The following is a 144,179-nucleotide window of genomic DNA, read 5'->3' as shown; positions in this document are numbered from 1 at the left end:
ACTATAATACTGCCTCCTATGTGCAAGAATATAACTACTATAATACTGCCCCCTATGTACAAGAATATAACAACTATAATACTGCCTCCGGTGTACAAGAATATAACTACTATAATACTGCTCTTATGTACAAGAATATAACTAGTATAATACTGCCCCTATGTACAAGAATATAACTACTATAATACTGCCTCCCATGTACAAGAATATAACTGCTATAATACTGCCCCCTATGTACAAGAATATAACTACTGTAATACTGCCCTCTATGTACAAGAATATAACTATTATAATACTGCCCCCTATGTAAAAGAATATAACTACTATAATACTGCCCCCTGTGTACAAGAATATAACTACTATAATACTGCCCCCTATGTACAAGAATATTACTACTATAATACTGCCCCCTATGAACAAGAATATAACTACCATAATACTGCCTCCTATGTACAAGAATATAACCACTATAATACTGCCCCTTATATACAAGAATATAACCACTATAATACTGCCCCTTATGTACAAGAATATAACTACTATAATACTGCCCCCTATGTACAAGAATATAACTACTATAATACTGCCCCCTATGTACAAGAATATAACAACTATAATACTGCCTCCTATGTACAAGAATATAAATACTATAATACTGCCCCCTATGTACAAGAATATAACTACCATAATACTGCCTCCTATGTACAAGAATATAACTACTATAATACTGCCCACTATGTTCAAGAATATAACTACTATAATACTGCCTCCTATGTACAAGAATATAACTACTATAATACTGCCTCCTGTGTACAAGAATATAACTACTATAATACTGCTCCCTATGTACAAGAATATAACTACTATAATACTGCCCCCTATGTACAAGAATATAATTACTTTAATACTGCCCCTATGTACAAGAATATAACTACTATTATACTGCCCCCTATGTACAAGAATATAACTACTATAATACTGACCCCTATGTACAAGAATATAACTACTATAATACTGCCTCCTATGTACAAGAATATAAATACTATAATACTGCCCCCTATGTACAAGAATATAACTACTATAATACTGCCTCCTATGTACAAGAATATAACTACTATAATACTGCTCCCTATGTACAAGAATATAACTACTATAATACTGCCCCCTATGTACAAGAATATAATTACTTTAATACTGCCCCTATGTACAAGAATATAACTACTATAATACTGCCTCCCATGTACAAGAATATAACTACTATAATACTGCCCCCTATGTACAAGAATATAACTAGTATAATACTGCCCCTAATGTACAAGAATATAACTACTATAATACTGCCTCCCATGTACACGAATATAACTGCTATAATACTGCCCCCTATGTACAAGAATATAACTACTGTAATACTGCCCTCTATGTACAAGAATATAACTACTATAATACTGTGCCCTATGTACAAGAATATAACTACTATAATACTGCCCCTTATGTACAAGAATATAACTACTATAATACTGCCCCTATGTACAAGAATATAACTACTATAATACTGACCCCTATGTACAAGAATATAACTACTATAATACTGCCCACTATGTTCAAGAATATAACTACTATAATACTGCCTCCTATGTACAAGAATATAGCTACTATAATACTGCCTCCTGTGTACAAGAATATAACTACTATAATACTGCTCCCTATGTACAAGAATATAACTACTATAATACTGCCCCCTATGTACAAGAATATAATTACTTTAATACTGCCCCTATGTACAAGAATATAACTACTATAATACTGCCCCCTATGTACAAGAATATAACTACTATAATACTGACCCCTATGTACAAGAATATAACTACTATAATACTGCCTCCTATGTACAAGAATATAAATACTATAATACTGCCCCCTATGTACAAGAATATAACTACTATAATACTGCCTCCTATGTACAAGAATATAACTACTATAATACTGCTCCCTATGTACAAGAATATAACTACTATAATACTGCCCCCTATGTACAAGAATATAATTACTTTAATACTGCCCCTATGTACAAGAATATAACTACTATAATACTGCCTCCCATGTACAAGAATATAACTACTATAATACTGCCCCCTATGTACAAGAATATAACTAGTATAATACTGCCCCTAATGTACAAGAATATAACTACTATAATACTGCTCCCTATGTACAAGAATATAACTACTATAATACTGCCCCCTATGTACAAGAATATAACTAGTATAATACTGCCCCTAATGTACAAGAATATAACTACTATAATACTGCCTCCCATGTACACGAATATAACTGCTATAATACTGCCCCCTATGTACAAGAATATAACTACTGTAATACTGCCCTCTATGTACAAGAATATAACTACTATAATACTGTGCCCTATGTACAAGAATATAACTACTATAATACTGCCCCTTATGTACAAGAATATAACTACTATAATACTGCCCCTATGTACAAGAATATAACTACTATAATACTGCCCCCTATGTACAAGAATATAACAACTATAATACTGCCTCCTATGTGCAAGAATATAACTACTATAATACTGCTCCCTATGTACAAGAATATAACAACTATAATACTGCCTCCTATGTGCAAGAATATAACTACTATAATACTGCCCCCTATGTACAAGAATATAACTACTATAATACTGCCCCTATGTACAAGAATATAAGTACTATAATACTGCCCCTATGTACAAGAATATAACTACTATAATACTGCCCCCTATGTACAAGAATATAACTACTATAATACTGCCTCCTATGTGCAAGAATATAACTACTATAATACTGCCCCCTATGTACAAGAATATAACAACTATAATACTGCCTCCGGTGTACAAGAATATAACTACTATAATACTGCTCTTATGTACAAGAATATAACTACTATAATACTGCCCCCTATGTACAAGAATATAACTAGTATAATACTGCCCCTAATGTACAAGAATATAACTACTATAATACTGCCTCCCATGTACACGAATATAACTGCTATAATACTGCCCCCTATGTACAAGAATATAACTACTGTAATACTGCCCTCTATGTACAAGAATATAACTACTATAATACTGTGCCCTATGTACAAGAATATAACTACTATAATACTGCCCCTTATGTACAAGAATATAACTACTATAATACTGCCCCCTATGTACAAGAATATAACTAGTATAATACTGCCCCTAATGTACAAGAATATAACTACTATAATACTGCCTCCCATGTACACGAATATAACTGCTATAATACTGCCCCCTATGTACAAGAATATAACTACTGTAATACTGCCCTCTATGTACAAGAATATAACTACTATAATACTGTGCCCTATGTACAAGAATATAACTACTATAATACTGCCCCTTATGTACAAGAATATAACTACTATAATACTGCCCCTATGTACAAGAATATAACTACTATAATACTGACCCCTATGTACAAGAATATAACTACTATAATACTGCCCACTATGTTCAAGAATATAACTACTATAATACTGCCTCCTATGTACAAGAATATAGCTACTATAATACTGCCTCCTGTGTACAAGAATATAACTACTATAATACTGCTCCCTATGTACAAGAATATAACTACTATAATACTGCCCCCTATGTACAAGAATATAATTACTTTAATACTGCCCCTATGTACAAGAATATAACTACTATAATACTGCCCCCTATGTACAAGAATATAACTACTATAATACTGACCCCTATGTACAAGAATATAACTACTATAATACTGCCTCCTATGTACAAGAATATAAATACTATAATACTGCCCCCTATGTACAAGAATATAACTACTATAATACTGCCTCCTATGTACAAGAATATAACTACTATAATACTGCTCCCTATGTACAAGAATATAACTACTATAATACTGCCCCCTATGTACAAGAATATAATTACTTTAATACTGCCCCTATGTACAAGAATATAACTACTATAATACTGCCTCCCATGTACAAGAATATAACTACTATAATACTGCCCCCTATGTACAAGAATATAACTAGTATAATACTGCCCCTAATGTACAAGAATATAACTACTATAATACTGCTCCCTATGTACAAGAATATAACTACTATAATACTGCCCCCTATGTACAAGAATATAACTAGTATAATACTGCCCCTAATGTACAAGAATATAACTACTATAATACTGCCTCCCATGTACACGAATATAACTGCTATAATACTGCCCCCTATGTACAAGAATATAACTACTGTAATACTGCCCTCTATGTACAAGAATATAACTACTATAATACTGTGCCCTATGTACAAGAATATAACTACTATAATACTGCCCCTTATGTACAAGAATATAACTACTATAATACTGCCCCTATGTACAAGAATATAACTACTATAATACTGCCCCCTATGTACAAGAATATAACAACTATAATACTGCCTCCTATGTGCAAGAATATAACTACTATAATACTGCTCCCTATGTACAAGAATATAACAACTATAATACTGCCTCCTATGTGCAAGAATATAACTACTATAATACTGCCCCCTATGTACAAGAATATAACTACTATAATACTGCCCCTATGTACAAGAATATAAGTACTATAATACTGCCCCTATGTACAAGAATATAACTACTATAATACTGCCCCCTATGTACAAGGATATAACTACTAGAATACTGCCTCCTATGTACAAGAATATAACTACTATAATACTGCCTCCTATGTGCAAGAATATAACTACTATAATACTGCCCCCTATGTACAAGAATATAACAACTATAATACTGCCTCCGGTGTACAAGAATATAACTACTATAATACTGCTCTTATGTACAAGAATATAACTAGTATAATACTGCCCCTATGTACAAGAATATAACTACTATAATACTGCCTCCCATGTACAAGAATATAACTGCTATAATACTGCCCCCTATGTACAAGAATATAACTACTATAATACTGCCCTCTATGTACAAGAATATAACTATTATAATACTGCCCCCTATATAAAAGAATATAACTACTATAATACTGCCCCCTGTGTACAAGAATATAACTACTATAATACTGCCCCCTATGTACAAGAATATAACTACTATACTGATCTCCAAGAATATAACTTTGATTGGGCAGATTTGATGTACTGCACTTTGGGTATGGAGGGAATAGCTGTAGGCATACATGTATCTGGCTGGTACTTTTGCTTTTGTCATAGACTATAAATAATTGGGGGATTACAGGATAATGACTTGCAATCACAGGGGATATTTGCAGGCGGCTGGTTTTGCAGCGGGGTGATGCTGAGCAGAGCAGTGCCCTCCAGCTATTTCACGTAGTAGATTTAACATGGAGCTGGCACTAATACATAACTATATAAACAATTATATCTTACAGGTGGACTTTTAAGGGGATTAGAAGTGGCCCTCACAGTACACGTCAGCAGAGATTTTCCATAGACATATCTGTAAGTACTAGTTGTATAAACATCTCAGTCTTATTTTATGCTGTGCAGAGATGAGCGGTGATACATGGGCGCTGCTCATCGTCACCTGCTGAAGTGCTTTGTCTTAGATCACCCTTCTCCAGCGGCATAGCTAGGCGGTCTAGTGGGATATGTTCCCCGGTGCTGCATGCCAGGAAGCCTACAAGCTATAGCCAGAGTATCTAGATACAAATAATAGTGAATAGATACCACAAATGCTTTTGTGGGCAAAAGAACGCAAAACTTGTATCACTGAGCAATGGACTTTCTGGCCTCCTGCTCCAGCAAACCAATGACCTATGTCCACTACATTGATGACATCATAATCATCTGGACCAGAGGCGTAACTTAAAGCTCCCGGGCCCCGATGCAAAACTTGTAACAGGGCCCCAAACTATAATGCTTTACTCATAGTACTGGGTTCCCTATATGGAGAAGAGAGGCCTTATGGGCCCCCTAAGGCTCCTGGGCCCGGGTGCCACCGCATCCCCTGCATCCTCTATAGTTACGCCCCTGATCTGGACCAACAATGAACAGGAACTAATGAGATTCAATGCATTCCACCCCACCATAAACCTGACATTAAGCTTCTTGTATACTGAAATCAACTTTTTCGACACCATAAAAATCTCAAACAACTCAATACAGACATTCCTATACCAAAAACCGATTGATCGGCCCACATACCTCAGATGGGACAGCTTTCATCCTAAACACATCAAAAAGTCCATCGTCTACAGCCAGGCCAACCGGATCTGCTCCAACCCAATAGACAGAGAGGAACATCTATACCATCCTAAAAGGACATTTCTAAATCAGGGCTACCATTCCATCTTAGGCCTCCCTCACACAGCGTTTACTGTGGTTTCAGCAGCGTTGTCAGGTAGTTTATACAACGTTTTGGCTGCGTTTTCAGTGTAGCTGAAAAAGCAGCCAAGGATACTGAAAAAAATCAATACTCACCTAGCTGGCGCTTCCTGGTCCCTGACGCTGCTCTCCGGAGCTCCTGGCACTTGTCCTCGCCGACACAGGATCTTTTTGCTAGTGATGGGGTTTGAAGACCCTGACTCCAGCAAGAGATTGATCTGATTGGCTGAGCCCGCTGAGTGTCAGCAGGCTCAGCCAATCACAGCCAGTGCTGGATGCACCAATCACAGCCATACAATCGGTGCATCAAACGCCGGCTCTGATTTGCAGAGCCGGCGCTCTTGAACCAATCAGAGCAATCCCTGTCCCTAGCAATAGATGCTTTGACAAGTACCCGGCAGCCTGCCCAAGCTTGGGAGAAGAGTGGTGGGGACCCCGACGGCAGTAGCAAGGTGAGTATTCCTTTTGTTTTTTTTAGGTAGTGCAGCTAGTGTAGTGGCCCAAAGTTAGTGGGTCCCCTCCATAATGTTCTATGTCTGTCTCGTGTCAATATCTTGTCAGTGTCTTGTGTGCAGAGTGCACCAAGATATGTGTATTAGATGTTTGCAGGCATGAATGGGTTAATGTCTGGTCATGTCTGGAAATGTATCGTTTTGTTCTGTGTGCACTATAAGGCTGGGTTCACACAGGGCGAAATTTCTGTGCAGACTGTCTGCATGAAAAGTCCGCTGCCAATTTTTAGCCCGGGATAAAGCAGCAAGGTGGACGAGATTTGCAAAAATCCCGTACATACACTGCGGCCAAGCCGCGCTGAAATGTCAATTTTATCGCTGTTTATGCTGCGGCTATCTCTCCTCTTGAACTGGAATATGGTTTTCTCCAGCGGGCTTCAGGGTATTCTGCAGCTTCCTAATTGTGTAGAAGTAGTATGCGCACACTGACCAGGTCAAACACAAGGTATCAGTCTCATGCTCAACATGGCTCTCCTGGGAGGAACATCCAGACAGGGCCTTTTATTGAAAAAGTATAACACCTGCCCTTTATGGGCGTTTAACAGATTACATCAGTAACATATATATATTCTTATTCGCTGGGTTATATAGAATTCCCCGCCTCCCCCTCTCCCCAACTCTCTCAAGTAGAAGCCTTTGTCTTTAACATGTGTCCAAATCTGAAAGTGAAAGTAGGTATCCCTTTGTTGGAGAAGGTCCTGTGTGGGGGATGGGGAGGGACTGGGAAAACACTCAATATTGAATACAGGTATATATATATATATATATGTATAACACTAGGACCTTCAACTCTTAGAGGCTGCTTGTGTAACATATATATATATTCAGCTAACATTATACCACACATCTTTCTCCATGCCATTGTCCGGCAACTACCATGATGAAATTGTGTGGCCATTACACTCCACAGAGCTAAAAGTCATTACAATAACATAATACATTTGGTTTATATAAATCAATAGACATTTTATACTAATTATCATGTCTACTACAATCCCCCCTTGAAATGTCTATTCTCTAACTTTCCCTAGTAATTCCAAAATCCCCTGCGAGTGACCCTCCTTGGGGTCCCAAATCTAGGCAGGCCCATCGAGCATACCAAGGTAAGCTCTCTAAGCCAACCACGGGTTCTTCACAGCCCTTGCGACTGGACCACAGCTGGCCTGGGTCCCCCGTAGTCACCGACTCGTAATTCCAAGGAGGGTGGTCTGACCCTATAACTGGAGCGCGTTGTAGGTTGGATTTAGAGTCTTCAAGGGGGTGTAGGACTTGTCCACTCCATCTGGGGATGCATCCAGTAAACTCATTGTGGGAGCGGCTTTTTCCACAGCAGTTTCACAGGTCTTTTTGACACAGGGGACAACACAGCAGGAGTAGGAAGCGTGGATCCAGGTGGGTCTTCCGGCTAGTTTCACAGCTGTGGCAGTAGTCAGAAGCACCTGGTAGGGACCATCAAATCGAGGCTCGAGGGAGTGCTTCCTGAGGAACTTCTTGACATACACCCAATCCCCAGGCTTCAAGGTATGGGTCCCGGTGTCCGCCTCTGGATCTGGAATGGAAGAGAACACCTGTGCATGGACCCTGGTTAGTTCTTTGGCAAGGGAAGTCACATACTTAGTCAACACATCAGATTGCAGTTGTAACTGTTGGGGGTAGTAACAACCTAACCTTGGGGCTGACCCAAACAGGATTTCATAGGGGGATAGTGCGTGATCCCCCCTGGGTGTATATCTCACACTGAACAGGGCTATTGGGAGACAGTCTGTCCAGGGTAGCCCTGTTTCCTGCGTCATTTTAAGCATTTTGCTCTTTAGTGTGCCATTAAGTCTCTCTACCTTTCCACTACTCTGGGGGTGGTAAGGTGTATGGAACAGCAGACTGCTACCAAGGGCCTGCCAAATTTCTTTGGTGACGTTGGCAGTGAACGCTGGACCTTGGTCACTTTCGATGACCTCTGGGATTCCGAACCTGCAGACGAGTTCTGAGAGTAGTTTCTTAGCAGTAGTCTTTGCAGTCATATTGCTCACTGCGTATGCTTCTGGCCAGCCGGAGAAGACATCTACTACTACTAGGGCGTATTCGTATCGCCCGCTCTTTGGCATTTGGATGTGGTCAATCTGGATCCGTTGAAAGGGATACATGGGTCTGGCAAGGTGTTTTGCAGGAACCCTCTCCATACGTCCTGGGTTGCATTCCGCACAAGTAACGCACGACTTACAGTATCGGTCAGTCAGAACCGAGATTCCAGGGGCCACGTAGTACTTCTGAATGAGGGCGTTCATCAGCATTTTGGATAAGTGCGTGGGTCCATGAGCCCATTGTACCACTGCCGGGTACAGAGATCTTGGAAGACAGGGTTTCCTTGAGATTTGATACAGCCCTCTTCTGTCTTTGGTAGCCCCCTTATCTTCCCAGATTTTCAGCTCTTCTGGCGTAACTCTCGCCTGTGCTTCTGAAAGACTTCTTACATCTGGGGTGGTAGGCACTTCTGGTCCCGTCCGAGCGACCATTTCCATTGGCTGATCCTCCACTCGAGTCTCACTTCCTTCGTCTGGACCTGCTGCTGCTTCTTTAGCTGCCTTGTCGGCTAGATAGTTTCCTCTAGCTTCTGGTGAATTTAACTTTCCGTGAGCCTTGACCTTCAGCACAGCCACTTGGGTAGGTAGAAGTAGCGCATCCATCAGTTCTCCGATAGCCTCATGATGTTTCACTGGAGTACCAGCTGTCGTCAGGAATCCCCTGGTTTTCCATATTAGTCCAAAGTCATGAGCCACTCCAAGAGCATACCTGGAGTCCGTGTAGATATTTGCAGTCTTCCCTTTGGCCAATTTACAGGCTGAAATCAGGGCTTGCAGTTCTGCTTCTTGTGCAGACATCGTTGAAGGCAGTCTCTGAGCTTGGAGGATGGTGTCTTCCGTAGTGATTGCATACCCCGTGTGAAACCTTCCCTTGCTGTCCGCGTACCTGGAACCGTCAATAAAAATTGTAAGTTCGGGATTCTGCAGTGGGGCATCTAGGACAGTAGGTAGGTGTGAGGTTTGTTGTTTCATGAGCTCAAAGCAATCATGTTCGGGCACCCCCGGATCATTTGTTTCTTTTTCCTCTTCTGACTCTACACCCCCCTCAGGAAGTGGGAGGAGAGTGGAGGGGTTGAGTATATGGCATCGGCGTAGAGTCACATTATCCGGAAGGAGGAGCGAACATTGCAGTCTGAGGTGTCTTGCTGCCGAAAGATGTTTTGGTTGCGTTTGATTGAGGATGGCCGTGATGTCATGAGGAGCTTGAACGATCAAAGCGTGTCCCAAAACAAGGTCCGAGGTTTTGTCCAACAGGACCTGAGCAGCAAAAACGGCCCTTAGGCAGGAGGGCCCTCCTCGGGCTACTGTGTCTAGCTGTGCAGAGTAGTAGCCAACTGGCCTCATTCTGGGGCCGTGAGATTGGGCAAGGACACCCGTCGCATGTCCCTGCCGTTCGCTGACGAAAAGGTGGAAGTCCTTGTTATAGTCCGGCAGGCCCAATGCAGGGGCTGTAGAGATGGCTGTCTTCAAAAGATAGAAACTTTCAAGCGCCTCTGGTCCTAGAAGAAATGGATCCGTCTTTAAAGCATCGTACAGAGGTTGCATCAGTAGAGAGGCTTCTGGGATCCATGATCTGCAGTAGGAGATTAGGCCAAGGAAAGCCTGTAATGCCCGCGTGGAGTTTGGCACTTGTATCCTCTGGACTGCCAGTATCCGTTCGTGGGTGAGGTGCCTGGCCCCCTGCGTGATGCAGTGACCAAGGAAAACCACCGAAGTGGAGCACCACTGGAGCTTGGATAGGGATGCTTTGCAACCTTGGTCGGCCAGGAAGTAAAGCAGGCTTTCCGACGCCGCCTCAGCTGTGGGGAGGTCATCAGCGCACAGCAAGAGGTCATCAACATATTGTAGGAGAACCACCGTAGTGTGTTCAGATTGCCATGGTGCGAGGATAGACGCAATGGCTTTCGCGAACTGACTTGGAGAATTCTGGGCCCCCTGAGGCATCACGGTCCATGTATATTGCCGGCCATCATGGGTGAAGGCGAAGAGAAATTGGCAGGACGGGTCCAACGGGATGCTGAAGAAGGCATTTGCAAGATCCACGACTGTGAAGTATGTGGCGGTGGGCGGTACCCCCGCCAACAGGGTATGTGGATTAGGCACAAGGGGTGTGTCCAAAATGGTGGCCTCGTTCACTGCTCGGAGGTCCTGCACCATACGGTATTTCACTGGCATCCCCTTGGGTGTCTTCTTCTTTACTGGAAACAACGGGGTGTTGCAGGGAGATTCACAGGGTATGAGTGCCCCATTTTCCAAGAGTGCCTTCACTTGCCCTGCGATAGCCTGTGAGACAGCAATCTTGAGTGGATACTGCGGCCGACGTGGTAGGCTGGCTCCAGGTTTCAGTTTAACTACCACAGGTGGCGCTCGGAGTTTACCGATGTCTTCCGGGCCTTTGGACCACAGTTTATCTGGAATTCGCTGGAGGACATCAGCCGGCACTGTATTAGGGTTTTCCGTGCTGACTGCAAGGAGTAAAGGTTCTGATGCCAGAATCATCGTATCTTCTTCCGACAAAGGCGATGACACCTTTATTCCTCCATCCTCGGTATAAGTGATGGTGGCTTGTAGCTTGGATAGCAGGTCTGCTCCCAGCAGGTTTAGCGGAGATGTCTTGTGGATCACAAACCGTGCTAACACATTAGGGAGAGAGCCAATCCGTAGGGGTTTTGAAAGGCGGTGAGAGGTAGGACGTCCTTCTATGCCCATGGTCAAGATTTCGACATTGTCCAGCAGGGTCTTGAAAGGGAAATCCGCTTCCTTAATCACACTTCTGGCTGCACCTGTGTCCAGGAGGAAGGTAGTGGGACGGCCTGCAACGGAGAGGGTAACCTGGGCTTGTGGACCCGGCAGATCAATGTTGGTATCCCGCTGAGACATGGCCATAATGGACGCAGGCTTGCCACTGTCCTATTGTAGAAGGTCAGTGGCTGGAGGAGGTGGGGGAGGAAGTTGCTCTTTGGTACTTTGGCCGGAACGTCGCCTTCTTGGAGCGCGGCAGTCACGGCGGAGGTGTCCAGGGCGACCACAATTGTAGCATGTACGCAGATCTGGTTGTCCAGGCTGTGGCACCCGAAATCTCTGCAGGGATGGGTCCTCTGCCAGCATTGCAAGTGTGTGTCCTTTTCCTTCTAGCCCCTTTGCTACCAGTAACAGCGTATCCATGGACAATGTCTTGTATTCCGGACGAGATGTGATGAGGCCTTTCCGTATGGGTTCACGAAGTCCTGACACAAAGGCAGATGAAAGCATTTGGGCATGCGCTTTGGTTTGCGTGGAGAAGCCTAGGTCATTAAACAACTGAATCAGGCGAGTGTGGTACTTCTCCACAGATTCCCCCTTTTCCTGGGTGACGTCTTGGATGGTGGTCGCTTGATCTGCAAGACGATCCTGGGCCCACACCTTGATCTGTTCACAGAACTGGATACCGGATTCATATGTAACGTCGCTCTCCACCTTCAGTGGGTCCAGGTGCTTTTCAATCACTGGCCAGTAGGTGTCTCCTGCTTTAACTTCAGTAAGGGCTTGGAGGTCCTTCCAGGTAGCACTAAAATTCTTCTGAATCTGCACCAGTCTCCGGTAAAAAGGCATCGGCTGTCTCTCCGGGTCAGGGAGACTGGTGTTAAGGGTAGACGCCTGAGTGGGAGTAAAAGAAACGTACAACACAGGAGCATCGGCTGGAAGCCGGACTCCTGCGGACTTGGGAGGCTGTTGGCTGTGGGCTAAACGTGCGGGCCCTGGCATCCGGGCCCGCTGGTCTCCACTTGCGTTAATGAAGTGTTCAAGGCGATCCTGCGCACTTCGGATATCTCTCTGTACTCCTTGGAACTCCCCCAGGAGGCTACGGGCTACATTGGCACTAGCGGGGGATGGATCTGCCCATGGATGGAGTCCGTAGCCAGGGGCAACGCTCGGGGAACCATCTTCCCCTAACATCATGAGGGGAAGGCTGCCAGAATTGAACTGGTTAGCTTGTTCTACAGTGCCTTCTAGGGATAGAGGCACAGCGCTGGATGGCACATGAAAAGAGCCATCTGCATGCAGCACTGGATACAGAGACGTCAGAGAATTAGGATTCCCGGGTGTAGCAAGATGGCCGCCGGAGGAAGGGGCGGGGCCAGGTGAGGCAAGATGGCCGCCAGAGGAAGGGGCGGGGCCAGGTGAGGCAAGATGGCCGCCGGAGGAAGGGGCGGGGCCAGGTGAGGCAAGATGGCCGCTGGAGGAAGGGGCGGGGCCAGGTGAGGCAAGATGGCCGCTGGAGGAAGGGGCGGGGCCAGGTGAGGCAAGATGGCCGCCGGAGGAAGGGGCGGGGCCAGGTGAGGCAAGATGGCCGCTGGAGGAAGGGGCGGGGCCAGGTGAGGCAAGATGGCCGCTGGAGGAAGGGGCGGGGCCAGGTGAGGCAAGATGGCCGCTGGAGGAAGGGGCGGGGCCAGGTGAGGCAAGATGGCCGCTGGAGGAAGAAGGGGCGGGGCCAGGTCCTGTCCCTGATGGGGAGGGACCGGAAGTGATGTTACCGACACTAGAAGTGGACACAAAGGAAGAAGTAACATCACGGTAGGGGCGGGGCGCCCCACAATTACTGCAGACCTCACGCCATGTGGGATTTTGAACATTACAAACAAGGCAAGTCCAGCAGGGATGGCCGCCATCATAGGGAGGGGGTATAGTGGACACAAAGGCATTACACTGTTCATGATACAAGTAATACACATCCCCCCCCTCCTTCACCTCCTCCTCCACCCAACTCTGCTCGTGTATCCCTTTTGCTACTCTATACCACGCCTCAGCAGACTGCAGCACCCCCCTATCTGCCAGAGCCCCCTTTTTGTCCTTCAAAACTTTCCTCCATTGTTCTGGCTGTAATCTACCACCCCTAATCTTCTCCCATCCTGCAGCTTTCCTGATCCTCTCCCATTGTTCAGCAAACTCTGCTCCCTCCCTTTCAGCAACCAAATCACAAGCTCTATGGCCTTTGTCCTTGCTCACTTTGTTCCCCATTTTCTAAACCACCTGCGTCTATGCCTAACCTTCTCAATCTGCTCAACTCTATTCTACCTACCAAGTCTATTCTATCCGAAGTTTCTGGACACAGTAGTGTTCCTCTTGTAAAATCTGCTTTCTTCAAATCCTTCCAATATAACCCCTCTTTCCCACTCAGATCACAATGCACATTAATTCTATAACACCGAACAAACGGTACAGACGGGATTACTGGAGAATACCCACAACGGCTCAAGGTATATGGCTCACCTACCTTAGCAACAGCCCACCCTCCACTAGTAATCCCCAACAGCACTCCCTGAACACAGTTTGGACAGGACATTTAGCTATACACAGAGACTGACGATTATATTCAGTGACCAAAGACCTCAACAGTATCCGGAGCTGTCAGCCGTCACAACGCACGGCTAAAATTCCCACGTATTCCTCCCTTTGTACAAGAGCATATACCGAGCTCAATCATACAAAAATGAATACGCGTTTTCCAAATTTACCTGCCCGCTCTCCAAGCGTATTAGAGCAACCGTGCCCTATTACCTAGGGGAGCGTGGCCCTCGGGCGTGCACCCTCAAAGCGTATAGGAACACAGACTATGTCCTGCTATACACTCGAGTCCGCCCCTCTACACACAAAAGGTTAATCCTCACAGAATTTGTCTCTTGGTCTTAGGTACACAGTCTTTAACCGTCTCAGACACAACAGCCACAGCATGCAAAATACCCCTAGACAGGTAACATGGTGATTTTTCGGGTGGACAGAACTAGAGTTATTACCTGCCTTTCAGTGAAGGTCTAGTCTGGATCAGATACAGGCAGATTTAGCAGTTAGAAATCAGATTGACACAGGTAGATAAAGCAATCTTACCGTGTTCTGTAGATTTTGGGCCCCTGAGTTCCGCGTGCTATCTGCCGGTCTCTATACGTTCCAGGCTGCGACCTCACAGATCCACCCGCCCACCAAGGGACACCACTGAACTGGAATATGGTTTTCTCCAGCGGGCTTCAGGGTATTCTGCAGCTTCCTAATTGTGTAGAAGTAGTATGCGCACACTGACCAGGTCAAACACAAGGTATCAGTCTCATGCTCAACATGGCTCTCCTGGGAGGAACATCCAGACAGGGCCTTTTATTGAAAAAGTATAACACCTGCCCTTTATGGGCGTTTAACAGATTACATCAGTAACATATATATATTCTTATTCGCTGGGTTATATAGAATTCCCCGCCTCCCCCTCTCCCCAACTCTCTCAAGTAGAAGCCTTTGTCTTTAACATGTGTCCAAATCTGAAAGTGAAAGTAGGTATCCCTTTGTTGGAGAAGGTCCTGTGTGGGGGATGGGGAGGGACTGGGAAAACACTCAATATTGAATACAGGTGTATATATATATATATATATGTATAACACTAGGACCTTCAACTCTTAGAGGCTGCTTGTGTAACATATATATATATTCAGCTAACATTATACCACACATCTTTCTCCATGCCATTGTCCGGCAACTACCATGATGAAATTGTGTGGCCATTACACTCCACAGAGCTAAAAGTCATTACAATAACATAATACATTTGGTTTATATAAATCAATAGACATTTTATACTAATTATCATGTCTACTACACTCTCTATGGGGAAGAGCTGCCCGCAGTGGAATAAGCCGCTTGAAAACCCACGCCAAACCCGAGAGATGTCAAGCTGTGGAAATCTCACGGAATTTCTGTGCGGTCCTGCTGCGGACATTCCACGAGTGTTACTCTGGATTTTCGTCATGTGTGACTGCAGCCTAAAAGAAGGGTCACATGTCTATGGGAGGAGAGTGAGAGATTGGGGGATTGATTGAGATAGAGAGTGAGAAGGAGAGCATCAGAAGACATGGAAGAGTCAGAGAGGTAGTCTGCTGTTCCTGCCAGGACCTAGCCCTGCAAAGAGGCGACCTATTGCCTCCATTCAGAGATAGAATGAAAGCCCGGACATGATGGAAACGCTTGGGTGTATAGCACCGATATCGCATGCATCCGGAGGAATTTATAACCGCTACTAAACGAGAGGAACATGAGTGTATGACAGGAGAGAGAGAGTTTGCCAGGAGAGAAATCTCACAGATAACTTGGACTGTGGATTATACAAATGCCCTGAGAATCCTCCCTGCTGCACCACTGTAATTTGTTTCTGTACAAAGACTGTTTATTTTGGATATAAGTTCAAGAGTTTAAGTAAACAAACAGAATCGACCATTCCCGGTTCTCGTTCAGAAACTACTCTGTTGTGTTAACTACTTTATTATATCTGAGAGGTCCGCCACAGAGGACAGAACGTTGGTGTCACAGGTGACAATTGGACTACAGGTAACCCCCGGTTACTATCCCCTTGATCTCCCCCACCAGTAACGTGGTTGGGTCCTGAGCTACCCCCAGGGGAGGAGATGGTAGAGCCCCGTGACAAGGCCTTTTCTACCCCACTGTCTCCTCGGTTGTGAGCCCACTCGTCAGATGCTGCACTAGCGCTGCCAAAAGCATAGTACCAAGTTGTGCCACATTTTCAGTACCACTGCCTATTCATTTCAATAGGCGAAGATGGTCAAAGATAAAACATGCATCGCTGTCAAAGCGCAGCACTGAAGACGCTGTGTTTTGACGCTTGTATGAGCAGCCCCATTGAAATGAATGGGAGCGTTGTACAGCATTCCGCTCACCACTGAAAAGGCAGCACTGTAAATTCTGTACAAAAATGTCTGTGTGAGGGAGGCCTTAATTAATGACCAAATCACCAGAGCCACAAGGATACCAAGACATCAACTAGTCAAATACACTGAGAAAAAAACAAACGGTTGTGTACCTCTAGTAGAGACCTACAATTCACAGTTGGAGGTACGAAGGAGAACTGCAAATAAACTCCATCATACCTACACAAGGATGACCGTCTGACCACCATATTCCCAGACCCTCTGCTTTTGTGTTACAGGCAACCTCCAAATCTGAGGAACTTTATAATCAGGAGTGCATTGTCCTCTGACACACAAAAAGGAACTTATCCCTGTACTGTAAGGAGCTGAAGGACCTGCGGACATGTACGGATCGCGGACAGGATACAGATCCCCAACACACAGCAGGACTATAAGATCCCAGGGACATTCACATGTTCCACCTCCAATGTTGTGTACCTGATCCGGTACAGTAAATGTTCTGTTGGGGGGTCTTTATATCAGGGAAACAGGACAAAAACCTACAGCGAGGATGAGGTCTCACACCACACAATTAAAAAGAGAAAGACAGAATTACTTGTGGCCAAGCATTTTTCTAGTCACGGACACAACATAGAGCATTATTGAAAGATATTATATTAAAAGGAAATTTCAAATCACAGAAGAATTTGGGAGTACAAATTTATAACAACCTTTGACACTCTTAAACCAGAATGAACCTCGGAGGGGGCTTCTTGCATCAGTGGAGAATATGAGAAATAACACTGCTGGCCTGGTGACCCCCTAACACAAATTTAGAGACCAACTTATCAGTGGACTAATTAAGTATTTACTCCTCTGTTCATCCTGTTCTGGTATTGTTTTAAGTGCAAATTAATCACACCATGTCTGTGCCTTGTCATATATATATATATATATATTGTGCCTATTCAGATCTCTTCCATTAAAGCCCGAGAAAGAACCCTGATAGGTTTGAAGGCTCGATATACCATGATGTATTTTTGCTAGCACCTACAAGGTATCATATCTACAAGATTACGTGGTTTCTCTTACTGAGAACAGTCACATTGAGCAATGGAAAAACGTCGTCTAGTCAGATGAATCCAGGTTTCTGTTGCACCATGCGGTTGGGATGGGCAAAATATGGCGCAAGCAGCATGTACCCCATGTAAACTCTTGAAAAACTAGAACAAAGAAGACTCATGAAGAGAAGAAGCTCTTACGTTGGTCCGTCAAGTGATGTGTAAACCCTTAGCGAAGCCCTTAATGATGTAATGGGGCTTTTATCTCCGACTACAGCTTGTGTAATATTTACGTTGTTTCATACTGCTCTATGGACTAATCTTATAACACATGAACTAATGAATCATCTTTTGTGCTGCTTTCTGCTTGTCTTCTATACAAGACTCCATTATTTCCCTTATCTCACTATAACCGAGGAGCGGTCAGGAGTACGTTTCAGGATGACTGCCCTGTCCACATATTTAGGGTGATAATAGGGTGAGCCAGTAGATCGCCCCGTCTCCCTTATACCCCCATTTGTCCTCTGATTTCACTCATCATTTTTTTTTGCTTATTTGGTCCTTGGTGTAGATAATGACTTAGTATTATGTACCTTTTTTAGAGTCATAATAAAGGCTAATTTTTAATAAAATGTATGAGATCGTTTTCTATTCCCCCTTTATATGTCATTTTCTATTGACTAACAAGCCCCTGAGTGCCCCCATTTTGACCAATCATGAGCCCTCTGCAGTTGAGCATCGCAATCACGGTCACTAAGACGTCCGTGGTCCATAGACAATAATAAAAGGTAGCACAGATCACATCTCGTAGATATGATGGAAGGAAGGTGCGCTTGGGGCAGACCCATCAACTATCCTGTAACACACGGCTATAGATGAAGAAGGGAGGTCGTGGGATAGGAAACTGGGCTTCAGATTTTACATCTGGGATGCCAAGATGAACATTTGTTGTAGATTAAGTCACACTATTGGCAGAGAAGTAAGTGATCGCCTCCTGCTGACTCTTAATACTTGCTGGAATTCATAATACAATATAATAACACGCGGCTCCGCTCCCAGGGAGATGCCATTTGTATAGATGGGTTGACCTCACAATCCTAGTGCTGCATAGTATCACCCATGCTAGGCTTAGATACAGCAGCTCTGCATCAGTATCACAGATGATGGACTTGGATACTGTTGTTGCTATGCTGATGAACTGTAAAATGCACCAAAAATTGCACCAAACTTGTCCCCAAATTTTGGCACATTGGAACTGAGGACAATTAGTGATTGCCTAATAAAAGGGGCAATTTTTTGATGAGCAACAGGACAGAGCAGAGTGATGTATAGTCAGCTGGAGCACTATGAACAGGGGTGCAATAAACTGCAGATAAGCAGTTGCTTGTGACAGAGAAGATTGCCTACTGCCTAGAGCCACCTGGGGAGAGAGAGAGTGAGAGAGTTTGCACACAGCCCCAACCTGATGAAAGCAACTGGACTGCAACAACGGTCACAGAGAGTAGCGGTACAGTTGCACTCCTGGCCCCAGACAAACCTAGGCTGGTAGAAGGGACGACTCTCACCCACTGCAACTGTAAGTGAGGCCGGCCTCATATCCAGTTTTATGTTTGCACACGGATAGGAACTCAGCTAGTAGTCAACAGGCCTGTTACCACAATATGAATGGCACTGAGGAAATTATACTGTTTAGTCAACTGTGATCGCTTGCACTACCGCATGTGGACTAAGATACTGTTAAAGGGGCAAGCGGGTAAGCCATTGATAATAGTAACGCTTCGAGTGGGGATCTGTACGCTGTGTTTCCAATAGACTGTATTGTTGAGTGTTAACCCTTTCAGAGAAAAACTGGGTGCTACGTTGCGTGATCTGTATCTCGATGCCACGGGACTGATCTTTATATGGCTTTAATAATACTGTTATTTTGTCATTGCTGTCATTTCAAATTGTACACAATATTAACCCTTTTATGACCAAGGGTCACTGATGTGCCTGTATCCAGTTCACATGCTGCAGTTCCGGTACTCCCACTTTCAAAAAATCATAACTTTTTTTATTTTTTGTGTGATATATCTACATGATTGCTTTGTGGGACGAGTTGTAATTTTCTATTTTCAGTGGTACCATTTAATGTACCATATGATGTATTGGAAGACTTTTAAACATTTCTAAATAGGCTGAAATGGGAGAATAAACACAATTGCACCATTTTGAGGGGGAGGGGTATTTTAACGGCATTCGTGGTGCAGTAAATGACATGTTATCTTTATTCTGTGGATGAGTACAATTACATTAATACCAAATATATATATATATATATATATATATATATATAGTTTTTTTTACATAGTACTACTAGACCTAGTCAAACATATGTATAATGTAACTACATTTAAATCATTATAGCCTTGAACCGTGGTGGCGAACCCATGGCACGCGTGCCAGAGAGCGCATTCAGAGCCCTCTCTGTGGGCACGCTTGCAAACGTCAGGTCACCATGAAAGTGATTACCATCTGGGGTGCCATGGCTCCACGGCTGATAATCAATCAGTGGCACTGTGACGGGTGCACAGACTGACAGCAGTGTGTGCACCCTGGGTTCTTCCTCGCCTGACCTCTCCTCTAAGTGAGATGTGGTACAACAGGGTACTAGAGCCTTTCTTCAAGTGGTCACAATAAATGACCCTTTTGCTCTGACATTGTAATTTCTTCTTTATATCAACGTTACAATCACAGAGAAAGTTTCATCCATCCAACAACTTCTAGGGGAGGGATTGGTTCTGGCAATGAGTGCATTTGCTAAAACAAAGCTGTCTGGATCAGTAATAGCCGTTCTTTTAATCACTGCAGCTCCCATTTCCGGAGTAACTGACCCCATTTTTGTCTTCAAAGTTTCTCTCATGCCAAAGTTGGAAGGTTGTGAAGTTTTTCCACAAATGAAAGTCGTGTCTCACGCGGGGCGCTTCACAGTTTCCTAATGTCACTCGTTGCTTAACTTTGTGTTGTTCATATATTGCTCATCTCAGCAAATTGCTTAAAACAACAGCAGGTCTCCAAGAAACAGAGGGACACAATCAGCAAAACATCCCCGGCCAAAGTAACCCGACAGGGATAAAAGTAAGAAAACTGGTGCAACTGCAACCGCAGCACCCCCTATAGCTAAGCCCCGGGATATGTGTTGATCTTTGTTGTGATGCACTTCCTCTATACCATACGGATATCAGAAGGCATCAAAATACCATAGAACATCAAATATGCCAAAGCCTAGTCTTAAAGGGGTATTCCCATTTTAGACATCTATGGCATATCCATAATACCAGTCCTACCTCCTGGTCCCAGAGCTATTCCGATATAGAGGGTCCCCAATCCCTGTTCCCTCTTGGTGATGTGTTTTCTGGTGGACAGAGAATGGAGGCCACCACACATATATATAGATGACTCTGTTCATTCAGTTCTATTGGAGTCATGGCTTGGCTGTTTTTGGCTGCAATCAAGACTTCCACAGAAGTGAATAGACTGCAGCATACATTTCTCTTTGCATTGTTTGTATGAATGTGACAGCTAGCAGTCACCTCAATAGGAAGGACAGGGGTTGGGGACCCCTCTGTAATAACTCTATAGGATCAATCCATGTCAAACCGTAAATGAAAAATAAGCTTTTCAACCCGATTGTCTCAGATTTTCATGAAGTTTGGTAGGAAGGTAGAGGGTATAAAGTAACTAACGTCCTGTGGGTTCAGCATTTGAGAGTGGGTAAGCTGCGAGAAACAGCCGGCGCATCCATTCAATGCATGCGCCGGCTGTTTCTCGCAGCTTACACCTTCTGGCAACAGCCGCGATCACGCTGATCCTGGCTGTTAACCCTGTAAATGTTGCCGTCAGTTTATATGATGCTTTTTAGAAATTCAAGGTCAAAGTTTACATCACCTGACCTTGGATTGAAGAATTAAATATTTTATTATAAAACATTTTTTTATAAAAGTGTGCTCCATTAGCTTCAGAACGAGCCTAGGTGAAAGTTCTACCATAATCAGAAGCAAAGCTATGAATATTTGTGTTGATCTGGTAAGCATAAGGCCGAATGCACACAGCCGGGTCGGATTCTGCTACATTTGTGAGTTACCTTATGTTATCCACCATCCTACCAAATTTCATGAAAATCTGAGACGGCCAGGTTGGGAGTTGTGATGATCTGGCATGGAATGGACCTATAATAGGGTATCCAATGAAGCATGGCACATATGAGACTAAGGGCATATGGGCACACAATAGGGGCCCAATATACTGCTATGGGTGATAGACAGTAGTGAAGGGTAACTATAATTTGAAACAAAAGTCAAAGGTTTTGATCTGGCTCCTGAGACCCCCATCGATCACTGAAACAGAGTTGCAGCCCCTCCAGCTCTTCTTTTGGACTCAAGCAAAATGGTGTATGGGCTTACTGAAAGTATAATAATATGAGCTCCATCCTAAACACTGCATTATACACAAGATTTCAGCAGCTCCCTACAGACTCCTCCGTGCGGTCAGAATGTCATGTATCTCACTATGGAATGCAGATATGTCTCATCCACTCCCACCCGAGTACAGGCCGCTATCACTGCCTGCCTTAAGTTAGATAGGACTGTGTGCAGAATGTTTTTGGCGCCCGTTCATCATAAAAAAAAACCTGTATATATTGCACTGACGGGCAGTCTGCCTGTAATCTTTGTATATAAAGTGGCAAGATAGCAACAACAGCTCAGGGAATAAATACTGTACCAAAACCAAGCTCATAGCAAAAATACAGCACCAGAGCAAAGCTCAGTACATACATACAATGCCAGAACCAAGATCATAACATAAATACAACCTTTGAACCAAGCTCAACACATAAATACAGCCCCAGAATGAAGCTCAGTACATAAATACAGCACTAGAACCAAACTCAACTCATTGATACAATACCAGAACCAACCTCAGTGCATAAATACTATACTAGAACCAAGCTCAGCACATAAATACAGCCCCAGATGAAACTCATAACATAAATATGCTGCCAGAACCAAGCTCAGTGCATAGATACAACACCAGTACCAAGCCCATAACCCAAATACAGCACTAGAATCAAACTGTTACATAAATCCTGCTCCAGAGCCAAACTCAACTCATAGTCACAATACCAGAACCAAGCTCAATAAATAAATCCAGCACCATAACCAAGCTCAGTACATGTGTTGTAGGGGTACAGATGGGCTGACAGTGGCAACTTTAGAGAGGAGAATTCGGAGCCAGGAGGAGGATGATTCATGCAGCTCGACAAGATGCTGCCACATGGAGGAAGAAGATCATCTTGTCAGGCGGATCTAAGAAGCGCGATCACCCTAAGCTGTCATCTGGCCGGTGCCCCCTACAAGCAGGTGGCTGGCGCCCTGTGTGATCGCACAGGTTCCACATCACTAAGGCTCAGGGTTTTTGTTCTTGTTAATGCCACATAGTGAAGCATGGTATTTTTTCTGTCTTGTTTTCAGTATCTTCGGCCTGAGCGTGCCCCAACACGATTTTCCATATTCCCAGAAATTTTGTTTAACACTTATGGCATTCAGCCTATGGTGCAATCTCCTTCTCCTGAAAAGGGTTCAGCAGTGAGACATTTAGTACTAAGTTATTAGTCAGACACAATGAGCTGGCAGTGCAGTATTGCAACCCGTTCTACTGTGTTGATCTAGGCACAGATTCTGCATAGTTCCTCAGATAAGCTGTAGTGCCATTCTCCCATGACTCACTTAATAACTTCTCACTATGGATGTAGCAAAGTTTAATATGACTGTGGTAACTTTCTGCAGCAAGTTATCTCTTAAAGGGGCTGTCTCAATTGTACAATCTCTGGACCACCCTCATGCACTAACAAACTATCATATATTCACCTTTCTCTACTCCCGCTGTACCCCTCTCCAGTTTCTATTGACAGCTGTAGTCCCGCACGGTTTACGGGACATTGCAGGGGCTGTGATCAGCGATTGACCATTGGGCGCTGTTATTGGCTGCAGCCCCTGTGATGCACCAGGCAGGGCTTCAGCAGTCAACAGAGACTGGAGTGGTGGATGGAGCACCGTCACGGGATACAGCGGGAGTGGAGAGATGTGAGTATATGACAGTTGTGATAGCGCACAGGGGAAGGCATTATCCAGAGATGGTACATTTCGTACAACACCTTAAAGGGGTTGTCCCGCGCCGAAACGGGGTTTTTTTTTTTCAATAGCCCCCCCGTTCGGCGCGAGACAAACCCGATGCAGGGATTAAAAAAAAAAAAAACGGGTAGTACTTACCCGAATCCCCGCGCTCCGGTGACTTCTTACTTACCTTGTGAAGATGGCCGCCGGGATCTTCACCCTCGGTGGACCGCAGGTCTTCTGTGCGGTCCATTGCCGATTCCAGCCTCCTGATTGGCTGGAATCGGCACACGTGACGGGGCAGAGCTACGAGGAGCAGCCCTCCAGCACGAGCGCCCCATTCAACACAGAGAAGGCTGGACTGCGCAAGCGCGTCTAATCGGGAGATTAGACGCTGAAAATTAGACGGCACCATGGAGACGAGGACGCTAGCAACGGAACAGGTAAGTGAATAACTTCTGTATGGCTCATATTTAATGCACGATGTATATTACAAAGTGCATTAATATGGCCATACAGAAGTGTATACCCCCACTTTGTTTCGCGGGACAACCCCTTTAAGCAATTGAAAAGCTATCTTTATCTTATGTTAAATGCAACATAAAGCCATTGTAAAGCAATTGAAAGGGACAAATTATTCAATTCTAGCGCAAAAGAATTAGCATCCAAATTTTATGTACGGAATCTAATTCTCTCACTTCCCAATGTCCTAGAAACTTTAAATTTGGCACGGGCATTGATTATGTCATAAATAGGAAAAGTTAATGGGTCCCAACTCGATTATTCAATTATAGCGCAAAAGAATTAGCGTCCAAATTTTACGTAAAGAATCTAAATCTCTCACTTCCCGATGTCATAGAAACTTGAAATTTGGCACGGGCATTGATTATGTCATAAATAGGAAAAGTTAATGGGTCCCAACTTGATTATTCAATTCTAAGCGCAAAAGAATTAGCGTCCAAATTTTATGTATGTAATCTAATTCTCTCACTTCCTGATGTCATTTTATATGAAGGAAACGTCGCATGGTTACCTCCACGTGGTGTTTCCTGGGTAACGCAAAGAACAATGCAAAATGGTGAACATATTTTTTTTCCGGTATCTCTAAAGTAAACACGACTTCATAAGATTTTCCGTGTGAACACCAGATAAACACCAAATTAACTCGGGCGAAGCCGGGTATATCAGCTAGTTATTGATATGGACAACCTAATGAGAAGCTCTTGGAAAGATCATGCAGATCTCCCATCACTTTTCCCAACATAAGCATGGGATAAAGCAGTACCGCCTTTCAGTTGCACAGACTGTTATCCGTTAGACCCCTCAAAAGTCAAGAACGAGTGGCCATTCTTTAGCAAAGCTGACTGATCTTTCTGCACCATACAGAGAGCTATGCTGCCTTAAAAGTTTGCATCTGTAATCTAGTCAGGCCATAAAAAGGTTAGTATACAATGACAATTAATTCTTCTACTATCTATCTCCTTGTGGAGATCCAACTAGTAAGAAATCTTTAGGGCTATGCTCCTTGGGAAAAAGTATGCAAAATGCTACCTCTCTAGTGACACCTATAGGTGGCTACAGTAGAATCTGCTTCTTCCAAAAACGTACACAGGTACCGTACCTCACACAGCCAACCAGACGTTTGCTCAACTGTAACAACTCTGAAGCATTGTGAAGCATTTGACCCTTTAAAGGCAACCAGAATACTGATGTGTCCCTCAGTGAAAATGATTTAGGGCTTCTTCACATGGGCATATGCACACTCTTCAGCGCAACATACCTGCGCTGTGAATGAGGTTGATTTGCACATGTGTCTGTGTAGTTTACTGTACTTTTTTGCACACGCGTGATATATACATATGCACATGGAATGCACTCATGCCCTGATTTAACAGGTAATTTAGCCTAATGAGGCCCAGATGTGTTCTTTCTTACATGGAACTGCACATTTCTGTTTACATTTGCGCACCTCCAATAGACTTCTATGGGGAACTACAGTGCTAAATTGCGCACAAAACAGAGCAGGTCATATTTTTTTGCATACACGAATACGCACGCACGTATGCCCACGGATATGAGCACTGAAACAATGGAAAAAATGCACCTTTTCATGTACCATAAAAATTTGAGTTGCTTTTGCAGCTGCAGGTTGGCATTGAGAATTTCCCACTGATAATTCTAGCCTTTGTGCTTCTTTTGTAACTCCATCCCCTGAATATGAGTTGAGTGTTGACTGATGATAGAAGTTCAGGTGGAGGACAATGATGAGAAGTGTGCGTTCCTTCCCGTAAAAAGGTTTTTAGAAATATTTTATTTTCGAACTCTGGAGAAATGTGTAATCAGGTTCTTCCTGGAATGTTGTCTGATGACTTTCACACCCATTCCCTAAGGCCTCATGTCCACGGGGAAAATCAAATCTGCTCCGGATTTGTAACGCGGATTTGGGCCGCGGATGCAGTGCGGATGAGCTTAAAATAGTATTTTATTGCATGCGGATGACACGCGGATGCGTTTTTTTTCACGCGTGTATGCACGCGGATGGCATTTTTGCATCTGCGCGTGAAAAAAAATGCAAGGCCACTGAAAAGAAGCCAAACTTGTAATCCGCATGCAGATTTCACGCACCCAAATAAATGGCATTTAACACCCGCAGCGGATTTCCCGCACCCCATAGAGATCAATGGGGCCATCCGGAGCGTGATCCGCACCTAAATGGAGCATGTCCATTTTTTTTCATGCTCCATGATTTTTCTAATTCACATTTATTGACCATCCGCGGGTATTTAGCTACCCGCGGGTGGTCAATGCATTCCTATGGGGCGCGGATCCGCGCGCGGGTGATCCGCTGCGGATTTTAATTATTATTTTCCCCGTGGACATGAGGCCTAATAACGGATCCTTGGGACTCCTTAGGAAGCTATTAGCGAGCTAAGTATAATACTCTGATTTCCTATCTTAGTACATAGAAATCTCTGCGGGGTCGCAACCTCCCTGTTTTTAAGGTTTCTTTGTGTCCTTGACTTACAAAGGGAAATATGTTAAACAGGAAATAATCTTGTATTATATGAAAAGCTCCCGGGACTCCCAAACCACTGATAAAATTGAAGTAAGAGACAACACCCAGGGTAATCAACTGTTCTTGGCCAGGGCGAACTTCTTGGCTGAAAGGAAATGTGGGCTGTTGTCACAAACGGCATTTTGATGAAAAACACCACGTCTTTCATGGCATTTCTGTGTGCATTTTTTTGGTTTGTGGTATCAAAATCAGCCGAACATTCCAAAAATAAAAAATTCTGGCAGCCTATCACTTCCACTAGGGGGAGCTACATGTGATAGAATAGAAACTTATTGCCAAATATGACAATCGAAGAGAAAAACCACCGCAATTTACAAATTGGACAGTGTAAAAGTACGAGGGGTTAGCATGTCTGAAAAAAAGCACATTAACTTAACTCATATTTACAGATCAGGTCAATACAATGGCATAGGATTATTTAGAAACCAAGCGGCAGTAAGATGAAACGTCTCTGGCAGCCTATTTGTTTGCGCCTTCATCACGCGATACCACCTCCCTAATGGTAAGTCACAAACATTATGAGATAGGTGTAAGGCGGCCACCAAACGTCCCATTGCTATACTGAAACTGCAGTTACATCTCCCTCCTCCCCTTTTCATACTGCTGTTTTACACTAGATGGATTTTTTGGTGTCTGAGGAGGTTTCTGAACATTTCTATAGATCCTGAAAGCAGGGAAAGGGGAAATATAGAATTCTAGAAGGGGTGCAAGATGCTACTTACCTCTTACAAAGCTTATCAGACCCATACCAGCTCTACCACTGACCAGCTCTACCCATACAAGTGAATGCTGTCCATTCATCCATTCATTCTTTGCTGGTGATCCGTTGATCTTCTGCTATGGAGCCCTTTTTTATTGTCCACCTTTAACTGGGCCTATGTATATATATGTATATATATATATATATATATATATATATATATATATAAAAGGAGTGGACAAAAATAAGAAAACACTGTACGAAATGCATGCCTTAAGTTATGTGGGATTATAAATCATATCTCAATACGGCATGTAGAGACCGATTTTGGGTGAAGGTAGCATGACACAATTGCCCTAGCAACAAGGTTCTATTGCTGCAGTATTTACTCCATGGAAACAAGACCCCTGCATAATGGCAGAATTTCGTTTTTTTTCCCCATTTCATTCAATTTAGAATTTTTAAAAAGTTTTAATATATTTTATGGTACATTACATAGTACCATTGAAAAATATAACTCGTTCCACTAAAAAACAATCCCTCAGACATCTAGATTAGTGGATAAATAAAAGAGTTACGATTATTTTAAAAGTAGAGAGGAAAAAACAAAAATGGATAAAAAGGGCGGTCCTTAAGGGGTTAAATCACCGAATATGTAAAATTGTTAAAAAGTATCCAGTCATTTAAGCCTGAAACACTATTAACGGGTTAGGCCTCAGGCCCACGGGTGGATTTTTGCTGCAGAATCCAGAGCTAGCATTCTGCTCCAGATTCCGCAGCAATAACCCTCCACAGCATGCTATGGGAACATGATTTTTCATGCGCACGAGCAGAACCCAATTGTATTTTCCACTCACGGATGAAAAGTCGCAGCATGTTCCATTTTGCTGCGGTTCCCACACAGATGGCTTTCTTTGAAGTCAATGAAGCCATCCGATCCATTTCCCCAGCTGCGGATTCCATAGAAAGAGCAGGAGATGTGAAAAAAAATCAGTACTGTGCATGTGCGCCGGCTGGCACGTCCGCACACGTGCGCAGTACAGAAGAAAGAAGACACGGACAGGATTTATATAGTTCAGACCATACATAGTCTCGGACCCTTCATTACAGTCTGTATAAGGTATGGGACATCTGTACATTGCACAGAAAGGGTGTCCCATGACCCTAAAGCCGGAGAGAAGTAAAGGCAGGGGTCACGGAATTCCTAACCATGGAGAAACGAAATCTCTCTTATTATTTATTACTTACATAATGCTAAATAGGAAACAGCCCTTCCGGAAAATGTTATTACTCAGAGGAAAGCAGCTAAGGACGGAATGAATTGTTTTTGAAGACATTTCCGGTAATGAATACAACTGGGGAGGACAGCCATTAGCTCATATAGGATGTACTCTCAGGGTCACTGACTTTTAGCGGTTGCTTTAAAGAACAGCAACAAAACATAAGCTGTTATTACAGATCACTCTGGAAACACGTTCATATGCGGATGTGAGTCCTGAAACATCTCTCATTCGGAGGAAGATTGATGCCTTCAAACTTTGGTGTTGGAGGAAACTCTTACGATTTTTGTGGACCGCCAAGATCATGAACAAAACAGCCCTAGACCGCATCAAACCAAAGTTTTTATTGGCTGCTTCCTTTAGTATCCTAGGATTTAATTCATCTGGACCTTGGGACTTAATTTAAGTTAGCTAAGTGTTTCCTCACCATCTCTTTGGTTATAGATAGCCTGCATTCTGTTATTCTCCCAATAGCACAGGGAAGATCAGTTGATGTTCCATCTACTTTCTGAGAGAAAACAGATACAAAATAGGAACTTAAAAGTTTGGCCTTCTGAACATCATTCTTAACCAATTCACCATTTTCATCTTGTAAGGATCCAATAGCATCATTGACTTTTCTTTTGCTTCTGACATACCCCCAAATCTTTTTTTATCGCTCCAATTAAATGGATAATGACAGATAGGTAGATGGAAATAATAGGTACAAGGAGCTAGTATTTTCCAGGGAAACAGCTACTTGTGTTGGTGACGAGATTATAAATAAAGTTGCGTGAACTGGTGACCCAGACAGTATCTGAGTGGACATGGATATAAAGTACAGTGAGATGCACTATGGGAAGCTAGCTGAGGACAGAGTAGGGTGGAGATATCCATGACCAGGGCAGTTGGTGGATCAGCCAAGGATTATAGTCGTGTGACATAGACTTCCTTGAAGAAATGAGTTTTCAAGTCACGCCTTTCAACTGTGTGGCAGTGTTATTTGTGCACTGTTTGGCAGAATAAGGCACATAGGTTTGGTCTTATTATACATCTTTCTCTATCCAAAGTAATAATGGATGGCGGTTCTCAATTCTTACTTTGATTACAGAGTAGAGAAAACCAGATCTCTAGCATGTGGCATGAAACCAACATTAATTAGTCACCATATGGCAATATTATTAGTTTTTGTGGACTTACTTTTTTGGTTGTACCCGATCCGTGCCCCCCATGAACTGTAACTGTGTAATATATAGCCATTGTCAATTTGGGCCGGTTCTATAGGTTCTGGGGCAGGTTATGTTTCCATTCTTCTCCTCTTCTCCTTTCAGAAGCATGCAGTTTTTCCTTTAATGGTAGACTCAAGTAAAGTATGTGTTGTCATAGCAGACATGTATATGGGTATAGTCCTGTGCTATACGTAGCTGCACATGCGCCAGAATTCTTGACTGCGTCTGCGCATTTAGAAAAGTTATGCCGAAAAGAACTTGTGGTGCAGAGCAGTGCCAGCAGAATGGAGTCTGGCGAGTTGACTATGGCTTCTTAATGGTCTGCTACCACTCTCAGCTTACCTCAATTTCCTTTCTGCCTGGATAACCCCTTTTAGCTATAATTATATGAAACTGGAAAATCCCTTTACGTTTTGTTTGCACTTCCTATATCTCACAATAGTCATGCTGTTTTGGACTTGTACAGTCAGGTACATTACCAGCTTCAGCCTTTTGGATGAAGTCATAAGAAAAAACGGAGATTTCTGACTGTATGTGAGAGGCTCCGGGTATCTGGCTTAAGGTCTTCTCAGAGTCGGTAAAGCGGGTACCCAACAGGTCAGACTCCACTATCCCAGATCCGGCTATACTCGTTTTTGAGGAGTCGGAGCCCATAGGACAGTCACTGCTTCCCCGCAGTGTTGCACAAAAGACTATCTCCATTTGCTCTATCAACAGCGTAGCTGCACACACCTCACTTCCGGTCGCCCTCCTGCTTATAGAGGCGCTCCTCATTCCCCTCACTTCTTAAAGCCACAGTTCCGTTATACTGTACAATAAAATATCACATAACTAATAAAACAGTAAGAAGAAGCCCCCTTCCCCTTACAAGGGTCGAACAGCTACAAGAAGTGTCTCTTTCTGTCTGGAGGACCTGGGATGTCTATGCATTACAACTGATTTTAGTGGGCACTATGTAATACCATTTTTCCCCTGGGGTGGCGCTGCAGGGGAATGAAATACTTGCTTTCAGGTTATCCCACTGATTACAGCTGATTGCTTTGCAGCAGGATCTCTTATCGTCAAGAGACCCTTCTATCAAAAGGGGATTTTTTAAAGTGGACGAGCCCAAACTGTAATGTCTTTGCATTGTAAATTTAGGGCGTTTCCTGCTCCACCAGTATCAAGCCTCTTCCCACATATGGTCATTGCAAGTAAATGAGATTTTGTCGATAGACATATGACTATGCGAGCAAGCAAGGCGGTATTGATGTCCTTATAATATAATGTATGAATATACTGTGTGTATGTATACTGTATATGTAGTCTATGTGTGTATAGTGTCCACTACATTCCTATTTATTTGTACACTTACAGGGAGTGGACAAAAATATGGTAACACCATATGAAATGCACAGGATTGTAATCATTAACACTGAGCTGCCTTTTTGACCCCTGCTCGGCTGAGAGCTTTCCCACGAAATTTGTGTTTACATCACCTCTTGCCCTGCTCTGGGTGGTTTTGGGAAGTAGCTGGTAACAGTAGCTGAGTGGCTCAAACCCCTGACCAATGGAATCTTGTTGCTCGGACAGGTGTTCACTTCTGCCCGGCAACTTCTGTGTCATATTACCTCCACTTAAAATCGGTCTTTACATGTCTTATTGAAATATGATTAATAATCCCATATAACTTTAAGCATGCATATTATGTGGTGTTTCCATATTTTTGTCCACCCCCTGTACCTTTTATGAGGGATCCATCCTAAAGATGTTTTCTGGAAGTGCAAAAAATTTTCTATGGTCAGAGAATGGTTGAAACTAGAAAAAGAAGTCATACTTAGCTCTTATGTGGCCTTCTGATACAGTACACTAGTCCCAATGCTCCATTGCTCTGATCCAGGTAGAAGTCTAAGTCATCACATACCATTCATTATGCATGTGACTGCTCAGCCAATTATATGCTTCAGTGGTCATGTCAGTAACAGCACTGTGATTGGTTGAATGGGCACGTGACCACTGAGACTTCTTCATCGATCAAATCAAAGTGGTGGGGAATGGTGCTCTTGTGTTGGACCAAGAGCCATATAAGAGGTGAGTATCATTCCCTGCCCATAGATTTTTTTTACAGAACCAGATAATCCCTTAAAGGGGTATTCTGGGCATTTATTATTGATGAACTTTCCCGAGGATAGGTCATCCATAGTTGATCAGTGGGGGTTTCTGCTGCTTGGGAGCACCGCTGATCAGCTGAGTGTCCAGCCTGATATCAGTGCCTAGGAGACCGATGTCGTCATCCATGGTCAGGGCTGGAAGTGTAATAGCCAGCTTCACTCCCATTAAAATCAATGGCAGCAATGCCTTCCATTGGAAGTGTAATGGAAGGCATCGCTCCCATTTTCAGTGGGAGGAAAGCCTTCAGTTACATTTCCAGCCCTGACAATGGATGATGACATCCAGCTGCACTGCACTGATGGGAGATTGGCAGGGATCCAGAGTGGCAGACCCGCTGCCCATCAACTATTGATGACCTGTCCTGAGGATAAAAAATTACTAATATTTTAAATGTCGATTGGTTTTCAACAGGATTCCCCTTTTTCTTCTATTTTTTATCAATAGCAAGTCACCAGACAGCAATTGACCGTTGGATCCCTGGTGACTTGTCCAACATGATTGGAGGAGTCATCAAGTTATAGACAATCAACTGGACCTTTGTGCAGGAGTGATGCTGAAATTAAGGATGCATTAACATGGGTGGATACAGTTTTGGCGCTGACACACGTAGCCACTTTCGCTGACATGTGGCCGCATACAGAGAAGAAGGGGGCCGCATGCCGAAAAGGATGTGTCATCCTGGGCTCCTGCACGGCCAGGTGCAGTAGCCAAGTATAAAACGGTATTCTTGTATTATGTCGCCACCGGAAGTTAGGGGTGGTGACATAATACAGGAGTTTCACATTCAGTAACACCCCCAGCTTGTCATTGGCTGGGGGCATGTGTAGGCTGAGGAGAGCCAGCGTCGGCGGCAGAGCCATTTGTGGCATCTGAAGAGGCAGGGACTGCAGCAGAGGGAGCGTTGGCGGCCCGAGAAGAGCCTGCAGCCTCAGCAGAAAGACATGCAGTGCCGGCACCAGCAGACGGAGCGCTGGCAGAAGGACCTGACAGGGAGAGCAGCCAGTAGGACCGGGGTCGCTGGTGGGAGGACAGGGAGGGAGCTGCAGCACAACTAGGACAGGCAGCCATGACAGCACCAGCACAAGAGCCGCAGCTTGTGAGGTATTAGCAGCAGTGTCTGCATGTAATGTTGCATTTCATTTTGCCAGGCCTGGGGGGTTGGGGTGAGGGATTATTTTCCTAATAGGCTTGGTTCACACACGCCGGATTCCCAGCGGAAATCTCACAGTTTGACCACAGCGAAAAAATGTGAGATTTTCTGCCGGGAAAAGCGCTGCTTCAAAACCTGTGGCACTTAGCCGTGGGTTTTGAAGTGGCCTGGCTGCTCGCTTTCCCGCTGCGGCCGGCGCTCCCGTAGAGGCAGCCATCTTAATTTACATACAGAACACCATCTTATCGCGAATTTAGGGTTTTTTCTCGAAGTGACACACCACCCGAGTTATGCTTGGATTTTTGGCGAACCTTGATACACCAAGCTCAAAAGGTTGCCCACCACTGGTCTAGGGGCTATGCATTTTTTTTTTTTTTGCGTGTGTATTCACATTGTGCTTTTCTCGTGTGCAAAAGGAAAAAAAACACAAGAAAGACCAATTGATGCCATTTTTTTACACTGTCTCCTGCCTACATGTGAAGTTTGGTGCAGAATTTCGTGCGTGCTTCAAAGCAGATTGCGGTAATATTCCACTTATATGAAAGCACTCTAAAGGGGTTGCACAGGATTAGAAAAAATTGGCCACTTTCTTCCAAAAATAGCGCTACACCTTCAATGGTTGTGACTGGGTATTGCAGCTTAGATCCATTAAAATGCATAGGGCTGACCTGCTATACCACACACAACCTATGGATAGGTGTGGCGCTGTTTTTGAAAGAAAGCAGACAGTCTGGCACATTCATTTCCCCAGAGGATTCTGGGTTATCAGAACTGTACTATATTATAATTAACATTAGTGAATGAGGGGAACCTGCAGCGCAGGTCTTTATTTTTCAATTTACTTCTTCTTTAAAGATAAGTTTTGACACCCTGTAAATTGCTGTGTGGGGATTTTATAACTTTTAGTTCACCAATAAGTGAATTCTCAGCAGAGAAGAGTTCTGAGAACGTTTTCATTTTGCAAAAAGAGGAAAGTCAGAAGAAGTCGTCTTCTGTTCCTCTTTTAAATATAAGTAACAGTGTGGAAAGTCCAGGAAAGGTTCAGAGAGGTTATTATTAAGGCGACCCTTCGTTTCCGCATCAGAATTTGACCAGGAACCAGAGGGGGAGAGTTATGTGACCTGGTGCCGTCCTTTTTCCCAGATCAGCCGCTGATCCACTTGTTCTTCACCCCCTCTTTATGCTTCCAAGATAACCGTGGCAATTTTTTTCGACTACCCAATGCACACTGAGCACCAGTGGTGCACCATTAGTACAGGACATTCCCGAAAAAGTTTAGTACTGTGTTAGCCAGTAGAGTAAAGTATGATTGTTCTCAGTAAGGGTGGCTTCAGACGAGTGTATATTAACCCCAATGTATTCCCTATGGTGTGTGCAGATGTTCGCGCTTTACAGGCATGTGCCTGCAAAGAGAGAACATGTGTGCACCATAGTGAATGCACGTATTGTTTTCAATGGAGCCGCGGTTGCTGCCGGTGGTTCCATTGAAAACAATGGTCTGCCCGCACCCCTGCATTGTTTTTTAGGGAAGGGCTTTACATATAAGCTCTTCCCTGAAAAACTAAAATTTCAGTGTAAAAAAAATAAAAAATAAACTTACCAGTCTGCCGCTGCTGTGTCCCCTGCAGGGATGAAGAACACATCTGCCGGATGCGGCAGATGTTTCCTTCATCCCCGCTAGTAAAAAGAATTCCCTGCTGCTACATCTGCCACATTTATGACAGATGCAGCAGAGGAATTTTGCTGTTCTCAGGCAGCTCTAGGTAAATGAATGACGGACGTGAGCTGCCTGTGATTGGCTGAGCACCTCAGCCAATCACATTCAGCTCTTTCAGCAGGCGAGGATTTTAAATTCCGTCCTGCTGATAAATCAGCACTACAGAGCAGGGGACAGCAGGAGAAGACATGGCTGAGCACCGGCAGCTGAAGCAAGGTGAGTACCTTTTTTTTTTACAGCACTTTTACTGTATTTTCAGGGAAAGGCTTATATTTAAAGCCCTTCCCTGAAATCAATTGACGAGGTGCCAGCAGCAGAATCCTCTACCACAGCTGTCATGTGTGACAGCTGCGGTAGAGAATTGAGGAATTCCCCAGCTGCATCTGTCACAGATGTGGCAGATGTAGCAGCAGGGAATTCTTTTTTACTAGCGGGAATGAAGGAAACATCTGCCGCATGCGGCAGATGTGTTCTCCATCCCCGTGAGGGTCACGGCAGCGGCGGACAGGTAAGTTTATTTTTTTATTCATTCATTTTTTTACACCAACATTTTTGTTTTTAAGGGAAGGGCTTATATGTAAAAGTTTGTATAACAGCCGGGCTTTGTATAACAGCGGGGAACAGCTGGATGCAGAACACAAGCGGGGACACCCGCTGTCTTCTGCATCCTCCGCTGGCAGCGCAAGGTGATCGCCCATCTTGAGCGATTATCTTAGGCTGCAAATGACACAACGATTATCGCTCGAAAGTCGCTTGAGCGACATCTTTTGAGCGATAATTGTTGTGTCTAAATGGGCCTTAAGAGAAACCGAGTAACCTTGTAGATATGATACCTTTTAATGGCTAACAAAATACATGATGTTATAGCGAACTTTCAAACCTCTCAGGGTCCTTCCTCAAGCATAATGGAACAAATCTACAGACATATTTATAACATACACATGATTACATGGGAGGGCACAGACAGGATGAACTTAATTTGCACTAGATTAATACCAGAGACAGGATAAGAGGGCACAGACATGTTGGGATTAATCGCACGTAGATAAATACCAGGGAGGGATGAGCATAACGGTAAATAATTAGTCCAGTGACCAGGAATGTGAAAGGAACCTTATAATCAGGTGTGCATTTCCTTGTGACGTACTCAATCACACTCTAGGACATTACACACTGCCCTGACTGGCAATGGCTGCTCCCTTGAGCACAGATGACCAATCATAAAAGAGCATGCAATGTTTTACTACCGATGCAAAATGTTATTGAGGCAGTGGCAGAAGTGCCCTCTCCATGTTGGAAGAATAATGAGCGTCCCTACAAAGAAGCAAATTAGTGACCATATCGGGAGAATGGAATGCATCGGGTAATATAACTTCTTCTCTCCGATTCCTGGACAAATTTTGTACCCGGAACCGGAGTGTCACTTTCATAATGTGTAACCATAGTTATCATAGTTGTCACACCAAAACAGGTGACTTATATATAATGTACGTTGGAAACACAGAAAGTCTGTCACCAAAAATGACAGGCACGGGGGAGCGGTGAGTAGCGGCAGTCAGCAGGGGGGAACAGGGGGGGGAGGAGAGAGGGAGAGACAGATCTTCCCTCCGTTCCTCCCTGCTCTCTTCTGCAGCTCCCTACCCACCGCCAGCACCCGAACCTTTTGTCTCGAGCGGGCAGGTACTCGCTAAGGGCAATGCTCGCTCGATTAATTGCCCTTAGCGAGTATGCTCGCTCATCACTATAACCATCCCATTTTTTGCTGCACAGCCACCAAATTGCTATTTTTGCTTGGAACACGTGGTATGCGAATTAGTTGTAATTGGCCAGATAGGCATTTCAGTTGCAGGTCTGGTCCAGCCTCTGGACCTCATAGAGCCACTTTAAGCTTAATGCTGTTGAAGCAGCTGGTGGTTTTGTATATGGCGCGGCGGTGACCGATGGAGGTGGAGGTGGCATAAATTTTTAAAAATAAAAATAAACTTTACTAATGAACATAGTTTTACACCGCTCTATAGGAGCGTAAAGGTTACATAAATGTTCTATTAGAGAACATAACCATGCGTACTATTTTGTCCTTCTTAAAGTGATCGTCCTGAGCTTACTCCACCTCGTAGAGTCTGCTTCCTTTCAACAGGAGCGCCTGACCTTGTAGACGTTTCTTCCACCCGGGTCTGCACTGCTATGCCACCTTCTCTCGAACTCTCAGTGTCAGGGGGTTTACTGCGACATTACACTACACATATCCATATCACAGGGACCCTCGGTGAGACAAGGCACTTCTCGTAACTAGACATCTTCATAGTAGTACTGCATACTCATTGTCGTACTCCATACTATATTCTTGAAGGTCCGTCGCATGATGACCTCGCGGCTTCACACACTGTAGGTGCCAGAGTGCATCGCTAATTTCAGAGTCCCGCGTCACTGCGGACTCAATGTACCGTGGGTGCAACACAACAGCTCCAGTATGCTTTCGTCTCACATGCCCTTGTATCTGCCCGTAGCACAGCTATACCGAAGTGCTTCGTTCTCCTGTTACAGTATATCACATATCTTCACATGGCATCACTCCGCACATAGTACCTTGCATCACATTTCCTATTCTCTTACATTGAAACAATTCCCACATTCCCCATGTCACAGTACCTTTTTAGGAGATACTTGCTCTGTCGCATCAGTCCATCATAGTCCTTATAGTGTGTCCACAATTGCGTCACATCGGTCTCACATGTCCTGCAGTGTTGCTCCATATTTTCAGGTCCATAGCACTCTCATCAGCCTCACTCTCCTTCCATGCTGCGTGCCCGCTTTGTCTTATGTGTCATCAGGGCCCCTTGGTGAACCCAATTTCAGCCCTCTGGTCATCAGGTCCCTTTTTGCTGCACTGCTCCCCAGCATTGAGACGGCGTTAATGCAGCTCAGCAGCAGCTGTCATGTCACTTGTGAACCTCTCTGCAGCACTCTCCTCGCTGTTACTGCTGCTCTGCACTACTATGGCAGCAATCACTGCTCTCACACACTCTGCAGGCTCTCACATGCTGCTGCATCTTGTGATGCATCCTCAGTCACAGTCCTTAGCCATTTCCACAGACCTTTTTAGGTCTATTTCACTCCACAGACACAAAGTTATACATGCAATCTCTGTCTCTTTAAGGTCTTTGATCATACAGAAGTCCAGCATGTACAATCGAGCGTGGCAAAAGGGGTCAGCACTGATACGCATATCCAGGGGCGTAACTAAAGGGTCAGGGGCCCTGATGCAAAACGTGAGCTGCCCCCCCCCTCTACCTGTATCTGTACCCGTACCCATACCTAAACCATGCTGCACAGAGACATAACTTGAAGCTTCTGGGCCCCAATGCAAAACCTGGAAAGGGGCCCCCAACTATAATGCTTTATTCATAGTACTGGGCTCCCGATATGGAGAAGAGAGGCCTTATGGGCCCAAGGCTCCTGGGCCCGGGTGCAACCGCATCCCCTGCATCCTCTATAGTTACGCCCTTGCGCGTAGCCATAGTCACTGACACGCGGCCGCTCACCCCGTTAGTGAATACCGGCAGGGGCCGTGGCTACCCTGCTGGTATTCACTAACCAGCACTACTAGCAGCGCTGATCCCGGCGCACACTGTGATGTCACTGTGCAGCCGGGATCCTCCTCCCCCCGTCCCCCGATGTCTCCTACCTGTTGGTTTCGCTAGAGCGTCCGGGGGAGGAGGCGTCTTGCAGCACACTGACGTCACAGTGTGCGCCGGAGATCATCTCTGCTAGCCACGCGCCGGGCATAGGAGGAGCAGAGCTTCCAGGAGGTAAGAACGTGGGTCTCGAGGGGCACTGTCACTGCTGTGGGGGTCAGTCACTGCTGGGGGGCTGCTGTGGGGGTCAGTCACTGCTGAGGACCTGCTGTGGGGGTGAGTCATTGCTAGGGGCCGCTGTGGGGGGTCAGTCACTGCTGGGGGGCTGCTGTGGGGGGCAGTTAATGCTGGGGGCCTCTGTGGGGGGCAGATAGTGCTAGGGGCTGCAGTGGGGGGCGCTGTCGCTGCTGGGGGCCGCTGTGGGTGGTGCTATCGCTGTTGGGGGCCGCTGTAGGTGGTGCTGTCACTGCTGGGGGCCGCTGTGGGGGGCAGTTAATGCTGGAGACCGCTGTGGGGGGGGGGGGTGCTGTAGCGGTTGTGGGGCCGCTGTGGGTGGTGCTGTTGCTGCTGGGGGCCGCTGTGGGTGGTGCTGTTGCTGCTGGGGGCCGCTGTGGGGGGCAGTTGATGATGGGGGCCCCTGTGGGGGGCAGTTACTGCTGGGGGGGTGTTGTGGGGGGGCGCTGTCGCTGTTGGTGGGCCGCTGTCACTGCTGGGGGCTCATCATTACTGAGATAAGTGAGGGGGAGGCAGCGAGAGGCAGGGGCCTGTGCTATGGGTGTTATACATTTTTGTTATTTAAACTATAAATATCGCGAATTTATGTTTTTTCTCAAAGTGACACACCACTCGAGTTATGCTCGTTTTTTGGGCCAATTTTGACACACCGAGCTCAAAAGGCTGCCCATCACTGGTTTACTGCATAACTTAGATAGACAAGGCAGTGGCATATAGTGGGTAAAAGGTTAAAGTAGTTCTATCTCTGAGGCTAAGAAATGGGAAACCATACGCCACCGCTGCAACTTCTGGCTTACCATATAACAGAGTGGAGTGTTTAGCTGCACTCTCTCCTCTGTTACAATCAGTGGTGTAATCCTGCCTATCTAGTCTCCAGCAGCATGACAGACCTCTCATTCACTCCCCATAACCCCAACTCTCTAGTCAGTGAGCTTTTCTCACCTTTTAGGTTTGAGATAGAAAGTTAATGTCACACATATGAGAAAGTCTCACTTCACTGACCTATGTGATATATACTGTATATACTGATATATACTGTAGGCAGCTTGTTATGAGCACTTATGTGGATTTCCTGTGAATTTTCCCTCACAGCTCTGAATAAAATTCTCAAGCGCCATTTTTCAAGCTGATGACATTTCCTGTGGTATGAAATTTATGAGTCATTGTGATGCATGTTTATATCTTCTGTTATATGGAGCATTATTAATGATGCCAGGGGCAGGATGGGTCTTCACACTGATACTATTTGTATGTTGGAAAGTTCTGCAACTTTCTCTTAGGCCTCCCTCACACATGAATGCGGCAAAGCGACGCAATTTAAATTACGGCGCTTTGCCGCATTTTACTTTCGTTGATGATGTGCGCTAAATGCCGAAAAATAGAACAGACTGCACTGTATGGGAGGCTCCATTGAAAACAATGGGAGCCTCTGACAGCGTTAGAACGCAGTGCTAAATACTGAAAGAATCGTCTGTGTGAGGGCGGTCTTATACTGTGTTTTCATTACGAAAAAGTTCAAATTAATGTGTGCACACCAGTTAGCCACAGCATTAAAACCACCTGCCTAATATTGTGTAGATCCCCATTTCTGACCCATCGAGGCACGGACTCCACAAGACCTCTTATCATGTCCTGTGGTATTTGCAGAAGACGTCACCAGCAGATCCTGTAGGTCCTGTAAGTTGCTTGGTGCGGCCTTCAAGGATTGTTCTTCTCTATATAGCACATCCAACAGGTCAGATTGAGGTTTGGGGTATTTGGTGGACAAGTCATCACCTTCATCATGTTTCGCATTAATTCCTGAACATAGTAGTAATGTTGGCAGGCGAATTATTCTGCTGAAAGAGGGTAGTGCCATTGCAACACCCCAGAGGGGTGACCTTGGGCACTCGACTAGCCCAAGAGCTGGCAGGGATAAGTGCTGACGTGTCACGGCGGCACTTACCAGGCTCTGGTCCCTGAGGGATGACACGTAGCCAAGACCAGAGCAGGATTGCAGTCCACCTTCGACACCCCTAGGATAGGGAATGCCAATAACCGGGTTGATGGGGGTAGGAGTACTTATCACTTGTGACGCAACCGTTCCCACACACCGGTATGCTATGAGGCGAAGGAATAACACACAGACTTGTGTATAGTACCTTGGATCCCCAGGAACGATTGAGGCCCGGTATAACTGTACTTCAGGAATAAACTTTAACAGGTCCTACAGTCCACATTATCTACACGGCACCGCTCCTGGACTGGGAGCACTGCAGAGGAGCAAGGGGGTCGGGGTCACTCCACAGACTCTCTGGCAGACAATTATTGGCAGGAAGACATAAACAATAACATCCCGCATGGCAGATGCATGGGTGTGACACAGTGGTGTACCTCTGTATGGTGATCCAGACTTTGGACGGTCGCACAGGAAAAGCCTGTAGTGTGAACTGGTACCTGTACGGTGGGTTCCTCTATTCAGAACTATTAGGAATTGCTCACTCTCTTAGGATTTTGGTGACTCACTCCATTCACATCCACACTCTGATTGCGGAGGGATATCACTCCTCTTCTTTTATCTTCACCTACATGGAAGCTGAAGGTGCTTCCATGTGGCTCTGTTAGCACTCTCTCTAAACTCCTGAAGATGGACTCTTTTCCCGCTCTCAAACACTCCTATTTATACCTTCACTCACACCACATGACATGACAGACAGTTACATTTACATGCATGCAGTGATTTTATTAGAGTTAACTTCTTAAGCACCGCAGCTGTGCAACACTCACACCGGATATAACAAGGGTTGCCACCTTTGTCACGAAAAAATACCAGCCATGGTAAAAAGGGGCGTGTCGGGGTGTGTGGCTTGGGGGCGTCGCTTATCGCAGCATTTTTTTCTCCTTTGTCTCCTGGGTCCCGTTCAGTGGCTGTGCGCATGCGCGGGATCCAGGCCCGCGTGTTCTCGCGAGTAGATGATGTTTAATGGGAAACACACTAAATGCCATTTATTCGCGAGAACACGCTTCAGAAGTTTGCATACAATCTACACACAGGCTCATGTGACATCCCACAGAGCGGCCCCAGTGGTAATAGTGACATCTCACAGTGGCCCCCAGTAGTAATAGTGACACCCCATAGAACGGCCCCAGCATTAATAGTGACACCCCACAGCGGCCCCTGTAGTAATGGTGACATCCCACAGTGGACCCCTGCAGTAATAGTGACATCCCACAAGGGCCCCCTGTCACAGATGATAGCTGCGGTAGAGGATCCAGCTGCCCGCACCCATTAATTGTTTTTCAGAGAGGGGCTTTAAATATAAACCCTTCCCTGGAAAACTACCCAAAAAGGATGCGGCTGAGCCTCGGCAGCTGAAGAAAGGTGAGTATGATTTTTTTTTATACCACTTTGGGTTATTTTTCATCTGTCCCAGCTGCGGTATGGCATTCTTTATTCCTCGCGGGGATGAAGAAAACATCTGCCGCATGTGGCAGATGTGTTCTTCATCCCCGCGGGGGACACGGCAGCCCGACCAAAATACCAGCCTGTAATAGGGCCGGTAAAGAAAAAATACCGGCACCGGCCTGGCTGGAAAAATACCGGCCAGGCCGGTGAATTACCAGCCAGGTGGCAACCCTAGATATAACAAGACAAGCTTTGCACAGTGCATCCACATAAGACAAAACATGCATGACATTTATGGAGGTGACCAGGATGGTGTCCTGGGCCACTACAGTTTACCCCCTACTTAATAATTAAGCCGCCCTCGATGCCTCCAAAACAGAGTGTATACATCTGGAGTTGGGCCATCTTGAGTGTCTGACTTTCATCCCACGGAGTGTGCAAGGCGAAACCCAACTCCTACCCCTGGTCACCTATATATAAGGATGTACCCACCCCCAGTGTACTCTGACTAAAGCAAGTGTCATTTCTATGTGTGGCTTCTATTTATGACAGCGTGTAAAGGACTGTGACTTGCAAGTACATTAAGGAAAAATCTACTAGGCTGGACAGAATCCAAGAGCACTAGTATTGCTATGGAGCTTCCTACATAACACTTTACTCCAAAGGCTAGAGATGTAAGATCAGTGGAATGAGCGTCCCTGTTTCTTACATAGAAGGAAACACACTGTTACCATACACAAAAACATGACAATGCGACTGGCAGAAAAAAGAGCAAAAAATATAATCAGAGCAGTCAGTAGCTTATGCCAATACCGCTGTCCGTGATTTGAATGAGGTGAATGAAATGCCCCGCCCCCTGAGACAGGCTGGAATGGGCTGCTGAACACTGAAGACTGGACTATGCACCATGGGAGAAAACCGCGGTGCATCCCTGGGAAAGGACCGGCGGCCATCTTTAAAGAAGAACTTTCATAAGTTCATGAAACGCTGGAATGGTGAGTATAAACCATCTTTAAAAACGCTTTAAACGTGTAAATTGTAATGTTTGCTTTAGAAGGGGGACTGGGCAAAAAAAAAAATTTTCACGTTTGCCTCGGGACAACCCCTTTAATTATGCATGAGAATATTAAATGACTTTACACATGAAAAATTACTGTAGATAGCATGAGCAAATGAACTTATTCTGTGGCAACAGCATTCTTCCAATTTCTGCCCACTGATTCTCCCTGCTGTCCACATCAGCCGCAGCTGCTGCAGAACCATCACCTACCAGTGACTCCTCATCATCCTCCATGCTTGCGGAGCTGGTAGAGGTGGAAGTAGATGCAGTGTCCATGCTGAGCGCGGGGGACACAACGGGTCTCCTCAGCGGCGGCTGTGGGAGTAAACGGGCTGAGTCTGTCTCTCTCCCATGAAATGGAAGCTGAAGTTAGCGTTCCCTTATATGAGCACAAATGGGTGCAGCAATTCTGGGATATATTGCCCCGGTGAATCAAGATCCAAACCGGGTGTCCCACTTGGGCTGTCACTCCATTTCTCGTGAAAAAAAACTGCGTTGGAGAAAGCCTTGTAGCACCATCTATGTCCTCTGGCGTTCGGAAGGTGGGCAACCAAGTGATTTGTGGTTAATCCTCCCAGTACAATGGCAGCCTCCGAGAAACCGGCTCCACCGTAGCCACAGGAACTTGGCGCAGCCTACTTGTTCTATCAGTGGGATTCATCTTGCTCTCTGCAAGGTCAAAAATGCTCTGAGCTCAAGAGTCTGCAGCCGCAGTTAACTCCTTCCACTTTGGGCACCAGCAACTCCATTCAGTAGGGGTAGTCCCCCCACCCTTCTTTGCGCCAAGCCAGGGTGTTGCCTTTTTGGCACCTAGCAGCTTTGGCGGAAGTAAGCCATAGAGGAGAGTATTATTATGAAATGCGCGCCATCTTGGGTGGCCCTATCAGAATTTAAGTGGCAGTCCATTGAACTTGTTTTGACGCAGCAGATCAGATGCTGTGCTAAGTGACGACAGAAAAAGGCTTCGGCTGCAACACCCCAGAGGGATGACCCTGGGCACCTGGTTAATGTGAAGAGCTGGGAGGGATAAGTGCTGACGTGTCACGGCGGCATTTACCAGGCTCTGGTCCCAGAGGGATGACACGTAGCCAAGGCCAGAGCAGGATCACAGGCCACCTTCAACACCCCTAGGATAGGGAATTCCAATAAACAAGTTGATGGGGGTAGTAGTACTTATTACTCATGACACCACTGTTCCCACACACCAGTATGCTACGCGGCAGAGAAACTAACACAGAGACTTGTGGATAGTACCTCGGGTCCCCAGGAACGGTTGAGGCCCGGTATAACTTTAGCAGGAATAAACTTCAACACTACAGGTATTCATGGAAATGCAGATACAATTCACTTTAAATGAACACAGGCTAGAGCTCAGAGGTAGGGAGGATACACAGGATGAATACGATCCTACAGTCCACATTATCCGTATGTCACCGCTCCTGGACTGGGAGCACTCCAGAGGGGGTAGGGGTCACTCCACAGATACTCCGGCAAACAATTATTGACAGGAAGGCTTAAAGGGGTTGTCCCGCGCCGAAACGGGTTTTTTTTGTTTTCAACCCCCCCCCCCCCCGGTCGGCACGAGACAACCCCGATGCAGGGAGGTAAAGGAAGTTTACCGGAGCGCTTACCTTAATCCCCGCGCTCCGGTGACTTCAATACTTGCCGCTGAAGATGGCCGCCGGGATCCTCTGTCTTCGTGGACCGCAGCTCTTCTGTGCGGTCCATTGCCGATTCCAGCCTCCTGATTGGCTGGAATCGGCACGTGACGGGGCGGAGCTACACGGAGCCTGCATTCTGCACGAGCGGCTCCATAGAAGATTGCAGAAGACCCGGACTGCGCAAGCGCGGCTAATTTGGCCATCGGAGGGCGAAAATTAGTCGGCACCATGGAGACGAGGACGCCAGCAACGGAGCAGGTAAGTATAAAACTTTTTATAACTTCTGTATGGCTCATAATTAATGCACAATGTATATTACAAAGTGCATTATTATGGCCATACAGAAGTGTATAGACCCACTTGCTGCCGCGGGACAACCCCTTTAAACAATAACACCCCGCATGGCAGGCACATGGGTGTGACTCAGTGGTGTACCTCTGTACAGTGATCCAGACTTTGGACGGCCGCACAGGAAAAGCCTGTAGTGTGAACTGGTACCTGTATGGTGGGTTCCTCTATACAGAATTGTTGGGGGATGCTTCCTCAAGATCTTGGGGACTCACTCCGCTCACATCAATACTCCAATCGCAGCAGGATATCACTCCTCTTCTTCCATCTTCACCTACATGGAAGCTGTGGCTCTGTGTTAGCACTCTCTCCGAACTCCTGAAGATGGACTCCTTTCCCGCTCTCAAACACTCCTATTTATACTTTCACCCATACCACATGACATGACAGTCTGATACATTTACATGCAGGCAATGATTTTATTAGAGTTAACCTCTCAAGCGCCGCAAGTTGTGCAACACACACTGGAAGTGACAAGACAAGCTCTGCACAGGGCATCTACATAAGGCAAAACATGTATGACATTTATGGAGAGGACTATGATGGTGTTCTGGGCCACTACACCATGAAGAGCGTACTAGTCAGTACAATGTTAGTCAGGTGGTACGTGTCACATCTACATGATGCCAGGACTCATGTACCCAGCAGAAGATTGCCCAGAGCATGACACTGCCTCTGCCAGCTTGACTTCTTCCCATAGTGCATCCTTGGGCCATCCCTTCCCCAAGTAAGTGATGCATACACACTGGGCCGTCCATATGATGTAAGAGAAAATGTAATTCATCAGGCCAGGCCATCTTCTTCCATTGCTCCATAGTCCATTTCTGATGTTCATGTGCACATTGTAGATGCTTTCAGTGTTGTACAGGGGTCAGCATTGGTGGTCTGGCCAGTTTTAGGCCACACAACCCCATAAATGGCAATTTGCAATGCCCTGTGAGATTCAACTCCTTTCTATCATAGCCAGCAGGAACTTTTTTTAAGCAATGTGTCCTGCTGTAGCTCTTCTGTGCAATTGGACCTGATGGACAAGTCTTCACTTCCCATGCATCAATCAGCTTTGGGCACCCATGGTCTTATTGCTGGTTCAGTGGTTGGTCGTCCTTGGACCACGTTTGGTCGGTACTAACCACTACATACCAGGAACACCCAACACCAGATAATCTATGTTATTGCCTTTCATCTGTCAGTGGTTTTAGCATGGCAAATTTATGTGGTCTTCAAAGTAATTGCTGATGGCCCGATATTCTTGTAGGCAACAGCAGTTTTACCTGCGAAACTGAGTGGCCATTAACAAGTAATTTGAAAGCCAACCTAATTAGTCCAAAAAACGCATGTTGGCGTGGTTTGTGGTCACATTAGCCATGCTGTAGCTGCTACGTGTAGACTCATTGTTATGGCTGATACCTGCATGTACACCTATTTTGGGGGGGATTTGGAAAATCATAGTAGCCTACAGTTTTTGGTACTTGAAAAAAAAAATCCAGATTCATATACTGTCTTTCGATTTTCATCTGCACGGCATAGCTGTAGGGACTGCTGAGCCATCGGTGCATGATGGGGCCCAAAGGGAACATAAATAGACACCAGTTATATAAATGCCACATAGTAGTTGGGGACCCAGGTACAGATTTTGTATTAGGCCCAGAAGCTCAGCATCTGTATAGTATAAGTCAGTATATGGCTGTATACATCCTTCCTATACGGTAAAGTTTGGACTGGTGTACAGTATGTGTTTCTCTTGAAGAATCCTGACAGAGACCCCCAAGATGAGTCAATACTTTTAAGCTAAGGAATGCCTGGTTTCCACAGTACTTAGTGCAAGTCAAGGAACCTACTGTAGGCTTACCGGATGGCACATCTGGTTTCACAGGACAAGCAGTTGTATTGAGGCTTAATTTGGCTCATAATTTCTATCCACAGGATAGAAAATAACTTGCTGATTGATGGGCTCTCACCACTAAGATCCCTGCCGATCTCGATAATGGGACTCCCATGTCCCGTTCTCCCATGTCCCCCACCGATTAGCAAGTTATCTCCTATCCTGTGGATGGGGGATAGATTAAAATTCTGGTACAACCTCTTTAAGAACATTTATCCCAACCTCATTGCTTTTGAGTAGACCTTGAGTAATGGCATTGTTGGTTATACCCCCGTTAGGCTGCGGTCACACAAAACGGAAATCCTATGGAAATCTCGCGGTATGACTGCAGCAGGTCCGCACGGAAATACCGTGAGATTTCCGCGGCCGAAATGCAGCTTCAAAAGGCGCGGGTTTTGAAGCAGCTTCGCCGCCTATATTCCGCCATCTCTCCCTATAGTTGTTGACAGAGGGCATTTAAAGAAGACGTTATATTTCGGGATTGTGACTGTACCAACAATTAGCTGTGCAATACTACGAAAACATAGAGGATATGGAAATTGCATGACGACTACAGCTCCTTCATTGTGCTGATCAGCGGGCATCCCGGAGGTCACAGCCCAACTGATTAAACACTGATGGTCTATCCTGTCTTGCCAAGTTTCTCTACACGTCTTCTCCTAGCTAGGCATGACTGATTTGGGTGGTAACGAGGGATGGGCAGTCCGACAACCCCATTGTTACATGGTATTTCTAAAAAACAGTCTGCTATTGAAAGCTGAACCTTTTTAAAGAACACTAAATCCAGAACTTTTCAGGGTTTTCTTACATTGGATGCCTTATGTGGTACTTACTGTTGGCACCCCGTCTCCTGGTTCAGTGATCTGTTATACAGTGCCAAAATATACCACACAGTGCGTACAAATATGCTCCATGTAGTATAAAACACCATATAGCGCAATTATTTAGGCCCTGTATGGCCTAAATCAGTGGTTCCCAAACTTTTTCAGCAATGGAGCCCTTTTTGAAGCAAGAATTTCTTGTGGAGCCCCAAAGCAGGGCAGAGGGTGTGGTCAGGGGAGGGGTTAGGGGCGTGGCTTATCACAACATGATTTTTACCTCCAACATTATAAAAAGGACAGGGCCGTTTAAAAAAACAAAACAAAAACAGAGAGGAACGATGAAGCGCTGGATGGGCAATTGATATACATCTATATATATAAAATTGAATGTATGTCTGTCTGTGTGTCTGTCTGTCTGTCTGTCTGTTTGTCCTTTATGCGCTACTACACCATTCATCCGATCGCCATGAAACTTTGGGAAGTTGTTGAGTACACTCCTGGGAAGATTATAGGCATAGTACAACTATCCCACGATAAATGGCGCGCGTGCGAGCATCGTCGACAGTTACGCCCCCCCCACGTAGATCGTTCGATTTCCATCATTGCCACTAATTCCCTCACTTCCCGATATTGTAGAAACGTGAAATTTTGCACGAGTATTGATTATGTCATAAATAGGAAAAGCTAATGGGTCCCAACTCGATTATTCAATTCTAAGCGCCAAAGAATTAGCGTCCAAATTTTACGTACGGAATCTGATTTTCTCGCTTCCCAATGTCATAGAAACTTGAAATTTGGCAGGAGCATTGATTATGTCATAAATAGGAAAAGCTAATGGGGCCCAACTCAATTACTCAATTGTAAGCGCCAAAGAATTAGCATCCAAATTTTACGTACGGAATCTGATTTTCTCGCTTCCCAATGTCATAGAAACTTGAAATTTGGCACGAGCGTTGATTATGTCATAAATAGGAAAAGCTAATGGGTCCCAACTCGATTATTCAATTCTATGCGCAAAAGAATTAGCGTCCAAATTTTACATACGGAATGTAATTTTCTCACATAGAAACATTAAATTTGGCACGGGCATTGATTATGTCATAAATAGGAAACGCTAATGGGTCCCAAGTCGATTATTCAATTCTAAGCGCAAAACAATTAGCGTCCAAATTTTACGTACGTAATCTAATTCTCTCACTTCCTGATATATATAAATGAATGTATGTCTGTCTGTCCTTTATGCATTACTACACCATTCATCCAATTGCCATGAGACTTTGGGAAGTTATTGAGTACACTCCTGGGAAGATTACTGGCATAGTACATCTATCCTACGATAGGTGGCGCGCGTGCGAGCATCGTCGACAGTTATGCCCCCCAGACAAAGATCGTTTGATTTCCATCTCAAGCACGAAAGCAAAAGGCATTACGAGCAACGGGATGAGTGTTCAACTACAAAATGATGCATCCGCCGAACGCTTCGCAAGACAATTGCTGGATATTGAGAATCCTGAGGTAAAATGAAAGCTGTGCTGTGATTGGTTGTTATATATTATACTGCTGAGGTAAAATGAAAGCTGTGCTGTGATTGGTTGCTATATATTATACCGCTGAGGTAAAATGAATGCTGCACTGTGATTGGTTGCTATTTCTTATACTGCTGAGGTAACATGAAAGCTGTGCTGTGATTGGTGGCTACTTCTTATACTACTGAGGTTGCATAAAAGCTGTGCTGCAATTCGTTGTTATATATTATACCACTGAGGTAACATGAAAGCTGCGCTGTGATTGGTTGCTATTTTTTATATTGCTGAGGCAAAATAAAAGTTGCGCTGTGATTGGTTGTTATTTCTCTTACTGCTGAGGTAACATGAAAGCTGCGCTGTGATTGGTTGTTATATTTTATACTGCTAAGGTAACATGAAAGCTGCGCTGTGATTGGTTGTTATCTAGATATATAAAAACGAATGAATGTATGTCTGTCTGTCTTCGCAGCAACACGCGACGGGTCAGCTAGTTATAATTAAAATTAACATGCTGCGGAATTAAATCCCGCTCCATATGTGAATATCCGCACGGGTTTTGTGCAGATTTTTTCCACAGCATGTGGGTGAGATTTTCAAAATCTCATCTACTTTGCTGCTACAGCTACTGTAAATTCCGCAGCAAATTTGCCACGTGTAGTAATAATGACCCCCTACATTGGTGGCCCCAGTAGTAATAGTGACCCCTTATATTGGTGGCCCCAGTAGTAATAGTGACCCCCTATACTGGCAGCCCTGGTAACATGTTCCCCTGAAAATAAGACCTACCCTGAAAATAAGCCCTATCATGATTTTTCTGGATTTTTGAGAATGCTTGAAATATAAGCCCTGCTCCAAATGCACTCCCAAATTACAGTTGTTAAAAAAGTCAATGTAAATAGTGTCCAGGCAAGTATACATGTAAAAAAGTAAAAGCTTTTAGAGCAAAAATTTATATGTCTCTGTCTTATTTTCGGGCTAGTAATAGTGACCCCTATATTGGTGGCCCCACTAGTAATAGTGTTAGCCCAAAATGGTCTCAGTAGTAATAGAGTCTCCCACAGTGACCCCAGTTGTAATAGTGACCCCTATATTAGCCCCACTAGTAATAGTGACCCCTATCTTAGCCCCAGTAGTAATAGTGACCCCTATATTAGCCCCACTAGTAATAGTGACCCCTATCTTAGCCCCACTAGTAATAGTGACCCCTATCTTAGCCCCAGTAGTAATAGTGACCCCTATCTTAGCCCCAGTAGTAATAGTGACCCCTATCTTAGCGCCAGTAGTAATAGTGACCCCTATTTAGCGCCAGTAGTAATAGTGACCCCTATCTTAGCCCCAGTAGTAATAGTGACCCCTATCTTAGCGCCAGTAGTAATAGTGACCCCTATCTTAGCGCCAGTAGTAATAGTGACCCCTATCTTAGCCCCAGTAGTAATAGTGACCCCTATATAAGCCCCAGTAGTAATAGTGACCCCTATCTTAGCCCCAGTAGTAATAGTGACCCCTATCTTAGCGCCAGTAGTAATAGTGACCCCTATCTTAGCCCCAGTAGTAATAGTGACCCCTATCTTAGCGCCAGTAGTAATAGTGACCCCTATCTTAGCCCCAGTAGTAATAGTGACCCCTATATAAGCCCCAGTAGTAATAGTGACCCCTATCTTAGCCCCAGTAGTAATAGTGACCCCTATCTTAGCGCCAGTAGTAATAGTGACCCCTATCTTAGCCCCAGTAGTAATAGTGACCCCTATATTAGCCCCACTAGTAATAGTGACCCCTATCTTAGCCCCACTAGTAATAGTGACCCCTATCTTAGCCCCAGTAGTAATAGTGACCCCTATCTTAGCCCCAGTAGTAATAGTGACCCCTATCTTAGCGCCAGTAGTAATAGTGACCCCTATCTTAGCGCCAGTAGTAATAGTGACCCCTATCTTAGCCCCAGTAGTAATAGTGACCCCTATATAAGCCCCAGTAGTAATAGTGACCCCTATCTTAGCCCCAGTAGTAATAGTGACCCCTATCTTAGCGCCAGTAGTAATAGTGACCCCTATCTTAGCCCCAGTAGTAATAGTGACCCCTATCTTAGCCCCAGTAGTAATAGTGACCCCTATATAAGCCCCAGTAGTAATAGTGACCCCTATCTTAGCCCCAGTAGTAATAGTGACCCCTATCTTAGCGCCAGTAGTAATAGTGTCCCCTATTTTGGCTCCATTTTCAGCCATGATAAAAAAAATAGAACATGCTTTATTTCTGTGCTTTTGACAACCAAAGGTCACCATAGAGATCAATGGAAAAAGGGTAGAGGAGGCAGGGGGGTACGTAAATGCTCACTCATTATGCAAGGAGATGCATGAATCACTGCATAATTCCACTGGAAAAGGAACACATCTGGAACTTATTAGACAAATTAGCCATTTCAATCGGTGCGTCTTTGTGTCCCGGGTGCAAAAATAAAACACCCCACAGGCAGAAAAAGTACAGTAAAATTTGCCAACTTGTGACTGCAGGCCAGTAACGAGCTCATCTATACTGTAAAAGACGTGGGGAAATCTTTAAGTTCCTCAGTGCATTTCGTGGTCACGCAGCTTGGAAACTGCTGACACACACGACCTATACGTTTTACTTCGCTGCTGACCTTCAGTTTCATGACGCCGTCGCCTCGAGGCCTCTGAGATTGTGAAACGGACTCGTCACTTTCACATGTAAAACCTAATGACCGGGGTGGTGTCACCACAACTGCTTCCATAATTTGATTTATTCCTTGTCATGGTTGCTCATAACATTTCTGTCCACCCCGACAAGCCACACTTTAGCCACAAGGCTTCATGGTTACTACCGTGTTTCCCCGATAGTAAGACACCCCCGATTGTAAGACGTATCGGGGGTGTCAGGGGGGTCGGCCAATGTAAGCCGTACCCCGAAAGTAAGACGTACCGTAGAAAAAAAAATCATTACTCACCTCCCCCGGCGTTCTGTCGCGCTCCGGCAGGATGTCGCTCGCTCCTCGTCCCCGTCGCAGCATTGCTTTCTGAATGCGGGGGCTTGAAATCCCCGCCTCCAGAAAGCTAATACACACGCCGTCAGCCAGTTACAGAATGGCTGTGATTGGCTGAAGGCGCACGGGGCTTCAGCCAATCACACTATTCAATGACATCATTGAATGGCTGTGATTGGCTGAAAGCGCACGTGGCTTCAGCCAATCACACTATTCAATGACATCATTGAATGGCTGTGATTGGCTGAAGGCGCACGTGGCTTCAGCCAATCACACCCATTCAATGATGTCATTGAATAGTGTGATTGGCTGAAGCCACGTGCGCTTTCAGCCAATCACAGCCATTCAATGATGTCATTGAATAGTGTGATTGGCTGAAGCCCCGGGCGCCTTCAGCCAATCACATCCATTCTGTAACTGGCTGCCGGCGTGTGTATTAGCTTTCTGGAGGCGGGGATTTCAAGCCCCCGCATTCAGAAAGCAATGCTGCGCCGGGAACGAGGAGCGAGCGACATCCTGCCGGAGCGCGACAGAACGCCGGGGGAGGTAAGTAACGATTTTTTTTTATTATAAGACATACCCCGAAAGTAAGACATAGTCTGGCTTTTGGGGATAAAAAGAAAGTAAGACACTGTCTTACTTTCGGGGAAACACGGTAGCACGCCTTTGAAATGAGACTCGGGAAAATAATATCTATTAGCCATTCAAAGAACAGAAAACCAGGATTTCCATATCGTCTGGATACATTTATGGCACCTCATTACTAAGCTTACCTTATACTCCCTGCAAGTTAGGGTTAATACTGAATGTTCCTGGTGGTCTGAGGGGTCTTCAAATGTCTTCTAGATATTTGTAATAACTCAGTGGTGCAGGGGGTAAACATTAATATTAGAGATGAGCGAGCGTACTCGGATAAGCACTACTCGCTCGAGTAATTTGCTTTATCCGAGTATCGCTGTGCGCGGGTCTAAAGATTCGGGTGCCGCTGCGGCTGACAGGTGAGTCGCAGCGGGGAGCAGGGGAGAGCGGGCGGGAGAGAGGGAGAGAAAGATCTTACCTCCGTTCCTCCCCGCTCTCCCCTGCAGCTCCCCGCTCCGTGCCGGTACCCGAATCTTTAGACCCGAGCACAGCGATACTCGGATAAAGCCAATTACTTGAGCGAGTAGTGCTTATCCGAGTACGCTCGCTCATCTCTAATTAATATATATTACCATGGCCAGCCATAGCTACGTGCGACCCATGTGGTCACACAGGGCATTGGCCGCCAGCCTCTATGGGGAGCACCAAGTGGATGTAGGCTGGGGGCTATCATGCTTCCTTAGGGCTCTTTTACATGGGACGATTGTTGGGCACATCAGCACCTGACATTTATTATAGCGATAATCGTTCCTGTGCTTCTACGATCATCGCTCAGTGATTGGAGGTGGAGTGGATCGCAGATTATTCTGGCCCGCCCGCCTCCATTTATAGTATACCAGCAGTCGTTCCTAGATGGACGACTGCCTGTTTACACCGCTGATCTGTCATTACAGTACAGTGCATGTGTGTTTTTCTTATGACAAGGGATTAGGGCAGGGTTATTTAGTGGTTAAATCTATAGTCATTGTAGGCAACTGCAGCAGCGATAATTTTTGGGGAAGGGCTTGAAATATAAGCCCTTCCCCGAAAAGCATCCCTAGCTGGTGAAAAAAATATATATACTCACCCATCCGCCGCTCAAGCATGTCCTCGGCTGGTTCCCCAGAACTGCTGTGAAGCTCTTTCAGCAGGCGGGGATTTAAAAATCCCCGCCTCTTGAAAGGGCTGTGCTAATTGGCTGAGCGCTCAGCCAATCACAGGCAGTGCACAGCCATTTATCAATGACTGAGTGCTGCCTTTGATTGGCTGAGTGCCTTCGGGGGAGTACCCTAGCCCTTAGCTCTTAGTGTAGGTCTCCACCCATTATTGTGGTGGTGAGAAGTAGTGTATATATATATATATATATATATATATATATATATATATATATATATATATATAAATAAATTGCACACAGAGGATATTGCCCAACCTATGTATTTATTTATAACACCAGCTTATACATGCATTTTGAGGTCAGCTGACCTCTTCCTCACTATTTGCTGGGGACATGCGTCATGACTAGAGATGAGCGAACGTACTCGTCCGAGCTTGATATTCGTGCGAATATTAGGGTGTTCGGGATGCTCGTTACTCGTAACGAGTACCACGCGGTGTTCCGGTTACTTTCAGTTTCCTCTCTGAGACGTTAGCGCGCTTTTCTGGCCAATTGAAAGACAGGGAAGGCATTACAACTTCCCCCTGTGACGTTCAAGCCCTATACCACCCCCCTGCAGTGAGTGGCTGGGGCGATCAGATGTCACCCGAGTATAAAAGTCGGCCCCTCCCGCGGCTCGCCACACATGCCTTGTGAGTTAGCTGAGGGACAGTGCTGTTCTATTGGAGTTGCTGTAGGGAGAGTGTTTGTAGTGAGTATAGGCTTCAAGAACCCCAACGGTCCTTCTTAGGGCCACATCTACGTGTGTGCAGGCTGCTGTTAGCAGTGGAGAAATTTTTTTTTTCCTCAAAATCGGCAGTGCAGAGCATTGCACCTGGCATTAGGGACAGAAGTGGTGCTTAGGCAGTGAGAGTGTTAGGAGTGAGTGTAGCCTTCAAGAACCTCAACGGTCCTTTCTAGGGCCACATTTAACTGTGTGGAGTACTGTGCAGGCTGCTGTTAGCTGTGTTGCTTTTTTTTTTTTTTCTCAAAATCGGCGGTGTGGAGCATTGCACCCTGCATTGATACTACAGGCACAGAATTGTGTAGGCAGGGCCACAACACAGTTATTAGTCATTGAATAGGCTCAGTGGGCCTTTCCTTTTAAACAAAAGGGAAAAAAGTATATTTGCCCTGCCTCTGTCAGTCCTAAGGGCTCTGTGTACGTGTGTGCTGCGTGGAGAACGTAAAAAAATCAGACGCAACCAGCTACGGTTGAGTGCAGCCTTGCGCCAATTTCTTTCCTGCCTGGGAAATACCTGCTCTGCCACAGTTAATAACTCTGCAACAGTAAAGTTCTGTGACACTTTTGCAGGGCCGCAACACAGTGTCAGTTATTAAACTTATTATTCAGTGAATAGACGCAGTGGGCCTATCCTTTTAAACAAAAGGGAAAAAAGTATATTTGCCCTGCCTCTGTCAGTCCTAAGGGCTCTGGGTACGTGTGTGCTGCGTGGAGAACGTAAAAAAAATCAGACGCAACCAGCTACGGTTGAGTGCAGCCTTGCGCCAATTTCTTTCCTGCCTGGGAAATCAAATCACTGGTAATACAGCATGCTGAGGGGTAGGGGTAGGCCTAGAGGACGTGGACGCGGGCGAGGACGCGGATGGCCAAGTGAGGGTGTGGGCACAGGCCGAGCTCCTGATCCAGGTGTATCGCAGCCGACTGCTGCGCGATTAGGAGAGAGGCACGTTTCTGCCGTCCCCACATTCATCGCCCAATTAATGGGTCCACGCGGGAGACCTTTATTAGAAAATGAGCAGTGTGAGCAGGTCCTGTCCTGGATGGCAGAAAGTGCTTCGAGCAACCTATCGTCCAGCCACAGTTCTGCGCTGTCCACTGCTGCAAATCCGAATCCTCTGTCTGCTGCTCCTCCTTCCTCCCAGCCTCCTCACTCCACTCCAATGACACCTGCTCAGGAGCGGGAAGACTCCCAGAAACTGTTCTCGGGCCCCTGCTCAGATTGGGCAGCAGTGGTTCCTCTCCAACCAGAGGAGTTTATCGTCACTGATGCCCAACCATTGGAAAGTTCCCGGGGTCCGGGGGATGAGGCTGGGGACTTCCGCCAACTGTCTCAAGACCTTTCAGTGGGTGAGGAGGACGATGACGATGAGACACAGTTGTCTTGCAGTGAGGTAGTAGTAAGGGCAGTAAGTCCGAGGGAGGAGCGCACAGAGGATTCGGAGGAAGAGCAGCAGGACGATGAGGTGACTGACCCCACCTGGTGTGCAACGCCTACACAGGACAGGTCTTCAGGGGGGGAGGCACGGGCAGCAGCAGGGCAGGTTGCAAGAGGCAGTGCGGTGGCCAGGGGTAGAGGCAGGGCCAGACCGAATAATCCACCAAGTGTTTCCCAAAGTGCCCCCTCGCACCATGCCACCCTGCAGAGGCCGAGGTGCTCTAAGGTCTGGCAGTTTTTCACCGAGACGCCTGACGACCGACGAACAGTGGTGTGCAACCTTTTTCGCGCCAAGATCAGCCGGGGAGCCACCACCAACAGCCTCACCACCACCAGCATGCGCAGACATATGATGGCCAAGCACCCCACAAGGTGGGACGAAGGCCGTTCACCGCCTCCGGTTTGCACCGCTGCCTCTCCCCCTGTGCCCCAACCTGCCACCTAGATCCAACCCCCCTCTCAGGACACAGGCACTACCGTCTCCTGGCCTGCACCCACACCCTCACCTCCGCTGTCCTCGGCCCCATCCAGCAATGTCTCGCACCGCACAGTCCAGCCGTCGCTAGCGCAAGTGTTGGAGCGCAAGCGCAAGTACGCCGCCACGCACCCGCACGCTCAAGCGTTAACCGTCCACATAGCCAAATTTATCAGCCTTGAGATGCTGCCGTATAGGGTTGTGGAAACGGAGGCTTTCAAAGCTATGATGGCGGCGGCGGCCCCGCGCTACTCAGTTCCCAGTCGCCACTACTTTTCCCGATGTGCCGTCCCAGGCCTGCACGACCACGTCTCCCGCAAGATTGTACGCGCCCTCACCAATGCGGTTAGTGGCAAGGTCCACTTAACTACGGACACGTGGACAAGCACAGGCGGGCAGGGCCACTACATCTCCCTGACGGCACATTGGGTGAATTTAGTGGAGGCTGGGACAGAGTCAGAGCCTGGGACCGCTCACGTCCTACCCACCCCCAGAATTGCGGGCCCCAGCTCGGTGGTGGTATGTTCGGCGGTGTATGCTTCTTCCACTAAAGCACCCTCCTCCTCCTCAACCTCTGTCTCGCAATCTAGATGTGTCAGCAGCAGCAGCAGGACGTCGCCAGCAGTGGGTGTCGCGCGGCGTGGCAGCACAGCGGTGGGCAAGCGTCAGCAGGCCGTGCTGAAACTACTCAGCTTAGGAGATAGGAGGCACACGGCCCACGAACTGCTGCAGGGTCTGACAGAGCAGACCGACCGTTGGCTTGCGCCTCTGAGCCTCCAACCGGGCATGGTCGTGTGTGACAACGGCCGTAACCTGGTGGCGGCTCTGCAGCTCGGCAGCCTCACGCACGTGCCATGCCTGGCCCACGTCTTTAATTTGGTGGTTCAGCGCTTTCTGAAAAGCTACCCACGCTTGTCAGACCTGCTCGTAAAGGTGCGCCGGCTCTGCGCACATTTCCGCAAGTCCCACACGGACGCTGCCACCCTGCGCACCCTGCAACATCGGTTTAATCTGCCAGTGCACCGACTGCTGTGCGACGTGCCCACACGGTGGAACTCTACGCTCCACATGTTGGCTAGGCTCTATGAGCAGCGTAGAGCTATAGTGGAATACCAACTCCAACATGGGCGGCGCAGTGGGAGTCAGCCTCCTCAATTCTTTTCAGAAGAGTGGGCCTGGTTGGCAGACATCTGCCAGGTCCTTCGAAACTTTGAGCAGTCTACCCAGGTGGTGAGCGGCGATGCTGCAATCATTAGCGTCACCATTCCTCTGCTATGCATCTTGAGAAGTTCCCTGCAAACCATAAAGGCAGCCGCTTTGCGCTCGAAAACAGAGCCGGGGGAAGACAGTATGTCGCTGGATAGTCAGAGCACCCTCCTGTCTATATCTCAGCGCGTTCAGGAGGAGGAGGAGGAGCATGAGGAGGATGAGGAGGAGGGGGAAGAGACAGCTTGGCCCACTGCTGACGGTACCCATGCTGCTTGCCTGTCATCCTTTCAGCGTGTATGGCCTGAGGAGGAGGAGGAGGAGGAGGAGGATCCTGAAAGTGATCTTCCTAGTGCGGACAGCCATGTGTTGCGTACAGGTACCCTGGCACACATGGCTGACTTCATGTTAGGATGCCTTTCTCGTGACCCTCGCGTTACACGCATTCTGGCCACTACGGATTACTGGGTGTACACACTGCTCGACCCACGCTATAAGGAGAACCTTTCCACTCTCATTCCCGAAGAGGCAAGGGGTTCGAGAGTGTTGCTATACCACAGGACCCTGGCGGACAAGCTGATGGTAAAATTCCCATCCGACAGCGGTAGTGGCAGAAGGCGCAGTTCCGAGGGCCAGGTAGCAGGGGAGGTGCGTAGATCGAGCAGCATGTACAGCCCAGGCAGTGCAACAGTCTTTAAGGGCCTGGACAGCTTTATGGCTCCCCAGCAAGACTGTGTCACCGCTCCCCAGTCAAGGCTGAGTCGGCGGGAGCACTGTAAAAGGATGGTGAGGGAGTACGTAGCCGATCGCACGACCGTCCTCCGTGACGCCTCTGCCCCCTACAACTACTGGGTGTCGAAGCTGGACACGTGGCCTGAACTAGCGCTGTATGCCCTGGAGGTGCTTGCTTGTCCTGCGGCTAGCGTCTTGTCGGAAAGGGTGTTTAGTGCGGCTGGGGGAATCATCACGGATAAGCGTACCCGCCTGTCAACCAACAGTGCCGACAGGCTTACACTCATCAAGATGAACAAAGGCTGGATTTCCCCAGACTTCTCTTCTCCACCAGCGGACAGCAGCGATACGTAAGCAATACGTAGGCTGCACCCGCGGATGGAAGCTACGTTCTCTCTCACCATCCAAAACGGGGACATTTCTGCTTCATCAATCTGTGTCTAATATTCCTCCTCCTCCTCCTGCTCCTCCTCCTGAAACCTCACGTAATCACGCTGAACGGGCAATTTTTCTTAGGGCCACAAGGCTCACTCATCTAATTTTTCGAAACAATTTTTATATGTTTCAATGCTCTTAAAAGCGTTGAAACTTTAACTTGAACCAATTTTTCGTTAAACTGGGCTGCCTCTAGGCCTAGTTACCACTTAAGCCACATTAACCAAAGCGATTAATGGGTTTCACCTGCCATCTTGGTTGGGCATGGCCAATTTTTACTGAGGTACATTAGTACTGTTGGTACACCAATTTTTTGGGGCCCTCACCTACAGTGTAATCATACCAATTTGTATGTTCTTCGCCTGCACTCATGGTACAGAAGTGTGTGTGGGGTTGGCCTACACTTTAGCTACATAAATGTAACTTGGGCCTTGGCTATACTGCAGCTACTGAAATGGAACTAAGACTGCGCTCCCACTATACTGCTGCTTCGGAATTGTTACTGGGGCCTGTCTTGAGTGCTACTATTGCTGACATGGAACGAAGACTGTGCTCCCGCTATACTGCTGTTTCAGAATTGTTACTGGGGCCTGTCTTGAGTGCTACTATTGCTGACATGGAACGAAGACTGCGCTCCCGCTATACTGCTGCTTCGGAATTGTTACTGGGGCCTGTCTTGAGTGCTACTATTGTGACATGGAACGAAGACTGCGCTCCTCCTATAATGCTGCTAGTGATATGTTAGTGGGGCCTGTCCTAATGCTACGGCTGAAATGTTACGAATTATGGGCTCTGCCTATACCGCTGCTAATGGTATGTCTCTGGGGTGTGGAAACAGAGGCTTCCCAAAGACATGATGGCGGCGAGGCCATTTCCCACCAACGCGGTTACTGTTAAGGTGCATATAACCACGGACACGTGGAGAGGACACGTAGTGCCTCAAAAACATCCCCCTCCTCCTCCAACAGGGAAAACATTCTTGGCAAATGCCTTTGCATTGGTTCGTCTGGTGGCAGTCCAAGAATTTCACCTTTACCGACACTACAAGAGAGCCCCCCCACCATCCCCCCGCCACGGCCCACTTAATCCTGGCCGCATTCCGAAAACCAACAAAATAAAACCGCACTACTAGGTCCGCAGTCACCACCACATTACCACCAACGAGGTTACTGTTAAGGTACATATTACCAGTCTGACTGGGGCATGCAGACACCTTGACAGAATGAATAGTGTGTGGCACATAGGTTCCCCATTGCTATGCCCACGTGTGCAGCTCCTGATGGCGGTGGCACAGGATTCTATTTCTCATTGCTTCTGTACAGCATTGTGGGCTATCGCCCCACCACTTTTAAAGAGGGTCGCTGCCTAGCCGTGCCAACCCCTCTGCAGTGTGTGCCTGCGGTTCCTCCTCATGGCAGACGCACTTATAAATAGACATGAGGGTGGTGTGGCATGGGGGCAGCTGAAGGCTGCGCAGGGACAGTTTGTTGTGCGCTGTGGACACTGCGTCGTGCGCGGGGGGGGGGGGGGGGGGGGTTGGGCAGCATGTAACCCAGGAGAAGTGGCAGCAGAGTGTCATGCAGGCAGTGATTGTGCTTTGTTGTAGCTAGTGTGGTGCTTAGCTAAGGTATGCCATGCTAATGAGGGCTTTTCAGAAGTAAAAGTTGTTGGGAGGGGGGGGGGCCCACTCTTGCCGGTATTGTGGCTTAATAGTGGGACCTGTGAACTTGAGATGCAGCCCAACATGTAGCCCCTCGTCTGCCCTATCCGTTGCTGTGTCGTTCCCATCACTTTCTTGAATTGCCCAGATTTTCACACATGAAAACCTTAGCGAGCATCGGCGAAATACAAAAATGCTCGGGTCGCCCATTGACTTCAATGGGGTTCGTTATTCGAAACGAACCCTCGAGCATCGCGATAATTTCGTCCCGAATAACGAGCACCCGAGCATTTTGGTGCTCGCTCATCTCTAGTCATGACCTGGGTGTTGACTTTAGTACACTGAAATGTTTGACCAAATCTACAAGACTTTGAAAAATAGCTCTTTATAGGTGCTGCAGACCTTCGCAGACTGCTGGTGGACCAAAGGTCCTACTAGCGTCAAGACGTGAACATTGGAGAAGAACACTAAGGTCTGGTGTAACCTGTCAGTTGTGTTAATGAAAAACAAGCAAAACGAAAACAGAATAAATCTTATTACGTACGAGCCAACGAAACGCGTTACTTGCTGGCATATCTAAAGTCTATTCTGCTTCCGCTTTACTATGGCACTCTTAGTTCTTAGTTCTCACAATTGACAGGTTGTGCCGGACCACTAGTGTCTTTCTACCAGGTTGAAGTTGTCCACTCGGCCCTCAATATCTCATTACAACTGGCCTGCTTTAAATAGAAATGTAGTTTCCCAACATGTCCTGCGGTTATCATGGAGGAGCAGAGGTTAACGCTTTCATGACACAACTACTTAATGCCTTAAGGACCAAGCGATTTGTCGCACAGCAGGAGCCATAAGTGGTTGACATAGCCGTATGAGGGCTCGTTTTTTGTGGGACGAGTTGTGCGTTTTAATGATGAAAAAAATCATATCCAGCATCCAAAACTAAAGTAAAACTTCCAAATTTTTTGCATCACGTTAAAAAACACGAAGGCTGTGTGCACACAGGAACCTCAAAACCACTGACGCGTTTCGGCAGAACATCTGCCTTAGTCATGTGAACTCCAGGGCTACACGTTTTTCTTTGTATCCTTTTGGGTTATACCTGTCCATTTTAAAACATATACATGAAGTGAGCTGAACTCTTTTCTGTGTTTCATGTATGTTTTGGCATCACTCTGGGGTACATATAATGTGTTGTAGAACTTTTATAACTTTTTTTGTGTGTGTGTGTGTGTGGGGGGGGGGTGATGGAAAAACGTCCAGGAATTGTTTTTTTTTTTTAATGACGTTGACCACTCAGTATAAATAACAGATATCTTTCTCATCTGATCCGCACGATTACTGAGATACCAAGCATATAGAGATTTTTTTTACATTTTTTACTACTTTTGCGCACTACAAACACGTTTAAAAAAAGCAATTAAATCTGCAACGCTGCATTTTAGGACTCAAAACATTTTTATTTTTCCAGCAACTAAGCTCTATGGGGTCTTGTTTTTGTGGGAAGAGTTGTAGTTTATATTGGTACAAGTTCGACTTTTGGATTTTATTAAGTTTCTTGGGAGGCAAAGAAAATGAAGAATAACAATTCTGGTATTAGTTTTTAAAATCCTTTTTACGGCGGCGACCATGTGGGATAAACAAATCAATATTTTCATTGTTTGGGTTGTTCCAAATTCACAAACCCCTATTATAATTATGTGTTGCTTCTAAAAAAAAAAAAAAAAAAAATCTTGTGTTTTATATAATTTAAAGGAGGGTTTTGTGGGGAAAAAAATATTTTTTACTGCAATTTTTTTCTTTAAGTTAAATATTCACTCAAGTTTTTTAGCCCCTGAAGGGGACTTGAAGATGTGATTATTCGATTGGTAGGATAGTACACTGCATTACTCATGCAGTGCATTTTACTAAGCTTATGATAGCTGCCTATTAGACACTGGCCTTATAGGCTGGGTTACATGGCAGGCATGGAGGTCTTTGTCAAGCCTCCGACTGCCATGGGAGCCCATTGGTACCTTGCAATCGCACTATAGGGTGCCGATGGGTGACAGAAAGAAACCCCTCCTCCTGTCATCTGCTTACATGCTGCAGTTGCTATTGATTGTTGCGTGTAAGGGGTTAAGCTGCCAGGATCTGAGGTTTCTACACATCTGGCAGTTAGAGTAGGAACCTGGCTGTTGGTAGTCAGTCAAGCCAGATGTATAGGCAGTTTTAAAGCAATTTCTCCTTAAAGGTAAGTGGAGATGTTTTTTGCCCTCTAAGGGAAAGGTAGGCATGCATTGTGGCCTGTGCAGGGAGAGGGAGGAGGTGTGCTGTGATCATCAACTATTGTGATTGGTGGATCCTGTGTGATCTATATATAAGTGTTATGTTTCAGTGCAATCCTTTCCGTGATGATAATGAGATGGCGGCTGAGAAATTTCTCAACAGAACAGGAAGTGTCGGACTATTATTAGGCTCTGTGGTCAGAGTGACAAACGCAACTTCTTAGGATTTTGTATGATACAAATTGTGACATCAAAGACAGAAAAAAAATCACCAAAAAGTCTTTAAATAAAATACCATTTTCTGCTAACACATTCCCAGTTACGCAGTGACCAAGACGTCTTGTGGTCCTGTGACTCAAGCATACGGTCTGTCTGTCAAGATCCTATTACGTGGTTTCCCATTGTATACACAGGCTTCACACTTTCACAGAAGGAGGAAAGGTTATAGCAATGTTTATACAGTAGAATTCCTTTCATTTGTCATCTGATCATTCAGAAATTCCATGAAAGGAGGAATTCCAGCTATTCTTCCTGACTCATTCACTTTCCTGTGATGTTCCTACAATCTATTTGACAATCTGACCCCCATCAAGTGATTTACGGAATAGCCTCCCACACAGCTGCATATGACGGCGTCCAGAGTCTACATTACAGTATATAGCTGCAGCACGTCTCGTAAAAACGTGGGTCTGTATTAGAATATATCCGTACAACGGGAAAAACACTCACATATACGAAGAGAGACTAACGAAAAAAGTTTGGTACCGTGTTAGCCAGTAAAGAAAAATGTGATTGGTCTCAGCAAGAGACCAACTGAGAACAATCATGAACCGGGACTTACGCGTTTTGGCAAAAAATAAGCCGAAGGCCGGCTTCACACGGATGTGTTTGCGCAATATGCAGTGAATAGAATGTGCAGGTTCATTATAATCAAGAGTGTTGTGTTATTCCTGACAGATTGCACTGTGGTTACCACAGTGGGATCATAAATAGGGCCAAAAGTAGGACTTATAGGTGCCTGTTTGCGCATGTGACAATTTTTATCTTTCTATGGGTATATTCTAATAAAGACTACCCTGTTTCCCTGAAAATAAGACATACCCAGAATATAAGACATAGCATGATTTTCCAGAATTTTTGAGGATGCAAAATGATTTTTCAGGCTTTTTGAGGATGCTTGAAATATAAGCCCTACTCTAAAATTAAGCCCTGCTAACAGTTAATTTAAAAAGTCAATTTAAATAGTGTCCAGGCAGCTATACATGTAAAAAAGTTAAACCTTTTTGAACAAAAATTAATATAAGACCCTGTCTTATTTTCAGGGAAACATGGTAGTGTTTTTATGAGAGGTGCTGGAGTGCATTCCTGAAAAACGGACTTAGCCTTGTTTTCTCTGCAACCTCCCCTTATTGGAGGTTGGCTGTTGGGCATAATGCTGTGGATGAAGATTTTAGGTGTCTTTTATCTTTTTACTGTTTATATACTACATTTCACTATTTTCTAACCTTCACAGGAATCCATAAACTTGGCAAACACTCAGCATTCATTACCCATAGTTCACTGCTCAGCATATTTTAAAGTGTCGCTGTCAGATATTAAACATATGGTCCGACTCACTGAAGCCAAAGACAATTGTGCTGTATCTTATGAAGGTCCCTTTAAACCCTGACTTCACTAAAGTACATGCGTCTTAGGAAAACAATGCCTGGAAGGAGCCATGAACAAGGAGGTCCAGCTATGTAGTGTGAGCGCCTGCAGGCATCAGTGCAAGAGGATACAGCTGCAATCAAAATTATTCAACGACCACTGCCAAATTTACAAACTTTCAGTAGTTTGCAAGAAAAAAAAACAATCATACAACTATTTAAATAGCTCAACACAACTACTGTAACAAGTTGCTTTAGCAGATTTAACACAAAATGCCACTATAGTCTCAGAATTATCCAACCCTCTAAGTAAAATCTCTCAAGTACACCTGATGCAACTAATCAAGGGCTTCATTAGTTGCATCAGGTGTGCTTGAGATAAAGCATATTAAATAGCTGGATCAGTTAGGCTGGGTTCACAGAGGACGGATTTGCCGCATTAATTCTGTGTGGAATTTCTGTGTGGCAAATCCTCCTAATCTTGGGATTAGCCAGCCATGTGGACGAGATTTTGCAAAAATCTCATCCACACAGCGCGGGCCAATCCGTCACGGGCAAAGCCACGCTCAGCTGGCGCTGCGGCACGGAATTGACAGCCACAGCATGTCAATTCTTTTACTTTTTTCAGTGCGGCCAAACCGCAAGATTTCCGCAGGATTTCCATCCCATGGTAACCCAGCCCTAGGGCTTTATTGTCTGTGATTGCATGTTAGAAATGTGACTTAGTCAAGAGAGTGGTCCAGAAAGTTAAGAGAAGACATCTTTGCCTTGTACAAACAATGAAAAAGATACAAAATGATAGCAAAGGCATTAAATATTGTGAGAACCTTCAAAAACCCTTGAGTGACTGCAAAAGACCTGCAGCAAGATTTGGTGGCAGCAGGCACTCAGCTTAAAAACAGCCAGCCAATATAAGCTTGTGAGAATACAGCCCTAAAGCACACACTAAACGCTGAAGGTCTTCACGGCTGAACTCCAAGGCGTACACCTCTACTGACCCAAAAGCACGAGAACAGTTGGCTCCAATATGCTCAAAGCCATATAAATAAGACACAGAAATGATGGGATTCTGTTCTGTAGAGCGATGAAACAAAACTGGAACTTTTTGGGCTAATGGGTCAGTGGTGTGTCTGGAGGAGGAAGAATGAAGCATACGCTGCAAAGAACCCCCTGCGGTGACTCAGTGATGCTCTGGTGCTGCTTTGCTTCCTCCGGCGCTGCAAACCTGTAGTCTGTGGAGGTCAAGATGGATTCAATCAAGTATTGGGAAATCCTAGAAGAAAACATCATGTCTTCTGTGAGGAAGCTGAAGCTTGGGATCATTGGACCTTCCAACTTGCGAATGATCCCAAGCAGACCTCAGAGTCCACCAGGCTTGGTTTCAGAAGAAGTCCTGCAAGAATTTGGAGATCTTTTTATTGTAAGATTGAAAACATAACAAGAACATTAATATAGCTTACATAGCATAAGGGCTAATGCCCACGGACGGATTGCAGAATAACGCAGCTATTAGGTTCTATTCAACTTAGTAGCTCAGTCCTCACATGCGGGATTCTGCCGCGGATTTACGCAGCCGGAAATAAATTGCGGCATTTTCTATTTTGCCTCGTTTTTACGTGGCGGGAGGTCTCCAATAATAAAGCATTAATGGAGACCGTGTTCTGGATTATAGTTTTCTCCAGCAGGTTTTGGGGTATTTTGTAGCTTCCGAATTGTATCGTGTGCACACATCATCGACCAGAATCAGACACAAATGCTGGTCTAAAACCGGGAGAGTCTCTACAATGTGTAGAGGCTCAGGTTTTTTATTATAACACATGATAAATGCCCTTTAATGGGCGTGCAACAAATTACATCAGTAACATATAGGATTCTCATTTGTCGGATCATATAGAATCCCCCACCTCTCTGCCCACCCTCTACTAGCCAGGATGTAGCTTGGACTTTGTCCTCTATGCAGGCAACCTTAAGCAGTTTTTGTGTATGTGGCAACCCATTATTTAACTAGCTTCAGGATGGGAGGGGTGGAGAAGTGCTAGAAAGACACTCAGTATATACATATAATCCTATAATCTTTAACTCTTAGAGGCTGGTTGTGCAATTCCTATGTACTTAACTAACATTACATCACACATCCATTGTCTAGCAAATACCATGATTAGATTGTGTGTGTCCTTTAAACTCCACAGAGCTAAGAGTTATTACAACAGCATAATACATTTGGTTTATACAAATCAATAGACATTTTATACTAATTAATTATCATGTCTACTACAACCGCAGAGAAATGTCCGTTTTTCCTCGATTGCCAGCGGGGACTTTTTGGTTTACCCCTGCGGTTTAAAACCATGGATGTATCCCGCTCCCTCCGTGGGCATGAAGCCTAAAACATACCAAAACCAAAGGATTACCTATTTTAACCAAACTAAACTGAAAGTCCCCTAAATTCAGGATAAAATTTAAAAAAACAAAAAGGTCCAGACCAATACATACAGTACACTTACACAAAAAGAAAAAAGCTATCATATCATATCCATCTTACCGAGGCCAATCACACTACACTCACTCATACTCACCACCACATACCATAAATAACACTACATGCAGCCTACAACCACAACCCCTACCACTGTGACCTAAAGCAAATAGAAACATAAATATATACAGAATCATATGGAAACAAAGCATGAATAAAAAAAAATCAACATAATAATAACCTAATAATGATAATAGACGAATACCCCATTACCTATTTTCCTTTTTTGTAAAATATTTTTTAATTTTAATTTTTTATTTATTTTTAATACACAACACTAAAAAAAACATAATCTTATACTATTCCTATAACTAAGTTCAAGCCACCACACCCCACACTTCACCAAACTAGTGCAGCCTGGGAGCCACGCCTGCACCCCATGTCCATGCTCACTGTCTCAGTCCAGGACAGGCTAAGCTGCGCTGTATTCACACACCCTGCCCGCTACAGCCTGAGGGCCACGCCCGCACCAACAGTCCATGCCCAGTGTTCATTGTCCGGGATGCTACAGCTAAAGCATAAATCCCCCCTGCCCCAACAAACCCCCACCCAACCGATCTATAACCCTTAACACTAATACGAAAGCCTAAGTTCAGTTACCTGCATCCTTACTTCTTCATCTTTGACTGAAAACAAAAACCAACTAGTGTCACTAATAATCAAAGACACCTATCACTAGACTATCTGTCCCCAAACTTTCACTGCTTCCCTAAAACTTACCCTCTGAAAAAAATATCCCTAATTCTCCTTACTCTGTCCCTAAAATGACCTTGACAATAAAAGAAACTCTCTCTAATAGAAGACAACCCCTCTCCATAGGAGAGGGGCCTTATCTTGCATATTCCAGAGCGCACTTTTACCAGGGGAGGATTTTCTGCTCCGTCAACACTGAACACCGTGCGCTCTACACATGAAACCTGACCACTACCCTGACGAGGAATAAAGTGCACCGGCCCCTACCACCAAGGTCCCTGAATGCTCCATAGGCCCCTTCCACATAGGAAAGACCTTCCAGCCTAGGCCAACCAAAGAAAGCTTCCAACCAATTGTACACCTTTGAATTAAAGGGGCACTGAAGCAGGAAATGCTCCAGGCTTTCCAACACATTGCTGCACTCTATATGGAGACAAAACCTATTCCCAGGGTGCCTGCACTTCAAGTTACCCCTTACATACAGTCTCCTATGGAAACAGTGCCAAGACAAGTCCCAAAACTTCAAGGGGATCCAAGCAGAATTTTAAAAAACAAAACCCTACCACCGGGTACCGATTTGGGCAGTCTTTGAGCATCAGGGGCTTCTAGAAATGGGTCAACATGATCCTTTTGTCAGGGAGTTTCCTCAAAGTCCTGATCTACCACATCCCCAGACCCCACTGAGATATCATCTTCAGAACCGCAGTAGCATAAGCCAGAGGATGCCCATGCGGAGTGCGAAGATTCTTCACCTGCCATCCTGTCTCCCATTCCCGTAAGAACGTCTGAAACCATCCCCAACAGGAGAATACTGATGGAGGAGCCGAAACCAAAGTGTTTACAAGAAACACCATAGGATTGACCATAGATAACCCCTCTAGTCTCCTTGTGAGGTACATAACATCTCTTCTAACTAGGTTCAGCTATTCCTCCACAATACTATGAAAAACAGGTTGTAGACCCGAGTCCAGAGAGGTTCTGGCAAATTGCATAGACTGCCTATATAGATAAATAAAGGGAGCAGGTATACTTTGATAAGATTAACCCTTTCCCAAATAGTCAAAGACCAACTCTTCTACTGGACCACCTTCTGAGTGGCACCATCAACCCTGTCTGCCCAATTTCACATGGGATAATCTCCCTGGCCAAATTTGAGGTCAAGAACTTTAGCCGAGTTCTGTGGCTCTGGAAGCATGTCCGGGAGACCAAAACTAGGATCTTACCTTCCTAACTAGAGGCTTTCGCACTTATCCCGGTTGATGTCAGACCGAGTAACAATCCACATCTGCCATCACATAGTATGCTTGCTTCCCCTCCAGAGGACACAAAGACGGTTATAGCATACGCTACCACCCTCAAGTGGCTTCCGGCACCTCCCAATCCATCCTGGTCCTCGCCGAAGGTCCACAACCAATCCTTCTAAGTAAAGAATCAATGGCAAACATATACAGGAAGGGGTTCAGAGGACAGCCCTGATGGAACCTAGATCCAACCTCAAAAGGGCAGTCGACCTAACCTTTCACAAGTGGGAAGGTCTCAGCCCCTGCTTACAATGTCCCAAGCCAATTGACAAACATCCCCGGCAGGCCATACCTCAGAAGAGAAGACCAGAGGTACTCCTAGTTAACCTAATCAAATGCTTTGGCCTGATCTAGGGACAGCAAGTCCCCCTCCCAGTGACCAGCCCTACTCTGCTCCACTGCCTCTCCAACACTGAATTAGCACTAAAGCAAAGCTGGGTCCCTGGGAGGAGCCAGGGAGCAAACTTTACCAGCCAATTAAAAATCACTTTTGCTAGAACTTTTCTATCCATAGGGCTATGGGAGGCCATTTCTCAATACAGTTGGAATCCCTAGGCTTTCCCAGAATGATCAAAGCCGACCTCCTGATTGATTTGGGCAGAGTGCCCCAGAAAAGACACTCATTAAATACCTCAGTCAAGAGGAACGCTATCAGAAGCTGCTGTCTGGCGATGCATCATGTTTGCAGCAAGGTCATAAGAGCAAAAGGTGCTCCGGTAGGTACTATAGGCGCTTGTGATGAGGGGCCCAATAATTCTGAGACTGCAGGAGTCATTAAAAGTGGCATTTTGGGGTGAATTTGGAGAAACCGCTTGTTATATTAGTTGTGTTCAGCTGTCTCCTTTTAGACCTGGTCCACATGACCGCATGCTCCTTGCGCATTGCATGCCAAGATATTGTATGAGGATTGGCAGCATGCAGCAAGCACGCATTGTCGTTGCATACTTGCTGTGTGCGCGCAGCACGCTGGAAACACGGTCGCAAGAGCTCGGCCTTACTTGATTACTCTGATGAGATGACCACAACCTCCGACAACAGATCTTGGACCTAATGAATTATCGGATAAGTTATAGAACTTGCTAATATACTTTGCATTTCAATTCCTTGCCATTTTTAAAAGATTTTTGCTTGCTGTCAGTGAACAGGAACACGGGCTTAAAAACCTGTTGGCTTGGTGCATCCAATCGAGACAATCCTCTGTAAAACAGCAGTACAGATGTCCTCGTGTGCTGCCGGCTTTCCACCAGACGAGCGAGTGACGTCACCGCTAACTCGTTCGCCCGCGTGCGGCCTGTTCAGACCGGCAGAGGATTGTTGGATCGTTCAAACAAGAATCGTTCAGTCTTTCACTTTCGCTGTATAAGTGACTGAGAGGGATGGAGCAAGCGCTGGTTAAACCGAACGATCAGCGAACGAGCCAACGATGATTTTTATGTTTGTTGGTACTCAGTTGGTAATGCATTGAAGTCAATGGAAGTTGTGCCTGCAGTACCAAACAGGGCCACTACGATACAGACGTGCGCTATTTGTTTACAGTGCTGTTCATTCTGACAGGGAATCAGCTGACCGTCAGGTATCCCAAGCAGTGGACCCTCATCGATCAACTATTGATGACCCATGCCAATATAAACAAGAAGTTTTCTATTTCCTGACAGCAAGCAGAGATCTTGATAACTGAGAAATTGAAACAGAGAGTTTATTAGAAAGTTGTAGAACTTTTCATGACACAAGATCTAAGCTTTCCATCCTATAGGATAGTTTATATGGTTGATTTCTCCTGGTGTATCCAGCCCCACAGGTGAGCAGGACTGAACAGTCTGTGTACAACACCACGGAATATGGTTCTATATAGACAATGTGAAATATACGCAAGATGCAATAATGGGCACTGACTGTGGATAGAGACCATGTGTAGGTGTAGGACCACAACCTGTGCCCCCCCCCCCCCTCATGCTGTTGCTCTTATGAATTAATATATAATAAAAAGACATTACATTCTGTCGCTAATCATTTCATTGGATGAATAGAGGGGGCACAGCGCCACCTACTGGTCATGAGATAAATAATACATCAGCAGAATACAGATCTCTCTGCTGTCCTCCTAGTTTGCTTGTTACAATGTATCACTCTTCTGGTATGTAAGTAAATACAATTGTATCCACCTCTTAGGACTCGGTCACATCAGCAGGCTTCCATCTCCTTGTTCCATTTTTGGAGTACAGAGACAGAATTAAATAATTCAGTTTTTTTCTCTCCAATGATTTCCATGAGATTTTTAACCGCTTAATGTCAATTAAGGGGTTAAAATGTAAATGTATGTCCTGGCAGGATGGTAGTTAACGCAACAAGACGTAAATTTATGTCCTGTAGATGGCGCCGGCTCAGAAGTGAGCCTGTGCTATCCCATAGCGGGAGCTGGCTGTGACTGATAGCCGGGCTCCTGCAGTTAACCCCTTACATGCCACAATGTACATTGCAGTGAGTGAAGCATGCTTCCTCTGTGATGTCATCGGCCCTCCACTAGGTATTCCGGGCCTGCCATGGCCTGTGATCGCTATTGTGAGCAATAATGCATTACAGTACAAAAGTACTGCAATGCAATGTCATAGGGATCAGGGCTTTTATGGTTCAAGTCCCCTATAGGGACATTAAAAACAGGGGGGAAAAAGCACATAACAAAAAGAACTTTTTTTCGCGCACTTTCCACTATTTGTATTTTTTTTTTTTTTTTTTTTTTTTTTAAAACCCACATGTTTGATATCATATCCGTAGCCACCTGTACAATAAAATGAACATACTATTCATACTGCAGGACAAAGACTTGTCATTTTTGTCACAGTGTGTGCTCTGTAGAAATACCCCCCACCCTAAGATGGCAGAATTTTGATTTATTTTTTGTAATTTGCTTAGAATTTTGTAAAGGTGTATTACTACATTATATGGTACATTAAACAGTTGTGGCAAGTTGGAGTTACTTGCCCAGGATCTCCTGCTTATTTTCCCCTGCCCAGGGGTGGCAGCACTGCAATGATGTCCAGAAACAGGGTCAAGTCCAAATGCTGGTTCCTCCAGCATTTATTTCAGCATAGGTATTCAGTTTACAAACAGTCCAGCATATTATATGCAACATGCAACTGCACACTGTCGTCCACCACAGTACTCACAGCAACGCACACCGCCTCTTCCAGCAGACCTTCCAGGAAGGTGACTTCGCCCCGACAGGCGATGAGCAAGGGGCTGACTACCCCCTGTCTGCTCTGTGCTTCCAGGTCCCTCGCAGACCAGCACCAGGTCTACATAGACCTCAGGCCCCACAGGACTCAATGGACCTAAGCTCCACAGGCTTCAAGGACCCTGAGTTTGTGAGGGAGGGGAAATTTAAACTGTGTAGCCACACCCTTGCAGGTGCAGGTTAACTAAATCAAACACAATGACTGTGCTCAGAGGCCCCCTACAGGCCACTCTTACTACTACACTGTCACACAGTGCACTGAGAGTTGTCTGGGAGGATGCTGGGCGCCGGGCGAGGAACGGAAGATTGACTACTGTCTGGGGCAAAGAGCGAGAGAGCAGCTGCGCTGTATCCCTAACTTGGGAGGGACCACTATACTGGGGCAAAGACCACAGAAAACAGTGGCACTCCTGACCCAGGACAACCCTAGGCTGGTAGTAGCAACGACTCCCACGTAACAAACTGTAAGTGAAGCTGGCCTCATTAGGGGACACTAGGTCTGCACATTATTAGGGACACAAATAGTTCATCAACAGGCCTGTTAAATAGAAGAGCATTACGTCCAAAGGATTTGAAGTGTTTCGTAAGCTTCTATCGCTTGCAGTTACGGACTGAGATATTGATACAGGTGCATCAGCCTTGGGTATCAGGGACATTTAAACAAGAGGGAGGGTGACAAAGTGTCACCCCCTTAGGCGGGGTTCACACGGGACGGATTTCCAGCGGAATTCTTGCGGATTGGCCGCATCGAAAATACGTGAGAATTCCGCTGGAAATCTGCAGCTGCAGGTTTTGGCGCGGCTTCGCCGCCTGCATTTCCACTGTGGCCATCTCTCCCCATAGGCAGGAGAGAGGCCGCTATGGAAAAGAAAAAGAATTGACATTCTGTGTATTTATTTCCGTGCCGTATGGCCGTTTCCACACCATTTGTCCACAATGAATTGGCCGCAGCATGTGGACAAGATTTTTGCAAAATCTAATCTAATTTGTTGGCCAATCCCGGGATTAGGAGTCGCGGGCGGACAATCCACACGGAAATTCCGCAGCAAATCTGTCCGGTGTGAACTGAGCCTTACAAGTACATCTACAGCAAACTTAGACCCTATTCACGCCTGCATCAGGGTTTCCGTCTACAACAGAAATGATGTAAAGAAACAAATGTCTGCTAGCAGCACTCTCTTGAGCCCAACAAGGGTCGGACCTCTGGATGCAAAGCCACAAGCACAGGGACCCGAACCGTCCCCAAACAAGGCAAACATGCAATAGAATAAACCTTGCGGCAGCGTGATATTTTTGCACCATCACTTGCTGCCGCAAGGTTTATTCTATTAAGTGTTTACAACAGAAATGATGATGACACAATACCGGATCTGTTGCCCGACCGACACCAGTAACTCTGAACACGGATGTGAACAGATCCCTAGTGAGTGTGTAGTAGTCCAGAACACCATCCTGGTCCCCTCCATTAATGTAATACATGTTTTGTCCAATGTGGATGCACTGTGCAAAGCTTGTCCTGTCATATGCAGTGTGTGTATTGCACAGCTGTGGCGCTTGAGAGGTTAACAGTAATAAAATCATTGCATGCATATAAATGTATCAGTTTGTCATATCATTTGGTATAAGTAAAAGTATAAATAGGAGTGCTTGAGAGCTGGAAAGGAGTCCATCTTCAGTAGGAGAGTGAGTGCTAACACAGAGCCACTTGGAAGCACCTTCAGCTTCCATGTAGGTGAAGATGGAAGAAGAGGAGTGACATCCCATAGCGTTTGGAGTGTGGATGTGAATGGAGTGAGTCCCACCATCAGAGAGAGAGAGAGCATCTTACAATAATTCTGTATAGAGGAACCCATTGTACAGGTACCAGTTCACACTACAGGCTTGTCCTGTGCAGCCGTCCAAAGTCAGGATCACCGCGAAGAGGTAGGCGACTGAGTCACACCCACGTACCTGCCGTGCAAGGTGTTTATTGTTTAAGCCTTCCTGCCAATAATTGTCTGCCAGAGTGTCTGTGGAGTGACCCCTACCCTCTTTCTCCTCTGGAGTGCTCCCAGTCCAGGACCGGTACCGTACAGATAACGTGGACTGTAGGACCGGTTTTCATCCTGTGTATCCTCCCTGACCTCTGAGCTCTAGCCTGCTGGCATTGAAAGTGAATTGTACCTGCCTTGCTTTGAATACCTGTTTTGTACGGTTAAATCTTTAAGTAAAGTAATACCGGGCCCTAGCCATTCCTGGGGACCTGAGGTACTATACACAAATCTCTGTGTTCATTTCTCCACCATGTAGCATACCGGTGTGTGGAAATGGTGGTTTCACAAGTGATAAGTACTACTACCCCTATAAACCCTTGGCTGCGTGTCATCCCTCCGGGACTAGAGCCTGGTAAGTGCCGCTGTGACAAGCCAACACTTAACCCTCCCAGCTCTGCACAGTGGTCAAGTGTCCGGGGTCATTCCTCTGGGGTGTTGCAGCTGTACCTTTTTATGACGTCACTTGGCACAGGATCTAATCTGCTGCGCCAAAACAAGTCTAATGGACTGCCACTTAAATTCTGATGGGGCCACCAAAGATGGTGCCCATTTCATAAAAATGCTCTCCTCTATGGCTCAATCCCCCAAAGCTGCTTGCCTCCAAAAAGACAACACCCAGGCTAGGTGCAAAGTAGGGAGGGGGACTACCTCTGCTGAATGGACTTGCTGGTGCCCAAAGTGGGAGGAGCTTACTGCGGCTGCAGACTTCTGGACTCAGAGCATTTTTGGCCAGGCAGAATTCAAAATGTCTCCACCAACCAGCGTAAGCAGTCAACTAGTTCATGCGGTGTTGGCGGGTTAACCACCACCTGACCCCCAATACTATTGGTTGTGACGAGCCGAAGCTCCTGGAGGTGATCACCCCCATATTGCCGCTTAAAAAAAGGCTGATTCCCCTTAGAGAGCTTCAGCCGGCCAGACCTTGGAGACTGCCAGAACCGGTAGAGGAGGTTGTACTGCCTGGATATGACACTGCAGAGAAAGTGAGGAATAGTTCCGCTAGAAGATTTAATTTTTCAGTAGTGTGCGGTGCCGATCATCCATCATGGAACTAACACTTTAATAGTCTTTTGAGGAACTTACGAGAACTCTTAAGACGGTACCAGTTGCTGCTCGAACATTCCTATGACGGATCTGCAGCAAGCCTTGTAAGTACTATAGTAGGTGATGCCGAGAACGTAATACAGGAAGGATGTATAGAACCACTGAGCAGCGCTGCACCCTGTGTTATGACTCTCCCAATTACCAATACCAGGGATGATACGAGCAATTCTGTGTCTGTACCTGATTCAGATCCGGATCTTTGGAGTCTACGTGGCTAACGGTGAGCAGATGAAGTAGTAATACCTCCTGGGCTCAGGTACTTGTGGGACGTTAGTTTGTGGGCTTCTGTATCATAAGAACAAACGGACTCACCCTAGAGATTGCTGTTATGGCTTTCCTGCCCCACCTAACGGGCCTTGTGCTGGTGAGAAGAAGACGCGTCTAGTGCCCCGAATGTTATTGTCCTACTCGTACAATAATAGAAGTCACTCGGCTGTCGGGGAAATGTGTGCATTCCATCGTAAAAGATTACTAACACTGAAACCAGTCAATGTAGGTGCGTGGCCTGGCACAATCTTTTGATAGGAAATACATGGAAGAAGTTGGTGAAGTCAGTGGCACTTTTAGGCAAGCTCACACAATTCATTGCATATTACGTTGTGAATGCATTGATCTTTATTGATCCACTCAGACTAGCATTTTTTATTGCGTATAATACACACTTACAAAAAACGCGGCCTGTTCTGTTTTACCATGTATTATGCTCGATAGAACCCTATTGTTTTCTATGGACGCGTAATAAACACTGTACATATGCAATTACACGGAATTTCACAGAAATTCTTTGAGGCGCTTTTGCCTGAACATCGCATCCGCGCGTAAAATCAATATCGTGCTCGCCCGTGTGTAGTCAATATGAAGTATTGATAGTTGAGACATAGCTGTGTGTTGTTGTTAGCCATTTACTTGTTCACAACCCTCAGTGACCCAAAAGACGAGCTCCCTCCCTGTTTTCCGGCTTTGCGCTGCTTCTTTCAGTTGTGTGATATCCATGCCAGTATCAGCTCTGACAATATCCGCCATCGTGTTCTTTGGCGCCGGGTCTTCTTTTGCCGCTGATCTGTCCAAGCATTATAGATTTTTCTAGTGACTCTGCTCGCGTAACATGGCCAAAATACGTGAGTCTGAGTCCGGCCATCTCCCCAACCTCGCCCCATTGACATATCAGGTCTCATATGATTCAGGACTTCTCTGCTTGTTCCTCTCGCCGTCCAGGGTATACGTAGCAGCTTCCACCAGCACCACAGCTCAAACGCATCAATCCTCCTCCTATCAGCTTCCCTCGCAGTCCAGCTCTCACATCCATACATGGCTCTGGGGAATATGATGGTTTGCACTATCCTGCGTTTAGTTGCATTGCCGATATCCCTACTTTTACAGATTTTGTCCATGTTTAGCATCGCGCTTCGCCCCAATGCTATCCTAGGTTTTATCTCTGGCATAGATTCTGCAGCCTGGTCAATTTTTGAGCCAAGGCAGATGAAGTCTCGCACATGTTCTATGACCTCATTATCGAATTTGTCCATTTTTTGCTGTTGCCCATTTTTTCACTTTCAGTTTTAATCTTCCATATTAGCGGCTTCAGACCGGCTTCTGTATCTGCAAACAGAGTTGTTTCATCCGCATAACGGAGATTGTTGATATTTCTGCCACCTATTCTCACCCCGATTTCCAATTCGTCTAGCTCCATTTTCCGCATGATCACTTCCGCATATAGGTTAAACAAGAGGATGCAGCCCTGTCAGACGCCTTTGCTGATCCCAAACCAATCTGTGTCCCCATACTGTGTTCTCACAGGGGCTTCTTGATTAAAATAAAAAAATAAATTTTGTCTTCAACCACTGATCTCAGTCTTTCCTGTATAATTGAGAGAAGGATCTTGCCTGCATATGAATGAGGGTTATTGTTGGGTAGTTGGAGCAGTTCTGGGAGTCGCCTTTCTTTGGTAGAGGGATGAAGCCAGATCTTTTCAGTCCTGTGGCCATTGTGTGGATGCCCGTACTACCTGGCACAGTGCCGTGATGGTTTTCACTGGTACTTGCAGCAATAACTCTGCCAGTATATTATCTATGCCTGGTGTTTAATTTTTGGCTAGTTGTTTCATTGCCATAGCCACTTCTGACTCCATAATAGAGGCTCCAAGTCCACAGGCTCCATCTCATACAATGGTCCAGATATGTGGTTGCAGGCATATAGTTCCTCTGTATATTCCCTCTACCTATCCTTGATACTCTGTTGGTCATTCAGTTCCTTTCCATTTTGATTGTGTTGTTGAGTGCCTAGAAAGGTTTTCGGGCCATCTTGACCCATGAGAATAGGCCTCGGATATGGCCTTTCATGGCTTCTGCTTCGAGTTGTTTGCAACGCTCATTCCAGTCCATTTCCTTATCTTTTCTTGCCGCTCGCTAAAAATCATCATTTAGTTGCTGAACTTCATCTTTGTTGCCGGCCGCCTTTGCCGCTCTTCTTTTATTGGCTATTCTCGGGGTTTGCTCGGACAACCAATAGCGTTGTGTTTCCCGCTTCTTATAAGTGGGACGCTTACTGGCTGTCTCCATAACCGTGGACTGTATATCGCGCCATAGTCCCTCTGGATGCTTTTCTGATGTGTCAAGCAGTTCGAATCGGTTTTCTACCTCAATAGTGTATGATTGGGACATTTTAGAGGTGTCGAATTTTCTCGATGGAGCTCCTTTCCTAATGCTACAGAATTTGATCTTGATCTTGGCTGCAAGGAGTTCATGATCAGAGTCGGAGTCGGGAAAGGTTTTTATTGCAATGAATGAACTTCCCCAATGATGATGACACAGGATGTAATCAATCTGATTTCGATGGAGGCCATTGGGAGATGTCCATGTGTACAGTCGCCGTTTAGGTTGCATAAACCATGTGTTTGTTATCCTGAGCCGGTTTTCTTGGCAGAACTGTACCAAGCGATCACCGGCTTTATTTCTTTCACCAAGCCCAAATCTTCCTGTGATGGTTGCTTCTGGCTGACTGCCGATGTTGGAGTTGAAGTCGCTCAAAATGTAAATGATGTCCTCCTTTGGTATTTCGTTTAGCGTTTTCTGGATGTTGGCATAAGAATCTTCAATGGTTTCCTCCTCAGCATCCGTTGTTGGGGCATAGCCCTGTAAGATTGAGATGTTCACTGGCTTACCACATATCTGGATAGCAATGATACGGTCGCTGATTGTTCTAAAACTTTCTACTGCTTTTGAGGTCTGCTTGTTTGTAATAAAGGCTACTCCATGCCTCTTGATTTCTTCATGTCCGGCATAGTGCAATGTGAAGACATCGGACTGAAAATATCCATTACCTGTCCAGTGCAATTCACTAATTCCAAGAATATCAACGCAAAGGATTCTCTAAATGCGACTGGGGAAGAGTAAGGTCTGAGTACAAGTAGTCAGGGTTTTCATCATCACGCAACTAGGGTAAAGCCCTGGGGAAGGCCAGCTGCTGATGTGCCTCATAATTAAAGGACAGGACTGCGCTGTACCAAATCTCACATACTAGCAACATGGAATGTGCGTGGCATGAGTCTAGGGAAATTGGACATTGTGAAACGCGAAATGACAAGATTTAACATTGATATTCTTGGGATTAGCGAATAACTGTGTAGGACGATGATATAAGGCTGCTCACGTTTGGGGAGCAGGAAAGGGGAAATTCCATGGCTGAATGGATTCATCTTATGACGGAACCGAAAAGTGCCAAATGGACCATAATGGGTCAGTTTGGTTCCTTGCCTTTTACCAGAAGGAAAAGCACGGTCTGCATAACTATTTCTTCCAGTATTTTGTGTTGGATCTGCGACAGCGCAGATGTGAACCCGGCCTAACCAAAATGTATGTTCTTTAGTTCAATATGTATTTTTATTCTACAATACATACAATAAGATAGGCTCAGTTCCATATATAAATATTTCTGTAATATAATCAGTGTCAATAACAAAAAGGCATGACTAACAACCTATCGCTATAAGGGGATGGCCTCAAGAGGAGTCTCTCACTTTACTGTATTTTTAACGCTGAAACGCCCGCACTTTGAAACAAAGAATAACTAACTGCACGTTAAACAACTAATGAGAATTGTTAAGTGTGAGCTATACACCCTCCTGAGTGAGAACCCCACAGGGAGCGCCAAGTAGAGCTCCACAGACGCCTCATAAGAGGGGCAGGAGGGAGAAGGGGGGAAAACCAAGAGACACAAAAAAGAAGGAAAGAAGATAGGGAATAATGGAGAAGAAAGAGAAGAAAAAGTACCTCAGTCCCACGTTGGCCTGTTAACCCCTAGCTTTATGTTTAATTATGCATAACCCCATTAACCAGCCACTGTTCAAACCCAGCAGATTTGTGGAACGTCAGCCAGGTCTCCCACATCACATGATATGCCAAGTATTTAGCATCATCTCTGGTCCTCAGCTCTTCCATACGGCCTATTTCATCCAAGGCTGTCACCCAGTTCAATCTTTTCCGGGAAACCTGAGACCTCCAAAGTCAAGGCATCACCGTTCTCATAGCTAGGAGGAAAAATCTAAAGCTGTTCCTCTTACTAGCTCCAGTAGGCCCCCAGCATGATTGATAGCAGAGAAATTTCTAGTGTGAGAACCAGGGAGCCCCTATTCAAAGTGTTGTGCAGGTCCTCAACCTCTCTCCAAAGTTCCAAGATCTGAGGACAAGACCACCATATCTGTGTGAGCCTGCCAACCTCTGCCTGACATCTCCAACACAGGTCAGATGATCCCGGATAATATCTAGCTAGGCGAGCCAGAGTACAACACCACCTTGTTAACAACTTATAATTTAGCTCCTGATGGTTGCCTGAAACCATCATCTTGTGGGTTAAGTACTTAGCCTTGGCCCATTCCTCCCCAGACTCAGTTTGTCCCAGTTTTTTTCCCCCAAGACCTCCTAAAGCCTCCCCAGGGGTCCCGCCCCTCCTTGACTACCAGAATACTATAAACCGTGGAGATCTCGCCCCTCAACCTCTGAGAATTCCCACACATCACCTCGAAAGGAGTGTAAGGCGATGTCAGATCTCAGATTGGGCCTAGAGCTTGTACATAGTGGCCTATCTGGAGGTACTGGAACCACACCGCCGTCAAGGGTCCCCCATCCACAAATCTATGTTGTTTTATAGTTGACTGTACACATTGGTATTAGTAACAGCTGTGTAATTGCGCAGGTAATAGAGCACATCCTAAATTCAGTAGACTAATTAGCAATTCAATGGCTGGGAACATCGGGGCATATTCTTTTGCACGACTTGCACACACAAAATATGTAGAAAAATACATCGATGTTAGCGTAAAAACGCAATGTTTGTTCCGCAAAAACATGACGCTCACGCACGTGCATGTACGCATACGCTCGTTTGTAGCCTAAAGAGTGGAGTGTGCATGCATGTTGTTGTCAGGGTTTAGTACTGTGTCAGTGGGTGGATAAAGGTTGGGCGCAGAATTCCCTGAACCCTGTGTGAAAACTCTCTTCTTGACCCCCTACAGTCTGGCTTCTGCCCTCTACACTCAACAGAAACGGCTCTTACAAAACTGTCAAACAACCACCTGACACTCAAAGGGGAGACTACTCCCTACTGATCCTTCTCGACCTCTCCGCAGCATTTAACACTGTTGACCACAAACTCCTCCTCAACTTGCCTCGCTGCCTGTCAAATATAGAATTTAATTCAAACGCACTACCTTCATCTATACAGCTCTGCATAGCACTGCGCTGCCCTAATTGCCTCCCTCATCTCAATTCACCACCCAGCCCGGGCTCTCCGCTCCGCTAATAAAATCAGACTAAGCTCCCCTTTAATTCAACCTCTCATTCCCGCCTCCAAGACTTCTCCAGAGCATCACCAGTCCTCTGGAACGCGCTACCCAAATCTATCCGGGCAATCCTTGACACACAATACATCAGGCATGCTCTAAAAACGCACCTCTTCAGGTAGGCATACCGTATCCCCTAAACCAAACCCCTCTGTACTCCGCCTGATAACATGCTCCCTGACCTACTGACTGCAATCCTTGCCAGATGCCATCAACCACCACTTGCAGTCATACCAACTCAGCCATTATACGGCTTAAAGGGGTTGTCTCGCGAAATCAAGTGGGGTTATACACTTCTGTATGGCCATATTAATGCACTTTGTAATATACATCGTGCATTAAATATGAGCCATACAGAAGTTATTCACTTACCTGCTCTGTTGCTAGCGTCCCCGTCGCCATGGTTCCGTCTAATTTCGGTGTCTTCTTGCCTTTTTAGACGCGCTTGCGCAGATCCGTCTTCTCCCTTCTTCTCCCTTCGGCTCCGCTCGGCAGCATCGGCATTGTGGCTCCGCCCCCTTGTACGCATCATCGCGTAGCTCCGCCCCATGATGTGTGCCGGTTCCAGCCTCCTGATTGGCTGGAATCGGCACGTGATGGGGGCGGAGCTACGTGATGATGCGTACAAGGGGGCGGAGCCAAAATGCCGATGCTGCCGAGCGGAGCCGAAGGGAGAAGAAGAGAGAAGACGGATCTGCGCAAGCGCGTCTAAAAAGGCAAGAAGACACCGAAATTAGACGGAACCATGGCGACGGGGACGCTAGCAACGGAGCAGGTAAGTGAATAACTTCTGTATGGCTCATATTTAATGCACAATGTACATTACAAAGTGCATTAATATGGCCATACAGAAGTGTATAACCCCACTTGCTGCCGCGAGACAACCCCTTTAAGTCGGACTATTGTCTATGTGTATAACATCCCACACTCTCCATCTAGCCATACCGTGCACATCTCCAGCCCCTTTACCTTCTGTATCGCCCCACTATTTGTAGTATGTAAGCTCATTGGAGCAGGACCCTCACCCTCCTGTTTCCATCAATTGATTACTGTATGTAACCGTGGTTTTTGTATCTGTTCTTCCCTGTTTTGTAAGCGCTGCAGAATAAGTTGGAACTATATAAATATAGATTATTTTTATTATAACTGCTATGTCTATCTGCAAAATGTCAACGTTATGCAGTATATCCTATGATTTAACGTCACTTTCTTGATGGGTCTCTTGCCCACAATTTCAGGACATGCTGAGGAGCAATGTGAGTTGACAGCTCTTAGTTCTGAGGTTGGAGTACCATATAAAGAATGGGTTCTTCTGAATTGCACCTTTACCTGTTCTGATATAACCCTCTGGGAAGGCAGCCTGCAGAAGAAAAATCCTGAGTCGGGGCCAAACTGGACAGCGGTTGAAGTTCTTGTTGACAACTGGGATAAATCGGAACTGTATTGTATGCAGGTATCAGATGATGGAAGCACAAGACAATCCATGTCACAGGTCATGGCATATGGTAAGTAGCTTGAGGCAATGTCTAGAGTGGGCAAACATCATAAAGAGTCTCACTATTTTTGTAAATACGGTTCATACAATGTTGTAGATTTCCATGAAAATCTGCATCTGAAATTGGTGCGGTTTCACATTCTGTAAAGGCATACTTAAGACACCAGATTTGTACAGTGTGGAAAAAGTGTTTATTTTGTTATTTTGTTCTTTGCATGAGTATAAATACTTTTTTTTACCCTTTCATGACCGCGATACGTGTTTTTACTGACCTCACTAATGGGCTTTATAACTTGCGCATTAGGGTGGCCCTTATTTTTCAACTTTCTAAAAGTTTAGTTTCCACCATCTGTGCAAACTTTTAGCTCAATCAGACAAGTGCGAGGCGACCCTCATCAACCATGAAGTTTTGACATTTTTGGCCGGAAATTCATTTTTACAGATAAAATTATTTTTTTTAGTTATTTTATTTATAATCCCTTATAAGCGCTGCAAATGGAAATGAATGCGAGTTTTCAATAATTTAATAAACATTGCTATTGCTAAGTTAAGCCGGCGCTACAATTGATTTAACATCCAGTTATGTTATGCGATTAGCACGTTGCACAATAGCGTTGCATGCAGGACTTTTCCTGCGTTAGAAGTAACATCGCGGAATGGAATGGAAACTGCCAGGAAAAAAAGGACTGCTGGCAAAGTAGTGATGGTGGTGAGGATGATGATGGTGGTGCGGATGGTAATGGTGGTGCGGATGGTGATGGTGGGGCGGGCGGTGATGGTGGTGAGGGCTGTGATGGTGGTGCGGATGGTGATGGTGGTGCGGGTGGTGATGGTGGTGCGGGCGGTGATGATGGTGCGGATGGTGATGGTGGTGCGGGTGGTGATGGTGGTGTGGATGGTGATGGTGGTGCGGTTGGTGATGGTGGTGCAGATGGTGATGTGGTGTGGGCGATGATGGTGGTGCGGATGGTGATGGTGGTGCGGATGGTGATGGTGGTGCGGAAGGTGATGGTGGTGCGAGCGGTGATGGTGGTGCGAGCGGTGATGGTGGTGCAGACGGTAAATACTCCTCTGTCATCGTTCAGCAAATATCAGCAACAGCAACAACCTCAGCAATAGTTCCAGCAACTCGAGGTACATTGCAGTTTTTTAATTTCAACTGATTTTATTGGGAAAACAATAAGTAAATTATTACATTCTGATAAGCTAGAAAATTCCCCTCGCAGGGGTGCGATAATGCAATTCTACAATAAAAACAAAGCATTAAACAATTAACTTCCACATAGGGAAGCTTTACAGGAAATCTAACATATTTCTGTTTTCTTTTAGTTCTTCTTTCTCTCCATTTGAGGGGAATGTGAAATCAAGATTAGAACTATTAAAGCTATACAGTAGGAGGAACTAGGGTCAGGACTTCCGTATCCGACATATGTCCCGTCTTACACGTTCCTTCTGCTTTTTACTCCCCGTCTCTCTGAGGTTTTTGATAGGTACAAAATCACTGATAGAAATGGGGTTTACATATTAATGGCGGCTGCAGAAGCTTTGGGCGCCATACTGAAAGCCTGGTAATAAATCTCACTTCCTTACAAAACAATTGAGAGAAGCGAAACACAGAAATTCAGCACAAATGTAACCTAAACGACTGGCAAGAATAAGTGTGGCACCAGGATGGGAAGCTGCTCAGCGCTCACGGGTGGTGATAGACCGGCAACAATAGGAACTCTTCAAGGCAACGAGCGATTGTTGGGAGTCCCTGAAATCCCGACATCTTCAGGAGAAGAGCGAGCCATGGCTGTTTCTAAAGAATTGCTCGGGTTGCCTGGATGTGTCTTCTCTAAGAAGAAAAAAAGAAAATGGTCAAGATGGGAAGAGTATACCGCTTCTGGACTGAATGAATCATCATTGTGTAATGCATGTACTATGTTCCAACTTCAAGGCGTTTGAGGGTCACCCAGCAGTTGTCCGGTTGAGCTGAGGTTTTGCACAGCCCGTTTTTTGTTGTTGATTAGAACAGGATTAGGGGGTAGGAGCAGCAAGTTTTAACTTTTTAAACTTTAAAGAGTTGTGTGTGAGTGATAAAAGAGGTAGGTGAAGAGATATCAAATGCCCAGAATATTTTATGGAATCCCAGACCCCAAGGGAATGTTTTATAATAGGGTTAGATATGGCTGGCCTATGGGTCCAGGGGGGTTCACAAAAGTGAGTCTACTCTGAGAGGATGTATTTCCATGGTCTCTAGAGTAGGCCAAAGAGGGGCATTAGTAGTAGAATGAAGGGAGGCTAGCTGGGCCACCTGATAATATTTTATTAGGTGTGGAACTCCCAAACCGCCTTGCAGTCTATATAGAGTGGAACGTGCTACCCTTGGAATAAAATTATTCCAGAAAAAGCGATGGTTCATCAGCTGGAGTATCTTCAGGATACGCCCAGGTACCTGTACTGGAAGAGCTCTAAAAAAGTAAAGGAGTTTAGAAAGGAATTACATTTTTAGGGAGTTTGCCCTTCCAATCCATGATGTATGGTATCAGTCCCAACTTTCCAATAGTAGTCTGAGTTTACAGAGTGGGATGTAATTCTGCACGTATAATGTGGTATATGAATTTGTCAATCTTATTCCCAGATAGCCCAGCGATCTGGACCTCCATTGAAAGGGGAAGTTGGATTGGAGTAGTGAAAGTGTATGTGTGGCCAGAGAAAGACCCGAACCTGGACAGTTCCGCCATAAGATTCAGGATTGTAATGTGAGGAGAAGTTATTATGGCTAAGATGTCATCTGCAAACATACTGATTCTGTGGTGGATGGAAGCTATTTCAATTCCTTTAATGTCGGGGTTGTTACGAAATTTTATAGCTAATGGTTCTAAGGCTAAGAGGAGTGGGGAAAGTGGGCAACCCTGCCTTGTGCCTCGCCGTATCATGAAATTATCTGAGCAAAAGCCTTTATAACGAACAAAGGCTGTGGGAGAGTGGTATATAATCCTCAACCATGTTAAAAACTCGGTGGGAAACGTCCAGTGCTCCAATACTGAAAACAGGTATGACCAGCTTAAAGTATCAAATGCTTCCAAGGAGAGCAACATTGCAGGGATGTCTCTGGTTTGACTGATATGTGTGAGGTGGGTTATCCAACGTATGCTGTCTGGTGCCTGGCGGCCAGGGATGAAACCCACTTGGTCTTTTTCGATTATAGTTGGCAAAGCCCCATTTAGTTGCGAGGCTAGGATTTTGGTGAGGAGTTTTATATGTACATTGATTAAGGATACAGGTCGGTAACTCTTTTTATCCAGTAGATCCTTCTCGGGCTTGAGGACCATCGAGATAGCTGCCATAACAGATGTCTGTCTCCCTTGTTGACCATCACGTATCGCATTAAAATAATTTGCCAGAAGAGTTGGGGAGAATTTTTTATAGTATGTGACTGAGAAGCCATCTGGACCCGGACGTTAACTTTCATTGTTTTTATGGCTTCCTTGACCTCTTCTGGGGTCATTTTTGAGGCCAGATGATCTAAAAATGCTTCAGAGAGTACGGGTAGTGTGGTGTCTTGAAGGTATGCAGTTAGTAGCTCTGGAGATGTGCGATGTGGCTGGGAGTATAGTCTGGCCAAAAACTGCCTAAATTCTGATATTACTGTCAATGGGTTTGCCATGACTGTGCCATGTTTTTTGCGGAGTCTGATGAAGGGGTTCACTATTGGGTTGGCTCGAAGTCTACGGGCTAGAGATGTTGTTAGTTTGTTATTTAATGTGTAGTATCATTGGCGGTACCATCATAGTTTCCTCTCAACTAGGTCCGTAATGCATAAGTCTAGTTCTACCCTGGCCTGAGAGAGTACTCTCAAATTCTCACGGGATGGGAATAGTTTAGCAGCTTCTTCTAACTGAAACTTTTTGTTCTAATTTTAATTGCCTTTGTAGGCGTTCTTTTTTTCTCTTCGAGGCGATATTTGGATAAGAATGCCTCGGAGTACAACTTTGTGGGTTTCCCACAAGGAGATGTGAGAAGAAACAGAAGGGCTATTTGAAGCAAAATATTCCTCAAGCTGTGGTGTTATTAATGACACTATTTCAGAAAATGCTAAGAGGCAGTCGTTAATGGACAATGGAATATTAGTAGCTTTGACATTAAGGAGTCACAGGTTATTGATACCGGACTGTGGTCTGACCAAGGAACTGTGAGAATTTTGGAGTGTGTTATTTGTGGCAGAAAGGACGTGGGTACTAAGATGTGGTCTATTCTCCTATATAAGGAGTGCAGAGCCGAGAAGTGCGTAAAGTCTTTAACAGTGGGATTAACTTCCCGCCAAGCATCCATTAGGTGGAATTGTAAGAGGAGTTTTCTTAAGTTATGTGATATAGAATGCTGTGGTGATAATTGTGGTGTTGGGAGGGATACGGCGTTTCTGTCCCCGCTCGGGTACAGGATACAATTGGAGTCCCCACACAAAATGACAGCACCATTCTTGTTAGACCCCATTGTTTCGAATAATTTTGTTAGGAAATTAATTTGTCTAATGTTTGGAGTATAGTATGTAACGATGGATAGCGGGACTACTTGGATTACTCACATTAGTATTAGGAAACGGCCTTCAGGATCCGAAATAGTTGATGTATGAGTAAAAGGAACAGAGCGGGCAAAGCATATCGTCACTTCTTTTATTTTAGATGGGCCCGTTGCCGAAAAAAAAGTAGGAAAGTGAGGGGAGAGGTAATGCGGGGAGGAGTGGGTGAAGAAATGGGTTTCCTGTAGACACACTATGTCAGCATGGATACTTTTATAATGAGGGAAAGCCTTGGATCGTTTATTAGGGGAATTAAAGCCCTGCACATTATGCAAAATAATTTTTAAATCCATGGAAGGATGTATAAGAAGTTGCAAAAAATGGATAATTTCCAGAGGCCCCAACCCCGAGAGAGAAGAAGGGAGAGACGAGGGCAGAGGGGGTGGAGTGGATGGCCAACATTGAAATGTAACATTGAAGACAATACAGTTAACTTGTCTGGTAAGAGCTGCTGTAGTAGTGATAGCAGCAACTGCAAATGGTTTCGGCACACTGCAGTGGTGCCAGAGAGGAACTGTTAGTTATAATGGAAAGTGAAAGTGAGGAGAACCCCTCTCTTGGGGGAAACATGAGGGAATAGAAATGAGGGGCTAGAAGAAAGGGGCAATTGAAGAAAAGACTAACAGGAAGGACTAACAAAAAAGGAAAGGGGAGAAAGAAAAGAAAAAAAAAACACTCACAAACTCATAGCTTTTAACAACCATCAAACATGTGGCAGATCGATCACTGGTCTGTGAGGACTAATTCCTAGTCTTTAAAACTTCAGGGAGGAAGCTGATAGGGATGAAGTGTCCCAAATGGCCTTTAACCAGGCAATGAGCCTGCCACTGTAACTTTGGGATCTTTATTTAATACGGGGATCTTGTTGTCAGACCGGGAATGGGCAAAATATTCCTTCAGTCGGTACCAGGAGATGAAGGGCCACCCCCACATAGGGGCCCAGCCACCTGACCCCAGAGTCAAAATTAAAGGGGTTGTCCCGCGCCGAAACGGGTTTTTTTTTTTTTCAACCCCCCCCCCCCCCGGTCGGCGCGAGACAACCCCGATGCAGGGAGGTAAAGAAAGCTTACCGGAGCGCTTACCTTAATCCCCGCGCTCCGGTGACTTCAATACTTACCGCTGAAGATGGCCGCCGGGATCCTCTGTCTCCGTGGACCGCAGCTCTTCTGTGCGGTCCATTGCCGATTCCAGCCTCCTGATTGGCTGGAATCGGCACGTGACGGGGTGGAGCTACACGGAGCCTGCATTCTGCACGAGCGGCTCCATAGAAGACTGCAGAAGACCCGGACTGCGCAAGCGCGGCTAATTTGGCCATCGGAGGGCGAAAATTAGTCGGCACCATGGAGACGAGGACGCTAGCAACGGAGCAGGTAAGTATAAAAATTTTTATAACTTCTGTATGGCTCATAATTAATGCACAATGTATATTACAAAGTGCATTATTATGGCCATACAGAAGTGTATAGACTCACTTGCTGCCGCGGGACAACCCCTTTAAATCAGGAATTGTTCTGGCACCAAAAGAAGAGGAAGAACAAGCCTTTTCCTCATCGTTGGAATAACCCCGGGAGTATCTAGAAGGTAGAGTCCTCAGTGTGAGAGGATAGCATGTACCGCTACTGGCTTATTTCTGTTTCAGTAAGTGTCCCCTTCTATATTGAGTGGGGATATTGCGCCAAGTTCCTATAGAGGATCAATTTATTAAACTTTTCATGAACGGCGAAGGAGGTAAAACAAGATGTTTTGAGTAATTTAGATCTCTTAAAGTAAACTTCAAGGAGGACACTGTAAAGTTTAAGGTGACCCAAACAAAGGGTGCTAACTGTGATTAGAACTCTTTGTTATTCTCGTTTAATCCCCTGGGAGATCTAAGAGGCAGCGATGCAGTTGGGGAGCTTGGTTCATGGGATATAACACAGTTATGTTAGAAAAAATTGTCACCGCGCTACGTGGTACTTGTATTATATGTGTGAAAAACATTTTGTCTTTAGCGATATGCGTAAAGGCAAGTGGTAGTATAAGAAAGACACTTACTGGGGAGGAGGGGGGGGGGGGTGTGAATTACAGAAGCCCCCTCCTTGAAGTGTAGACTCCAATCACTGACGAAGGTACACACTGGTGTACTGGATAAAGTCCAAGGTTTTATTTAACAATCCACCGATTGTGGACAACGTAACAGGCAGGCAACGCATTTCGGTGTCTAAACGACACCTTTCTCAAGCCATATCATGCATAAAAAACATAAAACATGTACTCACATTTATAATGAAATCGAAAATGAAAACGAAAATGAAAACGAATGTGAGTTATAAATGTGAGTACATGTTTTATGTTTTTTATGCATGATATGGCTTGAGAAAGGTGTCGTTTAGACACCGAAACGCGTTGCCTGCCTGTTACGTTGTCCACAATCGGTGGATTGTTAAATAAAACCTTGGACTTTATCCAGTACACCGGTGTGTACCTTCGTCAGTGATTGGAGTCTACACTTCAAGGAGGGGGCTTCTGTAATTCACAACCCCCCCCTCCTTCCCAGTAAGTGTCTTTCTTATGCTACCACTTGCCTTTACGCATATCGCTAAAGACAAAGTGTTTTTCACACATATAATACAAGTACCACGTAGCGCGGTGACAATTTTTTCTAACATAACTGTGTTATATATTTCTCTGCGAGGGTTACTCTGTATCAGGGAACCCCTTTTAAATGTCCTGCAGCTCTCCAGTTAACACGTGGATCGGGTACTTCTGGAACCTTAGTGGAGTGGAGTTTTGAAAACCTTGCGGCGCATTCCTACCCTGCTTATTGGTTCATGGGATGGTTGCTGAGATTGCAGGTCCTCAAGGCAGAGTCGAGCGCCCCCAATAGAAAAGATGGTATAAGTTTTGTCATGGAAAGTAAATATTAATCTAAACGGGAACCCCCACCTATAGGCCGCCTGCAGACAACCGGGTCAGAACCGGCTGTGAGAATTCTCGCAGCGGGACCCGACCCGAGCGCCTGCAGAGAGCACCGTGGACTCACTTGCTCCCACAGCTCCGGCTCTTTCATGCGCAAAGTGGAGCCGGTGGCCGGTGAGTGACGTTTCTGTGCGAGGCTCGCAAACAAACCGCGACTGTCTGCATAGAATTGCGTGCTGTAATGCAAGCCTATGCAGGCGTCCAGGGGTGGAAATTCTGTGGGGAATCCCGCCGCGGAATTTCCACCCGTCTGCAGGCGGCCATACTGTATTCGTTTCTGCTGAAGAATCTCCAAGTAGGGTTTGAGAGCTCTTCTTTTTGCTAGCGTTGATGGAGCTAGGTCAGGGAACAATTGATATTTATGCCCCTGGAAAGTTAGTTTTGAAGAAGATCGGGCTGCTTGCAGCAGTTGTTCCTTGGAATGGTGGAAGTACATTTTAGTACTATATATCGGGGACCTCCTGTTCTGCGGGCCTGTAGTGCTCTGTGGATTCTGTCCATCTCCAGTCTCTCTATGGGGATGTTGGGGCACAGTTCTTGAAACAGGGCCGTTGTGGTTGACTGGAGGTCCTGGATAGATTCGGAGAGGCTGCAAATTCATGCGTTGTCCCTACGAGCTCTGTTTTCGGCATCTTCCAACTTGTCGTGAAGGATCAGTATTTCTTCATGCAATTGTTCCACTTCCTTTTTATGAGACTCAAGGACTGTTGTTGCATTATCCATTCGGTCTTCTAATGCTGCAGTTCTAAAGCCAAGATTACGTATTTCTTTAGTGAGTTTCAATGTTATATCGTTTGAAATTTGTGAAAGTTCTTTCTTAAGCAAGGATTGAATTTCGGGTAAGATTGCGTCAGAGATGGAGGCCGTAATAGCCTCTGGTTCAATGGGGCCCATTGGAGTGGTATCCTGAGCGGGTATGGAGTCTCCTATTGACGAACATGAGGACTCGTCTAAGGCGACTAAAGATTGCGTTGATTTTGAAGATTGTTTGGTCATAGTCTGGGATAGATTACTCTTACTGAGTTTTGCTTGAGTAGGACGCATGGCTTCAGTGAATGTTTACTAAAACAATTAGGTAGGAAAGTTGGGGCAAGAGTAGGGATCTCCTCAGATTGATGTCCTCTACTAGGCACCTAGCCCAGGTTTGGCTGCATTGGGGCCATGCGGTTACACAAGTGGCCTAGTGTCGTCCGCTACTTTTCTGTTGAGAGCAGGACTTGGATCCCCAGGTTGCGCAGTTGTAAATTGCAGTTGTTAATGGTATTTGGTAAAAAATCTGTTAAGCAAAGGTCAAAGAGTATATTGTAGCCTTCATCACTATATGCCAATAGTTTATCTGCTTCGTCTTTCTGCAAGTTGCTAGTATATCACAGCAGGACAGAAGGAGGTAGTGGTCAGATACATGGTAGAATTGCTACTACTGACAGCGTTTCAGAGTTGTTAAGTGAATGAAGAGACCGGGGAAGTCCTTAACTGACTTATAGACTGTAGTATAGATTTAGCCACTAGGTGGCAGCAGAGTACTCTTCGGTCAGTGTAGGGTTAAACTATATAAATTCAGAGGGCTATGGAAAGTTCTATTCTTCTGCCTTTCTGCAAGTTGTTAATAAATCACAGTGAAATAGATGAAGGCTCGTGTTGTATGCCCAGATAGGTAATGTAGGGGTATTTTTCAATTATTCTATCACTGCAGAAGATAAATGGTTTTGGATAGTCAATAGAGATGAGCGAACGTACTCGTCCGAGCTTGATACTCGTTCGAGTATTAGCGTGTTCGGGATGCTCGTTACTCGTAACGAGCACCACGCGATGTTCGAGTTACTTTCACTTTCATCTCTGAGACGTTAGCGCGCTTTTCTGGCCAATTGAAAGACAGGGAAGGCATTACAACTTCCCCCTGCGACGTTCAAGCCCTATACCACCCCCCTGCAGTGAGTGGCTGGCGAGATCAGGTGTCACCCGAGTATATAAATCGGCCCCCCCCGCGGCTCGCCACAGATGCGTTGTGACAGAGATCAGGGAAAGTGCTGTCTTGCTAGAGTTGCTATAGGGAGAGTGTTAGGAGTATTTTAGGCTTCAAGAACCCCAACGGTCCTTCTTAGGGCCACATCTAACCGTGTGCAGTACTGTGGAGGCTGCTTTTTGCAGTGTTGCACTTTTTTTTTTTTTTTGTATATCGGCCGAGCAGAGCATTGTCTCCTGCAGTAATTATACATAGTCCAGGGCCAGTAGTGGTGAGGCAGGGACAGAAGACATATTTATTGAATATAGGCAGTGGGCCTTTCCAAAAACATTTGGGAAAAAAAATCTATTTGGGCTGCCTGTGACTGTCCTCAGTGTACTGGGTCTGTGCTGGGGGTAGTTGTCCTCCTAATTCATACGCAGCCAGCTAAGTGTTACAGCAGGCTTGCGCAAAATTATTTCCTGGCTCTGTGTTGGCTGTTACATCACCGCTGTATTCCAGTCCACAGTGCAACACTCTGCAGTTATTTTACATACTCCAGGGCCAGTAGTGGTGACGCAGAGAGAGAAGACATATACAGTGTATATAGGCAGTGGGCAGTGGGCCTTTCCAAAAACAGTTGTCCTAATTCATACGCAGCCAGCTAAGTGTTACAGCAGGCTTGCGCAAAATTATTTCCTGGCTCTGCTGTGCGTTCCGTAAGCGAAGTCAGCCTCCAACCACAGGCCAATAAGTGGCACATTTAATTACAGCGTTCTGTTTCTGCACTACTGGTAATATAGCATGCTGAGGGGTAGGGATAGGCCTAGAAAACGTGGACGCGGGTGAGGACGCGGAGGCCCAAGTCAGGGTGTGGGCACAGGCCGAGCCAGTGCAGTGGCCAGGAGTAGAGGCAGGGCCAGACCGAATAATCCACCAACCGTTTCCCAAAGCGCCCCCTCGCGCCATGCCACCCTGCAGAGGTCAAGGTGCTCTACGGTGTGGCAGTTTTTCACAGAGACGCCTGACGACCGACGAACAGTGGTGTGCAACCTTTGTCGCGCCAAGATCAGCTGGGGAGCCACCACCACCAGCATGCGCAGGCATATGATGGCCAAGCACCCCACAAGGTGGGACGAAGGCCGTTCACCACCTCCGGTTTGCACCACTGCCTCTCCCCCTGTGCCCCAACCTGCCACTGAGATCCAACCCCCCTCTGAGGACACAGGCACTACCGTCTCCTGGCCTGCACCCACACCCTCACCTCCGCTGTCCTCGGCCCCATCCAGCAATGTCTCTCAGCGCAGCATCCAGACGTTGCTAGCGCCTCTGTTTGAGCGCAAGCACAAGTACGCCGCCACGCACCCGCACGCTCAAGCGTTAAACGTGCACATTGCCAAATTGATCAGCCTGGAGATGCTGCCGTATAGGGTTGTGGAAACGGAGGCTTTCAAAAGCATGATGGCAGCGGCGGTCCCGCGCTACTCGGTTCCCAGTTGCCACTACTTTTCCCGATGTGCCGTCCCAGCCCTGCACGACCACGTCTCCCGCAACATTGTACGCGCCCTCAGCAACGCGATTACTGCCAAGGTTCACTTAACAACAGACACGTGGACAAGCACAGGCGGGCAGGGCCACTATATCTCCCTGACGGCACATTGGGTGAATTTAGTGGAGGCTGGGACCGAGTCAGAGCCTGGGACCGCTCACGTCCTACCCACCCCCAGAATTGCGGGCCCCAGCTCGGTGCTGGTATCTGCGGCGGTGTATGCTTCCTCCACTAAACCACCCTCCTCCTCCAACGCAACCTCTGTCTCACAATGAAGATGTGTCAGCAGCAGCAGCACGTCGCCAGCAGTCGCTGTCGTGCGGCGTGGCAGCACAGCGGTGGGCAAGCGTCAGCAGGCCGTGCTGAAACTACTCAGCTTAGGAGAGAAGAGGCACACGGCCCACGAACTGCTGCAGGGTCTGACAGAGCAGACCGACCGCTAGCTTTCGCCGCTGAGCCTCCAACCGGGCATGGTCGTGTGTGACAACGGCCGTAACCTGGTGGCGGCTCTGCAGCTCGGCAGCCTCACGCACGTGCCATGCCTGGCCCATGTCTTTAATTTGGTGGTTCAGCGCTTTCTGAAAAGCTACCCACACTTGTCATACCTGCTCGGAAAGGTGCGCTGGGTCAGCGCACATTTCCGCAACTCCAAGATGGACGCTGCCACCCTGCGGACCCTGCAACATCGGTTTAATCTGCCAGTGCACCGACTGCTTAAAAAAGCATAAAGGCAGACGCTTTGCACTCGGTAACGGAGGCGGGGGAAGACAGTATGTCGCTGGATAGTCAGAGCACCCTCATGTCTATATCTCAGCGCGTTGAGGAGGGGGAGGAGCATGAGGAGGAGGGGGAAGAGACAGCTTGGCCCACTGCTGAGGGTACCCATGCTGCTTGCCTGTCATCCTTGCAGCGTGTATGGCCGGAGGAGGAGGAGGATCCTGAAAGTGATCTTCCTAGTGAGGACATCCATGTGTTGCGTACAGGTACCCTGGCACACATGGCTGACTTCATGTTAGGATGCCTTTCTCGTGACCCTCGCGTTACACGCATTCTGGCCACTACGGATTACTGGGTATACACACTGCTCGACCCACGGTATAAGGAGAACCTTTCCACTCTCATTCCCGAAGAGGAAAGGGGTTCGAGAATGATGCTATACCACAGGGCGCTGGTGGACAAACTGATGGTAAACTTTCCATCCGACAGCGCTAGCGGCAGAAGGCGCAGTTCCGAGGGCCAGGTAGCAGGGGAGGCGCAGAGATCAGGCAGCATGTACAGCGCAGGCAGGGGAACATTCTCCAAGGCCTTTGCCAGCTTTATGGCTCCCCAGCAAGACTGTGTCACCGCTCCCCAGTCAAGGCTGAGTTGGCGGGAGCACTGTAAAAGGATGGTGAGGGAGTACGTAGCTGATCGCTTGACCGTCCTCGGTGACGCCTCTGCCCCCTACAACTACTGGGTGTCGAAGCTGGACACGTGGCCTGAACTCGCGCTGTATGCCCTGGAGGTGCTTGCTTGTACTGCGGCTAGCGTCTTGTCGGAGAGGGTGTTTAGTGCGGCTGGGGGAATCATCACAGATAAGCGTACCCGCCTGTCAACCGACAGTGCCGACAGGCTTACACTCATCAAGATGAACAAAGCCTGGATTTCCCCAGACTTCTCTTCTCCACCAGCGGACAGCAGCGATACCTAAGCAATACGTAGGCTGCACCCGCGGATGGAAGCATCGTTCTCCATCACCATCAAAAACGGGGACATTTTTGCTTCATCAATCTGTGTATAATATTCATGCTCCTCCTCCTGAAACCTCACATAATCACGCCAAACGGGCAATTTTTCTTAGGCCCACAAGGCTCACTCATATAATTTTTCTAAACAATTTTTATACGTTTCAATGCTCATTAAAGCGTTGAAACTTGCACCTGAACCAATTTTTATTTTAACTGGGCTGCCTGCAGGCCTAGTTACCAATTAAGCCACATTAACCAAAGCGATTAATGAGTTTCACCTGCCCTCTTGGTTGGGCATGGGCAATTTTTCTGAGGTACATTAGTACTGTTGGTACACCAATTTTTTGGGGCCCTCGCCTCCAGTGTAATCCAATTAATTTTTTGCCCACCTGCTTTACAGCTGACGTTACATCAGCTGTGCTGGGCACTGCAATGGGATACATTTATGTACAGCCGGTGGGTTCCAGGGAGCCACCCATGCTGTGGGTGCACATGGAATTCCCATTGCGGAGTTCTACCTGCCTGTGACTATTTATAAAAAACCGCGGTCTGACTGGGGCATGCAGACACCTTGACAGAATGAATAGTGTGTGGCACATAGGTTCCCTATTGCTATGCCCACGTGTGCAGCTCCTGATGGCGGTGGCACAGGATTATATTTCTCATTGCTTCTGTACAGCATTGTGGGCTATCGCCCCGCCCCTTTTAAAGAGGGTCGCTGCCTAGCCGTGCCAACGCTCTGCAGTGTGTGCCTGCGGTTCCTCCTCATGGCAGACGCACTTATAAATAGACATGAGTGTGGCGTGGCATGAGGGCAGCTGAAGGCTGCGCAGGGACAATTTGGTGTGCGCTGTGGACACTGGGTCGTGCAGGAAGGGGGGGGGGGGGGTGGGCAGCATGTAACCCAGGAGAAGTGGCAGCGGAGTGTCATGCAGGCAGTGATTGTGCTTTGTTGGAGGTAGTGTGGTGCTTAGCTAAGGTATGCATTGCTAATGAGGGCTTTTCAGAAGTAAAAATTGTTGGGAGGGGGGGGCCCACTCTTGCCGCTATTGTGGCTTAATAGTGGGACCTGGGAACTTGAGATGCAGCCCAACATGTAGCCCCTCGCCTGCCCTATCCGTTGCTGTGTCGTTCCCATCACTTTCTTGAATTGCCCAGATTTTCACAAATGGAAACCTTAGCGAGCATCGGCGATATACAAAAATGCTCGGGTCGCCCATTGACTTCAATGGGGTTCGTTATTCGAAATGAACCCTCGAGCATCGCGAAATTTTCGTCCCGAATAACGAGCACCCGAGCATTTTGGTGCTCGCTCATCTCTAATAGTCGACCTTCCTTTTTAGCTCACAAAATAGCGATTTAGGGCTAGATGACCCTCCTGGGGTTGACTGGATCTGCCTACTTTTATAGTGATGGGTATGCACTGGTTGTCAGGCTTAAGTGTGTTTTTAATAATTGCCTTAGGGGTCAGGGGACCTTTTGAGAAGTGGCTTTGTAGGCGCTAAGCCCCTGCTGTCCCTGTCCTGAAGCACAGTGTTGCAGGGTATTGATTTAAATGGCGGGACGTGCAGGGCAGGCTATTTAGGAGTCCTCCGTGGATTCCCCGCTCTCCAGATGACCTGCGGAGGTGGGTGAAGGACCCCACGCAATGCCACCGGAGTGAGCCTCTCACCTCACCGGTCCAGGAAGTTGGCGACAAGATGACGGCCGCTACAGCTTCGGGTCTCCCCTTTGTGTTTGCGCTCCGATCCCGCCAGGTCTCTTGTCTCTTCCAGCCAGCACCAGTCGCCACTGACCAGCACAGGAGTCACAGACTCTTTCCCTCCGTCAGGACGTCCATTGGGGCGCTTAGATAGACAGCAGGAAGGCCTGCAGCCTTCAACAGCAGGTGGGCAACAACCTTTCACGTTGTCTCTGGGGTGCCGACAAGGTCTCTGTCTTTATCATTCTTTCCCGGGTGGTCAGATGAGTCTGCGGGAATTCACTTTTTTCCTCTCAGGTCAGTAATAGGGGGTTAATTGGTATTATTCCCCATGAGCTGAGCTTCCATGCCCACAAATCCAATTTTTAAAATGGATAAGATGCCAAAATATTTTTTAAAAAGCAGCACATAATGGGTATAATCGGGTCGTACTGACCCAAGCAATGAAAATATTTTGTTATTTATCACACTCGGTGAACATACCCTGTTTCCTTGAAAATAAGACATAGCATGATTTTCCAGAATTTTTGAGGATGCAAAATGATTTTTCAGGCTTTTTGAGGATGCTTGAAATATAAGCCCTACTCCAAAATTAAGCCCTGCTAACAGTTAATTAAAAAAGTCCAGGCAGCTATACATGTAAAAAAGTTAAACCTTTTTGAACAAAAATTAATATAAGACACTGTCTTATTTTCAGGGAAACACATTAATAATAGTATTAAAAAGTAACGCCACAATTGCTATTCTTTCACCTCCCAAAAATGTAATAAAAGTCAAACCATCAAACACATGTATGTAGCCCAAAATGGTACCAATGGAAACTACAACTCTTCCTGCAAATAACAGGCCCTCATATGACTCCATTGCCAGAATAATAATAATGTTCTGGGTCTCAGAATGTGGCAATGCAGATTCTATAATGATATAATAATAATCTTCATTTGTATAGCGCCAACTTATTCTGCCGCGCTTTGATGCATAGGGGAGCTTAATCAGGGCGGGGCGGGGTGGTACAGGAGATGTGGGGCAGGGAGGGTACAAGAGGGTGTCATTTGAGGCCAGGGACTAAATTAGGAGAGTTGTTATGCTTCTTTGAAGAGTTGAGTCTTTAGAGCACAACTGAAATTCTGTGCGTCAGGGATTGTCCAGATGTCTTGGGGTAGAGTGTTCCATAGGGTCAGTGATGTCCTGGAGGCGAGCATGTGGGGTTTGTATTGAGGTGACGTCTAGTCTGACTGTGTTGGCAGAGGGAAGTGCGCGGGATGGGTGATGCATAGACAGGAGGGAGGCGATGTATGGTGACGCACAGGGTCAGAAAGACCCAGTCTTTCCCCTTTCTTTACAAGCTAAAATTAACTGCTTGGCAACAGCTGGCTGCTGATTGGCTGCTTTTCAAATAAATCCTGGAACGTCAGGCGGGCAAAGCAGGATGTTAGGGGGATGGATACAGAAAAAGTGCAGGAATTAGACAGTAAGAGAAGGCAGCTAGTTGGAGGGGGTCGTGAGGAGACAGTCATGGGAGGAGGATGTGCAGTAGCGTGGAGCGGTCTAATGTGTTCCAGAAGGAGAAAGCAAGTTTTGTTACATGTTTCCTAACAAGCTGCAGAGTGGATGATCAAAATGTGGGACCCACCAACACCACATCTGTCTTTGAGCCTGCAAAGATGCCAGAAGGCAAGGATACACTCTTAAATATCTGATTGATGAGGGTCAGCAGTGTCTGGACTCCCTGTAACTATAATGAGGAGTGCTGTATCCAAGCTAGAGGCGTTACAACAGGGTACTAGAACTCATGCCCACCTGTATGACATCTTGTATCCAAGCTAGAGGCGGTACAACAGGGTACTAGATCTTCCATGCCCACCCATATCATATCTTGTATCTAAGCTTGAGGTGGTACAACAGGGTACTAGAGCCTCCATACCTGCCCGTATCATATCTTGTATCCAAGCTAGAGGAGGTACAACAGAGTACTAGAGCCTCCATGCCTGCCCGTATCACATCATGTATCCAAGCTAGAAGTGATACAACAGGGTACTAGAGCCTCCATGTCCCCCTGTATCACATTTTGTATCCAAGATACAGGTGGTACAACAGGGTACTAGAGCCTCCATGCCCCTCATATCACATCTTGCAGCCAAGCTAGAGGCAGTGCAACAGGGTACTACAAGGGGTCAGTTTTCCACAATAAATGACCCTTTTGCTCTGATATTGTAATCACTTACTTATATTAACGTTAAAATTATAGTTTTTTTTTATTCTGACAACTTCTAGGGGAGGGATAGGGTTTGACAATGAGTGTATTATTTTGGGGTGGCTCGTAAATTGTAATCTCATATGCCCCCTGTATACAGATTTCATGCAAGAGCCATTTCCTTTTTATCTCCTACTGCAGCCTTGCCCAGACATGTGACAATAGAGTTGGTTCAGGAGTTGGAAGAAGGAACAGCCCACTCTATCGACTGTATGGTCTATGACGTGGCTCCAGTGGGGAATCTTCAAATCCTTCTGCTCAGAAATGATATAGTTATCCAGAGGTCAACGTTTAAGGCTGATGGACGGAAGGGCAAACAGATGGTGAATGTCACGTATGAAGTCACGGCTAGTCGTATGGACAATGGTCAGAACTTCTACTGCCAGGCCACCTTGGAGGTGACAACTGGGAATTTTATCACAGTCAATTCTTCCGGTATGACTGTAAGAACATACGGTAAGGTCCGCCATAATCAGCCACAGGTCTTTGTCTTATTCTTTGTGGACTTTCATGCTTAAGGCATCTTCAATTACTGCAGCTAAATCCATAGACTATATCCTCTTACTTTAGCCTTTCATCACAAATGCTGTTCTCTAATTTTTCTACAAAACAATGATGCCTATCATAGGAATTCATTAAACTTTATGGAAGGATGAAAATTAAGCTCTCCAAAGAAACTCTCTTAGCTCCAATAGAAACATTCAGATGTTATGCAAACATTTAGTTTAACCACAGAGTATCCATACCATAGACAGAGACCATGGCGGCTGCTATTGGACCCTTAGACAGCGCTCAGTCCCCTCTCTAGGAGAACTGTATTATTAGCAAACATGGGGTTGGACCAAGGGTCACGGAAGAGGTCATAGAATGGTAGAGTTGGAAGTGACCTCCAGGATCATCAGGTCCAACCCTCCTGTGGTAACCTGTTCCACTCATTGATCCCCCTTACTTTCTAATATCTAATCTGTGTCTCCTCCCTTTCAGTTTCATCCCATTGCTTCTAGTCTTTCCTTGTACAAATAAGAATAGGGCTGATCCCTCTGCACTGTGACAACCCTTCAGATATTTGTAGACCGCTATTAAGTCTCCTCCCAGCCTTCTTTTTTGCAAGCTAAACATTCCCAGATCCTCTAACCGTTCCTCATAGGACATGATTTGCAGACCGCTCACCATCCTGGTAACTCTTCTCTGAACTTGCTCCAGTTTGTCTATGCCTTTTTTTATATTGGGGTGCCCAGAAATGGACACAGTATTCCAGATGAGGTCTGACTAAGGAGGAGTAGTGGGGGATAATGACCTCATGTGATCTAGACTCCATGCTTCTCTTAATACATCCCAGAATTGTGTTTGCCTTTTTTGCTGCTGCATCACACTGTTGACTCATGTTCAGTCTGTGATCTTTTAGTATACCCAAGTCGTTTCCACATGTGCTGCTGCTTAGCCCAACTCTTCCCATTCTGTATGCACCTTTTTCATTTTTTTGCCCCCAGATATAGGACTTTGCATTTCTCCCAGTTGTATGAGCCCTCCTGTTTTGACTGGTAACACCCAGCATTACAATGGGGCCCTTTACTTCTATGTACAGCACACCTGTGAATACATTACTGCAAATCACAAGCCTATTAGTCTATGTTCCTCTTTGCATAATTATCATTCATAGATCTCTACATTCATGGGGTTTCTTTTGTATAACCCCTTTAAATGTATGAAGCAGAGGTGACATAAGGCATATGTAAAAGGCTCAAGTGCTCACATGGGCCCATGCCATCAACAGCAGATGGCAGTCGTACTCCTATTGTAATGGTCAGGATGGGCTAATATGTTTTTTTAAGCCTCTGATTAGGTTAGAAGACTGGAAAACGGTGAGAAATAGAAAAAAAGGTTAAGATTTTTAAGTTATTTCTTAAAGCCTTTACCTATGTGCAGTATCTGAATTCTCCTCAGTCCTCAAAACAATGCATATGCAGTAACAGAACAAGTAGTAGACTGTGAGGAGGGTAGAGGAGGGGGATGCAGCTGCAGTTTCCCTCTCTGTGTGTCTGAGATTACATACTGTGATAGGGGAGAAAGAGGAAAAGTGGGGAGACATCTGATTGGTTCAGAGTGATGTGCATAGTAACATGGGATGTGTGGGTAGAAGAAATGCAAACTAGTTCTCCTCTAGAAGGAAGGAAACTGTCTCTCTAGTGCCACCTATAGGTGGCTCCCCTGTAACTCCATGTCAAACCCATTAGCCTCTTAGTGACAGCAATATGCCTTTTTACTGACCTCACTAAATGGCTTTTAATATGGTAGTTTGGCTAGCTGCTGACAGCCAAGCTTCTGCTCCAACTGCTAAGAATGGAGAAAATTCAGATCCTGGCAGTTTAACCCCTTAAATGTCACAATTAAGAGCAACTGCAGCATGTAAGTGAATAAAAGGGGGGGCTCTTTCTGTTACCCATCGACACCCCATAATCTGACGTCAATGTACCAATGGGTTACCATGGCAGCTGGAGACCTGACAAAGACCTCCATGTCTGCCATGTAACTCAGTCTATAAGACCCAGCCTCCCGCAGGGTCTGCTAGGCTGATGACATAAGCATAATAGAATGCACTACATAAGTAATGCAGTGTACTATCCTAGCGATTGCCTCCTTTCACTGACCAATGCTTGTTCCTGTCTAAACTCATAGGAACGATTACTGCTGGGATGACCTCTCGGGCATCTGCACCCGACAGGTCATTCTGTGTAAAAGGACCCGGAGGTACTAAATAGGCTGGCCACTAAGGGGTTAAGGAACCTTGAATCATGACTAAGCAGTAGCTACCTCTATGTGGCTTTAAAGAGACAGTATTCTTCCTTTTGCACTAATTTTCCCAGCAAGCATTGCATAGAAGTCTCTCTTAAGACCAGCTGTTGTTCTCCGCACCCCCTTTGCTAGAAGATGACTTCTCAGAAAAGAAATACCAACATAAATAACTTAATCAAGTAAAGGAATTACAAAAAAGACCCCAAATAAGCAAAATAAACACAAAATTTCCTTTGTAATTAATGGGGCGCTCTAACTTTTTTTCTATAATTCTCAGGTCCACCGGGTGTTCCTGTTGTCACCATCACACCTGAATCCAATATTCGGAAAGGAGACTCCTTTAACATAACCTGCATATCGGATGGGTCTCCTATCCCAGAGTACCACTGGATAGTCCCTACTGGTGCTAATGTGACTTACACTCGGAACAAATCAATAGTATCGGTGAGCAGGGCCGGTCAGACGCATACTGGGGTCTACACTTGTGAGGCCAGGAATGAGCATGGACGGGTCAGTGCTTCCCGGAGTGTACAGGTTACACCACTAATGAGAGGTAAGCCAAAGGTATCGACACTGGTCAATGGGCCAACTGGATTGTTATGGCCACGGTTAGATGAAATATTGTCATGGTAGGACTTTCATGTTACATACCAGGACTGATCCATGACCACAGATTATGCTCATAAGAGCAACTAATCTCACTGCCGCCATGATATAGCAGCAGATGGTAAGCTGCCACTGTGACCCTATGGTGTCTGGGATAGTGGGGTGACAATGACACAGAGTTCATGCAGTTGTACCCTTAAAACTAGTCACAAAGGGGTCCAATGTCTCTTCCAAATCTTTCAGCAATGTCCCCCATCTTACCTCCAGTAGAAAATGCAGTTTTCCTACTTTCGTTCTTCAGCCAGTATGGTTCTTCCAAGTAGTTGAAATGGTGTCTCTTACTTACTGCATTACCCCTCATGTGCCTATACAGTAATGTGCCCCTCTTACTAAGTATTTAAAATGTTCTCCCCATCCCCAAAGTAGTTGGGTGTCCCTTTCCCCAGTGGTTACAGCAGGAACCATTCCTTTCCCTGTTGATCACAGCAGAGCCTTACCTCCACTGGTCACACCAGGGCTCCCTCTCCCTTTTCTTTTGTGATCATATTACGGATCTCCACTCTATCCTCAGTGATCACTTCAGGGTTTCTCTGTCTACCCAGCGGTCACAGCAGAGCTATCTGACAACCACTGTGTGTGTCATTATATATACCGGGTGCTGACATTTTATGGATTTTATACAGGATGCAGTCAACATGATTGATCAGCGCTATATCAGTTCTTCACTCCGTCCTTGGCAGTGTTCTTCTAGTGGCCGGGGATTGAAAATCCCCGCCTCCAGAAAGTGCTGCCCCTAATTGGCTGAGCGCAGGGACCAATTACAGGCAGCTCTCAGCCATTGAATGACAGCTGAGCGCTGCCTGTGATTGGTCCCTGCACTCAGCCAATCAGCGGCAGAGCTTTCTGGAGGCGGGGATTTTCAATCCCCGGCCACCAGAAGACAGAGGAACACTGCCGGGGATGGAGCGAAGAGCCGGTCAGTGCTTCTAGGTGAGGTAAGTTTTTTGTTTTTTCTTTTTCTACAGCTAAGGATGATTTTCAGGGAAGGGCTTATTTTTAAAGCCATACTCTTAAAATCCCTTTAGACTTGTTGTCATCCCATCGCTTACAATGGGGCTGCAGAAGCGCCGGATCCATTGAAAGCAACGGGAGAACATCGCACTCCTGTGCTACAGCTGGGACAGCAGTGGCGGGGGAATTCTTCATCCCCGCGGGGAGTCCCCTTGTCACTGAACATTGTGACAGCGCTGTTGCAGTGTTCAATGATGAGGGGACTCCACGCGGGGACGACGGACACAATTGCGAATTTGACAACGTGGCGGCCACTTCAGTCCTGCAAATTTTTGATACATGTGTTTTGCTTTTTTTCACGCAACTAAATGCATTCCAAAAACGGTCGTCTGACTGAGATCTAAGAGTAAAACTCAATTGCAAAGTTTAAAGAGCAGCATGTGAGAAACAGAAATCCGCTTTCCGCAACTCTAAGCCCCGTGGGCTGCTATGTCTGCTAAGTAAGGAATGGCCTATGCAAAAGTGTACTCAAAGGCGATCCAATGCAGATCGGTACCTGAATCTCCTGCAGACGATGGATGACTTCCTGGAGGACCCATCGTAGTAGTAGGAGGCCACTTTAAGTACACTTTCCTTACTTCAGACATAGCAGACGTCCCACGTGACTTGGAGAGACATGGAAAGCTGATTTCTGCTTCTCACATGCCGCTCTTCAGCTTTTCTATTGGGTTTTACTCTCTTACAGAAGCCACAAAATTGAAATTTATGTTCCGGGGACCCCAGGGGCCTATGGGTATTATTGTATCCACCGGAAGCTAGGGGTTTGACAGGGTTTGCATGGAGGAACACCCCCTGTCACGCCCCTAGCTCCCGATTGGCTGAATCCCACAAGGTCCTTGAAGGTCTTGCAGTTAGGCACTGGAAAAGAAACCATAACCGTCTGCATCAAGCGGCCCACCGACGCTCAGCAGCGCTCACATGTGCGGACCACCGGGTCTGTCCGCTGGCTTCTCCACCAGTGCATGAGGCACCCCACTGGCGCTCAGCAGCATTCACATGGACCGCCAGGTCTGTTCGCGGGCTTCTCCCCCCACTGCATCAGGCGGCCAACCAGCGCTCTGCACCACTACCATGTGACCCCCGCGTCTGTGGGCTGACTTCTCCCCTACAGCATGAGGAGCTGGACGGGCGACAGCGGGCCAGGCGGTGTGAGACTACAGCAGGCGAGGACACTCACAGCCTGGGCGGTAAAGGGGACCGCAGGTGCGACACTACAGGCCCTGGGGACACTGACAGCGGGGCCGCTAAGGGGCAATGGTAAGGGGAGATGGGTGCCCACAGTGACAGCAGCGGGGCTGGCAGGGCGGCAGCGGCAACAGTCAGAGCACATAGGGAGATGGCATCGGAACACAACAGGAGAGCACAGTGGTGAGTGCCAGGACCTGTGTGGCCGAAGAAGGGGCGGCTGCCGTGCAGCCAATCACGAAGAGGGGGCGCCGCTGGCCTGTCAAGCACCCTCACTCTTGTCTCCACCACTACTTCCTGGTGGTGACAAGATACAATAATACAGGGCTGCATATATGTCTATTAAACTCAAGCTCGGCATCCCCAGCCATGCCCCATACCATCCATGCCTTCCTATTCAAGTAGACTAATGTTATTTTTATATAGTTCACCAGTATTGAGATACAGCGCTGGGTCAGACTTATTGACTCTGTATTTCTACCTAATTATTTTAAATCTGAGCATATTTTGTATTTTGCAGGATGGCCCCACAGCCATGAAGGAGCCGTAGCAGCTGCAGCATTTGTCTTTATCATCACTCCTTTCATCTTATGGAAGACAAGAAACCAGAGTTCTGTTCCTGGGAGTTCGGATTAGCAGCTTCTATGGGACCTCCTTAGAAATGGAGAGTACAATTAAAGGGGTTGTCTAGGGTTAGAAAAACATGGCTATTTTCTTCCAAAAACAGCGCCACTCTTGTCCATAGGGTTGTGTGTGGTATTGTAGCTCGGCTCTGAATAGGAGGCATTGTATCTGGAAGAAGGCGGACATGTTTTTCTAGCCCTGGACGACCCCTTTAAAGGTCCTTATATGGTAGCCAAATCCTTGGCTCAATGTAACGAGCTCTGATCAACTTGCAGGTCAATCAGCATTTGTTTAATTTTCTTTTACATGGTCTGAGAATCGCTAGTACGATCGTTCGTCCCCACAGGTCAGCTGTACATCTTCCGGTTCAGATGAGAAGATATTTTTAAAATAGGCCACTACTGTGTTCCTGTAGAACCCTAGATGCATGTAGGCTCCTCACTTTAGACCATGATATAGGGTGCTGTCAGAAGAAGACCTATTGACTTCTATGGGAGACTGCAGTGAGCATGCTCTATGACATTAGTAGAGGTGACTGTGATGGGAAAGGGCCTATGAGACCCAATGAAGATTTTGGTCTCAAAACATCCCCTTGCAACAACTAAATCCAATGGCTAACAGATGATGAGCTGTAAACATTCACTTGAGGCCTCTGACACACTTGTCATGTGTCCAAGTTTCGCCCAAGAGCATGGCCGCAACTCACATTGGACACCAGATGGACACCTGTCCATGTGCTGTCGGATATACAGACTGCCTGCTCATGGACATGTCCTAATTCTCATCCATGATATGGATAAGAATAGCAAACGGGATGAGTTTTCACATGGATCATTGGTTCGTGTGAAAGAACATTAGTGTGCATAGCCCCATATGCTAGAATGGGCCTGCGGGCTTTCCATGAAATAGCATAGACAGCACACGGAGACAAGTGTGCCGGAAGCCTTAGTGCTCTTATTTACCTGGCCCAGACCGGTATGACGGCTTCTTCCAGCGGAGACATGCCCCTGCAGAGTTTACCTCCCTTCAGGTATATCCAGCTCCTCACTTTATACATGCCCCACCCACCCCATGGCTACCACAAGATCCTACATAGCAGCCACAATCTGGTAAAACACAGGTAAAATAAGTGGTTGTCTGCCCTCTACCATATTTTGCAGGGAGTATCCCCAGTCCCTTTAACCCCTCTGCCTAATCACCTCGGGGTGTGAACGTGTGCTGACACCTTTATTATAAACCTGGAAGCAAATATCTTTAACTGCTGTTGTTGATTTTTCTTAAAGGGGATGTCCCAGGCAGCGCTACTATAGCTGGCAACATTGCAGCGGCCCAGGATGACACTGAATTCCACGGGAGGTGTGCTGCCATACCAGCCCTGACCGCTGCAATACGGACAGCATGATCTGCTTACAGCACTGTCTGCACTGACAGTTGGCCCAGTGATTAGCTGGGATCTCAAACAGAGGACCCCTACCGATCAACTATTGGTTATCTATCTGTTGGGTTGCCTTGGCAACCTCGTGCCTCCTAAAGGTCCTCAGGGCGGCCATTGTTTGATAGACTGCTTGTCAAAATGTGATATAATGCAATATTATGGTATTGGATTATACTCTATGAGTAGAGATGACCGAGCACGCTCAGTAAGGTCAGTTGCTCAAGCGAGCCTCACTCATCTCGAGTAACTGCCTTCTCCTCCGAGCGACCATGCGAAGCATTGGATTCCAATGTATACATTCAGACAAATTATTTTTGACCACATAAAACAGGACATATGCAACCGTTTTTGGGCGCCGATTTTATACGCCACATGAAAAAATAAGTCTTGCCCTATCTTTTTGCCAAAATACGCAGGAAGCTCCCATAGACTTCAATGGAAGCTGAAAATAAAGGGCGCGGAAGGGAGTTACCGTACAGCTGGCCCTAATTAGGCATTTAATTGTCATTCTAAGCCACAGGAAGGGCATTACACGCAAGTGGGTGACCGCGTATTGTGAACGCCAAAATAAACCGAACAATCGGCAAGCATGGACATATCAGCCTGCAACTAGCGCTCCCCTCCCTTCATGTAATGCGAATTTACGATCCTTACAGGTGAACGTATTACGCATACGCTCGTGTGAACGGCGTTAAATACGCGAATTCTGGTGGAGAGTCCAGCGCGGCAAATCTTCGTTCATGTGATTATACGGTGCGGACGGGCGAACGTATAAACGCGTACAGTCATGTGAAGGAGGCCTAAACCTGCGTACCGGTGCGGCTCTTGTTTTATGGAAGAAAGCAGCCATTTTTTCTAAGGGCGTATTTACACAGGCGATATTCCCGTGCGAGTTATGTCTGATTGCGATATGGATGGAGCTCACATGGGGAAAGAACCCATTCATTGGAAGGAATTCACGTACGAGCGATGGTCTGATGGTCCAAGTGTGAAAAGTCGCTGCAGTGCTATCTTTGTGCGCGTCTCACAAGAGGACATGTAATGAGCGTCCCGCCGGCCGGCCGGCACACAGAAGTGTCCATGTGCTGTGGGACATGAAGTGCGCACGACAATCTCAGGTGCGACTCACATCGCCGTATAAATACACCCCCAGTAACCCCTGTATGTAAAGAAACATTTTTGGTCTTTCAGCATTCTAGCGGCTTTCAGCTGTCGTCGTACGGAGCTTTGTTTTCTGTAGCCGCACTTTGTTTTGGTGTCATTTTTGCATTACAAAAAAATTAGTGATTAATTTATATTTTTAGGGAAATGCAGGAAAAAATATTAGTTTTCCTCATTTTTTCCTGGCGCATTCACCAAGCACCTTAATATTCGCGTTATGGAGGTTCTGTGTATATTTCACACTGTTCTGCAATCGCCATGTAATCAAATGTTCAATGTAGAAGTATTGTGTTTGGGGATTATTGTCTTTTATCGGCTTTTTTATAGAAAAATTTACCTTCCCAACAAGATTCTTATTAAATTTTTTATTTGAGAAATCCTCCCAATAAGCGATTATTCACACGGCCGAGAAACTGATGCGAGTTTTGTGAGATGCAATGCGCACAAATATATAATCCAATCTTTTGGAATAAATCAGCGTGTTCTCAGTTTGGGCCGTCGGCTCGTTCACACGAGGATCGGTCGGTCTTCACACTCGCTGTATAAGTGAACGAGCCAGCGATGATTTTTATGCATATAATGAACAATGAGCGATTCTCGTTCGTCGTTAGCATGTGTTTACACCCAGCGATGATCACTTGTCTGAAGGGCCACAGTTGTCTGGATATATTTTATGTTACTAACGTATTTGTAGTGAATACTAATTAGTGGGCTAAGCCTCTAAATAAATAGCGCAGCCTTTTATAATCCAAATTACGTGGTTTGTGTGTTTATTATTGATATGTTATTATTCACGTGTCAGGACATCCTACAGCCACGTGTTCCACACACAAGGGGGTCACAGGAGCCCCCATAACATTGTCACACTTCCTGCCCAATCGCCAGATTTATCACCAATAGAACATGTATGGGACCATCTGGGACACAAACTTTGACAGCCTATGAGCTTCCATGATCTATAGGCTGTTACAGCAAATGTGGAGCAATATGCCGCAGGATACCATACAGAACATGTATGCCTCCATGCCCGCCCGTATCACATCTTGTATCCAAGCTAGAGGCGGTACAATAGGGTACTAGAGCCTCCATGCCCACCCGTATCAGATCTTGTATCCATGCTAGCGGCGGTACAACAGTGTACTAGAGCCTCCATGCCTGCCTGTATCACATCTTGTATCCAAGCTAGAGGCAGTACAACAAGGTACTAGAGCCTCCATGCCTGCCCGTATCACATCTTGTATCCAAGCTAGAGGCGGTACAACAGGGTACTAGCGCCTCTATGCCCGCCCGTATCATCTTGTATCCAAGCTAGAGGCGGTACAACAGGGTACTAGAGCCTCCATGCCCACCCGTATCACATCTTGTATCCAAGCTAGAGGCGGTACAACAGAGTACTAGAACCTCCATGCCTGCCTGTATCACATCTTGTATCCAAGCTAGAGGCAGTACAACAGTGTACTAGAGCCTCCATGCCTGCCTGTATCACATCTTGTATCCAAGCTAGAGGCAGTACAACAAGGTACTAGAGCCTCCATGCCCGCCCGTATCATCTTGTATCCAAGCTAGAGGCGGTACAACAGGGTACTAGAGCCTCCGTGCCCGCCCGTATCACATCTTGTATCCAAGCTAGAGGCAGTACAAAAAGGTACTAGAGCCTCCATGCCCGCCCGTATCACATCTTGTATCCAAGCTAGAGGCGGTACAACAGGGTACTAGAGCCTCCATGCCCTTCTGGATCACATCTTGTATCCAAGCTAGAGGCGGTACAGCAGGGTACTAGAGCCTCCATGCCTGCCTATATCACATGTTGTATACAAGCTAGAGGCGGTACAATAGGGTACTAGAGCCTCCATGCCCGCCTGTATCACATCTTGTATCCAAGCTAGAGGCGGTACAACAGGGTACTAGAGCCTCCATGCCCGCCTGTATCACATCTTGTATCCAAGCTAGAGGCGGTACAATAGGGTACTAGAGCCTCCATGCCCGCCCATATCACATCTTGTATCCAAGCTAGAGGTGGTACAACAGGGTACTAGAGCCTCCATGCCCGCCTGTATCACATCTTGTATCCAAGCTAGAGGCGGTACAATAGGGTACTAGAGCCTCCATGCCCGTCCATATCACATCTTGTATCCAAGCTAGAGGTGGTACAACAGGGTACCAGAGCCCCCATGTCTGCATGTATCACATCTTGTATCCAAGCTAGAGGCGGTACAACAAAGTACTAGAGCCTCCATGCCTGCCCGTATCACATCTTGTATCCAAGCTAGAGGCGGTACAACAAAGTACTAGAGCCTCCATGCTATAGGAGAGAAAAGCACAGTTGCATCTCATGGCCGGTTAGAGTGCGGTGCTTATAGGGTGAAGCTTGTAGCTTTGATCCCTATACGGGCCACGTTCTTCAATGTCTGAAAAGCCAGCAGGCTGTCTTTTGACAATTCTTGCATCCTTTCTTTGGTGTAGAAGGGGGAGCAGTGATGCATGTGTAGATGGATCGAAGGGGCAAACAGCACAATCGTGTCTCATAGCCGGTTAGCTCAATATGGTTAGCGCATTGGGACAAATAGGATTTAAATGAGGAACCTTCTGGTTTGGAGTGAGGCACGCTACTTTGCACCCAAAGTCAAAAACGCGCTACCGTTGCATCAGAAATTCTATGAGGTTTTGGCACTTTTCAACCACACACTCCAGCATGAAAAGGTTAGCTTGACTCCAACGTGGTTTGCAGACACAACCTTCTGACCTGGTGTGAAACGCACAACCGTTGCATCACCAGCGCTGCCTGAAGCGCGTCTACCTACCTGCATCGAAGGAGTGAAAAGCACAGTTGCATCTCCGGGCCGATTAGCTCAGTTTGGTTAGAGCCAGGCTTGCGGTTTGGTCCCTATATGGGCCAGGCTCTTCAGTGTCTGATCCGACTTTTTCCAAAGTCTGCAGCCCGTTTAGGTCTAAAAATCTGGATCGAACCCACAATCTTGGTGTTCATACACTAACCAAACTGGCCAGGAGACATGAATGCACTTTTTGCCTTTCTGATCCATGTACATTAGAGATGAGCGAACCTACTCCTTTCGAGTAATTACTCGATCGAGCACCGCGATTTTCGAGTACTTCCGTACACGGGTGAAAAGATTCGGGGGGCGCCGGGGGAGGCGTGGCGGAGCGGGGGGGGGCCCTCTCTCTCCCCCTCTCCCCGCTGCAACCCCCCGAATCTTTTCGCCAGAGTACGGAAGTACTCGAAAATCGCGGCTCTCGGGTGAAAAAGGGGCGTGGCTGAGTAGGTTCGCTCATCTCTAATGTACATCCATCTACACACCCGCTGAGAAGCGCTCAGGTCATCATCCAACGTTGGAAGGACACTGAGGATACGCCGGCGTGTGGATCATGTGGGCCGAGGCTGATGCCATGATGTCACGCTGGTTCTAATCAGATGTGGTAAGAGAGCGATGGTAGGATCATTGCTAAGAGACCCTAGGAAAATAATGGTCCATTTGCCATCTCACATGTCATACATTTTTCAAATAAGGGAGTTTCATGTGTCAGTCACTGTATAACATAGGTAAGATGGACCGGTGCCCCTGTGCCACATGTGTACAATGACCCCCCCAACTAACAAGGCCCCGTTACTTTTGTATTACGTATGCCTGCGGTGTATATGAGCCATCTTCAGACAAGGTTACCTGAGACCAGAGTCTGGTTGTGTCCAATCAGGTTAGAAGCGAGTGCCGCCAAATAAGGCTAGAAGAACATAATAAAACGGACAAGGAGGGGATTTTCCTTTGGTTTATTGAAATGTAACAGTATATACAAAATATAGCGTCTACTTAAGGGAAGTCGCTGTAGGGTAAACGGAAGGGGTAGAGGGCTGTGTACCGGGAATCTTGCCACAGTAGCTTTTGTTCTAGGAAGTCCACCGCTCCGAGAGTCAGCAGGACGGTGTCGTGCTTCAGCATGCTGTAGGCGTTTATACCTGCCTCATGGAGAGAAGAGAGGCCGTCAGCGGCAGAGAAGCTTCAGAAGATGCATGTAGGCAATCGGTAGCTCACAGCATTACAAAGGGATAGTTGGTAACAGTCTGACTAGTGGGGTCTCACTGAGACTCCATCGATCCCAAAAATGGATGTCGCAAGCCCGCCTCTTCTCATCACTGCACCCACCCATCAGATGGAATGGAGCGGCACTCATGCATACAGGGCAATGCTCCATTCATTTCAACAGGGTTGATGGATGTAACCTAGTGCAAGCGCTCACCTACCGCCGGCAGTCCCACTGAAAATGAATGAAGTGGCGCCACATATGTGCAACTGCTGCTCCATTCAATGTCCTCATTACTGCGACTCCGCTGTGAACAACAGCAGGGGACGAGGGACCCATATTCTCGAGATTAGTGGGGGTTTCAGCAAAATCAGACTTGTATCACCTTTCCTGTTGATAGGTGATAAAAAAGTTTTTTTGCTACAACCCCTTTAAAAGTAATGAGCACCTTCAGATGTAATTGATTTCCATGCGCCCTGCTGCGACTTTTACTACAAACATTGAGGCACATTTATTAAATCTAATGGACCTCCTCCGCTGACTTCTGCCCACTTTACATAAGTGGTGAGCAGGGCTGGGGAGTTAAATAAAAAAAAATTAAAAAAAAACGTAATTAAAACACAATCTTGTTACCTATGGCTGGAATTAGATTTATCTTCTTTGAGTCGACTGTTGCACTGAGAATATTCTCCGGCATGTCTTCATTGCTGTGAAAAAGACATCAAGTCAGATAGTTTTTATTAATCACCCCCTCCCCTCCTTTTAATACTAGTTAAACCACTAAATGTGCATGTAACCAATGGCTGAGAGAGAAACACTAAGAAATAACATGCTTTCCTTACTATTCCTATAAAGGGGTTGTCCAGTTGGAAACTATTGATGGGCTTTCTGCAGGATGTCACTGTTCGCCAGGCCGATGCGTATGTGCACAGAGATTTTTGCAGCTTGGTACTGCAGGCCACATTCTCATTAAAATGAATGGGAACTTGACCTGCAATACCAAGCCTGGCCACTGCAATGGGAATGGAGCTGTCTGCTTCCTGCAAAAATCAGCTAAGTGGGTAGACGAATAGGAGAATGGGGATGGGGAAGACAAATGGAGGTTTTCTGAAAATGCTGTGATCTAGGGGGTATAACTGAACTTTTATCTGCCACTCTGGACCCTCTTCTTTGTGCAGTTGCCAAGTATGGACTGTTGTCACTCCATCCATTCCAGTGGGGCTGACAGAAAAACCTGGTATCAATCAGGTGCGACCATAGCTCCATTCAATCAATCACTTCCTCCTAAGTAGGTGTGTGGGTGTGTGGGGTGGGGAGAAACACTGAGCCCACCCTGAGGAGGAAATAGGAACCCTGTTGTTGGAATCACTGGGGACTCCCTAATCAGATCTCACTGAGACTCCCATTCATCAGACCTTTATCACCTTTCCCTAGAGGATAAGTGTTAACTTTGGCACAACCCATTTAATCAATCAAGAATGTGAGTTTTAGCAACAATATTGGTGTTGGGTCTTTATGATGGTTAAAAAATATTTTTGATTGATTAAAAGTTAAATGGGAAGGAGGGCGGAGATGCTGACTATTTAGTTGAAAAAAAAAAGCTACATTATTCGTAGTACATTTAAATGTTTTTTTCGAACCATTATGAGCTACTTGCAGCCACCACTAGGGGGAGACTGTCCCGTACTGTATTATTATGGAGTTCAGGGTGTACACAGTATACGGTGACCTCCTGCTATTGTGGTGGCTGTAAGCAGAGTCTGTGCTGGAGATTGGGAGTGATCCATCAGAAGAGTGACCCAGCGACTATAAGGGGGTTGTGCCAAAATACACTTACCACTTCTCCACAGGAGAGGTGATAAATATCTGAGACTGTGTGGACCCCCACCGATCCCAAAAACAGGGGTCCCATGTACCCCTCTTCTCTTCACTGCACCCCCCAAAATGCAGAGGGAATGAATGGAGCGTCGGTCACACATGTACGGTGCCTTTACATTCATTTTCAATGAGACAGCAGGAGACAGCTGCTCCGTGCAACCTGCCCTGCAGCGAAGAGAAGAAGGGGCCAGGATCATTGGGGTCTGAGCGGCGAGTCCCCCACCGATCAAATTTTGGACGCCGATAGCCGATTAGTCAGTTGTGGTACAACCCCTAAGGAGGAGGCCTTTTACAATGTCATGTCGGTGGGGTCAGCTGCATAGTGATGAACCCTGTTGACACCATCGTCACTTCCGTTCCTTTAGGTTCCGCTGCGGGCGCTGTGAATGGGTCCAGTGGGCGGTCCCCACCACTCACTACCGAGTCATCGGGCAATACTGAGTGGTGCAGGCAGCCCACCCGACACATTTGGCACCGGGAGCCAAATGTAAAATAACCCATATGGGCGAATGGAAGAGAGTGAAGCAATCCCGTCAGCGGGGCCGCGGCTGCAAAGCTCTGGGGTCACCCCGCTGACCCGAGGACGTGTTCACAGGACAGACATCTACTTACACATCGACGATGAGCACGGACTCCCCCCAATATCGCCGTTTAATGACATCTGCGAGGTACTGAGGGTCCGAGGAAGAAATCTCAATGGAGTCAATTATGTGAAGATCGTTCTGTGGGATGAAAGGGGAATTAATGAGTAGAGCTCAAGGAGCAGCATACGTAATAATGGTACATATCACATGACGACAGGGCAGACCGCCGCAGCACTGGGCGTATGCCTAACAGGGATCCATGCTTTATACTAGAATATATTCATTGGAACGTAATCCCTTAAAGCTACAGGACATATATTCACGCCTGCAGTTTCGGCCCGCTCCATACAATGCAGGTGTCGGCCATTTCTTACAGCCAGCACCCATCCACAACAGCTCCGATAAACAGCGTTACAGATCGCAGCTGTTAACCCTTTAAATGCCCCGATCAATGTTTAGGGGGTCCTGCAATTAAGATCCCAGGGCTGGCATTGCAGATTGGCTATCGAGCCAACTCGTCCCGCAAACGACAAGCCTCAGACTTCTGTATACGCATCTAGTGTGGGGGGTATACATATATACTGCACCTGAGCAAGCTTTGTGGTCAATGCAGTCTTCAAGCCCAGAGCCCGGAGCTTCATGGGTAACATGTAATAATAGCTTGTCGGGCCCCGGGGCCCGTGAGCTACTCCACCTATAAAGCAAGCACAACATGGCTGAAAAGAACAGATGCGATAAACGAGCAGGTATATATAAAACACATAAGACCGATCTCCTTCACCGACAGCAAGCAGAGATCCTGAACATGCTGAGACAAAAAGCAGAGGAGCCTGTAACAGGGACGACTGACCTCCTTTCCAGAGAGGCGACCTGATGCTTGACTGTCGGGCTCGCCCCGTTCCCTTCTGCACCCAGGGCTTCCTCCCTCCTCCTCTCACCTCCGCTCGTGTCTTCGCCTTGGCGTAGCTCTGAAAGAAGCCATGCGGGATATGAGCCCGTACCATGTAGTGATGCCACCCTGCGCCCCGAGGGCAGCGCCCTCACCTGGGGAGCTCTAAGAAGTATGTTTAGAGAAGATCCTTAAATTCAGCCAGGCCCCCCCGCTCATGTCAGGGAGAGGAGAGAATTGTACAAGGCGGCATGTAGCTGGACTGGCAGAGTATACAGGAAACACGTGGCAGTATACTGTGGGGTAAAAAGGGGGCACCATAGATGTATCTTATATGGGAAGTGGGACGAAGGAGGAGGCGGCATGTGGCCACATGGTATACGAGAAGCTGTGGAGGGGGCATGTAGTCACACGGTATATGGGAAGGGGGCATGTGACCGGATTGGCAGAGCATAGAGGAAGCACGTGGCAGTATACTGTGGGGGAAAGGGGGCACCATGGCTGTACCTTATATGGGAAGTGGGAGGAAGGAGGAGGCACGGGCCACATGGTATATGAGAAGGTGGGGAGGGGGCATGTAGTCACACGGTATATGGGAAGGGGGCAGAAGGCACACAGTATATAAGAAATGGGCACACGTGGCCATACTGTATATGGGGAGGGAAGGCATGTAGTAGCACTGTGTACAGGGAGGGTGAGGAAGCATGCGAGGTATGTCAGGGTAACGGTGTATGCTGGGCAGCCCAGGGTTGAAGGAGTTAACGGGATACTTACAATTCTTCTGAAGTTTCGCTGCCAGGTTACAACTTGGTGAAGGACATCAATCCTGAATGTAAAGACAGAACACAAATTGCCGTCACCCTACAGAAGAGCCGCCCTCCTCGCCAACATCACGGAGATGTGCGGCGACCTCGAGGACACGGAAATGATGCTAAGGTCACCAGGAACTAAGCTGCCATTGTGGATGGTCCCCTCTGCAAAGCTGAAGACCCTGCAGTCATCCCCAGACAATGCAGTGACCACTAGGGGGAGCTCACTGCACATGGATCCATATCAGACACGCAGTATACAGTTATGTGATATACAGGTTATAGCCCTCACCTGGGGGGGACGTCAAACACATCAGGGTGCAGCTGGACCAGGCTCGTTGGTTCATCATCCTCTTCATTCAGGGTTTCCAACCAGACTGTCTTGGCAGATAGGTGAGGGGGCACCGGGATCGTACATGTGCGCATCACCGGCCGAGAGAGGTCCACCGGGGGGCGCTGGACTGGAAGAGCGAGAAAAAAGAATGAAAGATCGGAATAACTTACTGGCCCTCTGCCCTTACAAAAGGAGATGTATGTATTTTTAAACAACCATTCAATAATGTAGAACGTCCGATAGTCTGGAAAGACTGGAAATCCGTCACTCAACAGGTCGCACTGATGCCGGATTAACCCCTCCATGACCAGCCATACAGATTTTTATGGCAGTCACTAAGGGACCTTAGGTTAGGTCGCCGTAAAAACATGACTGCTTAGTCTAAGGCTGGCATGGACGTCCCGGCTGCTTAACCCCTTACATGCAGGGTCAACAACCCCCAAGGTCAGTAAGCAGCCAACAGGGAAGGGGGCTCCTCTGTTCTCCCATCAGGACCCCTCTGGCATGGTCTGCTATGGCAGCTGTCAAAAGCATTCTGCACTCTACCACATAAGTAGTGCAGCAGCGTGGGACAACAGCCAAACGAGCTCCATTGGGGGACAGAAAAAAACAACGGGGAAAAAGTTCAACAATGTAAAGAAATCCAGAATATGTGGGGAAAAAAATTGCGATTCGGGTGTTTATATTTTTTTTACATTTTATGTATATACTGCGGACAGGCGCGCCGCCCTCTACACGATGTCACGGTCCCCCTGGTATATAGTGCGGACAGGCACGCCGCCCTCTACACGATCTCACGGTCCCCCTGGTATATAGTGCGGACAGGCGCGCCGCCCTCTACACGATCTCACGGTCCCCCTGGTATATAGTGCGGACAGGCACGCCGCCCTCTACACGAGCTCACGGTCCCCCTGGTATATAGTGCAGACAGGCGCGCCGCCCTCTACACGATCTCACGGTCCCCCTGGTATATAGTGCCGACAGGCACGCCGCCCTCTACACGATCTCACGGTCCCCCTGGTATATAGTGCGGACAGGCGCGCTGCCCTCTACACGATCTCACGGTCCCCCTGGTATATAGTGCCGACAGGCACGCCGCCCTCTACACGATCTCACGGTCCCCCTGGTATATAGTGCGGACAGGCGCGCTGCCCTCTACACGATCTCACGGTCCCCCTGGTATATAGTGCCGACAGGCACGCCGCCCTCTACACGATCTCACGGTCCCCCTGGTATATAGTGCGGACAGGCGCGCTGCCCTCTACACGATCTCACGGTCCCCCTGGTATATAGTGCGGACAGGCGCGCCGCCCTCTACACGATCTCACGGTCCCCCTGGTATATAGTGCGGACAGGCACGCCGCCCTCTACACGATCTCACGGTCCCCCTGGTATATAGTGCGGACAGGCGCGCTGCCCTCTACACGATCTCACGGTCCCCCTGGTATATAGTGCCGACAGGCACGCCGCCCTCTACACGATCTCACGGTCCCCCTGGTATATAGTGCGGACAGGCGCGCTGCCCTCTACACGATCTCACGGTCCCCCTGGTATATAGTGCGGACAGGCGCGCTGCCCTCTACACGATCTCACGGTCCCCCTGGTATATAGTGCCGACAGGCACGCCGCCCTCTACACGATCTCACGGTCCCCCTGGTATATAGTGCGGACAGGCGCGCTGCCCTCTACACGATCTCACGGTCCCCCTGGTATATAGTGCGGACAGGCGCGCCGCCCTCTACACGATCTCACGGTCCCCCTGGTATATAGTGCGGACAGGCACGCCGCCCTCTACACGATCTCACGGTCCCCCTGGTATATAGTGCGGACAGGCGCGCTGCCCTCTACACGATCTCACGGTCCCCCTGGTATATAGTGCCGACAGGCACGCCGCCCTCTACACGATCTCACGGTCCCCCCTGGTATATAGTGCGGACAGGCACGCCGCCCTCTACACGATCTCACGGTCCCCCTGGTATATAGTGCGGACAGGCACGCCGCCCTCTACACGATCTGACGGCCCCTCTGGTATATAGTGCGGACAGGCACGCCGCCCTCTACACGATCTCACGGTCCCCCTGGTATATAGTGCGGACAGGCACGCCGCCCTCTACACGATCTGACGGCCCCCCTGGTATATAGTGCGGAGAGGCACGCCGCCCTCTACACGATCTCACGGTCCCCCTGGTATATAGTGCGGACAGGCACGCCGCCCTCTACACGATCTCACGTACATTTGATAGGCCCATCTTTTAATCCGGAAGGCAGGATGAGGTTGGGAGGGACGGCCGGTTCAGAGGAGAGAAGCTGCAGAGAGAAAGTTTCCAAACATTAATATAATCTGACAGGCAGGACGGAAAAAGCGACACAGAATAAATCAGCTTTACTTGTTTTTTTAAAAATATATATTTTTGTCCAGTTGTAGACTACTGACGGTCCAGCCTCCAGATACATCATCAATAGTAGACCTATCTGGGACCCCCCCCCCAATAGGTAGGCTATTCTCTGGGCCAGTGCACTCATGGACTAAACTGATTTCTGAAGGAAGCAGACAGCTCCGTTCCCACTGCAGTGGCCAAACATGGTATTGCAGGCAAAATTTCCATTCATTTCAAGGCCTGCAATAACAAGTCTGGCCACTGCTTTTTCTGGCCTGTACGGCACTGTTAGACATGGTAACCGCATGGCCATGTATCGCTTGAAGGTGCCTGGCTTATTTTCCTATAATCCAACGCGTGATGCCATTCAGGCCAATATGGTCTACTACTTAGGGCGAAAACAACTATTATACAACAATACAATAGGAAACGTACGGCAATGCGCTAAAGTCGGTGCTGATAGGACGTGTCGTGCAGGAGGCGGAGCTATGCACACTATGTCGCCGCGGTGACTACATGTTCACTCCAGAGCTTCTCAACATGGCTCCTGTAACTTGACTAACAATGTAATATCAGCCCTGTGAATACACCCGAAGCACAAATACCCAAACTGCAGCCATTGTCATCACTTGGGACTCCGAGCTACTGGGAAACTACAACTCCCAGCATGCCCTAACAGCTACAGGCCCTTGGAGCATGCTGGGAGTTGTAGTTTCCCAGCAGCTTGTGCAGATTCTACACTACAAGACTGTACCATTGCATAGTACTGGGCGATACCATTATAAGAGGTTATATTACAGAGGTAAGTGCACTATAACTCACCCGTATCCCGATCGCCCTCCTTCCACAGGCCAGCAACAGACCCTTCAGCATTTTCCTGGGGCTCCGCTAATCACACATGGAAACAGAAGGTCACTGCGCGGCATGACAAGCGACCTCCGGCGCACAGGACGCATCACTGAAGCCGCTACTGCCAGTACGACGTTGCCCACAGCATTACGTCAACACACTCTTGCGCATGCGCCTGACAAAAGAAGTGTGGACGGCGTGTCCCCGATGGGCGCTCTTGTAATACAGGGGAATTGTTACATCAGAAATGACGGAGAAATCTGGGAGTTCAGTGGAGGGGCTTGTAAATACCCACATCATGTAGTAGTGGGTCCTGCAGCATTGTTAGAGGGTACTTTATAGCTTGGCATATCCTCTATGGACGGCCCCTTGAAATTACCATATCTCTCTCATAGCTATCATCTATCAATCAGTATCTGTTTATTTGAGGCCAACTGCCAAAAATTACCCAATTCCGCGCCTTAGTGCCAGCCGCTATGCCTCAAAGTGAACCACAGAGTGGCCAAACCTCTACGAGCGCCAACAATAGTGCCCATAGTACTCGCCACAGAGCTGCCAGTGACTGCCATAGGGACCCGGCAGCAGTACTCCTGTACCGTGCGGCCGATGTGTGGAATGGCGCAGCGGTGACCGGTGGAGACAGTTTGTGCAGCAGAATCAAACCCTTACCAACAGGTGATCGACAGTCCGTTCCCTAGAAGGGCGCGATATTTAATGTTATGTAATGTTACGGCACGGAACCAAACAGGCTGAACAACACGCAGGATGAAGACCGCTTCACACCGGCGTTGGGGGCATTCAGGGTTTCCGTCTCTCTGCTCCGTCTTTGGAAAAGAAAAAACTAAGAAAATTTTTAAAAATGGATCCGTTTTCCTATTCATTTAAAAGAAAACCCCAGAAGTCCTCCATTTACCGTCATTCTGTCAGGTTTCCATTTTTAACGGACAAGTAACGCCGCAGACTGCGCTATTTTCCCATCCATAGGTAGGAAGCCTAACAGAATGGAAGCGAATTGAAGCGTTCTGTGGGAGACAGACTTGTATATGATGGCCCCCAGACCATCACACCAGCAGGGGGCAGTGTGCCGCTCCACAGCAAAGGCAGCATTGAGGTGCTCACCCTGAGGTCTCCAGACACGAACACAACCGTAGTCAGTGCCCAAACAAAACCGGGATTAATCACTGAAGACAGCCCGGTTCCCCTCACATCAACCACTACAAATGGAGGCGACAGTGGGGGTCATAGGCCGTACATGTAATGGGGTCCGTGAGACCAAATGTCTGTCAGCCAACCTCCTGGAAATGGCTCTGACAGACACAGGTGTGTAACAATGGCGCACCTTGTCTCTGGATGGTGGACAATGAAACAGTTGCAGCTACTGGTGCTTATCAAACGCTCTTCTCTACTTGTTGGTCTGTGGGGGGCATCCTGAGCCCGGTCACCTTGTGTGCCCTCACACATCCACTGGTCCCAACACCTCCTAACAGTCTGGTCAGATGCTCCTCTCTACTGGTGGTCTGTCGGGGGGTCCTGAGCCCAGTCACCTTGTGTGCCCTCACACATCCACTGGTCCCAACACCTCCTAACAGTCTGGTCAGATGCTCCTCTCTACTGGTGGTCTGTCGGGGGGGTCCTGAGCCCAGTCACCTTGTGTGCCCTCACACATCCACTGGTTCCAACACTTCCTAACAGTCTGGTCTGACGCCCCTCTCTACTGGTGGTCTGTAGGGGGCGTCCTGAGCTCGGTCACCTTACGTGCCCTCACACATCCACTGGTCCTAACAGTCTGGTCAGACGCTACTCTCTACTGGTGGTCTGTAGGGGGCATCCTGAGCCCTGTCACCTTGTGTGCCCTCACATATCCACTGGTCCTAACACCCCCTAAGAGTCTATTAGATAATCCTCTCTACTGGTGGTCTGTCGGGGGTGTCCTGAGCCCGGTCACCTTGTGTGCCCTCACATATCCACTGGTCCTAACACCCCCTAAGAGTCTATTAGATAATCCTCTCTACTGGTGGTCTGTTGGGGGGTCCTAAGCCTGGTCACCTTGTGTGCCCTCACACATCCACTGGTGCCAACACCTCCTAACAGTCTGGTCAGACGCTCCTCTCTACTGGTGGTCTGTCGGGGGGTCCTGAGCTCGGTCACCTTGTATGCCCTCACACATCCACTGGTGCCAACACCTCCTAACAGTCTGGTCAGACGCTCCTCTCTACTGGTGGTCTGTCGGGGGGTCCTGAGCTCGGTCACCTTGTATGCCCTCACACATCCACTGGTCCCAACACCTCCTAACAGTCTGGTCAGACGCTCCTCTCTACTGGTGGTCTGTAGGGGGTGTCCTGAGCTCGGTCACCTTGTGTGCCCACACACATCCACTGGTCCCAACACCTCCTAACAATCTGGACAGACGCTCCTCTCTATTGATGGTCTGTAGGGGGGGTCCTGAGCCCAGTCACCTTGTGTGCCCTCACACATTTACTGGACCCAACAGTGTCCCCCAGTGTCTGGTCAGAACGGCCCGTGGGGGACAATTCATCGATACAACCATCCAACTTCTCACATCCCAATAATGCGCCCCTCTCAGATTCTGGTAACGGGGTGAAATCTCTTCTCTGCGTCGTAGAGGCGTCTAGTGGTCAACAAGCTATATACAAGCGGAAGAAAAGGTCACTACACACAAGGAGCCTCCGAGAGACTTTTATAGCCCAAGGGGGAACCACTTCTAGGGCCCCTGGTGGCAAGACAGTTCATCTAATCACCCCACAACGCTAATCATTTACAAATCTGCCTGAGATGGAAGTGCAGGACGAGTTTTACTGCAAAAGCGACAACTTTTTCTGGGGGCAGGATTTTTATTTTGACAGACTGTATTTACTTTAGCGGAACGTAAATTTCATATGACCACTAGAGGTCGTTATAACCACATAGGTGTAAGAGTTTCTTCTTGCTTTCTTGGACTCTGTTGCTTTCAATGCTTCCAAGCTGTAAAGAAGTTATGTAAAAAATTCACTTTGTTCACTGGTGGAGTAAGGACAAACTAAAGTGTAACTCCAGGGAGAACTGAAGATCCAGCTTTAACCTGATGCAGCCTTTGGAATTCTGTCCCCCACCACAGACCCCCCTTCAACTGGGTCAGCTAGACATGTTGTGTCCATATGAAGTAGTAACCTGTAACAGCCACTGGATGGCACAGCAGAGGGATAGGATCTTATAAATGGTGGTTTTAAGGAACAGTGGTGTTACCCCAAGCTGTATAGTTCATTTTTGGCTGGGGTTATAACGTACTGTTACATTAGGGTATTAGTCACAACTTGGGACTACCATCTTTCCTCACCAAATGGTAGCAAAACTCTTAAGAACTCACTTGACAAATTCTTTATATCTGGCACCGGACAGTTTTATTCCATCACAGAAGTGGTTCCTAGTCCTTCAACCTTTACATTAAACCAGTACATAAATCAACACCTGGCCGTCTGGCCTCTAACTATACATTATATTTGTCCCTCTCTGATAGGCCTAATGCCATCACATCAGCGTCACCAAAGTCCAGTAGCAATATTCACTGCAGTACAGAGGGGGTTTCGTCCACACAGTCTGGGTGCCAGGAGCTCAGAAGCCAACTTTTACAAAAGTCTCATAGGTGCCTCCTAATTACTAAGGAAAGGCACCCTTTCTTTGCCATACGGACATCCGCAAAGCCCTCTAGTGTCCATCTCTAGTACTGTATTACTACATTCATCTATATTGTCATGGTGGTAATGGATGACTATCAAAATTGGACCATAGGCTCAAATCTAACCCACCAACTAGTCCTACATTTACTGTATGTGAGTTTCCTCCAGACGCACCCGCTTCCCCATGAAGATGATCCCTTTCTATACGGACTATTATATACTTGCCAACATTCCTTGACCAGGAAGGATTTATCCTTTATTCACTTGTATAGTAGCGATGCTCACTAACAACGCAGGGTTTCCCTTTCCTGCACTCCAGGGATTTTGGATGGAGAGCTGCCTTATACTCAGGGACGGTGAGCGGAGATCTCTCTTTAGTCTTTCTTGTGAGGCTTTAGGTGACACCTGATCACTATCACCAACCACCGACCTCAAGTCCTCTTATCACGTCTTCTTGGGGATTCTCGGAACTAGAGATATATTAGATAAAATATGTCTGCATGAAAACCGTAACAATGGCTTTAATACGGAGATGTAATCGCACCGCAACGTCAGGAACCGGAAAAAAACAAAAATTGAGTGCAGTCCTGAAGGGAAACAATTGTGCGCTGCTGATGTATCCTTTATCCATGTGTCGGGGAGCAGCCGTCGTCACTGAAGCAGAAGGTCTCTTCTGGGATTTTGAATTGTGAACTGCTAGTGGGGGGCCACAGGGTTCAGTATTGGGCCCCATGCTGCTCATTATATTTATCAACGACCTGATAGAGGGGCTGCACAGCAAAATATCAATATTTGCAGATGACACAAAATTATACAATATAATTAATGCAACGGAGGACGATGTACGGCTACAAACGGACCTGGATAAGCTGGGGGCTTGGGCAGGAAAATGGCAAATGAAGTTCAATGTTGACAAATGTAAGGTTCTGCACATGGGCAGGAGAAACGGATGTCACCAACATACACTAAATGGGGTACAGCTAGGGAAAAGTGATATGGAAAAGGACCTGGGGGTATTAGTGGATTATAGACTAAACTGGAGTAACCAATGCCAGTCAGCTGCTGCAAAGGCAAATAAAGTCTTGGGATGCATTAAAAGATGTATAGGGGCGAGGAACGAGAACATTATCCTCCCACTATATAAGGGCTCAGTCACACGGGAGCATCGGCACCCGTGTTACTGCAGGTAGAGGACGGCCGAACTTCAGGACGGAAGTCTCTCTGCAGCAGCGGAAGAAAGAACATGTGACCGGCTTCATTGCCGGTCATGTGTTCTTTCTTCAGCGCTGCGGGGAGTTGTCCATCTTGAAGTACGGCCGTCTTCTTCCTGCAGTAAGTGCTCAGTCACACAGGCGCATCGGCGCCCATGTACGGGTGCCGATGCGCCCGTGTGACGAAGCCCTCAGGCACTTGTTAGGCCCCACATGGAATATTGTGTACAGTTCTAGTCACCGGTGCTCAGGAAAGATGCTGCAGTGCTGGAGGGGGTTCAAAGAAGGGCAACTAAACTAATACATGGAATGAGAGGACTGGAATACCCAGAGAGGCATCAAAATTGGGATTATTTACCCTGGAAAATGGACGGCTAAGGGGCGACCAAATAACCATGTATAAGTACATGAGGGGACAATACAAGGATCTCTCCCATGATCTGTTTATTCCCAGAACTGCGACGGTAACAAGAGGGCATCCTCTACGTCTAGAAGAAAGCAGGTTTCATCACCAACACAGAAGGGGGTTCTTTACTGTAAGAGCAGTGAGACTGTGGAACTCTCTGCCTGAGGATGTGGTGATGACAAAATCCATAGAGGAGTTTAAGAGGGGACTAGACTTTTTTTAGAGCGCTATGACATTACAGGATATAGACACTAAATAGTCAGAAGGGTTGTGATCCGACTGCCGGACTTGGAGTTAGGTAAGAACTTTTCAAGTGTTGATCCACGGATTATTCTGACTGCCACTATGGAGTAGGGAAGGAATCTTCCCCCCCAAAATGGGGTAAGGCTGGCTGTCCACGGGCGAGGTGTCATTGCAAGATCCACGGTGATAAATCGCACACGGAGCTCATATGACCCGCTTTCCATAGGATAACTGTGGAAAGCGCAGCCTACTGCACACGAGCGGAAAATCATAGCGATTTTTCGCTCGCATGATTAAAACCGCGGCATGCCGCGATTCTCCGCGGTGAGCCTATCATTAATACAGGCTCATCGCCGAGACCTTTTAGTGCTCCCTCCCCCGTGGCAGAATATCGCTAGCAATATTCCGTTGCGGCCGTGTATAGGCGGCCTTAATTGACTTCTGCCTCATTGGGGTTTTTTGCCTTCGTCTGGATCAACATGAGGCGGATAGAAACAGGCTGAACTGGATGGACGCTTGTCTTTTTTCAGCCTAGCATACAATGTTATAATCACACATGGTGATCGCCGATCTTTCCTTATGGCCCATTAAGACAGGACGCGCTGTCGAGCAAATGATGCCTGACAGCACGTCCCAGTAATGCTCGCTCCTGTGCTGTCTCCCCGCCCTGCCTTCATTCACTGTAAGCAGACAGTCGTTCAGAACTGAACGACTGCTATTTACACTGAACGGCTAGTCACTGCATGCATTTACACGGGACGACTATCATACAAATTCCCACGGGAGCTTGGGAAGTTGAACAACTCTGAGCGATAATCCTTTAGTCCATCTTGTGAAGCTATAAGTAACACCTCCAGTTCACATTCGAGTACTGACCCCACACTTTAACACGTGTAATTGTCTCTTGCAATTCTTGGAACGAGAGATATGTGAGAAAAAAACTGATTGGTATCTGTGACCACCATTGTTGTTCATTGAGGTTTCTGCAGTTTGTAGAGTCTTCTGTGGGTCTTTTGCTGTTACCCTTGGTTTCCTTCTCTCCTGAATTTGCTCAAGTTGCAGATTTACCTAACCATGAATTAATGTACACTTAAGTCATTTTGAATGTTTTTGTACTTTTTTTCCATATGTCCATATGTCTCTATAACACATCTTCTGAAAGTTGTTAGCATCGAGGCATGATTCATACTAATCAATCTTTCTTGAGAAGAACAGATGTGTCAGTAACCAGGCTTTGTGCACCTTCATTTAATGGGTAAAGTACCTGTGGCACCCTCACTTCCAATCTCATCTTCTTAATTGAAACACCCTTTGCCAGTTAGCTCTAAGGTCGGTTTCACATCTGCGTCGGAGCCTTTGGCTAAAAATACCCAAAGAAAAAGCGCTGTATGCTCCGCTTTTTCTTCCGTCCAAAAGCCAGCCAATTGAGCAAAAAGCAGGTTAACCCCATTATAGTCCAGAGACTTAACCATTTGGCCGCGGGGATTCCTCTTTCCTGCTCCCCAAATGGAGCAGGAAAGCAGAATCCCCAGTGGAGATATGAAATCACCCTTAGACAGAGGTTCACTTACTTTTTCTGTCTGCACTGTGGATGATTTCTCAATATTAACCATAAAGGACATGAATGGTGTAACTGCCTGTGTGTTATTAGTTAGATTGAACTAGGCTCTATCTCCTCTCCACTCCGCCTCACTGTTGGGGTCCCCTAGGGGTCGGTCCTCGGTCCCCTCCTCTTCTCCATGTATATAGCCCCAGTTGGACAAACCATTTGCAAATTTGGCCCCCGATTCCATCTCTACGCTGACGACACCCAGTTATACACCTCTTTCCGTGAGATCTCTGCACCCTTCCTCCAAAACATTACTGACTATCTGTCCGCTGTCTCTAACACTGTGTCTTCCCTCTTTCTCAAACTTAACCTCTCAAAGACTGACATCCTCGTCTTTCTGCCCTCAACCAGTCGACCTCCCCCCAACATCTCTATCCATAATAGTATCTGGCACCATCATAACCCCCAGATAGCATGCTCGCTGCCTTGGCGTCACACTGGACTCTGACCTCTCCTTTACCCCCCACATTCAATCTCTGGCCCGAACATGCCACCTGCACCTCAGAAATATTGCTAAAATCCGTCCGTTCCTCACCACGAACGACAAAGACACTCGTTGTTGCCCTCATCCACTCCCGGCACGACTACTGCAACTCACTGTTCATTGGCCTCCCCCGCACCCGACTCTCCCTTCTCTAATCTATACTAAATGCGGCATCTAGGCTAATTTTTCTATCCAGCCGTTACTCAGATGCCTCTGCACTATGCCAGTCGCTGTACTGCCTGCCCATCCACTGCAGAACTAAATTCAAACTCATCACCCTCACCCACAAAGCTCTCCATGGCACAGAGCCACCGTACATTGCCTCCCTCCTGTCCATGCATCACCCAGCCCGCGCACTCTGATCTGCTAACACACTCGGACCAAACACCTCTCTAATACGAGCCTCACATGGTCACCTACAGGACTTCACCAGAGCAGCACTGATCCTCTGGAACGCTCTACCCCAAGGCATCCAGACAATCCCCGATGCACGGAACATTATACGCGCCCTAAAACGCAGCTCTTCAGGGAGGCATACTAAATCTCCTGACCTATTCCCCCTGCCCCACCCTATGGCTCCCCATACTGTCCACCCTGCCTATCGCATATGACCTCTACCCCTTTATCTCCTTACCGCCCCACCCCGTTTGCTATCTAATAACCGATTTCCACATGTAATTCCCGTACTGCCTGTGTTCCCTCATGCCTCATCCCCCCCTTGTACCTCCTGTACCATCCCCACCCCGTTTGTTTCAAACTGATTGTATATCACATGTAATTGTTGTATTGTCTGTGTTCTCCCATGCCTGAAAGCGCTGCGGAATAAGTTGGCGCTATACAAATAAAGATTATTATTATATTGTGTTGGTGTATAAATACGACTGAGATAACCAAACTGCATTTTATTAGTGGTCAATACAGAAATCCAGGCAATTCCAAAGGCTTCACATACTTTTCCTCATAACTGTGCATATCTGCTATTTAATGTCTATCAACCTAGCAGACCCTCACACTGCCCATATATGTTAGATACCCACCAACTATCTAACGGCTCTTGGTCTCGTAAAGCTTGCAGAGATACAAGGTGAGAACTGTGTAACGTCTCATAACTGCGCAGATCCTCATAAGTTGTCCCCTTCATCACCAGGACCGTCGGGGATACCGAAGACCATAAAGTGATGATACAGTGATATCACTTTATAAGATGGGAATAACCCTTTAATCTCTGACTCCTAATTATTCCTTATGTGAGTCTGTGATGCTACGTCTTAAAGAACGCACATAAGAATGCAGAGGAGATCGTTCCTGTTTGCCACATTCTTAAAGGTGCAATTAAAGGTAACGATAATAGGAATGTAGAACACTGAGAGAAGTGAGTGATTCTCAATGATGCTCTGTCTAAACAGGCTGAACGATTGCCAACGAGTTAGTGGGGACGTCACTCACTCGTTCAAACGAGAATCAGCTTGTCTAGAAGGGACAATAAAAACTTTTTTCTTTATAAGTTTGTTGATTTGATTAGTTCGCTGCTAATTTTAACTGTGTTTACAATCAGCAAAAGTACCTTTTTCCTCTTTTTCAGGATGGACTCAACCACTGTCTCCTGCATGTATACATAGTCGGGGCAGAGGAAAGCCTCTCTGTCAGCACATCGGGCCTTTAGCTATTTCACTGACCGCAGCCTTGTGGTCACTTTATTAGATAGGACCTCAAAAGCTGTCTTAGGGTGCGTTCACACGAGCGTAGGCGTATTTACGTTCGCACGAGCGCAGCGTATAATCGCCGGAAAGAACGTTTTTCGCCGATCACGACCAGAGCTAGAAAGCGTATTTTCGTTTGTTCCTACTTTTCAAACGGTCTTTTCGGCCATCGAATATTCGCTGGCACGTATTTCGGTCGCGTATGTCCGTTTTTACGCGGGTTGCCGTTTTTACGCGCCGTAAAATTCCCCATGTGAACGAATACATTCGAAACCATTGCCTCAGATGGTCATGTATATACGTTTGGTCGCAAAAACGCGCCGTTTATGCGCTCGTGTGAACGCACCCTGAGACATTAGATGACCAACAGCTCTCTAAGGGCTTATTCACACAAGCATATATCAGCCGCCGTTTTCACGGTCGGCCGATATATACAACCATCTGATGCATTGGACTCCAATGCATCAGATCACACAGGTGTATTCCCGCTGCGTAAAAGCTAATATAGCGCCGGGCGCTTTTACACCTGGCAGCAAAGATGGTCCTGGAACTATCTTTGTGCCCGGAATACGTCAGCCGCTGCATAAACTTTCTTTGGGAGCCAATGGCAGTGGCCAGAGAAGGGAGTTGACTGCTACATTCCCCCCCTTCTACCCTCCCCTCTGGCTGTTTGCAATGGAAGGGGCGGATTGGAGGTGGAGCTAAGCTCCGCCTGCTCCCATTGCTGGCTGTGGACAAGTGGCGGTAAGGGAGCGAAAGCTTAGCTCTGCCCCCGCCCCCTTCCATTGCAAACAGCTGGAGGGGAAAAGAGAGGAGGTGAGCCGGCGAGGGGGAGGGAAGGGGGAGAAAGCTTAGCTAAAGCACCCAACAATCGTCCCAGTGATGATTGCTCCTGTACTGATCCTGAGTTACATCCTGTATTATACTCTAGAGCTGCACTCACTATTCTGCTGGTGAAGTCACTGTGTACATACATTACTTATCCTGTACTGCTCCTGAGATACATCCTGTATTATACTCCAGAGCTGCACTCACTATTCTGCTGGTGGAGTCACTGTGTACATACATTACTTTTCCTGTACTGATCCTGAGTTACATCCTGCATTATACTTCAGAGCTGCACTCACAATTCTGCTGGTGGAGTCACTGTGTACATACATTACTTATCCTGCACTGATCCTGATTTACATCCTGCATTATACTCCAGAGCTGCACTCACTATTCTGCTGGTGGAGTCACTGTGTACATACATTACTTATCCTGTACTTATCCTGAGTTACATCCTGTATTATACTCCACAGCTGCACTCACTATTCTGCTGGTGGAGTCACTGTGTACATACATTACTTATCCTGCACTGATCCTGATTTACATCCTGCATTATACTCCAGAGCTGCACTCACTATTCTGCTGGTGGAGTCACTGTGTACATACATTACTTATCCTGTACTGATCCAGAGTTACATCCTGTATTATACTCAAGAGCTGCACTCACTATTCTGCTGATGAAGTTAGATTGTGGCTCATGAAGCGCCAGAAACAGAGAGGGTTGAGCAAAGGATTCAGAGACTGCCTGCTCAAAATGGAGAAAGTAGCTGTGTTACAGCCACAACCTACTGGAGACATCTGGAATGCGATTAGAAGACATGGGAACGACGGGATGCAGTTTCACTCCTGACCTGAGGCAGCTGGGATCAGTAGAGGTGGTGATTCCCATGTAACACAACTGTAAGTGGGGTCAGCCTTCAACAAGGTTTGCCATTTTATAATGAAAAATATTGCTATGGTTTGGGGTGTAGTTGGGGTGTAGCTTAGCACAACAGATGTTTTTATCTCCTTTATTCTAGTGGTTCATAAAGATCTTTCAGCACATCAGAGGGATCTGATTGTTTGGAAGGTGTCAGTCAGGAGAAGGGGTCCAAAACATCTCCAATACATTACATATACCAGGGAACACAGTGAAGACGGGCAGCAAGAAGGGGGTTAAATTTGGCACTGACATTACCAAAAACTGGACGTCCTTGAAAACTTGATGATAAGTGGTTTGGGAGGTGGCCAAGAGGTCTACAATATCATTAATGAGGCTGCAGGAATTTCTGACAAGTACGGGTTGTGTAGTGACAACCATCTCCCGTATTCTTCATATGTTTCGGTTGTCGGGTAGGGGGGGCAAGATGGAAGCCTTTTCCAACACAGAAAAACATCCAAGCCCGGCTATGTTTTGCCCAAACCTCCATCAAGTCTGCCAGAAGTCTGTGGAGAATGTCTTATGTCTGATCTGTGAGACCGAGGGGAAACTTTTTGGCCATAATTCCAAAAGGTATGTTTGGTGCAAATCCAACAGCCCATCACCAGAAGACCCCCAGTGAGGATGGTGGAGGGGGCATTATATGGGGGGGTTGTTTTTCTGCTTCTGGAACTGGAGCTTTAGTCAAGGTGTATTATGAACAGTTTCAAATATCAGTCTATTATGGCACAAAACCTTCAGGCCTCTGCTAAAAACCTGAAGATGAAGAGGAATTTCACCTTTCAACACGACAATGACCCAAAACAGACCTCCAAGAATGGCTTCACTGGAAGGTTAAAGCCTTGGAATGGCCCGGCCAGAGCCCAGACCTGATCCTATTAAAGATCTGTGGTTGACCTGAAGAGGGAGCTACACACGAGATGCCCTCGCAATCTGACAGATTTGGAGCGCTCTTACAAAGAAGAGTTTCGCAAAGATTGCCAAGTCAAGATATGCCATGCTGATAGACACCGACCCAAAAAGACTCAATGCTGTCAAACGTTGTTAAAAAAAAGTCAAAGTGTACGTCAACAAAGTATTAGTTTTAGGGTGTGAGTATTTATGCAACCACATTATTTTAGTTTTTAAAATTTTCCAGCTTGTTTCCCAATGGCATTGCCCAGATAACGGGTCACACTGAAGGTGGTAATAGATCTGAAATGATTCATCTTTATCAGATTTCTTAGCATGACAAAAACATGGCATTTTAACGGGGGTGTGCGGACTTTTTATATCCACCGTATACATATAAAACACAATATGTGGTGTTAATAACTCTGGCGCCATATGTTTAAGCAGCTGCCGCACAAAACAGCAGCCGGAAAGATTTTGGCATCCGTTTTAACAGCTGCCTGTCTGAGATCAAGGTGTTATATGAGAACCCTGGACGAAGACAAAAAAAATCGCCTCAACGTAAACAGGCAATTTGGAGAGCAGTTGATTATATACAGATGTACTGTTTTAGTGCCGGTGGAGGGAGCAGATATTATGACAGCTCCACTTCCCCCCGAATGTCACGTTTAATACTTTTCTGAGCCTGGTTTACTTGATGCCACGTCTGATAAGACGATGCAGATGACATTCCAAATGTTGCGTAATACCCAGCCGGCTGTTGTCACACAATTCTTCCAACTGGTCTATACATTTTTCCGAGGGCGTGAAAATATCTTCCATGGAGTCTATTGTGAGGATGCCAAGAGGAGGCCCCGACTAACGACTAATTTATCTAATCTTTAATTGCCGTATAATTGCTCGAAAGATATATTTTGCAAACAAAATGGCCTCTGTGGTCGGCCTCTGAGAAAATTATACATCTGGTTTGCTAATTATGGAGGGAACGGGAGAGAAGTTAATAGCTTCAAAGTCCTCGATGTGTCTGCAACCGTTTAGAGTGAATATATTGCTCCCTGCTCAGGAAGCATCTGCTCAACACATGAAGAGTTAGGGGTGTTGGGGGTAAGGGCCATGTATGTACTATGTGGCGGATCCCCCCTATACTGTGTGTGATTTATATAATATGATTTACAGTGCAATATTCCACATATGTTAAGTTGGACATGCTCCTCATTATCTTTGGAGTCTTGAACTTGCTGCATGACGGATTTTGAAAAATAGGTTACCAGATAAACAATGTGCTATAGACGCTTCCAAACACTATAATTGAAGATTTTTGAACTAATTTTCAGAAATGCTTTTATGCTGAGCAGGCCCGTCTATCTAACCACCCTCCAGGCTGTGAGGGACAAGTTGGCAAGAGGTAGGATGAGGCCACACGTAGTCCTCCGAGGAGGTCATACGAGGTCTTCATGACCACTGGGACTCTTCTTGTTTGTTTACTGATTCTGATATCACAGAGGGATCACATTATAAGGGACACTGTGTCTAGAAATAACTGAGAAAGAGAAGAACAGAGGGATGACAGCTATCAGCTGGACTGTCAAAGTGTAAAGGGGCTCCCTAGCGGAATGGCCACTCCTGAACACAGCCTGCAGGAAATCTTTCTCAGCCCAACGGCATTTAGTGTGTCTCTCTGATCTGACCACAGGGTCTTCAAGTGTTCTTGCTGCTGGGCCCTCAGTAGTGGACTCTTCTTGAATATTATACTTGAAGGGATTCCTTGTCAAATCTTCACAAATGTCCTGCATTAAGTTCTTCTTCACCCTCAGAAGAACTGGCAGAATTGCTGTGGTTCCAGACTACTTTCTGGGGCATTGGCCACTGTTCACTGTACCATTCTGGTTTTGCAATCTAACGACCACTCTAAATATACCAAGGTTCTCCTGTAGAATGATGCAGACCGTTTGTGGTTGAACAAGTAACTTTTATTTACTTCCTCTAGTGTAGAGAGTTATATGAGTGGTCCTTGACTGGGTTGGGGACAGTGAGCTGATACAACAGGTCCCCGAAAGTTTGCTTTTGCCCATCCAACAGTACTGCCCTTCCTAGACATTTCACATGGCATTGGGCAAGAATGCTGCTGTACACCTCTGCGGGTGCTTGTGGCCACTATGGCACGGATTATCACGGCTGTGATTGTTTATTGTATATGTCACAGAGTACTCTGCACAACAGAAGTATGGTCCTGGGCCACAGAGGGAAGAAATAAGGGTACACTGTCATGGCCAGCAAGCCCTCCTACCCCATCCTTTCACTGGAGGGGTGGTCCCCAACCTCCATCTATCATGTGCAAGGATGCTGCACCATCTATTTTATCTGGGCACCTATCACTGCCACCCATAAGGTGTGCAACCACTCTTAGCCCACCTCATATGGGGTAGATGCATCCACCCAACTTTCTCATCCCTGACCAATGATGACAAGTCTCTGGTTAATTAAGGTACCCTTCCTCATTGGGGTGCCTGAGCTATTAGTTCCATATTGCTCAGCAAAGGTGATTTTATTTATCTTGACTGACTCATGTGTTGGCCCTTGCCTGATTCACCCAGCTTTACCATCTTCTCCTGTCCTGACCTTGGCTTGTACTTTGACAACGATATATCTGTTTGCTGCCTGCTCAGATCCTCTGCCTGTCTCTTTATTACAAAAGAACACTGCTTATGCTGACCTCGGCTTTGCATATTAACTATGTCTCTGACTAACACTCTGGTACTACGCTGTGGTGCTTCTGACTTATTTGTGTCAGCTGTTAGTGAACTAAGACTAATTCTTGGGTTACCGCCTGAGGGCCCCTACAGCTACAACCATATTCCAATTGAAGGGGTTAAAGCGTGAAAACAGGGGACCCCCTAAGTAGTCTAAAGCCAAATCAGGCAGTGCACAGTGTTCCGCATCCGCTGCTTGACATACGCACGCCAGAGCATGTAAAGAAGGAAAAAGAATATGAACAGTTTTCCAGGAACTGCTCACTGAGCTCTGAACCTGCAGCTGCACAAGCATATCAGAAAAAGCAGAAAATAATAGAAACAAAGCAGAAATAAACAAAATTGGCTAAACAAAATTGCTCAAACAAGCGATTTTGACTGATAGTTGTCCCGTGTAAAAGTGGAACCGAACAGAAATCTCTCATTAGTCACTAGTTGCTTTGTTTCAGCTCACTGAAACAAAGCGACTAATGAGTGACTTTTCGCTCACTGTAAACAGGCAGTTGCTTATCTTTGAGCGACTGCCTGTTCTCAGTAAATGGAGGTAGGCGTCTGGAAGTGATCTCTGGCACGCTTTGCCTCCATTCACTGAACAACTAACGCTCCTTTGTGAAAGCATAGTCACTGGGGCGGCTGTCGGGTATTAAACAGTCTCCTTGTGTAAAGTGCCCTTTTAGGGGCAGTTTTAGACTGTAAATTTAGACATTTCCAATGGGTCCAGATACAAGGCAATATACTATTCCAGGGCATTCGGTGAGAAACCTTAAGTTCCTGACTAGAGATGAGCAAGCATACTCGATAAGGCAAACTACTCAAGCGAGTAGTGCCTTATTCAAGTATCTGCCCGCTCGGCTCTAAAGATTCAGGGGCTGGTGGCCGGCGGGGAGCGGGGAGGGAGAGCAGGGAGGAACAGAGGGGAGATCTTTCTCTCACTCTCTCCCCTCCGCTCCTCCCTGCTCACCGCTGCAACTCACCTGTCACCTGCGCCGGCAGCCGAATCTTTAGAGACGAGCGAGCAGGTACTCGAATAAGGCACTACTCGCTCAAGTAGTTTGCCTTATCGAGTATGCTCGCTCATCTCTATTCCTGACCTTTTCTTACTTTCTTCCAAACTTTTCTCATTCTTATTGGATACTTAAAAACATTTATTTGGTAAAAAATAAGAAACAGAAGGCGAACACGTCTTGCTGGCTTCAGGCCAGACCATCCCCTATATTGAAACATTGCACTTTAAGATGTAATTACATCTTTGTTCTGTCCACCTACAGCGCTATAGTTCCCAGGGTGGGCACAGACGTCTGGTTCTGATTGCAGCCTCTATATTAATGGATATGTCCACCAAAAATCCCTGTTATATGGATATGTTCAGTCAATCCATCATTTCTTGGGACTAAAAAAGTCGAATTGAGTAACATTCTTTATTGTACCGAAACAACCTCACCCTAAATCTTATTTAGCGTTGGGTGGAGATGGCCTTTACAATCATCGCACTGTATTTTACCACTGCCGCTTTGAGACTCTTCCAAACTTCCACAGTGAAAAATAGCTTTGTGTGCTCAGCCAAACTGGAATAAATTGACTGCTGACGGTAGAGTCTGGGCCCTCGCTAAATCAACACAAGCTTGCACTGTCTGGTCACATCAGAAAGGATGTCAGTGATACATGACTGGTTTAGCATGGGAGGGTTGAGCAACTGCAACAAGAGGACAAGAAGAACCCAAGAACAAAAGTGGAGACTGCGAGGAAGGAGGGGGGGGGGGGGGTAGAGAAATATAACCATTGTAAGGGGATATGGAGAAGGAGGGAAGGGAAAGAGTGAGAATTAGCAGATGTAAATATAATTGAGACCAGAAGCTGTGCAGATCCAACCAGGAGGACTGGGAGCTGCTCTGCTGACAATCCCCAGGGGGACAGGAGGGGTGCGGTGGTTTGGCATCTCACCAAAACAATTTCCTCTGAACTGAGTGACTCTCTCATCCAGAAGACAGTTACAATGCGGGAACTCCTGACTGCTCCTATATACATGAGGAATCGAAAAGAAGATGGAGAGGAATTATTAAATTAATGCACTTCTCTACCCAAAATCTGTGCTGAAATTGGCATGTGGTGCGAAATTTAAATCCACAGCGGCTTTGCAATGTGGATTCTACCCCTTCAAATCAAAGAGTAAAACTTGCGGCAAAATCCGCACAAGGCGGCCGCACCAAATCCGCCCTTTGTGAAGATAGCATTAGGGTGCATTAATACGGAATAAAAACCGCTTGCGGCTGAGACCCCGCCCAGCCGTGGCTGCCAATAGATGTACGATCTTGCGGACCTTATCGGCAAGATCGTGCTTCCATTGGCTGTCATGGCTGATCGGGGTCTCAGCTGCAAGCAGTTTTTGTTACTTGAGAACACACCCTTAAGGCTCCTTCACAGTGGTGAGGGCCATATCAGGCCGTGAATCATGACCCAATATCGCCCTAGCCATCCATGAGAAAGCCCGTGGATGCAAGGCGTTTTCATGTGATAACAGGCTCGCATCACTGCTGGTATCCTCCGGCTTGGCTGTCCCATTCACAGCAGAGGATCATGGAGTTCTCCCATTGCTTTTAATTGGGGGTGCTAGCCGCGATCTCACAGAAAGACAGTACACTTTGTGATTTTTTTTCTCCTGCATAGCTTTACATCGCGTGCTTTGCAGGAAAAAATTGCTCATGTGTATGACCCCATTCAAAAGAATTGGGTTCATATTTGTGCATCTCTCACAAATCTCGCACCATTTTATCGGCCTTGTGAAAACGGCCTTGGAGACCTTTCACATGGGCGGAATATTCACATATGCGAAATACGACATGTAAATCGGACAGCACACAGACTGGGGTTCATATGTTGTGCGATGAGAGTTGTACCCAATAACTTGCATCCGCAGCTAGTGTGGCAACATCATTGGCTATTGGCTGGACGGAGCTTCAGCTGCAAGTAGTTCTATGTGGGAATGCATCTTAAGGGTGCATTGCCAATAGGGCAATTTGGATGTGCTAAATACCATGTCGTAAAAAACAGCGCGCATTTCTGACACATTTGTATTTTATGTTACAACTATGGCAAAAATGCATGCAGTTTTTACCACATCCAAACTGCCCAATGTGAATGCACGATCATTATGTGCCAGTTATTGACCCTTCAGTATGTTACTCTGGTGCTATAGTGCGCTGCTTTCTTGAAATCTTGACCCAGCGTAAGATGTATTCACATGGCACAATTGAGCCACAGTGCAAACAACATGCATGTTGCCATAGTTAGCCAAAAATCGTGGTAAAAACGCATGTGGTGTTCGTAATGAATACACCATTATGTCTGATTCGTCTCTGGATTTACCTCCTCAAAGTTTATTTGACACCTGACCCTGAACTGCCTGACTTCGCTACCCTCTATGTTCCTGTACCTATAGTTTCTCTCCTGCATCTGACCTGGATTTTAGGCTAACACGTTTATTCTGCTTTCCAAGTATTGACTCCTGGCTTTCCTTCATTCACAATTCCAGACTGCCCAGTTGGTAACCAAGAGGCTCTCTGCAGGCAAGTGCAACCTTTCATGAGTTGGCCAAGGGTAAAGACCACAAGTTCTGTGAGACCCTACTAGGTAGAACAACCAGCACGAGTCTAACAGCTGATGCCTGTTTGGATGAACTAGTTAGATCACCCCGTGACACTTGGTTGGTAAGCCATGCGTAGGGGGAGAGCTTATAAACCACCACAGATGTTCCCAATTGTGGGTTATGTAACATATCCCATACAATTCAATATGTATTGCAGTTTATGGAATGGGGTTTTCAAAAAGCCACATTGTGGTTAGCAATGGGCAGAACGTCAATGTCGTTTTGCGCACTGTTGTTTGCTCAGCAACAATTGAAATCAATGTAAAAGTCAGAGAAGAGGTAGGAGTAACTAATTGGTTTCCTGTTTTGTTAAAATAAAATACTTAAAGGGGGGGGGGGGGGTCTGCTTTGTAAAATCATTTTCAAACTGCTAGGAAATCCTGAGCTAATAGATGGGTGGAATCCGTGTTGAGGGTCACCATTTATTAGTGGTGGCTGAGATAAACTATAAAGAGTATCTCTTGCCCTGGAGGACTCAACATGTCAGACATTTCATGGACAACCTATTGATTTTAAAGGCGTTTTCCAGTAACTGGATAACCCTAATTTAATAGGGCTGTAGGGGTTAAAACAATAAACTGAAAAATTCTTCTATGGCTCTCAGGATCCAGTGCTGCATCCTTGGTGTGGTCCCTCTGGTTGCTGAGATCGCTGACATCACAGGAACTCAGGTGACTGCTGTAGCCAATGAGAAGCTACAACATCACCGCTTGTTCTCCTGGCATTGGCATTCACTTTCTGAGCACCATCATGCCAGGAGTTGAGGAATGTGACATTGCAGCCTTTCATTGGCTATAGTCGTCAGCTGACTTCCTGTGATGTCATTTGTCACAACAATCACTGGGACCACAGTGGCCTGCAGCACTGGATCCTGGTGGCCACGGAGGGATAAGTATGTTTCCATTCATTATTTTTATTTTCAATATATTTTATTAAATTTTAACATTACATGTAAATTGTCACAAAAAGAAACAACAGAGTTGTCGTGAGGTTTCACACATATATCTTGCTATGAGAACAAATAAATCTCGGTGAAAACCAACAAACTTGTTTGTGGTGTGGTTTGTTAAGTAGACAGACAAGGGATAGTGGGGAGGATGGAGTAGGGGAGGAGAGAATGGGGGACGGGAGAGGTGTCCAGGTGGAGGCCCCCGGGTTGTCCTCACCGGCCGTTATCTGGTCGGGTTACTCGCAATAGCCGGTCTGTAACCATCTAGCGAATAGGGGCGTGTTGCGAATTTCTATCCAGACCGCCCAGGTATGGTAGAAGCTGTCATAGCCTGTTGTGTCGTCTGACAACCTCAACCTCTCCAATCGTTTTATTTCGTCCATCGCCCCCACCCATGCACACCTAGGAATTTCTGAGTTCTGTTTCCACAACCTGGGTAGCACTTGTCTTGTGGCCATAATGAAGAATTTCAACATGCATTTTTTGAGTGAAGGGGCATCGGCGGGGGAGATGGACAGGAGTGCCAGTTCAGGCGTCAGGGCCAGAGGTTTCCTACACGCCCTCTCAAATAGACGTTTCATAACTTGTCAGATGGGTGCGACCATGGGGCACTCCCACCATATGTGGAGCATCGAGCCTACTCCCGCTCGGCACCGCCAGCAAGTGTTCGGGGTCGATGGGAAGAAGGAATGTAGCCTCTCCGGTGTCATGTACCATCTTGACAAGATTTTGAAGTTTAACTCTTGTAGCCTGCTGGCCACCGACATTTTATGGGTATGCTGAAATGCCTTGTCTCAGAGCTCCCCGGGGAAGGACTGGCCCAGTGCCTCCTCCCACGCATTTATCCACCTGGGGAGGTGACTGTCAAGTCGTTCCTCCAATAGCTGGTTGTAGAGCAGTGACACGATGTGTCTAGGCGTCTCCGCAGTACAGCACAGTTTCTCGAAAGGGGTGAGATTTAGGTTCCAACCCTGGTGGGATTTTATCTTCCCCATGTAGCTGCGGACCTGTAGATATTGCATCCATGAGCCTGGGGGAGTTTCCTGGGTCCTCTGCAGGCTCGTCATGTCACGCAAACCCCAGTGTTCTATCACCTCCCCCACCCTAGCCTCCGTTCCAGGTGGCAAAACCCCCAGGCTATGAGTGCCTAGTGTTGCCAGGAGTTGGGTTTCTGACCAGTGGGGTAAGGGGCCCTGGGACAGACATCCTGTATCCCCCCGTCAGGCCCCCAGAAGAATGATCAACAGGGTCAAGGCCTCGGCTTTCTCCCAGTTGACCCCCTTCGGGATTCAGAATGCCCCTCTTGTCTCAAAGATGTTGTTCTCATTTTCTATTTGTACCCAAAGTTTATCTGACCTATGGTGGAATAGGTCCAGTATGAGGGTTTAAATCGTCGCTTTATGATAAAGATGGAAGTCGGGGAGTCCCACCTCGCCCTTTTTCTTCTGTTTGGTTAGGCTTTTATGACTGAGCCTTTTGGAGCCCCCCTTCCATATGAGACAGAGTATTAGACTTCACAGTCTATCAAAGAAGACTCTTGGGGGATTACACGGTGCAGTCTGAAAGATATATAGAAGCCTTGGGAGAACGTCCATCTTGATTGCGCACATTCTGCCAAACCACGATAGCGACTCAGTTTATTATTTTAATGCCTACAGCCCTATTGAAATGGGGTTGCCCAGTAACTGGACAATCCCTTTTAGTTTCAACAAGGTTATATTGAATATTTTTGCTGAATTAAAGGGCATTTAAAAAGTCTTAATTCCCCACGCAGGGGGCTAAAAATTGCAGACAATCCCTTTAAATATGAGGTGTGCTATACATAGCTTCCTCTGTGGTGGCGATGCAGGGAAATTAAATATATGATATTGGATTTCCTCACAGATTACTACTGATTGCTTCAAGACACCTTTTGATCAACTGATCACATCCCTTTAACATCACTATTGATGACCCGATCTCCCCGTCCGCCTCGCCTCTCAGCTCCTATAGCCATCTTCCTCTCACAGGTTACAGCTTCCCCCAGGCATAACATTGGCAGTACACTTGATTTGGTTTTTCTCCGTCTTTGTTCTGTTTTTGACTTTGCAAACTCCTTTCTCCTTCTCTGTAATCATAACTTCCTCTATTTTACTGTCAAGTATTCTTGTCCTTCTAAGGATATTCCTACCTATCACACATGCAGAAATCTGCAGGCCATTTATACCCAGCAATTTTCAGACTCCTTACAGTTTTATATCCCCAATCTTTTCCTTCTCTTGTCTCAACCTGGCTGCTGAGCACTACAAACCCCTCGTGCTCTGACCATCCTGATGCAGGCCACGGTACCCTTGGCTCACGGCTTAAATGTGTTTCGGCAATGCTCTAGATATGCCAAACGTATGTGGAGAAACTCACAAATGTCTGCAGATTTCCTCCACTATAAATTCATGCTTAGAACATACAACTTTGCCCGTCACCGTGCCAAGCAAGCCTACTTCACCTCTCTCATCTCCTCACTACCCAACAACTCAAAGAGACTCTTTGACATTTTTCACTCCTTCCTTAGGCCTAAAATACAGTCCCCCATGACAGATCTCAGTGCTGAAGATCTGGAGGCCTATTTCAAAGAGAAAATTGACAACACCCATCAGGACATAACTTCCCAGTTCCTTTCTATCACCTTCTCTCCTGCACCTACTCTAGCTCACTCTCAGCATTTGACCCAATAACAGAAGTTTTCGTCTCCAGGCTACTCTCTTCTTCTCGCCCTACTACCTGTATTAGTGACCCTATTCCCTTTCACCTCCTTAAGTGTCTCTCCCCGGCTGTTATCAGTCACCTTACAACAATATTCAGCCTGTCTCTTTCTTCTGGTATCTTTCCCTCCTCCATTAAACATGTTGTCATATCCCCATTACTAAAGAAACCATCTTAACTTATGCTGCCAACTACCAACCAGTCTCTAATCTCCCCTTCAGCTCCAAACTCCTGGAAGGTCTGGTCTACTGTCTTCTAACAAACTATCACTCAGATAACTCTCTTCTTGACCCCTTACTGTCTGGTTTTCCCCTTTCTATATTTTACAGAAACCGTTCTTACTAAAGTGTCATACAATCTTTAGTCAGATAGCCAAATTGAATAGTGACCACTCTCTACTGACCCTCTTGGATCTCTCTGCAGTGTTCAATACCATAGATTACCAAATTTTGCCTCAATATACTCTGCTATATTGGCCTTAAGGACACTGCACTTTTATGATTTTCCTCCTACCCTTGAGAACACTGCAGTTACTTTATTTTTTCGCTGATTCTCTTCTATTCATTCAGGACTGAAGGCCTCTTTAGTTCTGTACAGTTTCTCTAGATTCTTAAGACTGACTATTACCTCTCATCTTCTTACTCTGAATGAATTGTAGAACTTTAGGTGCTCACACTTTTTGTTCTCCCACTGCACTGATCAGTAAATTGGTCTTCCCCTGGAGCTCCCTCTATCAACCCCCTTTTTTCATGCTCGTTAGCCTCCTTCTTTAGACTCACCCTTAGACTGACTAAACTAACTCCTCCAATTCTTTCACTCTAACGTATATCTAACAGCCCGTGCGTAACTTCCTTCTACCTATCAAAGGCTGTCTTTCTCCTAACTTGCTGAATACTGCCTGTAAGCTAGGCGGTACCTTGTGAGGCATAAAGTGTGGTTGACCAACATCAAATTAGCATATTACAGTGACATCTACAACACTACATCACCTAGGAGTCCACAGCCTTTTATGTAGTTTACAATACTGTACACTACACTGATGCCTTCACCCTTTGCCAGTCACTACACTGGTTGTCCATCAAATATAGAATACAATATAAATCCAACAGTCTCATCCATAAGGCTCTCCACAATGCTACACCACTCTATCTCCCGCTCTTATTTCTGTCTACCACCCTACCTGTGCTCCCCACCCTGCTAACGACCTCAGACTAAATTCCTCTCTAATCTGGACCTCCCACGGCTAGCTAGCTCTGCGATTTTTTTCCCTGAGCTGCACCTGGTCTCTGGAATGCGCTACCATTTTCCCAACCTAAATTTCCTAATCTACACTACTTCTACACTCTCCCTTGGATACCGAAGCCACTTCTTCCCACTGCATCCCCCACACTCCCCATCGTACCTCTTATCTGGTGATACACAAACATGGCTGGTGATCTCCTCACACAGCTTTATGTATATACGTATAGTATCCTATGCATATGCATTGACATTTGG

The 144,179-nt window shown here is 46.4% G+C and overlaps 2 protein-coding genes across 2 annotated transcripts; one reads left to right on the top strand and one right to left on the bottom strand.

Annotated features, from left to right (window-relative positions):
- Window positions 1–76,126: 76,126 nt before the first annotated feature.
- LOC136610869 (vascular cell adhesion protein 1-like) lies at window positions 76,127–107,958 on the top strand. Its single transcript, XM_066590068.1, has 5 exons — window positions 76,127–76,198; window positions 83,053–83,319; window positions 100,147–100,461; window positions 103,076–103,351; window positions 106,181–107,958. The coding sequence occupies exons 1-5, from the start codon at window positions 76,132–76,134 to the stop codon at window positions 106,294–106,296; spliced, it is 1,041 nt and encodes a 346-aa protein (XP_066446165.1). The 5' UTR covers window positions 76,127–76,131; the 3' UTR covers window positions 106,297–107,958.
- A 4,691-nt stretch (window positions 107,959–112,649) lies between these two features.
- On the bottom strand, window positions 112,650–120,764 carry MRPL4 (mitochondrial ribosomal protein L4). The gene is made up of 9 exons (XM_066593567.1): window positions 120,610–120,764; window positions 119,644–119,716; window positions 117,368–117,536; window positions 117,041–117,092; window positions 116,228–116,345; window positions 115,965–116,071; window positions 115,406–115,515; window positions 113,549–113,622; window positions 112,650–112,850 (listed from the first exon to the last, which is right to left on the bottom strand). Exons 1-9 carry the CDS (start codon window positions 120,658–120,660, stop codon window positions 112,705–112,707), a joined length of 900 nt encoding a protein of 299 aa, XP_066449664.1. The 5' UTR covers window positions 120,661–120,764; the 3' UTR covers window positions 112,650–112,704.
- Between the last annotated feature and the right edge of the window lie 23,415 nt (window positions 120,765–144,179).

The sequence above is a fragment of the Eleutherodactylus coqui genome, chromosome 2 (assembly GCF_035609145.1).
Source record: "Eleutherodactylus coqui strain aEleCoq1 chromosome 2, aEleCoq1.hap1, whole genome shotgun sequence".
Classification (NCBI taxonomy): domain Eukaryota; kingdom Metazoa; phylum Chordata; class Amphibia; order Anura; family Eleutherodactylidae; genus Eleutherodactylus; species Eleutherodactylus coqui.
This window is presented reverse-complemented; position numbering and strand designations above follow the sequence as displayed.

Coding starts and splice junctions, on each gene's coding strand:
- MRPL4 (XM_066593567.1), bottom strand. CDS start 120,660: ATGCTGAAGGGTCTGTTGCTGGCCTGTGGAAGGAGGGCGATCGGGATA. Junction 116,346..117,040: donor AGCGAAACTTCAGAAGAATT/GTAAGTATCCCG, acceptor GGCTTCTTTCAG/AGCTACGCCAAGGCGAAGAC. Junction 115,516..115,964: donor TGACCACAAAGCTTGCTCAG/GTGCAGTATATA, acceptor TTCATCCCACAG/AACGATCTTCACATAATTGA.
- LOC136610869 (XM_066590068.1), top strand. CDS start 76,132: ATGATACGAGCAATTCTGTGTCTGTACCTGATTCAGATCCGGATCTTT. Junction 100,462..103,075: donor TATGACTGTAAGAACATACG/GTAAGGTCCGCC, acceptor TATAATTCTCAG/GTCCACCGGGTGTTCCTGTT. Junction 103,352..106,180: donor GGTTACACCACTAATGAGAG/GTAAGCCAAAGG, acceptor TGTATTTTGCAG/GATGGCCCCACAGCCATGAA.